Raw genomic sequence first — 138,720 nt, 5'->3', positions numbered from 1 at the left:
TTTGGGCCCTCTCGCAGGCACTCCTCCGCCTGACGATCGTTCTTTTCCTCCGTTCCTGGGTTTTTTAGCCTGGTTGGGCTCATCTTTCGAGGGGGCTGAGGTGTTCTGGAAGGTGACTTCCGGTTTTCCGGGGGCGGGCTGACCACCATCTTGGTCTTTGTCTTTTCCGAAGCCTGCGCCTATTTTTCCTCCACCGTCGCTGTCCCCTCGTTCCTTCCGGAACTCCTTCAGCACTGGCTTTTTGATTGGACCAGCCCTCTTGTTGGGGTTGTTGCTTCCGGCCTGGTTGGAGGGTTTGTGGTCGGATGGAGTACTGTCCTCCCCCCCGCGGTGGTTATTAGCACCTCCTGCATTGTTGGCTCTGCGACCATGAGATGACCCCCCACCCACATGGCTGCTTCCAGGCCTTGGCCCCCACTGGGTCTCCGTTTTGTGCTCCCGTCCCCCTCTTTGGTTTGCTTTCGGATGTTGCTGTGGCTGAGGAAGAAGTGGACCAGAGGGATGGGGAGTATAAGGAGGGCCCATCTTCTCCAGTTTCACGTGGCTGATTCCGGAGTTGCCGTTGTTCTGTTTCTCGGAGTCCCCGTCCCGCTGCGCTGGGTGTTTATGCTGAGCCGCTTTGGCGTTCCCATCGTCCCTTGCAGAAGATGCGGACGAAGAGGAGCAAGAAGACGACAAAGAAGGCTGGTGTAAGGGGGGGGAAGAGGTGGCCTTCTTAGTGGGGACCTCGCCCGCCCTGTCGCGCCCGTGTTCTGCCTTATTCGGGTGAAGGGGGAAGTGAGTCTGTGGAGGGTGGTGGCCATGATGTTGGTGATGGTGAGAGTTGCTCTCCACAGAAGGGCCGTTGGCTCGACCGTTGTGGTCATAGTGCGTGGCGCCCCATATTTGACCTTGCTGAGATCCTCTTGTAGGCCCGTCATCCTGCTGGGTGTAGCTTTGCGGCTGGCTTCCCCGTTCCTCCCCCCTCTGCTGCTGCTGATGGGGTGGGATCCTTGCGCCCTGGTCGGGGAAGTTGCTGTAACTTCCCCTTCCGCTCATGTAGTGGTGAGCGTGGTGGCTGCCTCCCTGGGCGCTGGCAGGAGGGGGGGTTTGGTTAGAGGTCCCAGACGAAGAGCTGGGCTGCTGGACCGGAGCCAGTCCACCTTCTCGCAGGCGATGTGGAGGCGTGTCACTCCTACGGCAAACAGAAAAAAAACCCAGATGGTAGCGCTTAAGCCACTGCTGACATTACAGACGGACATCTAAAGGTTAAACATGACTCCATGAGACTCTTTTATAAAAGAAAAACCCTTAAATATAGTCTGCTGTCACTTTTATAGGTAATCATTACAAAACAATGAAGATAGAATAGTTTTATTGTTCAGATCTGAACAGAAATAGACGACCTGGAATGTTTGAATGGAACCATTTGATGTTTCGCCTTAACCCTTAACCACTAGAGAGTTCGCAAGCGATAACATAAGTACACACATTCTTTCAACGACCATGACTCTTCAACCGTTTAACATAATTCCAATGACGTCACATAACCTTAAGCGTTGCATATTAGCTTAAAGCTGATTTTCACTGCTTCAGAATTGTGTTCGTTGCACAGACGGTCGAAGGGTTCCGGTAAGTCAATGAACCCCAACACTGGGGCTGAAACAAGTATCCGAATACTCGCAATCTGTTTCCAAAAACTTCAGTACGAGGTTTCGTGACCGCTGATTTTTTTCCTCTATAAATACGGTGGAGTAAAAATACACATGAGGTAGGCCTGCACAATATACCGCAAATTTATTGTTATCGCAATATCCAGCTCTGCAATATGCATATCGCAAAAGACGGCGAATATCGCAATAAATCGCAGACCCAAAATGTGTTAAAACAATCTTCTAGCAGCTTGAAGCATTTAACGAATCAAATAAATCCCTTTATGCTTTGACCAATCAGATGGACGCCTTCCCATTGTTGACCAATCAGATGGAGGCCTATTATGTTAACCCTGGTCCTGAAGAGCCTCAACCCTGCCTGTTTTCCAGCTCTCCTTAACCAGCTTGCTGTTGATTGGCTGACTCAAGTGATTTCACATCCTGATTGACTGAACACACCTGATTTTGGTTATCATTATCGAGCAGTCTAGGGAGAATTGGAAAACAGACAGGGTTGAGGCTCTTGAGGACCAGGATTAGCCACCCTGATGTTTGTCCCCCATGTCGATGAGGGTCATTTGGAGTATAATTTTTAAACTGTTGCAATGAAATGGGAATGATGTTTTTGTTTATTTTTCTATTTGTTTATTTACCGCAAATTTATCGTTATCGCAATATTGATCACTAATATTGCATATCGCAAGTTTTCCTCATATCGTGCAGCCCTAACATGAGGTATTTAAAATTGCAGAATAATGTTGGATTTTAAGCATAAAAATAAAACAAACGGAATGTGCTGCTGTCACAAGAAGGAAATAAACCTTCAAAGTAAAGTGTCGGTGAAGGCTCTTATTTTTAAAGTAAAGGTAGCTATCAAGTGTTTGTGTCAATGAAAAAAGTTACGTTTACTGAAATAAGTTTTGAAAAAATGATTTTGTATTAAATATATTTGAACAAATCATAAGACAAATATGTAATAATATTATAAAAATCATGAGACTGTCTGCTAGCATGGTGGAGAATCCGTGTTGGAAACAGTCTGTAAAGTCTGGAGTTTTTGCACTAAAGATGAAAAAGTCTGTTTATTATTACACATGTTCTCTGTTGTCAGGACTGTGGACTGTGCGTGTTGTCTAGTTGTTCCATTTCTATTGAGGACCTGCTGTGTCATCTTTTAAGAATATATCTTCTGTCGTCGATCTACTGGAACTGTAGTCAGTTAAACTTTGAGGATGGAAAAACTGTGGAGAACATTCTCAGGATTTGTTGTTAAATGGTCCAAAACAACAGTGATTTTTATATTTTGCTTACTGCTGATGCTAACCAGGAAGTTGACGGAAAAAATTTTGAGTTGTTTAAAGCAATAAATATTCTTTTTCAAAATTCTTTGTCTTTATTGTGGTTTATCGATTGTGAGTTCTTGTTCTAAATAAAAGGTATAAATGACGCTTATTAAATACATATTAGCAACCATTCAAACATCATATACTGAATTGTAAGAATCGTGATCTGTGAGTGGCTGACCTTGATTTGTGAACTGAATTGCCACCTGAGTGACGATCCACAGGCCTAGTTAACACTGGTGCTAAATCTCTGGTGCTAAAGGATAAGGAAACCTCCGCCGTGGCACTTTCCATTCTCACTTATCTCGTTTCAACACCACAACAGTCCAAAGGTGAAGTGAAAAGGTGTAGATAATGAACTTTTTGTAAATTTGAACACGTTAGTGCGTCTGCTAGTGTTCCGTGATCTTATCTGACGGGACTTTCAAAGTTTTGAATTTCAGGTTCCAGCTTTCAACATAATATTGAGCCGCCTCATGTTACTTAATGGTACAAGGAACAAGTTTATAGTAGACCAATTAAATCAAATTTATTATAGATTTGAGACTTTTTTTAAAGGTCTGAATACAAAACCTAAAATCTTGCAAGAACTGTAAATAAAATCAAAGTCTCAGAAGTGCAGTGACAGGCTTTAAGGAATATAAAAGCATCAAAGAGAAGAAAGTAGAAACCCAAAGTAAATCACGAAGGTTTTGATACCTGGTCCCCTTGGTCACTTCCTCATCTTCCAATGCCTGCTTCTGTCTGTGAGGAGAGGTCAGACCACGGCCCTCCCCTCCACTGGGGAACACTTCTGGTCCCCAGGCCAGTTTAGGATCCATAGGTGGAGTCCCGCGGTGTTGATGTCCTGGATGCTGTTGTTGCCTGTCGAAGGGGTCGGATCCTCCTGAATCTGACCGCTCTCGTCCAATAAGCCCTGCAAAAGTCATTTCTTTTAGGTAAAATGTTCTACAAGATATAAGCAGCTTTTTGTTGAATGAAATGGTAATTGGCGTATCCTTATATAGCGCTTTTCTACCCTCCTCGAAGGCCCAAAGCGCTTTACAGCCATTGGCCCATTCACCCATTCACACACACTGGCACCGCCTCAGCTGCCGAACACTGACGCCAACCTTCCACCAGAGCCTGGGGTTCAGTGTCTTGCCCAAGGACATTTTAACACACAGGCGAGCAAGGCGGGAATCGAACCTGCAATATACAGATCAGAGGTCGACCGCCCTACCACTGCACCGCAGCCGCCCGAAATAACCCGACAGACTTCAACTATCATTACTGTCTTTCAGTGTGGCAATCTATTTTTTTCATTTTACATCCACTAACCAGATGGGTGCATGCCAGCCGAGTAATACTCCATGGGTGGAGGGCGGCCCTGCATCATGCGAGGGTCCATGTAGGGCATCATCATCCAGCGAGGGTCAAAGTTCAACGGCAAAGGCTGAGGCCGGACCATGTTGCCGGGCTGATACATAGGTCCGCCCTGCTTAGGTCCAGGCCCCGGTTGGGGGGCCGAACCCGGTGAAGCAGCCTGGGTTTGAGGGGACAGCTGGCTTTGGGACGCCTGGCTGTGTTGCTGCTGCTGCTGCCACTGCTGCTGCTGCTTTAGGAGCTGCTCCTGAAAACAAGGGAAAGTGCAGCGTCAAGGATCCGAAATGAACGGTCATTCAGTTGCGTCAGCATCAACGGCTCCAACAAATTCGTGTCGGACATTTTTCTTTTCTTGTGGACTTAAATTCTGATTTGTTACTTGCTAAATTTACGCTGACAATGAGGGACGTAAACATCCTTACTTGCTGCTGCCTCTGGAAGCGAGGTGGAAGAGACTTTTGGTACTTTGAGTAACCCTGGCCTGGAGGACCACCAGTTTGACGGCCTGCACCTCCACCAATGTTCTCAGATTTCACAGGGTCGACTCCTCTCTCAGCCACACCCGCTGAGCGTACGTGAGGACTGACCACGGACTCTTCCTTGCTCTCCCCTGTTAATGGTACGTCGAGGATGGACTGCTGGGGCTTTTGCACAGCCGATTGAGCACATTGTTGAGCATCTGAAGCAAAAATTCAAAGTCAAAAGTTCAAATTAGACACTTTGATTTCATTAAAAAAAATGAAATACAGTTTAAAAAAAGCTTTTAGAAAACACTCTAAAAAAAGAAAGAAAAAAAAAGAAAATAAGAAATCAGACGCCAACTTCAGCCTCATCTGACTTTTACGATGTGAAAAATAAAAACATAAACGGTCACCAAAACTGGTATTTCATGAATATAATCGTAAAAATAATCCACCGTTTGAACAACTTTAATAGCAGCATCCTTGTAACATTAGACAGCCGGTTTGATTATTATGCTGCATTATTATTATGGTCTGTGGGAACAACCGTCACAATGAATCTATATAGTTTTTTGTCTGTTAAATGCAACTTTCTTTTACCTTTAAAGTTCTCCTGTTTCCTCTCTGGATCTTTTCCGCCAAAACACACTTTCTGAATATGTTCATTTGTCTTTGTTATGTTTAACAGTGCAGCTGCTTTAAGAAAGCAGCAGATGATTTTTTTGACACGTGACCGAGCGACTTGACATGCGTCAAGAATGGGTCAGATGTGGTGGGAACCCAGCAGTTTTCCAAAATAAAACTTCCTTCAAAATCTGATTATAGATAAACTGAAAAAATGCAGGTTATGTTTATTATCTGTGCGGCCTGGTACCAACTGTCATATGGAATGGTACCGGGTTGGGAAGCACCATCCTAATTCTTATTCGTCAGATCTCTGAGCTCTGCTCTCTTATCTATACCCACAATAAGAACTAGGACTCACGGAACGGCCTCATTCCAGTATTGCGGTCCTGATCTGTGCAACAACTCATTAGCCACATTGTTTCCTGCCAATTGTTGGTTTTAGACAATTGTGTTTTATAAGTTCTCATTGTTTTAACCTCTGTTTTTTCTGCCTAGTACCTTGTGTTCTAAACAAGCCGATGTCAGGTGCTCTACGAATAAATACGGTGATCGATTGAAGTGAATTGAATGAATTGAAGGGAACTCTGCATCGGAACATCTCACCTGCACCGGAGTCGTAGCTGCTGTTGCTGCTAGCTCGCTGGCGTTCATGTGCCGCAGTGCCAGGTCCAGGTGGGGCTGCGACAACTGGAGGCTCTTCGGGGTCCACGCACGGGGAGGAAGGCTGGCTGATGTTTGGGGACGACGCCGAGACAGACGGACTAGGGCTGCCCACTGTCGCAGCTGCAGAGTTCCCGTCAAGGCTGGGGGGCTTACTGTTGCCACCCGTTGCGCTGCTACCCTGCTGTTGTTGCTGCTTCTCGTCCAACCTTTTCAGCTTCTCAGCGCAGGCTGCACGTCGCTCCTCCTCCATCCTACGCTCCTCCTCCTCACGGCGGCGCCGCGCCCGCTCCACGGCTGCAGAGATCTCGGAGGACGACTGCTTCCTGCGCTGACGCCAAGTTTCGTCCTCGTCCTCTCCCTGGGTTCCTGGCTGGGCAGGAGGGGTGGGGCCACCTCCTGCTGGCTGATGCTGGGCAGGTTTCCCCGGACCAGGAGGTGCACCCTGACTAACTGAGCGTTCCTACAGTGTTAAAATCACATTTAGGATTCATGCTACACTTGTAACTAGAATAGATGGTGAGGTCACTTATTCTGAGAATGATCACAAAAACTGTAAAATTTGGAAAAAAAAAAAAAAAAGGAAACTTGAACTAAAGATGATTTTGAAAACGAGCCATCAACGACAGCTTATGGTCATGGTGGAGATGACTCATCTGTGAGACCCTATTTGATTGTCTACCTGCCGATAAAAGCAGTAGGCGCCTTGTCCAAGGAGCGGCCCTGGTGGGGGGGAGGGCTGCTCCCGGGGACCACCCAATCCAGGCCTGCGCCCCTGTACAGGCAGACGCGGTTAGCCATGGTCCACCAGTTCTCTACACTGACACAACCAAGCACTAACAGAACTGCCAACAGTAAATACTCGTCTCCATGGTGACGGCAGACTTGTCCCTGCTCAGACATTGCTGTCTTTCCATACGTGTCACTTAGCTGACTACCTGATAATTGGCTGGCGGTCCCTGGCTTCCCCAACTCGCTCCTCCCTCCTCGGCCCATCCTGGCTTGCTGGAGGGGGGTTGGTGGCCATTGTCCGCATTGGAGGGAGGAGTGCGGCGGGAATCACCACCACGTTCTGAGGCTTGAGGGTAAGATGCTGCAGGGCCGCCATCCTGAGACCTATGTGGCTCCCTGAAAGCGAAATTGAAGAAAGCAAAAACGTTATTTGTACTCGGCTGTCTATTTATACTCCAAAAGTCAATACAAGGAGATACAGTTTACTTTGACATCCTCTTGCTTCCTTACCGCGAGTCATTCTTGCTCTCAGTCCTCTCTTCTTCTCCTTCTTCCTCACCCTCATCGTCGCTGAACTTCAGCTTTGCAGAGTAATCGATCTCCTCATGCGCTCCTTAAATACAAGACGGAAGATTTTAGACTCCACAAAATGATTTCCTTTGGCTCTTGCATTTACAGAAAAGGATCCAGAAAACAAGTTGTGCACTTCTGATATCATTTCACTATGTCAGATACTGGGTGCGTGCAAATTTTTGTTAGTTTAGTGGCGGTGATAACATTACTGCTCAAAGCTGCAGTAAAAAAAAAAAAAAAGAATCCCAAAAATCATTTGGTCCTTCACTCCAGGACAGCTGCAGGACATAAATATGGCAGATTTTAAACGTGCCCTAGCTTCCTTTTGCAGTTGTGGAAAAAATAAAACGGATTTTAGGAGGTAGAAACTACATGCTAGAATAGAAAACACATAAAAGATGGTACAGAAAAAAACAAATTCAAAAACTCAACCAAATAGAACGCTTTGAAACCAGCGTCTGTCAGATATTGATGCTAAATGTTCACGTGAGAACCAGTTCTTCGTGCACCTGCCCAACCCTCATCCCCGTCGTGGTCCAGCTCATCAAGCTCCTTCAGGTCATCCTGTTTCAGGATGGAGGGCCGTTTCACCACCTCTCCACCTAAATCCCGAGGGTTGCCTTGACTCCGGTTGTCAGAACCACCTGGGCCACGTGGGAACCTAAGAAAATAAATAAAAGAAAAGTTATTTTTTAATAGAGATATGAGGTTTTGTCAGATTAATACCAAATTGGAAGAAAAAAAAGCAAAAATAACCTTGGACCAGGCCCTTCCCCAGGTGCCGGATACCTGTAGGGTCCCTGAGGGCCGAAAGGGGCCGCTGGGAAGGGCAGATAGGGAGAATACATCTAAAGAGAAAAAGAGGGGAAAAAATATTTATATAAAGATTTATTTACGCCAGCATAGCTAGAATTTAACGTATAAGAACACCTACAAAGGGAGGCATGATCCCTCGATAAGGAGGAAACCCGGGCCCCACGGGGGGTTGGGGCAGGGGCAAGGCGGGACTGCCTGCAGGAGGATTCCTAGGTGGCCCGTGGTTCTGGGGGTTTTGTGGGGGGACACCGGCTGCCCCATCCATCACCAGAGCTCCACCTGTGCCACCCTCGACTGCCCCCTCCCCAGGCATGGTGGGCGCCAGGGCTCGGCCCCCACCATCCCGCCAACTTGTAACGTCTGTGGAAAAATTGAGGGAAGAGATGTGAGAAAAGAGGCAGGCATTTGGTCTGACGCTTAGTGATGTGGGCCTTTAAGTGACTGGTTCAAATCCCAGGATGATATGATTTTATTTTTTTCTGTTTTCACATTTAATTCTGAAGATTCCTCAACTTTGGAAAGGAATGGTCAGCTTTTATAAACACTGACTTAGGATATTTAGATTTTATAGCTTGCAATTGTCTCATTCCAACCTAGGACCCAGAAATAAGCACATTTTTTTAATAAAATCAGTCAAAATTCTTTTGCTCCAAAGATTATTTGTCTCTACAAAGGCGTCTGTAATCCCGTCTCCATGTCTGGATTCATGGGATCATTCAGAGATTCTCCATGTACGGTGAGCTTCACCATCTACTGCAGGATCTGCGTCTGAATGACGGACGCTTTCAGCGGTACTTCTGTCTCTCTGTGACCTAGTCTAATGACTTTCTTTCCCGCTTTAGCCCGAAGACGGAGAAATTAAGATAAAATTAGGGGGATGTTTTTGTTATTGTTTTGATACAAACACGAAAAATATCATAAAGTTCAGGAGGAAAATAACCAGCTTCTCCTCCGTGTTGGTTTTAACTGAACTTTATGCTGTTTCGAGGAAAACATGAGTTAATGTCAGTGCTAAAGTGTTGTGTAAAAACAAAGTTTGGGGAGGAAGTACGTTTATGGTCCATACTTCCTAGTATGTTAGCCTGTTATGTTCTTAAAATGCGGCTGAATCATTTGCCGTCAAACAGTCAAATCAGAACTGCATTCCCCTCTTTTTACGTAACCTTTGCTAAAGTCGACAGGGGGTTGCAGGCCTAGCAGGGGTAACTCACTCTGGGGGCGGAGGCTTGGTCCGGGCCCATACCACTGATCTGCAGTGGCCTGTTCTCTGCCAGCTTTGTCCTGGTCTCCAGCCGCCTGCAGGGTAGGAAATTCCTCGCGAGAGAATGGCGATGGTAGGTTTAATCCCTTTCCACCTGTAAGCATAGAGCGAATAAAGCCATAAGCACAGGACAAAATGAAAACGTGCATAAAACCGTGAAAAGGAGGGCTCACCATCCCCTTGTGTTCCATGTGTAACACTGGCTTGTGCCCATGACCTTGCCCCTACGGCCTGGGTTGAAACTGGGGCCGGCACCTGAATTATGTTGATCATTAGTGCCACTTTTAACCAAAAATATTCAACAGTAAACTTGGCTTTCATTCTAAAGCTTAGGGTACCTCTGAAGCTGGAGGGGTTTTCGGGCGGGTCGGTGCAGGTGTCTGTGAAGCCGCAGACTGCTGCGAATCCGGCTGCTGTGCTGACGATGCATCGGTACTAAGAAAGACACAAAGCACCCCAAATGTGAGACCAAAACAAAACTAGAATTGGTATGAATGACAGGTCCAAATATGGCGCCGTCCTGCATGCTGCACGCTGCTACCTCTTTGGGTCTGCTGGTTCCGGTTTGCTTGCCCATCCTGTGCCGTCTTTGGGAACGAGCGAGACGTTGGGATCGTTGCCTTTGTTCTCTGCCTTTAGACTGGGCAGGTTAGCAGGGGGCGGCATTCGCCGTGCAGCGGCAACTTTACCAAGAGACTGCAGGCCATGGCGGGGGGTGACTGATGCAAGAAAAACAAAAACGGATCAGAAGAAACAGGAAAACCCTGTACTCACTGCATAACACACAAAAAAATATCAGCAAGTATTGCTGTTCTACTTCCTAGGTCAAATAACGATGCAATACAGGCTTACTAATAACTGTTCAATAAAATGTAAAGACTTATTTTAGACTTGAAAATCTTATTGAAATCTTTAAAACATCTTATTCCAACGATCCCTAATAACACCAGTTTTTTCCCTCTTTTATGCAAAAGTGATCATGTATGCTAAGTGGTCTTGTTTCAAGAAATAGATTTGCTTCATTTGGAGAAACTGGGAAGTTTTATTTGACTCATAACAAAGTAAAAATGCATTTAAACCAGAGCAGGACAGAAGATTGAAATTTGACATACATTTACATGTAATTTTAGGGCAAATTTCTCTTAAAATGAGTAATTCTAGTCTTATTGTTATGATGACATATGGTCTAGAAATAAGAACAGTTCAGCTGTTGTTAAACTCGTATTTATTTGCGGGGAAAACTATAAAAAAATTTAAGACATATTTCTAATTAGCAATTGGAATACACCCAAATATCAGCGTTTAAAGCTAACTACAAGCAATAATTTACACTTAAATGGGCAGAATACCACAACTGAATGTAAGGAACCTTCACCAAATTCTATTAGTTCTATTGGCAGGTTTTTCACTAATAAAACTTGACTTTTCCATACATTTCTGTATTTATCCCAGGGCTTTTCTGAAATAAGAAGAGATGAACGCATCACAAGCTTATGGGAAAACCAAAATACTCACCAACAGGCTTTTGTGTTTCAAGGCTCTTTCCTTTGTATGTATCAAACAAGTTGAGAGACGCATACTTGGTTTTGCCTTCCTTCCCCTTTGCAGTTTGCCCAGAGCGCTCTGACATTGCGCTGTCCGCTCATTGAGTATGGTGAACCCTGAGACTGACAGAAAAAAAGCATGAGCCATTATGTTAAAACCTGTTATGTCTTTTAAATGAAGTTGCATTTGGTCAGTTACTGTGTGCATATAGGGTGGCAAACAACACGGTCATGTCCGGATGACTCAGTTATAGCCACGTCACATATTGATGGACTGCTAAAGCCCCCTTTGATCTGTTTTCAAAGTGTTTCCAGTGGTCTTTTTAGCTTTAAAAAAAACTGTCGCTTTAAAGGGTTTCTGCAGAGCAGCAGGAGTTCATTCGAAATTTGCGGGCGGGACCGTTGGTGCAGAGCTGCCAATCCCTGCCCTCCCTTTCACATCATCCATAACTGAGAGCTCTCTGTTTACACTCTCTCCCACTAGCTTACAGCCTCTAACATCCCCAATCTAACATTACAGGTGCAGCAAAAATGGTGAGCAATATTGGATCTATCCAGCCGTACAGCTTTGATCCAGATTCCAGCTCAGACAAAGACGTTCTTGGATCTATTTGTCTGCAAGTGGATGCATCAGAATGGAGCGGAGATGGGAGCTTATAGCCCACCCAGCGTATTTTCTACGTCATATATACGATCTTTTTCAAAAGTCATTTTTGCGTCTGCCATTGCGTCAATTAGCGGTGCAATGGATCATGGTTGATCTGTGACCGTGCAGATAACTAGCACTGTTTGGCACACACGTGTCCCACAACATTCTGACATCTCCTGCTTCTCTTACTTTTTTATTTAGATTCAATGCACCATAATGTACTGTGTTTATTATGCATATTGAGTATTTTTTATACATAGGAATTTAGATTCAAAAGATGTAATTCGTGTTTTAATTTTGTAAATAGGCCTATAGGAGCAAAAATTTCAATGAGTTTGTATATATGCACTGTTCTGTAAATAGCTTTTTATATTATACTACCTTGATGTTTGCATTTATGCTAAATTTTCTTTGTTCTTGTCTCTTTTATATCATTCAATGTTTCAAGTCTTTTTTTCCCGCTGCTGTCAGTTGCTATGGTGACAAACAAATTTTTACCACGTGTGGGATCAATAAAGTATTTCTGATTCTGATATATATAGATATGTGTTGAAGTACTTTTATTATACCATGGTCCGGGTGAATTCTTGAGCCTGATTGGCTACTGGGTGTTGATTTAAAAAGTGATAACCCACGCCGAAAAATCAAGTTCCGGTCAAATAGCTTAAATGTTCGGTTTCACTGAGCTGGCGTCTTTAAAACAAACTTGGTATAAGCGGGTTAATGGCCTTAGAAATGCGTATTATCAGAATTAATGCACTTTGCGGAAAACATCATCCTCTGCTTCGCGTCGGACGGTTCAGTTCAGGCTTCCACACCGTGCGTTAATTTCTGATAATGCACACTTTGTCTGCCATCAACCCTTACTTAAATATATGTTTTAAAGCTTTCCAAAAAAAGATTTAGTGGGCCTTTCTCTTGTTATTTTGTCTCGTTGTTTTTTCCTTTTTAATGATCCAAAAAATGTACCAAACAGTGACTCTAGAACTGTGACACGATCTGTACCGTGAGTTTTGTGATCCATTGCACCCCTAAATAAAATGTTGTGATGTGTTCACAATACGCAGACTTCTAGTAGAGTATTTATTTGTAATAAAAAGCTTGAAATATATAGCGCTGATAATAGTAATGACAAGAAAATAAATAACCAATCCCTCATTGGGATGCAACATCCAAACACGATCAAGTCTGAAACCATGTGATTGGGCCTGATTTCCAATCACATGATTGGATTGGGACATCCCTAGTTCAAACGGTTGAAATGAATCATTATATCTACAAAAGATCAAATGTAAAAAGCATAAAGCTTACAATGCTATGAATGAAAAAGACAACTATTTAAAACCCAATTACTGCCATTGCTTTTTTCTTTTAAGACAACCATTACGCTATAATAATCTTAAATAGATGTAAAAAAGGACTGGCCCAAATTTTTTTAAAAAAAGGTACATTAGATAGTGAAAAGCAGGATGTTGGTTTCTATAGCAACACATCATAAATTATAGTCTTACATGCCTTGGCTTGAGTCTGGGTGAAGCTCCATGGCAACAAACATGGTTTTGGCTTTAACTCGTTTTACTGTGCATCAATAAAACATACGGTGATGATATATGTGCAATTCAGCGTGATTAGGCAGCCTGAAACAGACCAATCTGCCAAGACTTTTAATAGAATTAACACAAATCTTTTGTTGAAAGATGATCAGACAATCAATTAGAGAGCACAGCAAAAATGGGAGAAAAATGTAGTTGTTTTACGGTTAGAAATAGCAGATTCCATAAATCCAGTATGTGAATTGTTTGTGTGCGTCACACAAGCTCCTATCACAACTAACGTTAAATTGCAACTGTGCAAGACACAAATGTGGATTACAGTTCTAATTAAACAGATACATAACTCAAAGCCAAACATTTTGCACCACAAATGTTTTGCAAATCAATTCTGAACTGCAGTAATAGAGTAATCAGTAAATTGCTAAACGTAAACCATTAGGAGATAAGGAAACTACTGCTGTTTGATCATTAACATACATTTGTAATTTTTCAAAATCAACATCAACATGTCTTAAGTGAATGAATTGGGAATGCCACCGTTTAAAACCAATCCATATTTTACACCAATCCTGGGGAAATTGTTGCTTCCCTACTGCATACCAGTACGTAGAAAAGGCCAAACAATGTGATATATTTAAGAAGGATTTATTATATGACACCAGGCTTAAGTATGAGACAAGTGAGAGGTTTTTCTTCATTATTACTGGCTTATTAGCAAAAAAGCATTTTTAATTTTTTTGTCATTTAGTAATACACAAATCTAAATTGAACCAAAAAATAACCCAATAATTGATATTAGAAGCAAATCGTGGGGAATCGTTGTTTTAATCTATACAGATCTTCCAAACAGAATTACTTTTCACAAAATGTCTTACAAGTTGTGACAATTTTTCCATAAACTTAAAAAAAGCATACATTTAAAGGGTTTGCCTCTTAGTCTATCCAAGTCCTCTTTATTACATTATAATCATTACTTGATTAGAAATAGATGTGTTTACAGAATCAAAATAAATTCATTACCGTGTTTCTCAACAATAAAATCCCATTTTAAGGCTTTAAAATAAAGCCTGAAATTTAAATTCTGTTTTGTTCAGATCATCAAACAGGACTGTAATCTGAAACCAGAATTATGAAAAAAAAAGAGGATAGAAATGTTTGTATCTTTAACTCAGCACAGGTTAGAGTAAAACTACACACATATTCAAGATAAGGTGGTGAAAAAAACACTTTAAAAGTCGGGGTTTGCGCAGTGGCACCGAAGCTGTGGCTCAATAGCGACAGATGAGATTAGAAAATTAGGTCGTGGATGGCTGGTAAACTACATGATGTGTGGGGATTAGGGAGCAGCAGCTCCACCGCAGCAGCGTCCATCACAAAAGAGGCCCCAACAAGTAGCTTTAACACCATCTAGCAAACTTGGATACAAAGCCGCCTTTTCTAAAGCCGGTTTATGTCACCAGAGATGAATAAACGGTGGATATTAGCATGTTTTGGTGAAGCTAACCCAGGCTAGCTGGCTGCCACACAAGGCCTCGCTGTTCTCGTTGGGAGGGGGACTGCGATGCTGTTTCATAATGTCAATCCAACACCTTGCGCTGCCTTTAGCTTTCTACTTTGCAGCTCCACGCCGTCTCACTGACACACCGACATTACGAGGGGGACGCTCGTGTCAACCGGCACGGCGTATTCACTGATGATGAAACGCGCGCGGGGGGGGGACGAGGCGAAATATAGCGTTAATTGGGAGAACAAAACAAAATGGCGCTGGACAGGCCTGAAATCCCGTTAACGGAGCCACCGTAAAGCAGTCCGAACAGATGTAGAAACATTCGATTGTGTGAATATCCAAACACTTAAAGTGTTCGTAATTTTAAAAAAAAACAACGTTTTTTTTTCCATGACTGTAGGGTAAAGTTAAGATATAATTTTACAAGAAACTGCACAGCTAGCTTAGCTAACTCATCCGCTATTAGAAGCTACAACGCGATTATTAGTAAAGAAAACGCAACAACAGATATAAAAACACAACTACTGTCAAATACAAAAAATAGCCATGTTTATATTTTAAATGTACAGTTTACACACATAACAGAAACCAGCAGACCCTTAAGATAGCATGCTAAACACAGTAACCTCACATATCAGCTGAGCTAACAACAACAATCAAGACCCTATCCCTTGCTTCGACTGTTATTCCATATAAACTGGATTCGGTTGACCCAAAGCCGAGATTTGAAACGCAAATTAGTCCCTCTCCCTTTAGTTGGATGCAGTCGCTTTCGGTTTTGTTAAAGCGAGCCGAATCTCCGGCCACTGACCTGGTCTCGTCCCGACTTGTCTCGAGGTTGAATCCCAGAGTGAGGTAAGCTAAGCTACGCGTCCTAGCTAGCAGCTAGCTAAGCCGAGCACAAACAGACTGGCACCGGCGGGCGTGAAAAGCTCACAAACTTTGATACGAGTTTCTCACCAACCATTTAAAATGAAATAAAAACAAACGACAAAGTTGGTGACGAGTTCCGCTTACTTGTACTCGTTTTCTTTTTTCCCCCAAAAGAAACGAAACGGATAAAGAAAACTGTTGATGTAGGACACGATCCGTCACCAAAGAGCCGTGAACGGCTACTGTGGGTGATTCCGGGAGATGGGTGCCGTTTGGAACATTCACAGAAAAGACAAAAAAACATCACTTTTTAACGTTTTTATTCAAACTAACGTCAAATCCAAGAATTGCTCACAATACTGGCAGACGTTTAGAAAAAGAGCTATAAAACTTCACACATTTCAGAATTGAAATAGCTGGATTTAATAATGTGGTTTAGTTTTTAAAAATATCTGTATTTTGAATTAAACCTGTATTGTCATTGCAACAAATAAAAATTAAATTGTCAATTAAATTGGACATTTTACTTAACCAAACATTAATTAATTAAGTACAGTTATTACACTTGTTGGAGAGTAATAAAAAATCGGTTTGGCATACATATTTACCCTTTCTTTAAAAAAATAATAAAAATGAGGTTCAAATAATATTTCACTTTAAAATATATATTTTTTGGACTAAACTATTTTAGTGGGTGGCAGCATTGTTGTTGATTTATTTTACAATAGCCTTAATAAATGATTAATGACCCACATTGATTATTTTCACTTCACAGAATTCCTCTTTTAATGCATCCAGCATTCATTCACAGGGGATTTAGTAAAGAAAAAATAAACTACTTTCCTTTTAAATCAAAACAAAGAGATGAAAATAGAAACAAGTATGAATCCATGGACATGGTCAATTGAGGACTTCCTCGGTTCTTTAAAGCTCCGATTTAAAACCACCTGATGATAACTTAGCTTTAAACACTTTACAGTGAAGTTCGAAAGAGTTTCCAGTCTATTTAAACCCTTTTAGGGTCACAAAAATGTTAAAGAACAAAATGTGGTAATAAGCATTTTAAAGGAAAGCAATTACATCCAAAAATGTTCTTGTTTTGTTGTCTTGGAGTCGAGTTAAACGTACTTTGTGATGTCTGGGTACACTTTAATTAAAACTCATGGAACCAAAATAGTAATTCGGTTTCACTAAAACATAAATCTGAACAAGATTCATTATAGATAAGTTTATTTTTAAATGAAAATTACAACATAAATGTTGTGTATTTGTATAAATTCATGAGTTGAACAGAATTCGTTCTTATTTTTATTCATTTTTAGTATAGATTTGAGGTCCAAATGTCAACAAAACACAATAAAAAACAAAAATAGAAAAATTCAATTAAAAGTGAAAGCGTAAATTGTAAACGTAAACTCTTACGGCATCCACTCAAGTACCCCCACATTGGGGAATGGAAACAAATATGGGCTGCACCTGATGTTGGTGCGGATTAGAAGGATTTGAATCTCCAAAGCATTAAAGACGCCGTATAAACCCATAAATAGGATTCCTTAAAAGAGCTTGGGGAGTGTTAACTCCAACAAATATCTCACTTACGCTCCGCCACTGTGGTCCTTTTAATAAAACCCTGAGGGCAGCATTAGATGTCACCTCCAGCCTCTGCATGCTAAATATCCTGCAGTCCATAGGTGTGCAGCACACAGAGCTGAGCAATCATCAAAGTAGGACTTTGCTTCCTAATTGAACAGACAAATACATTATGTATTACATTTGAATTATTTGTCCATAAAAAAAAGCACCAATTGTCACCTGTTAGGTTTTTTTAAATCAGCAGGACACAAATAAAGAGCAAAACAAAAATACTAAAACTAAAAAATAAAAATCATGTACTTTCGTTTTTTATAGTTCACCATGTTGTTTTAAAAAAAAACCTAATATCATTTTTGAAGGTGGTTCTACGTTCTGCTTAGTTTTTACGGACACATTGTGAGGCACCAACGTTCCTCTACATTACAATAAGCAGCAGCAGCATAATTTATAAAACTGACCATCTGTTCATATGGAGGAGGAAGAAGAAAAAAAAAGCAAAAAATTTTGTAATAATCAGCATTCTGATTTTATTCATTATAAAGAAACTTTGGAAAAATATCAAAGTTAAACAGCATGACAAAAAAAATCTTTACAAGCATCATTCAAGAGCATTTAAAGTACACTTGGACAATCTTCAATGTTGTTGCTTTTTTTAAAGAAAACAAAAGATTTGTTTTTTCTAAAATACCTATAACCCAAAAGAACTCAGATAAATTCAAGTTAAGGTAAAAAGAAGAACTTTTCACATCGTTTCATAGAATTCCTGGATTTCCAAAAGCAGAAAATAAACCACTCCATTCCAAATGTATTTCAAACCCAGAATTCCTCACATCTTAAAGTACAATCCAATAAAAAGACAGGATATGAGTGTCAGCTGATCTTTACAGAGACAATGTCAATGTATAAATTTTTACAGGTTTGTTTTTATTAAAAATTATTGACTTTTTTTTTTTAAAGAAACTATTTCTCTTGTGAATTACGTTTAAAATGTAAAGGTTTCCTTTACCAAAATAGGCACTAAAACATCCAGCCTTTGCTAAAACTGTGCAAAGTCTCCTGAAAGCTGTTTCCATCGTGATTTTGTGATAATTGAAGTCTATAGGATACTGAGAAATAACCCATAAAAAAAGACACTTACAGGGACAAAAATAACAGCCCAGAGTACACAAGGACAGAAGAGTTCAATTGGCAATTGTTTACAGATTGAAATTTAAAAACATAATCCTTTTAGTGATGTGTTTTTAACAGAGAAAACCTATTGTAATTTATTTAAGTGTCTTAGAGTCTGGAAGAATGCAGCACAGCTTGCTGTTCACATTACATCTGTAATAATAAATTAAACCTTTTATTATTCTAAATAATTATCTATTTATGAAACATCCAAACGTGTAACTAAATACTACTAGATTAAATACTGCTGTCACATGATGTTTAAGTACCCAGACCCTTTTGTTGAGTCATTTATTTCTTTCGCTTTAAGAAAATACTTTTAAACAAAAATGATATAATTGTAGCTATAATCGCTCTTTCCTTTAGAAGGAAAAATCTTTTTTTATTTATTTAATTTTTTTCCACCTTCATTTCTTATTAACTAAAAGATTCTGGGTAAACAAAATGAACAGATGTGTGATTGAATCAAGTAGGAAAAAGGTTCTAAGAATCCCAACAGTGGAAGTTGTTTGGTGCAAAGCCTCCTTTTCCCATCCAGAGGAGAGTTTTTAAAGTCTCTGTTTTTCTCCCTGAGAAAGTTTTTGGACTAAACATCCTTCTTTTCTGTCCTTTTCCCCTTCAGCGTTGGAGGAAAAAGCACCAACGATCTGTTGCTTCTACTCGTCCCGTCGTTACCCGTCCACGCTGTGCTCTACCGGCCGCCGTACAAGTGGACCTTGACAAAGGAGATGGTCTCAAAATAGTCCTTGTGGCCCTTCTCGTATAAGACGAACACAAACTTCTGGTCCTCTACAGAGCCGGTGTCCAGAGACGACATGCAGGAGTAACCGCTCGGCCCCGCCCATATCTGGACGGCTTTTTTCTCCCAGGACAAGCCGTCCGTCAGCGACCATCGCAGTGTCAGGTTCACTCCTGAAGGGGGTTAGAAAGAGACGCACGGGGGGGAAAAAAAGTTCCTAAAATGCTTGAAGGCATGGATTCAAATGCATTTTGGTCACAAGTAAGCTCTTCAGCGTCTAATATTACTTATTTCTTTTCAGGCAGATTTTTAATTTTATCCGTTTAAGGATGGTGAACTAGAGAATGAACAGTAGTGAGAATCACAAAGCTTCTGGTAGACGGTACTGGTATGTTGAAACCTGACCGCTACAGGAAGTCATTCTGTCCTTCCTTTCTTTTCCCACTTTAAGGAACTTTTTAGTTTTTCCTGGAAGAAAAAAAAAGTTCCTAAAATGTTTTCTAGTGTGAATTTGGTCCTGGATGGAGCTCTGGACCCTCCATGGATGTTTGTTTTGTGGATTTTAAGGGCCACTCCAATGAAAATGGTGTTTTTCTACATGTCCCTGTAGCGTTTTTCTGAGGACATAAATAAAGAAAACAAGGCTTCAATTTTATTTCTGAGCATTTCTTCATTCAAATCATTGTAAATCGGGAGCAGACAAAAAAAAAAAAAAACCTTCTCTGTTTTCTATTAAATCCACTTGTAGATAAATAGATCCACAAAAGTCTTTGTTTTCCTCATCTGAGCTGGAATCTGGATCTAAAATGTACGGCTGGATTGTTCTGATATTGCTCGCCAGTTTTGCTGCATCTCTAATAGGTCCGGGGTAGGCCTGCACAATATACCGCAAATTTATCGTTATTGCGAAATCAAGCTGTGCAATATGCATACCGCAAAAGTCGTCAAAAATCGCAATAAATGGTTACCTTAAATGTGCTAAAACAAACTCATGGCAGCTTGAAATATTGAACAAATGAAATAAATCCCTTTATGCATTTAACCAATCGGAAGGACCCGTTTACGTTGTTGATCAATCAGATGAGCCCTTTTATGTTTGATGTTTGCCTCCTACGTCGACAAGGTTCATTTGGAGTATAATCTTTAAACTGTTGCAGTGAAATGGAAATTATGTTTTTGTTTTTTTTACTATTTGTTTATATACCGCAATTTATATCGTTATCGCAATATTAATTACCAATATCGCATTTCGCGAGTTTTCCTCATATCGTGCAGCCCTAGTCCGGGGTGTGAGGGACTGTAAGCTAGCGGGAGTGTGTGTGAACAGAGAGCTCTCAGCAACGTGGAGGGGAAGTGGGAAAGGGGTTGCTCCGTGCCAACTGTTCTCCCCACAACTCAGATGCAAATTTTTTAACGAACTCCTGCTGCTTTGCAGTAAATGTTTCCTAGAAAACGATACAGGTGTTTGTTTTACTGAAAAATGGCTCAAGCAAGAGAGGTTGCTATAGAAACTCAGACCAATCACTGCTTATTGATGACGTCTGCCGGCTTTCATCTTGTGAAAAAATGGCGACTGAATTGCCTTCATTTGCTCGGAGGCAAATCATTTTCTATTCTAGTCGTTCTAGTCAATTATAAAACCCCAGAGCATCCCTATAAAATGAGCAGTGTTTGAAAAGTCTCAACAGTTCTTACTGTTCCGGTCATTGGAGGGGTTGGTGAAGTACAGAACTCCATTTTTCTGCAGGGCTCCAGCTGCCACAACCGGATCCACCAACTCAGAGTCGAAATAGAGCTCCTCTACGGGGAGCGACTCTCCTCCATCGAGGCTGCGCGCCATGACACGGCACCGACAGTGGTAGTTGTTCTGGTTCCGCACGTTTATTAAGATGCTGCCGTCGGGCATCTCGACTGGCTGCAGAAGGACCAATACAGAGAAACAGTGATATATTGTTTTTCGTTTTAGTCCAAAGCTGTAGATGCAGTGCTCATTTTAGCCCACAAGGGGGCAGAAGAGCGCAGAGTTTAACATTTAAAGTTTTGTTCTGCCATCTATGGATGACTAACCTTTTTAAAAATAAGAAAATGACTTTACATTTTGATCAGACAAAAATTATGTTTAAAAGGAACACCTATAATAACAACTTTCCTTTTAACCACATTTACCAGAACCAATTCATTTTAGAGCAAAATGTCATTTAACATCCAAAGTGGTTACGTTTTTCCACAAAAATAACAAAACAATCTGGATTCAACAATTGGAAAGACAGCTGAAGCAGAGGATAGCCATGATGCATTTGTTTTGCTAAAACATGATCCAAAGCACTTGAGTAGCTTCCTGATTAGCTCATCGTTTCCTAAACAGCTGGTGAAAGGGCTGTTTCCTCATTTAACTCATTAAACACTTAAGAATTCAACATTTATAAAGGGATAAGTCAAACATCATCACCTGTGGTCAATGGCGTCTACTTAAAAAGCGCTTCATCGAAGGCCCATTCATCCACATTCACTCACACACTAATGCTGCAGAACACTGGTGTCAATCTGTAACATCTGTTGCCCAAGGACACTTCAACCCACCGGCAGGCGGGGCGGGAGTCATCGGCTCTACCGCTGCGCCACAGTGACGCGGCGGCGAAAGTACCTGACACTCATCCGGGTTGAAGTCTTGAGCGCTTTTCTTCTGGTTGTACGGGATGCTCTTCAGAGCGGCGCCGTTTCTCCAACCTTTTCCGTGGTCGTCGCTCAGGATGCAGAAAACGCCGTCGCCCTCTATGGTTCCGTGACCGCAGACCACCAGCCGCCCCTTGGCCGGACTGTGGCGCTTCTGGCCGAAGACGAGCAAGGAGAAGGACAAAGCCTTAGAAAAATTCAGAGTTGCTCAAAGGCAAAACAATATTGCAGGACAGATCTCTGAGATTGTCTTTTTTTTCCTCCTGATTTGCTCACTAAAATTAATTTTTGATGACATCACAGCGGGAGAAACCATCGAAAAAAATGTTTGGAGACAAAATCTCTTAAGGGATTTAAAAAATAAACAAAATCAAACCCTAACGAAACTGAAACACACATGTCAAGGATATTCAAAGGAAGGGTGGGAATTATTATGGGATGGCCACAGGACCTACAGCTTGAAGGCCACTTTGTGAAATTTGCCAATGTTGACATTTTACCACAATTTGAAAAAAAACAACTTTTGTTTAAGTGAAATTTGATACACACTCCACCTGTTTAAGTCTGCAACTACAACCGATGTTTTATTGACCTTTAACCTCCGAGAGAGGCAACCATCTTGAAAAAAAAACAAAACACCTGTAGTACCAAATTCAAACAATCACCTCCTAACTTCTAACCTTATTAGAAAGCTACATGTCAGAAAATTATTTTTTATCCCTTAAAATTTAGTTATATTAACGTGGCGAGCTGGCGAAAGTGGACATGTTTTTTTTTACCGGAACATAGTATAATTCGAGTACATGGATCCCTGGCTTAAAATGAGCGAAATGATCTGACATATACAATAAGGCTACATTGGGAATGTGGGCGTGGTTAACAAAAAACCTCTGTTGCCATGGAAATCCCAAAAGTTTACTTTTGCAGATTCTTCTAAAAATGACACAGACCTGTTCGTCACCCCCAGACGACAAAAAAATATAATAGTTGCTATGGAGACAAAACTAACAGAAAAGCTGCCAATGTATTAAAAAAGAAGTGGTCGTTTTTATGAATTTGTCACATGTGGCTCTGACTGGGGGGGGGGGGGGGGGCAGGAGCTGTGGGGGAGAGTGGGGGGGGTAGCAGCTGTGGGGGAGAGTGGGGGGGGGGGTAGCAGCTGCTATGGGGGGTAATTGGGGGCTTGTGTGCCATACAATGCTGGTCGCATCTTTGATTGTTATTGTTTTTTACGTGAGATCGGTCACAAGTTTCAGCATCTCCAATAAAGTCACTAATAAAGTAAATGACACCCGTTTAGCTTCTCGTGATTCTCATAAAACACAGCAACAAAAGTATAACTTGGCTTAAAAATTTGCTCGTTTTACGACCAGAAAAGGTCGTTCGAAAGGTCTTCCAATGGCCGAACCGAGTCCCTTTCTCACCTGGATTCCGAAGCCGGGCCCCGGAGCGAAAGCTCTGACCCCGAGCTCAATGGAGAGGTTCCGGGGCACGCTCCAGGAGAGACCGTCGTCTCTGCTCTCCACCATCATGGTGCTGGACGGACTGCAGCGGTAAAGGTGGAAACACAGGCTGTAGATCAGAAAGACGGAGCCCACTTCTTCGTCCACCACCACCGAGCCCAGGTTCAGCCCGTCGGGGTGCTCCACATCGTCCACGATGAAAACAGTCGGGGACCAGGTGTTTCCTGGAGGGAAGATCATTAAGATCATGAGGATCATAAACACAACACTTCTTCCTTTTCCTGCACGGCTCTGCACATTTTTTTCCTTTTACAGCTGCTGTTTTGCTTAGTTTGTGAATCACTAGAGCGGCTTCAACAGTGTGTTTTTGTATTGACCTTAAGGGTTTCTCAGTGATCCTTTATTCTACGGCCTAAAGTTATTTCACTTCCTTAACTTTTAAAGTTATGACTAAAATCAAAGTTATGGCTGGTTAAAAAATGTGAAATCTGGAAAAATATTATCAAAACAAAACTGAAAGCTTGGACTGAAGCGTGGAGACCGCCTTTCGTTTTTCTTGAAGCTGCATGTAAATGCATTGGACGTGATGCTATCAGATGTTGTGGGGCCCCTTCTTTGCCTGTCTTTTTTTTGGGGGGGGGGTCTGACCTTTGTCTGTGGAACGCCGCATTGCCAGAAACTTGGCTCCAATGTCGCTGGATGAGGACTTCCTCCCCTCGGCGAAGGCCAGCAGGCTCCCCTTGGGGGTGAAGGTGAGCACCGGGATCCTGTAGGTGCTTACATGGCCCTGGCCCCCGCTCACCCACAGCAGCTGCTCCTCATACACCAGAGGGTCGATCTGACAGCAGAGAAGGGGTTAAAAAGTCAACATCTGAGCAAACATTCAGATCATTGTGAATTTTAATAGTATTGATGTAAAAAAAACAAACGTCACTTTAAGTTAAAGGCTTTTAATCGACTAAATTCGCTTGAAACCATTTTGAAGTGGCGTCAGTGACGTCACAGGAATGGGTTGCGTACCTGTGCAGAGGTGTTGTAACAAACACAGCGAGGAAGCAGCGCGCAGAGCAGCCACACCAGCACCGGTCCCGTTAACGCGTCACAACTTCTCCCCGAAACCTTCATCTTACTTTGACCCACGAATCCCAGATGAGCTGGAGCCGAGCGCGAGGCACCAAGAACTGACAAGACAAAACCGGAAGTGTTCCTGCATACTGAAGCATGCGGTCATGTGACCTAGAGGGGGCGGGTCACATGACCACATGCTTCAGAATGCAGGGCAGCTTCAGCTCTGTGGTCTGCAACTTTTACGCTTTACTCACTAGTTACTGTTGGAGGGGGGGGTAAATTTAAAATAAAATTCAAAAATAAAATACATTTTATTTTATTTGATTTGATTTGATTTCAAAGTTATTTTATTTAAAGTAGAGTTTTGTGCCAAATAAAAAACCTCCAGTCGTTTTATTTTGTAACTACAAAATATACCTCTCTTTTGAAGGTTTCTGTTTTTGTTTTTAAGTTGAAAAATGCTTTTGTTATAAGATATGATATTCTTTATTGATCCCACGTTGGGGAAATTCAATTGTTACAGCAGTTCAGTGCAAAATAGAGAAAAAAGAAGAACAACAGCAATGTGCAAAAAGAATGAAAGGGTATTTGAAATGTGCACAAATGCAGGAGTAATAACATTTAAAAACAAACAGAAGCTACACCTATATACACTATTACTACATAACATATATTATACGTTAAATTAAATTAAATTAAGTAAAAGAGAGAATATTCTGATGGGCTATGGATGCATGATAACCGGTTTGTACATGCATATTTAAACTGTGGCATTGTACAATCTAACAGCTGTTGGAATGAATGACCTGCAGTACCGTTCCTTCCTACATGGAGGATGTAACAGTCTGCAACTGAAGGAGCTGCTCAGCGTCTTCACTGTCTGATGTAGTGGGGGAGAGGTGTTGTCCATGATGGATCCTCCTTTCACCCACTTCCTCCACAAAGTCCAGTGGACAGTGGAGGAAGTGGGAGAAAGTTAGTTAGTCAGTATGTATAGTGTGTTACCTTAAAAAAGAATAAATTAAAAAATAAGTGCTTCATAAATAAAGTTTGAATTGATTTATTTAGTTACTTTTAGAGCTTGTAACTGTACTTCTTTTCTGTGTTATCACTCTCCCGATCCTCACTATTCATTAGCCACAGTGGGTCAAATGACATCTGTGTTCATAGAATTTTTTCTTTAAAAACGTCTCAAAAATCCTTTTTGAGGTCATATTTTTGACACAGCATGAGTCTCTGCTGTGCTGGTGTCTTTTATTTTGTTTTCCCATCAGTTTTTTTTTATACTACCACTTATCATATATTTTATTATTTTAGTTTAACTCTTTAACCTTTAAACTGTTGTTTTTAATGCGTTGTGTTGTTAATGTACAACACTTTGTTTGAATGTGGACTTCTTAAGGTGCCAAATAAATAAAGACGATTTGATTTGATTTGGTTTAATTTGATTTGACTTAAATTTAGACTTGACTTTTGGGATTTGTTAACGATGTTCATGTTTTTAGTCTCTAACAAAACATTATCTTGCTAGATTCATGGTTGTGAAGACACATTTAAGGCTGTTATCAACTCTAATGACATTAAATCCCAAATGAAACATCTGCATCTCTGATGCGTTATTGTCAACATTATTAAAAGTGCAGACATGTCTGGCGTTTGGTGCCACTTCTGTATTTACATAAACTAAAATATTTACTTTCATGATGTCCAAATACTAATAGATCCGATCAGTGATTGACACAGTTTTAAGGTCTAAATCTTTTTTTATTTATTCATTTTCATTTTTGAGAAAATCTTTATTGATAATTCAATAATGGGACAAAACTTAAAAACATTTGAGTGCAACGTACATTAGATCTATACCTAAGAAGAACTGGTACAAACGGTTTGCTCAAACAAACCAAACAAAAATATGTTCAAAACTATTTTATAAAGAAATACACAAAATGATATAAACCAATGAAAGAAAATAAATTAAAATCAAACAAATAAAAAAAAGGGGTCTGCTAGCCAGAAGTACATTTAAAGTTACTGCATAATCTGATTGTTTTATAAAATTCCTGATAACTAATATTTAATTCTTCTGTTGAGACAAAATATGTTTTTAAGTTTGTTTCTTTAAAATTATTTAGTAAAAGGATCTTTTCTAATTGGTGAATAATATACATTTCACCCAAATTATTATTAGATTTATTAAACACGTTTTATCAGAATGAAAGAGTGAATCACTAAAACCTCTGAATCTTTCATGTGTGACATAATTTGCAGCTCCAGCTGTGCATATTGATATGGACGTGACATTTCACTAAAGCAAACATGAGCATATTTGTAAAGTCTTTGGACTGTGAGTTAATGTTTGACTTCTGCAGAAAAGAAAGAGTTGAATGGATGCGAAAAGACATTTTTTCCAATAAATAACAACAATAATAATAATAATAATAATAAGCCTGCTTTTGACATGACCTTAGTTTTCTGTTTCACAAACAAACAAACGTTTGATAACAGATCCGGTTTCAGAACGGAAGTCTTTTCTCAGGTAGCGCCTTCATGGCAGAGATGTGCGAACCAATGCTGACGTTCTGCTTCCTGTTTCTGCTCAAACCACATTCCTGTAGTCATGCGGCCAGGCTGATCTCAGTCACAAGCTAGAAACAGAGAGAGGAGAAAGCTGCAGGCCTCCGCCTGCCACAAGTCTGTCCGTCTCTTCGCCTTTTGCTTTCAAGGAACCAATTTTCTCTGTGCTGCTGAAAACAAGAATGACAGGAGAACTTCATCCCCACAGCTGTGCAGACAAGATGGACTTTCATCTGAAGCATAGGTAAGCTGCCTTCAATTTTCCAATACAACACTGTGGCCAGAATTTAGTTTAGGCTGTGCAGAGTTTGTAGAAAAGACCCACTTTAAAATTGAATTTCAGCAGAAAAATGTGACATTTGTTCAGCTTGGCTCATCTCTTAAAAGGGCTACGGTTGTTTGAAACAGAAGTTTGAAACGTTTTTCTGCAACAAATTCCCTTTATCGCTCCGCATGAGTGCAGCGTTTATCTCTCTACTTGAGATAAGAGAAACGTCTATTGAGCGCATGACTCTCATCTTCTTGAATGTTTGCAGACTGAGGAATGTCTTTGGTGTTGGTGCAACTTTAGATAGAAAAAAAAACAACGTTTAGAAGCACAAAGTTGAGTTCCTACGCTTTCGCTGCTAACATGTTTCTGTTAGTGGTTAACAAGAAAGTGTGAAAAATAACAGCAAGAGGCATTTTAGTCTCATGTTTTCTGTTTGCTGGACTCTGAGTCACTCACTGCATGTGACCTGATGGACTAAAGCTTCACAGCTGAGGTCCTAATCATAAACTTTTATTTTTTATTACATTTTTAAAGCTCTTTTCAAATGCAAATACAGATTTTTTTTCTATTTTAAAGCAACTTTTAAATAAATACTACAATATAGGTGCACATTTTTAGAAGTAGGAAGTTTGATAAAGGCCATAAAGTCTGAAAACAGAAGGAATCTGCTGTTTTTTTGATGACTTCTTGCATGTTGAGATAACAGTGAACATGTTTGTCAAAGATAACACACAAGGATGAAGTGTTTAGATCCTGAGTCATTCTAAAAATGTCTTGTGTTTTCCCGCATTGAAGTATAAATTCTTGTGTTTCATTTAACTTTTTACAACATGAAGCGCCAACGTGCTTAATAAAGACAAACAATTGAAAAAAACACTAAACAAAAAATAAATTTAAAATGGCATAAACGAAGGACAAAAAACCAAAAAGGCAAATTCATATAAAACAATGCCACAAACTTCTGAGTATAAAAAGCCAAATAAAGGTCTTAAGAAGAGTTCAAGTCTAATTTGCGGGTCTGGAGGAACATCACAGCTGGAGAATATTAACAGATGATCCACGGTCACCCCAGTGTTTCCTTCATGACCTGATCACATCAAGCAGAAACTGGACCTTAAATCTCTGAAAAGACCTCCAGTTCTCAAAATATTTAATATATATTAATTCCAGATGCCATGAATCCACTTCAAGATGTCACCTGGATAAATGAGAACCGTCACCCCGAGCTATGGGCTTTAAAGTTCAAACAGTAAAACTAAGAGCACCAAAGCGATGTGCGCTGGATTGGATGTATCGATGCTTTCTAGGTTAATGGGTAAAAGACTCACTCCAATGTGTTGAAAAACACGTTTTGGGTGTTTTTAGCATGTTTTTGTGGCTTTTTTCTGATAAATATTAAGAAAATTTAACTCAAAGTTGCATTTCTGAATACTTTGTTTTTTCAAATTATTGTGAATCAGAAGCAGACAAACGTGACATTTGAAAAAGATTGTATTTGTGACGTAGTAAATGTGCTGGGGAGGGCCCACAAGTTCCCAGCTCCAATCCATTCTGATGCATCCACCAGCAGACAAATAGATCCATGAACGTCTTTGTTTTCCTCGTTTTAGCTGGAATCTGGATCTAAACTGTACGGCTGGACAGCTCCAATAATGTTCGCCATTTTTGTTGCACCACTGATGTTAGTTTGAGGGTTTGAGGGACTGTAAGCTAGCGGGATAAATGGGTGACAGAAGGTGGGTCGGGGTTGCTCTGCGCCAATGGCCCCATCCACAACTGAACTGCTGCCGCTTTGCAGAAACTACGTCCTATTTTGATTTGGGCTAAAAACACAATAATTATAATTTAAAAACCACTGGAAAGGCGTTGGAAATAGATCAACAAATGATCGGAGTGGGACTTTGAGTGAACGCCGAGCATTAAAATAATCCGTCCAGGTGCAAATGACAAAAGTTCATTTTGATAAAGTCAAATTCTTAAAACAGATTTTTTTGATTTAGGTGATGTCCTCACATTTGAAATGTGTGTGTGGGTTTTAACCTTATTGTTTCTCCATAACCTCACATGAGCTTCCAGCATCCTCATAATGATTTCATAAGTTCCTCTTTTGAGACTTTATTTATTTATTTTTTTTGGCACTCTTGTGTCAAAGAAAAGAGGAACCACAGACAAGATGCTTTTAATAAAACCTGCAGCAGAAACTGTAAAAAATTCAACCCTAAAGCTTTTTATCTGTGGTGGTAACCAGGTTTTTTTTTTTTTTTTGTAGGACATAATGACTTTAGAGAGGATGGAGGACAGAAACGAGGTTTGTCGGGTGGAGGAGGAAGCTGAGGTGGATGTTCAGGGCGGGGAAAGCAAGTTAGTAACCAACAATAACCAACCTACTTGGTCAAATGGTAAGAATTTTTAATGGTAAAAATAAAGAAAATATGGTAAATACTTTGTTTCCCCAGTTTTTGTCATGAGAAAAGGCAGACGGCTGGATCCAACTGTAGCAGTTTTATTCGCTCAGTTAAAAGTCCACAAAGCTGAATCAGGGTCAGGCAGGCAGGGGGCAATAACAGGCACAAGTTCATCAGAGAAGAGACAGGATAGTCAGGATGCAGGCGAGATTAAATGGCATATACCGGTACTTATATAGCGCTTTTCTACCTACAAGGACAAAGCACTTTACAGTCACAGACCCACTCACCCATACATTCACACACACTGGTGGTGGCTCCGCTGCCAAACACAGGCGCCCGCCTACCACCAGAGGCAAGGTGGGGTGCAGTGTCTTGCCCAAGGACACTTTGACTCATGGGCGTGCAAGGCGGGAATCAAACCGGATTCGAAAGTCAGGGCAGGCAGAAGGCAAACAGTCAGAAACAGGGTCAGAAGTCAGAAGACAGAAGATCAGGTCCAGATATAACGCTCGGTAAGAAAGGCAGACTGACTCAAACAAAACTTCACACTGAATGAGGCTCAGTACAGTTCTTATGTATACTGTGAGTGATTGCAAATGAGAGTCATGTGTGTGGCATCCAGGAAGTGTGCACTGGGGTTGCTGGGAGATGAAGTGCATTTAGTACTCTGGAGACGTTCCTGCTGCTGACCAGAGGGCAAGTCAGAGCTCTGACTTCTGACAGTTGAACTGTGATGATGCTGACATTGGTTCTTTTTTTTTTTTTTTTTTTTTGTCAGGTCAGTGTGTTGTTGTGATGCCAAGCTGTTCAACGTTCAACCCCAGGTTTGATCTTTCTTTGTGCCGCGCCAAGCTTTCCAGGGATGGCTTTCAGGTTGGAAAAAAAACGAAAATATTTAGAATAAAAAATGCATTGAATAGGGGAATAATCAGTTTTTCAGTTTTTGCTTTTATTGTGTTTTTTTTTCTACAGTCAGTAGATGCTGATAAGTCTTTATTTCTCCCGAGTAATTGGTACATTTTTTTACCTTGAAGATGATTCATTTGTTTTTTCATCTTTTTCTTACATTTCTTTTGTTTTACAGTGGAATGGCAAACTAAATACATTATTCTTCAAAATGTTCTTTTGTTGTTTTAGATTCCAGCCTCAGACATGGAAATTCCTATAAAAGCTGCTCTGGATGTCCCTTCAGTCAAGAGATATATGGTTTTCAACTCGCGCCTTTTTCAATTCATCATGGCGCCGGTACGAAATCATAATTTCCAGATAAATCTAAATGCTTTTACATAAGCTTTAACTCTTTAAATAATTTTCCCCCTTAACCCAGCAGAACCCAAGGGGTCAAATTTGGTTGCTGTTTTGTAATTTTAATTAAAAAAAAAACTTTTTTTGTTTCATTTTTTGAATATATTTTTGGCTGCTTTATTTGGCTGATTGCTAAATTCAACTTGGTTTTTCCTCCTCAGACATTTAAATTAATTTAAGGTTCTTCAATTTTCTCAAAACTTGAAGTAAATTACATTATAAATATGTTTATCTCAATGATACTTTTATTGCTTCCACAAAACCAAATTTTGCCAAAGGCTTATTTCACTTTATCATGCAGTTATTTTTCATTTTCTGCTCTTTGAAGCAGAAGATCTGAAGAAAATGCATAATATCACTTCCAAATTGTCAAATGTTTTAGCTTTAAATACTTTTTTTCTTCCTTTTTCTGCTATTTTTTAAATATAAAATTAAATATTTTTAGAAAAATGTTGTATAGTTTTTTTTAGAATAGTTATAGCAGAAAAGTTAAAATATTACAGAATTTTTAGCAAAGATGACATTTTCAGAGGTGATGCTGTGACTTTGTCTCCCCAGGTTCTGTACGTGGTGCTGTGGTGTGCCGTCTTCTCCACCCTCCACCTCTACATCTCTGTCAGCGATTACTGGGTTCTGTGCCTGTCGGTCAGCCTGCTGTCCTTCCTCCTCACCACCGCCATCGTCTTCATGCTTCATCACAGCAGCAAGCAGGTCAGTCGGTCGTCGAACAACTGCTGCTGTGTTGGTTGGTAGAACTTCCTGTCTCCGTTCATGCGTCCATTTCTGCGCCAGATCAACATAAACGTGGACGTTCGCTTGGTCCAGGTGAATGAGAGGATGGTCAAACACAAGCTGCTGGTGGGCGTGGCCGACTGGGTGGAGAACTGCACCGGAAACATAAAGGTTGGCGTCATCCAGGTGTCGTTAGTGTCACGTTATCCATACGTACAAACTGCTTTTCATGAAGTAGAAAAACCCCTTGCAGCTTGAAGGCAGCTGCGCCTAAAACCTTGAAAGCGAAGTTTTGCTGATCACATGTTATGACTCTGGAGTTTTTCTGAGGGACGGGTCGAGTCTGGGTCAAAAACTCACAACGTGCTGACACGAAAGGAGACAGAAGGGCGGGTGGGGAGCAGCTAAACAGTCTCTAAATCAATGGGTCCTCTCTCACTTTGGTCATGTTCCTGCTGATTCAGGAAAACTGTGGATTCCGGGGTCATCCATTTCTTCACCTTATCACCCAACAAACTTCTTGTTTTTCCTGGAAACTTTGAAACTTATTTCTGTCTCACAGCTTCATTTGTGAGACAAATGAAGCCTTTCTACCCAAAATGTAAAGAGATTTTATTTCATCTGGCTGTGATTGGGGATTAATCAGCCTTTAATGCCATCTTTGCAGTTGTTCTTCGTTTACTGGGACATGTCCCGCTGTCTGAGGACTCTGACTGAAACTTTGGAGGAGCTGGACTTTGTGACGTCTGACAGCCAGGTGAGACTCCAGCTCTCTGTTATCCTGCTGCTTCATTCTGTCCCGCAGCAGCAACAAAGCAGCAGCAGCATCCTGGACTGAAGAAGCAGATTGATTCTGGAAAAATTTCACCCGTCACCTACTCAGAAACCCAGCAAAGTGATCTTTATGAAGATCAGGTCAAGGTCAAAGGTCTTCCCAAGACCTTTGACCTTGGGAAGGGTCCACCATCTTGAAAAACAAACAAACACCTTTAGTACCTTCTACAAATTTAAACTCCTCGTAGGTACTCTGACATATAGCCTCCCAACTCCTCGAACATCATTGTGAAGCTACTTGGAAAAAAGATTTTAAATAGGATTAGCGTAGCGAGCTGGCAGGAGTGGCGTTTCCCTGTTGTTCGCACATTTTTTCTCCATAATATTGTGAACATTTGAGACATGAATCGTTGGCTCAAACTGAACAAAATGATATGACATACAGTGTTAACATATCAGGAATTTGAGCATTGTAAACAAAAAAAACCTCTGTTGCCAAGGAAATAAAAAAACATAAAATGGTTGCTATGATGATAAATCAACAGAAAAGGCACCATCTTGAAAACATTTTTTGGAATGAATTTGTCACATGGTAACGGGTAGATAAAGGTGCGTGTAGCAGGTGCCCAGCCAGTGAGGGTGGGTCTAAAGGGGGCGGCGAGCTTTGAGGTGGGTTGCTCCTGCAGATCTTACAAAACTGCTTGCAGCTTTAATTATATCTTAAACAAAATCTCCATGTGAAGTAATGGATTTGTGGACTTTTCCTGAGCAGGAATTTCATTCTGTCACTCTCCTCCCAGAACAGGCTGAGAAGCAGGATGTCCCATCTCATCCTGGTGTCCGAGGTTCTCCAAGAGGAGTCAGAGCCCGGTGTCTCAGATGTGGAGGCAGAATCAGATGAAAACAGATCTCTGCTACATGAAGGAAGCTGCAGTACCCCATCTCACCAGAGGGGGGAGACCTCAGTCATCTCCAGCTTCAGCCTGGCTCCTGATGCCTCCTTGCCTGCTCAGGTAAGGAACCATTTTATTTTAAAAACATGCCAAGACAGATGATGAAACAGCAGTTTCATCCTAAATTTCTGCTTCCTCTTAAGAGCAAACTGTTCTGTGTGTCTACTTTGCAGGTTAAGGCGCACCAACTCCTGATGACCTACAGTGCCTCCTATGTGAAGCTGCTGGTGTCTAAGAGGCTGTCGGGTTCATCGCACCACCGAATGAGGCTGCGGATGAACCACTGCAGCATCTCCCCCGTCTGCCTCTGCCAGTACATTAAGAAAAAAGTCCTTCAGTGAAACAGACTAGAGGACAATTGGTGATTGTCAGGAACTGGTGATGGAGGACCCAAAATGCAGGAGACCAGGCTTGGTGACAGAATATAAAACATTTATTAAACAAACTGAAACATGAAAAACCTATGGGGAGAAACAAAAGGATAACAAAGTAGAAAAGAGCAGATGACCTGACAAGGATGAACATTAACCAAGACACTTAAATAGGCTGAGGGAAATTAACTGAAATAAAAACAGCTATGGATCATAAACCTGAAACTGGTGTTACTGACAAAAACGACACGAAAGGCACGACCAAGAACAACAAAACCAAACCACAAAATCCTGGTTTGGGTTTTTATACGATGACGGACAGAGTTTTGTCCTGATCCCGTGTGAATTAAAGTCCTAAAACTGCACATGTGGGAACTTTGGTTTAAATGCAAAGTCTTTAAGTCACTGACACCACAGCTTCTTCACTGAATCTGATTTTCTGATCTATTATGGCAGCAGCTCTGCTGAAGATTCTCTTGTTACACATCTGGAGTATTTTGAACCTCATAAGACCTGCTCAAACATAAATCTTTAATGTATACTGTATACATCCTGTTTCAGAGGATAAAAAAATTCTCCTTCTGAATTTATTCCGTTTTATATCCATTTAGTGCCAAACTGCAAATGTTTTTTCCTCCAATCTGAAAGGACACCAATGCCACTTCTTCCATGTTTTACCATTTATCAGTAAAACCTTCTTGACATACAGGATGGAGCTTTTTGTGCTTTAGGAATTAAAAAAAACTGCAATTCTTCTATCTGGTTACTTCTCAGTAATGCTTCTGTTCTTCTTTATTTCAAAATGCTACCTTCATGAATCACCTCCATGAATCATCAAACCCATTTGAGCACATCTATCCTCTCTCAACAATCTCCAAAGCATTTATGCTCTTCTTTTCTTATTCCTAAATTAGCACACCTTCAGGATTTTAGCTTCTATCTTGTATTTTTCTTCCCTTTTTAACTCCACTTAGTGACTTTCCTCTTTTAAGATATATTAAAGGGAATGAATTGACTTCTGTTCCTGTAACACGCAGCCAAAATTAAGCTTTTTTGGCCTCAAAATTATTCAGCTCCAGCACACAGTAGTGGAGGGTTGATGGTTTGGGCTTTTGTTGTTGTTTTTGCGTTGTAGATGTCGCATTTTGTGTTAAGAGTCATCATCTTTACAGACACATGAATCTACTCTCTGCCTTGTGTTTAACTCTGTGATTGACTTGTTTAAATCCAGGGCTAGACTTTCCTTAAATGCAACATGTCTGAGTCCCGTTTTGGTCACATCTGCACAAAGACAGCGTCTTAGGAAGGGAATCCTGAATGAACCAGTTTGCAAGAGTGCGTTTAGCGATAAAAACCTCTTCAAAAACACCAAATTCACAGCTCAAACTCTCCTTTAGTCTTTACAAAAATGTGTAAAGCGTTCACCTTTTAAAAAATTGCAATAACTGCCGTCGCAAGTCTAAAAAGTCATTTAAATTGCAGTAATAGCTGATAAAAAAAGACCAGAAAAATCACAAAAAGAAGCAACGTGGCCTAATATTGACAGTACAATTAGTCCTGTCATCAGTTAATGTTTGAGCAATTAATTAAAAATAAGATGTTTTTAATTAATCTCTTTTTAATCTAGCCTAATGATTGCTGTGAAAAGCCTTATTTTAAGGTATTTTCATTTAAATCTGTAGTGCAGTAAAAGATCCAAATACACCTAAAAAAAAGTGTTTTTAGCAAGTTTTTTTTAAATTATAACAGACGTCCAAGCCTGTTGAGATCCTGCCAGCCTACTTAGCCCCAGCCCCAGTCCAGTTGTCCTGATTAGGACTTCTGGTCACAATAAACGCTTTAACCCTTCGTCTGCCTGCAGTCTGTGGCTGTAGTCCTCCAGACCATCAAGCGTTGTGTTTTTTTTGGGAAAAACAATTCAAATAAAACAAAACCATCAGGTCCAGAGTGCTCCATTTTAAAACTTAAAAAAATCACACAATCACAATGGTTTACCTTATTCCACAGTTTATCACAGCAGCAAGACAGTTGAAAAGACGTGAGGGATTTTATAGTTTCCTTTAGCGTTTCTGGTTGATTTGATTATTTTGAAGACTGGGATGCAGCAGAAAAGAAAGAAGGAGAGGATGAGGAGGAGGCACTGGGGAAAACAAAGTATTTAGACTTTATTTCTTTGTTGTGACAAAACAAAAATAAGCTGTAGGTGAAATGATGCGTTGTCTACCTTATGTTATAAAAAATATAACTCTTCTTTGCTCCGCTGCTGCTGAGCAAAGTGGGTGCGGGCTCCGTAGCAGTTACCATGGCAACGCGTCACTCCGTCCCCCACATTTTTTGTGAAAAACAATGTAGACTCAAAAATTTAACAAGATAAAAGCACTAATAGTTGATTTATTTATTCGTTCATTTCAAAACTGTCCATTATCAGAAATGAATGGACTTCGAGGAAGCAACCGTTCAATGGGATCTGGCCTCCGTGTCATCTGGTAATTTCTGATAACGGACACCTCGTCGGGAATTATCCCTTACAGAGTAGATAATTAAGATTAAAAAAATAATGCTCTCATCTGTCTATAACTACTTAATTTGCAATTAACTGACCCATGACTATAATTAATATCATAGTTGTAAAAACTAGCATTCATCCAAAATGTAACTTTGGAAGATCTTTGTCCACACATTCAGGAATTTCTGAGTCTTCAACTCTTTCCAGCCAAGATTAAACAACAAAACATTGGGTTATTTTTAATTGTCAGCAGGTTTTCCTTTCCCTCCTATACCGCAATCACGTTACAGGCAGGTTTGTGGATAACATGGACTGAGCAGTGTCCTTTTTGGTTTCCATCCTCAAACCATCTTTCAGTTCTTCACATAAAACCTTCTGCGAGTTTTTTCCCCATCCTCGCCTCCTCCAAGTGTGCCGACAGGTCGCTGCGGCTGCTGTGGGTGGCGCTCTGCAGATGTCAAGCTGAAAATCCTTCCAACCCCACAACACTTGCTGCTGGTTTTCTTTTCGAATGAAAACATCGGACAGATCATAAAACAGGTTTAGACGATTGAAGTATTCAAAATGTGTCTCAATGTTTGCAGCTGTTGTTTGGTCACTGTTTTCACACCACCTGCATGTCTGTTTGCAGAAGCCCCGTTTAGAGTCTGTATTATGTAACAGGTGATATTTGACCTGCGAGGAATCAGTGGAATACATCGACAGTGAAATTATTTATCATTTTATTAAAAAATAAAAGCCATACATGTGAGAGAGGAGCAGATTTTCAAAGGAATAGAAAAATACATCGGTTTGTCCACCCAGGCTTCCTTTGGTCTCCCTTTGGCTTCCAGGGCCGCTGAGCGACCTTTCCACATCAGTCCTGATGGAGGCGGCGGAGATGACAGCCCAGCGAGGGTGCAGCTGGACGCCACAAACACTCACAGCCAGACCGTCGGCGCCGCCAACTCAAAGGGAGCTACAGCGACGGATGGAGATGAGCTGTGCAGCGTGAGGCCAAATTAAACGATCTCAGAGACACTGGCTCTCCTCGGGAGGCTAAACGGCCATCTGTGATGCTGCACAGAGGCTGCCCCCCCCCCCCCCCCCCCCACATCCTTTCAAACCGCTATGTATTGGAGAGATACACTTCATCAGTCAAAGAGAAAAGGTTTTTATTAAAATCTGCGTTTATTAAAACACAGATTTATTTTACAAACTCAAATTCACGTTGAAACAAATCTGGATGATGATCTTCAAGAAGCTTTTGTTCTTTTTAAATTAGCAATTTTTTGGGTTTTTTAAATGAATACAAAATTAAAACAAGCCCCTGAGCACATGTTTTCTGAATGTTCCCAAATAATATAACCATGACAAAACAAAACCAGTCCTTTTATTCTATTTGGTCTTTTTACGGACTTTAGTTTGTCTGAAAGTGTTCAAAGGTAAATTTCTTTGTTCACAAAGAACAAATAATTAAACGAAGGAGGACCTATCAGAGAAGGCTTTGATGAGAAAATACTGTTTTTCCATTTGGACTTACCTTTTTATTTTCTTTGAGACATTAAAATTTACGTTTGAACCCAATAAATGGAATAAATGAACCAAAAAAGACTAAAAGGACAGTTTTTGCTTTGTTTGCTCAGAAAAGACTTGTCTGCTTTTGTCTTGTATAGTTTAATACAAAAACCCTTATTTCTGTAAAGACTTTAATTCATTAAACTCAATAAACTCTGCTGAAAAAACCTTTTAGACCTGAAATTATTGGTTGGCAAATACTTTCAAGATGATGTTTTTTTTTTAAAGAAAATCCAGTTTTGGGGGGAACATCAGAAACTTAACAACAGTCAGAATGTATTTTCAACACCAAACCAGGATTTTGTAAGTTCCCCCAGAGAAGCTGGAGGAAGCAAACAGGGAGAGAAAAGTCTGGGCACGTTTGCTCTGACTGCTGCCCCCATCACCCGGTCCCGGATGAGCAGAAGATGGATGGATGGATGGATGGATGGATGGATGGATGGATGGATGGATGGATGGATATTTCTTAATTCTACAGAGGATTCAGCGTCTAGCTAAAGATTGATCCCATTACCATCTGGAAGAAGGTTCAGGAGCATCAGGTGTAAAACAAGCTGACTGAGGAACTGTTGGAATAATGTATAAAAGTTATCTCATATTTGTTTTTTTCATGCATCACCTAGCTATATATAGGTGCTATAATCATGTTTGCAGAAGTGTCTGTGTCCATCTGTGTCCAACTCTGTTTCACAGGAAGGTGGAGGTGAATCCCTTGGGAGAAAACGTTTATCTTTGCGTCTTTCCAGCATCTTCCTGCAACTTGCATGTTAGCTGTGTCTAGAATGAATCGAAGGACGCTCTGTGTTAGTTATCTGTGAGAAAAGGCTTTGCAGGTCCAAAGATGATGTGAGAGGGCAGAGAAAAGATAGACGTGTCGTAATTCCTGTTTTCTGATAGCGCTGCAGCTGTGTTCTTTTTCCCCTCCTTAGAGCTCAGCGCATATGTAAATTAGGGAAAACCCAAAACAACTTAATAAAAGGGAAGAGCAGCAGAATATCCACCAGGAGTGGAGAGAGATTGTTTACTGGGTATAATCTCTGTTGCTCTCCTCGTAAAGGTACCTTAGTCTGTTTGTCTTTCTTTCCTTTTTGAATTGTTATGATGTTGCAGGTTGTTCTAGCCCAACAGGAACAGCTTCTTCTCCAGAGCTGGTAAAGCCACTGCGCCTCCTGTAGGGTAATGCCCGATAACCACAGTCACTGACAACCCCCAAACATGTCAATTCTCCCCAGCGTTGTCCCTGTTGCCACAGGCGGACATCTGCGCACATCAACGAATGACGAACGCAAGAAACACGTATGAATTAATAAATATGAATGTAAAATAAATGTGGTGGCTATGTGACACGGCCTTAAAAAAGCTGCCTAAGTCTAATCAAGTCTAGGATGAAGAAGATCTCAGAGACTTTTGCTGCACTTTGCTGAATCCAGAGCGTCTTGCACTGAGGTGGGCTCAGTTTCTTTGGGCAGGAAAACCTCCTTCACACCAAAATTGGGCTGCAGTTTAGCTCAGGCGGTAGAGCAGGTCGGGATCGATCCCCGCTCTCCCCAGCCAGCTGTCGCCCCCCGAGCGCGGCTAGTCTGCAGCTCACCGCTCCACCCAGGGAATGGGTCAAAGTGCGGAGACGAATTTCCCCATTGTGGGATGAATAAAGTATCAAATTTTTTTTTTAAATTTGATTGGAGGATGCTTTCACATTGCACTGTTGAGAGTGCACCAAGACAAGAAAAATGTCTCCTTTAAATTTACTGCTTACCAGCAAACATTTTTACTTAAATTTGTGCTTCTTTTGTAGATACATTGCAAATAATTTTTGACCTGGTTGAAGCTGCAACACTTGGTCGAGTTTTCTCCCAAGTTAATCCAACAACTTGTTTTTTGGACCCCATCCCTACTTCACTTTTTAAATCATTTTACGGGTCTTTTGAGAGTGAGATTTTAAATATCATGAACTCCTCTCTACAGACGGGTATTTTTCCTGCTGCCTTTAAAACGGCAGTGGTGAAACCGTTACTCAAAAAAACCAATTTAGACCCTTCAATTTTTAATAACTACAGACCTGTGTCCAACTTGCCATTTTTAAGTAAGGTTTTAGAAAAACTTGTTTTTATTCAGCTAAATGAGTTTCTCTTACAAAACAACATTTTTGAGATAAACCAGTCTGGCTTTAGGACGAACCACAGCACAGAGACAGCCTTGTTAAAAATCGTTAATGATGTCAGATGTGCCTTGGATTCAGGTCAGATCTCAGTACTAGTTCTGTTAGATCTAAGTGCAGCTTTTGATACTGTTGATCACCTGATCCTTGTAAACAGACTTAAAAGTCTTGGCCTTTCAGGGACTGTTCTCAAGTGGTTCGATTCTTATCTCATGGAGAGAAACTTTATGGTAAGCATGGACACACACTTTTCTAGGGTCCATGAAATTAATTGTGGTGTGCCTCAAGGTTCCGTCCTTGGCCCCTTGCTTTTTAACATTTACATGCTTCCTCTGGGGAATGTCATCAGGAGCCACAACATCAGTTTTCATAGCTATGCTGATGATACCCAGCTGTACATAGCTATGTCTCCTGATGACACAAGACCAATAGAAGCACTTTTTAACTGTATTTTAGATGTAAAATTATGGATGGCAAATATTTTTCTGCAGCTCAACCAGGAAAAAACTGAAATTTTAGTTATTGGTCCTGAAGCCAAGAGGGAGAAACAGTTTCTGAAGCTGCAGGAACTTTCATTAAGTCATTCAGAAACAGTCAGAAACCTGGGTGTTATTTTTGACTCTAAGCTGACTTTTATCCCCCATATAAAACAGGTGGTTAAAACTGGCTTTTATCATCTTAGAAATCTGGCTAGAGTCTGCCCACTGCTCTCTCTTGCTAATATGGAGATGCTAATGCATGCCTGTGATGCTGCATTTGGCTGTCTATGCGGCTGTTCACGGAGGGGGAGGTTCCAATTATTAGCGTTTCCAGCATCCTGTTTTTGTGCTCAGCCTATTTCTCATTGTCCTTGCCATCACTTAAGGGGTGGGAGGTGTGAAAGGAGTGGGGGGCTAGGTACGGGGAGGGGGGCCCTATTTATTTATTTATTAATTTTTATTTTATTTTTAATTCGTCAATACTTGTTTTTATATTTTGTTGTGTTTTAATGTAAAGCACTTTGTGTTATATTGTTATATGAAAAGTGCTTTATAAATAAAGTTTGATTGATTGATTGAATTTCAAATGGAGGGAACTTCCAGAACAAATGACAGCGCCTGAGGAATCAAACTGTGGTGTGGACCAAACTACCCCGAGTGAAAGTCACCATAGACACACAGAATACAGGAAAATACCTCCATGCATATGAGAAAAATAAATATATCATTATGTGACAAAAAAAAGGAACTTGTGAAACCTTAAATGTGCCAATTTCGGATATTTATGGATTTTTTCCGTTTCTAAGACAGTCCAGGGTGTACCCCGCTTTCAACCGACAGGGGCTAGGATAGGTTAAAGTTACCTCATGGCCCCAAAAAAGGGGTAAAGCAGGTTATTGATAGATGCACGATAAGTTAGATCTGCATCCAGGACTTGAGTTCAATGAAATGACTCTCTGTGGAAGCTGTGGTTTTCTGCAGATATCTAATGGTTAGTGATGCCTGGAATAGACGTCAACAGAAAACCCCATGACTCTGAAAGCCTTCAGGCAGCTGTGAGAGAAGAAGAAATAAAAAATAAATTTAAAAAAAGACTGAGACTTTTCATGAGGCCACATCCCTCAGAAAATCCCTGAAATAATAATAATACAGTCCCAGTTAACTTGTCATTGACATTTTACTAAAACATGGTTTACATTGATGGTTTGCTGAAATATGAAAGGAAATAATAATTATTGGCAAAACATAAAACAGCAGGATCGTCTGCAATGAAACAAAAGATTACAAGAGCTTCTGTGCTTCATTTTGTGCTGGAGAGAAGAAGAAAAAAAAGGAGAGGCAGAAAAGCGGGGCAACTATAAATAGAATAGTGATGAGGGAGAGACGAGATGCCATAGAGACTGAGAGGATGAAGAGGTGAAAAAAAGAAAAATAGAAAACAGCCAAGGAAATGAAGCACAGCCTCCACCAGTGTGTCCTCCACAACCCAGAATGATTCTTTTATTCAAACAACCAAAGTCAGAAACAACCAATGCATGTTCAATACAACCAATTATAATCAAGAAAAAACCCACGTGTACACAGGTAGGCGTCTTCTGTTTCACCAAGGAACCCACTGCATTTACAAACAGAAAAATAACCGATTTTTGTGTCATAGAGCTGCAAATAACAGAAAGCACACAGGAAAATGTAGTGCCATACAACAGAATCTAGAATTATTTAGAGAGCCAAACTAATCTGTCTGAGCCTTCTATACACTATCAATACCAAACGACACTGTTCTTTTATTACACTTAAACACCGTGTGCCTCAATTCTTCCAATTAAACGGGTTTTCCAATGTTTGGATACTCTTTAAAAACGCACTTTATCTGAATTAATTGCACAAAATGGAACTAGATCAATGGTACAGTCACATTGAGCGTCTCTGCTGCTCATTTACAGACACTTTGACAGCTCTTTGAAGCTCTCACACAACCCTTATTCTCTTGTTTTACTCTATGCAAGGAACAATAGAATAATAAACAATTACTGTTGCTGTTAAGGTCAACTAAACACTGTAAAAGGTAGATTTCTTTCCTGTTTTTGCACATTTCAAAATAAAAATTTTCAAATTATACTTTTTAAAATGAACTGAATTAATTCAGAATTTCTTAAACTCACAGTAGCAATCAAGAAATGCTTTATCTTTGCCTTTTTAATTAGCTAATAAAACACTTCTGCTTTGGGCTTTATAATTTAAAGAAGTTTCACGCTTTTATTTTGGTAGTCTGACATTTTTTTCTATATCCTCAATATGTAACTCTTCTGCTTTTGTCATATGCTGTTATTCTGGAACTTCTGTCATCTCTCAAGGCCGTGTCACACAGCCACTTTGTACAATTTGCGTATTTTCCACACAGGAAATTAGTGTCTTTCGTGATCCACGTGTGATCTACGTAATCCATAAGTGTTTCTTGTGTTCGTCGATGGTCGATGTACACAGATGTTCGATAAGTCTTTACAGGAATTCGGTTTTGAGCTATTTATGTTTGTATGCAATTACTGCATAAATCTTACACAATTGTACATGACTTTTCACGCATGTACCACCGATGTTTAACTTATAGATCGCGTATGCGTCGCACAGACCATGTTAACATAACGTAATGGACGCACAAATCACTAATGAGTTCAGTATAAACAGCGCACTAATCACGCACGGTTCACGTTCTACGTTGGTTTACCTGTTCTTTGTGTGGTTTATTAGGATTTCTTCTGTGGTTTTTAGGTGGTTCATTCGTGATACATCTGTGAAAATTTCACATAAAGATTTTTCTCACTTTTTTCACCAATTTTCTTTAGTTTTAACTTTTTCAACTGTATAAAAAAAGAAACGAGAGGATCTGCTAATCTATGATAATCCATCATCTGTATGTTTTTGTTCATGACCATGAGGGAAATTGAAGTAAACCTAAATCTGAAGAATTTGTTTTTTTCTGGCTTTTTTCTAACATTTGTGGTTCAGAAAAACTATTTTACATAACAGAACGCGTCCATGATATATAATTACCACGTTCAGCTTTAAATGGAATTCTGAGTCAAAACAGGGTTTAAGGATGCAACATAAGTACAAGCTGGAGAGATAAAAAAAAACCTTAATCAATGCTGCCAATTAGAACATCGCTAATGTATTCCAACTTTGGCATGGTATTAATTAAAATATGGTTTTTGCACTTTATTTTGACAAAAAATGTCAATAATCAGGGTAAAAAGGCCATCAAGTATGAAACAAAATAAAACTAATTCATCATTTTTGTTTGCTAAATTTACATTTCACTGCAAGTGCAGCTGAGAAGCAACAACTTCCCACTTTAGATAATTGGAGCATCATTAAAGCATTTGAGTGAAGAAATTCTGCATTTGCCAAAAAATAGAAACATGGTGTTAATCTGCATTCCTCTCAAATAAAAGCAAGTTTACTAAAAGCCTAGCAAAATAAAGAAAAAAACACTTATGACCTCAAATTTAAATAGCGTTTTAACGTTTTTTTCAGTTGTGCAAATGCTTGAGATCTGAATTTAAAGACCCACTTGTTAATTTTTCTGATGATGGAGGGCATATGTAAAGACATTTAAGCTCAAAATTGTATTTCTGAGTATTTCTTTGTTCAAATTGCTGTGAATCAGGAGCCAATGGAAAAATGCTGTCTAAAAAAGATTGTATTTGTAATGTACGCCACAAGCTCCCTGCTCCGAGCTCTCAGCCATGGGGAGGGGAAGAGGGGGCGGAGTTACTCTGGCCAACAATCCCACCCACAATTTAGGAGCAAATTTTAAATGGACTCCTGATTCTCTGCAGAAACTATGCCCTAGAAAACAACACCGATTTTTTGATTTTGTCTAGAAATGGCATCGTCCTAATGAAAAGAGCACTGGGAAGGCTTTGAAAAGAAACCCAAGGATGATCAGAGGGGGTCTTTCACTGAAAATCAGCTACAGCCACTTCCTCCAGTTTATTTGAATGCTCACAATGCTTTTTTTTAACTCTTTTATACAGAAAAATATACTCTAAATTTAAATTAGATCCCAGTTATTTGTGGAGAAAACCTTCAAACCCTCAACTCACTTAAGGCCCAGCTCTCCTTCATTTTTCTGAGTCAAATACATATGCAGAGAAAAAAAACATTTTAACAAAACAATACTCCATATATTGTCTGTATACTGCTTCTATTTGTGTCAACAAGGATGTTTTTAATATATTCTAATATTTCTGTGCAATCTTTCAAATCTCCATCATCAGAGGAACTGGCAGAAAGATGGGGAGAGCAGAAGAGATGTGATCAGAGGTCAAAAGCCTTTCTCACAAGAAGACGACCAAGAGGATAAAGCGAACGATTTCACCAAAGTGCTACAATACTGTGTAGGTATTTGTATTTTCTCCAAACATTCATTTCCTGACCTCTGAAACTACGGAAACAGGTGAAGCAGCCACACCTGGAGGGCTGCTTTTCAAAGCTACATTATGGAAAACAGACGCACTAAATCTACTTTGATTACATCAGACGGATGGAAACAAACCCAGGAGGACGTGCGTGTGGTTATGTCGCCTCAAACACCCAGTGAGAAGAGTGCAACACCAATAAATAATACTCTATAAATCCTTGTAAAACCCGGGATGGAGGTGCGTCCCATCCTTTTTTCGACAGCAGCTTTGTAAAATACTGAAACACACGCCCAGAAATGTTAGGAAGTACTTCCTCCAGCGTTTGGGACAAAAGCAGCTCCTTTCACTAAAAGCCCATTAGTGGAAATGTATATTCATCATGCTCAGCAACATCCACAAATATATGCAGCAGCTGCATCATATTATCAGAAAGAAGTCGGCATCCAGAAAATGCCAGTTTAAAGACCCACTCCAATGGAAAGATGATGTTTTTGTGGCATTTTTCTCTTGATCGACGATAAATATTGGGAAAATTAAGCAGAAAAAGATTTGTGATGCATTTGTGATGTAGAAAATACACTGGGCGGGGCCACAAGCTCCATTTGGAGGAGCTCCAATTCTGATGGATCCACCTGTAGACAAATAGATCCATAAAAGTCTTTGTTTTCCTCGTCTGAGCTGGAGTGTGGATCTAAACTCGATTGCTCTGATATCGCTCGCCATTTTTGTTGCACCAGTTGGGGGTGTGAGGGGCTGTAAGTTAGCGGGAGAGCATGTAAACCGAGACCTTTCAGCTATGGGGAGGAGAACGACTCCGCCCACAACTCAGAGGTGAAATTCTGATGTACTTTTGCAGTAACTATGTCCAAGAAAACGACACACACTTTTAGATTTTGGCTAAAAACGGCATCATCAGAATGAAAAGTCCACCGGGAACGCTTTGAAAAAGGGATCAAAAGATGATCGGAGTGGGACTTTAAAGCCAAACGAATGTGCTGCAACACGTCAGCATTAATTAGAGCAGTCACAACGAGGATTTCTGTTGAGTCAATCCATAAATAAACAAATATAAACTGTGCAGCAGTTCGTACGGCTAAGACGTCACACATTAAACAACCAAATGACCTCAGAGACGTCAGTCCAGCCTCCATTTGGCGTGTCGGAACTGTACATCGATCGCTCCCGTCCGACACAAATCATCCTCTCACAAAGCAGAGACGGCCCTCCGGGGATGAACACAGTGCATTTCAGCGGAGCTAAATCAGATTTCTCTCAAGTCTGTGTTCGAATGTTTCATCTCTGAAGGCTGTATGGCGTTTAAATGGATTCATGTTGTCAGTGTTTGAGTGGAGCAGCTCAGATTTACGTTGTGTGCATCTAAACAGAGGACCGGACACTCTCTTTTGTCCAGACGACAGTAAGCAAATAAATATATTCTCTCTGTTTTTTTGTTGTTTTTTTCTTTGGGGGGTGTTACGGCTCCCAGTCGTCGTCGTGGTGTTGTGAGGCGATGATGACCACCACGGTGAGGATGGTGCACAGCACGATGGAGGCGATGCCCACGGCCAAGCTGATGAAGGAGAAGTTGCGCGCTTCTCTGGAGGCTATTTCCGCCGTCACCATGTCGCCTCTGGCTATGGCGGTGCGCACCTGAGCCATGAAAGAGAGAAAGAGGAGGCGGGGGAGGATCATCGTCCAAAAATATGCACGAGTGGGAGCAGGAGAGCGCCTGCAACCCTCCTGTGAGGATCGATTTAGCTGCATGCACAGAGCAGGCCACTGCACACGTCAACAACACGCAGCGACCGCACACACGGCTCAGTCCGGCGCGTCCACGCCTCGTCAGCTCCGCTCAGGTCATCGCCAGTTGAGCAGGCCCCCAGGACAAAATCCATTCTGTGGGGTTGCACTGACGATGCTGCGGTTACGTAACCGGCTCCACTGGGTGTAAGTAGCACATTCACACACACTAATGGCAGGCGTTAAAAAGAAGGGGGGGGTCACCAGACTGCACACAGGTGCCATCACTCACCTGGACGGGAATCAGGTAAGCTTAGAGAAGGGAGTCTCTTTGACTATTTGACTCTTTTTGGTACCTTCAGAGGAAGTTTGGGGCAGTTATACCGAACTGTAGTTTTTGTTGGATTTATTAAAATCCAAACGGTAATCAAAAGGATACTGGAAATCCAGTCAGTTTTTTCTGCTTCTCATCCATTTTTTTAAAACAATAAAATGCCAAAAAAATAACAAGTTTGGATGCAGCTACGTCATCATTTGGGAAAAGTTTTAACTGTGAGACAGAAAAGCTGCTTTTTCTTCTTACTCTTCAATATTATTGTGATTCAAAAGATAAAAAAATGACTGCATGTGTTTTTAAAAGGATGGGAAGCAAAAAGTAGCTAATTTGAATTTAAATCTTCGGTTAGTTAAACAAAAAAATTACTTTTAGACTTTTAGGTCAGCTTTAGGTCAACATGAAGGCCAAAGGATTCATCATTTCCTACTAAAACATATTGTAACCAGATAAAATAATATTTAAGCAAAAACAGTTTTGCTCATTTTAATTCTTTTGAATTTTGTCAATTTTCATGTTTTTCCGCAAATTAGACTCAAAAAACTTGGAATTTTCTGGTTAAAATCCTTGCCTTGGTGGTTTGGCACAGAATTTTTTTACTTTTTTGACTTTTACTTTGAACTATTGTTTGTATTTTTCTTTTGTCATAGTAAACATAAAGATAATATAAGCTTTTTTTTAAAATAGGAAATAGTTTATAGCTTTTGACAGGTGTTGCATGACTTCCTTTCAAAATAAAATACATCTTATAGGATCATCTCAATGCAGAAAATGTAGTAGGTACTGTGATGTCAGCAGTAATTGAAAGAAATACTACAAAAACATATATTTAGACAGTTTATTTTACCATTTAAGGTGCATCTCAGCCTGAGAATTATAAATCTAGCTCAATAAAATTAATTACGAGCTAATTACGTGTTTTTGGACGAGAGTCACACTTTAAATTCCTAAATATTTTTCTGTGAAACTTAATTCCGGTAGTGCACACAGACCTGCAACTGGTTTTAAGTGGTAACCAGCGCTTAAAAATGCTTTAGCTCAACTTTGGTATGTTGGAGCATTATGGGTAACGTAGTCCGGAGCCTTACTAAGTTTGTGAATGAGCTGAATAAAGTTTAACTTATACAACTGTTTAGTTTTGCATGTTGCACCTTTATAGTCCAAAAATATGTTACTTTACATAATTAAAAACATTATTTTTTTCTTTCTCTAATCATGGAGAGCCACCATGGAGGGGTAAAAGAGCCCCAAGTGTAGGCCTGCACAATATACCGCAAATTTATCGTTATCGTGACATAAAGCTGTGCAATATGCATACCGCAAAAGATGGCAAAAATTGCAATAAATGGTTACCTTGACCCTTGTGCTATCCTAGGCACTTTAACATTGGGAGTGGGGTCATCTAGACCCACTAGACAGTGCACTGAACCTTTTTTCTTCAATGATTTGTGATCTTCACTGGTGTCCATGGATTACATGAAATCTTTCCACTTTTATCCACCTTTGTCATGGTAGGGAGAACACGTCAATGTAAGGGTGGGGTCATCTAAGATAGCACAAGGGTTAAATGTGCTAAAACAATCTCATGGCAGCTTGAAATATTGAATAAATGAAATAAATCCCTTTATGCATTTAACCAATCGGAAGGACCCGTTTACGCTGTTGATCAATCAAATGAGCCCTTTTATGTTTGATGTTTGCCTCCTATGTCGACAAGGGTCATTTGGAGTATAATTTTTATACTGTTGCATTGAAATGGAAATTATGTTTTTGGTTGGTTTGATATTTGTTTATATACCGCAAATTATATCGTTATCGCAATATTAATCACCATTATCGCATATCGCGAGTTTTCCTCATATCGTGCAGCCCTACCCAAGTGGCTTCAAAAGTCTCATGTTGTAGCCCCCCCTTCTTGCAATTCAACAGTCAGAACATCATGGGGTTAAACTCACCTGCACCGCTTTGATGATTGCAATGATGCCTGTCGGCCAGAAGCAGCAGACGGTGGTGAGCACCGCGATGGGCAGGTAGTCGTGCGGCGGCCGGCGGTCCATCAGGGTGATGCTGGGCGGCATTTGCATGGGGTGAATCTGCCCCGGCGCCATCCCGGGGTGAGCTCCTCCGGCGGCCATGTAGGGCTGACCCTGAGGAGACAGGGAGGAGGGAGGAGCTGCTTGACAAAAAAGCTCCTCCTTTCAGCAGCAAAGGAGCAGCCAGGCAGCACAGCTTGATGGGATTACAGGGGCAGATTTAGGATTTTTCCCTGCAGTTTAGCATATTTGTTTTAACTTTAGAGCACATTTATTGGAGTCCACGCCTGCTGGAGATCAGCCTTTACACCTGCAGAGAACCATGACATCCTCCAGTTATAATTATCATTATTCGAGATAGAAAATGGAGCAGCTCTGTGTATGTAGATGTGCACCCCAGTCAGATCTTTGCCTTTGAGTTCAGCAGGTTTTATGCTTTCTGCTGTCCAGGAATTTCAATGCTCCAAAAAAATTGCAGCCAAATCTCAGCTTGAACTGTCCTTTAGACACACGTCGTTTGTGTCCAGGAAAGTTGCACAAGCCGTCTGTTTTTATAAAGGGGTTCGGATGAGGACACGTTTTGCTCTGCTAAATTTATTTATTTGGCTTTAAATATAAAAGTCAGAGTTGCGCTCGGTCCAGATGGCTTCATTTGAAAGTTTTAGGACTCCAAAAATAGAAGAAGAAGAAATGCTCTCTGGTTTTTTCATATAAACAAAGAGTCTGCACAGAAACATAAAACTAAGTGAGACAAAGTTGTAAAGATAAAACATTAAAAGAATTTAGATGTTTTTTTCTAATAATTCTGTCCTGCAGCAGCAGCAGCAGCCAAAATGTCACCCCCACCACAAACTCAAACACACTCCAGAACGTGCACACGCCTAGTTCCCGGCAAAAATTAAAAAAAAATATATATTTATATTTTGGGCATAGTGAACGACCCCCCCCCCCCCAAAAAAAAAAATATGATGACATCACAGCAGGAGAAACACTCCAAAAAATGAATAGGGCCAAAAATTTCTTATGGGGCTAAAAAAACCAAAAAATTCAAAATGCACCAAAGAAACCAAAACACTATTGTCAGTGGCTTGGCGGCCATTTGGTGACAAATTGTGCAGTTTCTGTGATTTATTTACACTTTATCAATATCAAATGTAAAAAAAAAAAAGAAACTTTACAAAATTTCATATGTCAACAAGTCTATAACCGTAACCAGTGTTTTGTTGAATTTCAATCACCTTTAGTGCCTTCTATAAATGCCTCCTAACTCCTTGAGCATCAGTGGGAAGCTACTCGCACACTTTTTACCAAAATATTGTAAATATTTAATACACGAATCCTTGGCTCAAGCTAAACAAAACAATGAAAATAGTAGGAATGTGGGCAAAAAACCTCCATTGCTAAGGAAATCCAAAAATTTACTTTTTCTGATTCTTCTAAAAAAAACAACATAAATGTTCATCACCACAGGAGACCAAAGGATGTAATGGTTGCTATGGAGAGAAAAACCAAAATAAAAGCCGACATTCGAAAAAAAAAACATGCCGCTCTGACCAGGGTGGCAGGGGCAGAAAGAGAGTGAGGGGCGTGTAGCAGCTGCTCAGCCAGTGAGGGCGGGTCTGAAGGGGGCAGTTAGGGCGGATATGGAAATACTGCCTTGCTCAAAGGTTTATTTCAGGGTTTTTTCTAAGATTTCCTTGTACATCATATCATTTTCACATCAAGCTAATTAATGCATCAAAGGACATTTCAAATCTTTTAATAAAAAATGTTTCAGAAGCTTTTTTGCCTGATCATAAATCACTGTTTTGAAGCAGAATCACAGAGTCAGAGGAGAGGGAAGAAATTCAGGCCACAAAATGTTGAAGAGTTTAACTTTTTCTACTCTGTTGTATTCATTTCTGACCAAACTTACGTCTAAACCAGTGAAGTGACTTTTTCAGCAGAATCAAAAATGGGATTTTGAGATGTTTAGATACGTCTGGCTCACCGATGCCACCGGGTACACCGGTACGTAAGCTGTGCAGGGCTGCAGCTGCAGGGGGTAGCCCGTGTGGATGTATCCCACAGGGGGGTGCGGCATGGTGCCTCCGGGGCCTTGGGTCTGGACGGTGTAGCCCTGAGGGGCCCCGTTTGGCCCCATGGGGCCGCAGTGAAACTGGGTTTCTTGGAGGTATCCCTCAGAGCCCGGCGGTGGAGGTGGGGGCGGGTACCCCGGCTGGGTCCCGGGCGCCACGGGCATGTTGGGGTGCTGGGGGATGTTGGGATCCTGCGGGCCCGGTAGGTATGGAGGGGGCTGCATGGCCTGACGGCTGGGGTCGTTGAGCCCTGAGACGCAGGAACGGCGTGAAGGAAAACAGACAGGAGAGCATTTCAAAAAAATAAAAAAAGCAGAAAAAGAAAGCAGAGGTGCGGAGAGGAGAACGTGTTATCTAACTCGAGCACGACCACAGATTGATGTCTCATCTCACTTCTGAAGATGTGGAAGCAATAGCACAGAAAACTTCAAAAAAAAAGAAAAAACCTCCATGAAACCTGATATTTTCCAACCTGCTCGGCCTGGGCGCTAATTATGACGGTGATTGACAGCTTCACTTCTAACAAAGAAGACCTTTTCCTCCACCCCCCACACCCCCTACCTTCACATCCCAGCTGGTTAGGAGTACGAAATATGGCATTTCAGATGTGGAAAAGCTCGTTTTGATTTTTCTGCTGCCTCCTTTTATTTTGTCAAATACAGCAGGGCAGGGACAGGGGGGGGGGGGGGGGGTGAGGTAATACAGGGTGACACGTGAATGGAAAAGAGGGGAGGGGGGCAAGATGGTAAAAAAAAACTAAAAACTAAAACAGAGGGTGAGATCCAACAGGACAGAGGAAGCAAAGTAATGACGGCTTGTGCTCTGGGAGCTGCTTTACGTAACGCTCCCTGACCCTGTCACAAGGAGGAGGTGGACCACAAACAGACAAGAGGGGGAAAGGAGGAGACGCATGGAGAGGAGTAAGGTCAGGACGGGAAAAGAAACTGCAGCTAAAAGAGGAGGACTGATGGAAGAAACACACACACACACACACACACACACACCCACACACACACACACACAGGTTACCCGAAACGCTCGATGTAAATCATTAAAATGTGGAAAAAAGGAAATCCTTTCCAGGAAGAAATCTAAAATAGATAACCTTGTGAGATGTCTGAGGTGCATAAAATCACTGGGAGAGGCTGGAGGCTATGAAATCATGGATGTGTTCATCACTCCCTTCTCCAGGCTGCTTCAAACAGTTTATCATCCAGGAAAAAAAATATTATTTCTTTCTTGAAATGCACACATACACCAACATTTCCATTCCTCATTCCCGATGAGAAGATAGATCGTGTTTAATTATGATATTGTGGCATTTCCAACAAACAGACACAACGTAATTACAGTTCTGCTGCAATTCTGGAAACAAAAAGCAACTTTTACGCCTTAAAATCCTCAAAAATGAGACATTTTTAAAGAGAAACATGAAACCAAAGTTTGGTGTCGTAGATTTCTGGAGGCTTTAGCTCTCACATTCCGGTGTTTGTTTTTTTGATGCAGTGTCATTTTTTCATGAGCATCCGTGGATGTTTGACTGCAGTTCCACAGCTCGGAGTGGACAGCTGTCGCGTTAGCAGCAGCTGTTTGTCCGCTTCTTCACCCCCGTTTCCACGACCGAAACGACCGATTTACGCGCGTGACAAGACAAAAGATGCGTAAAAACCCCCAACAAACATCATTTTGAGAAAGATGCAGGTGGGAAAAGGCACGCGCAAACACCCACATCAAAGAGAGGCCTCGTGCGTAATGATCAGACACATTATGAGGGTGGGAAGCTGAGAATATTGATGGCATTTTTGGGGGGGTCGAATTCAGTGCGACAGAATTGTTTGGAAAGCAAAAACGCCGCGTGATTCTGTCACTTTCAGCTGTCAGGAGGCCCCGCGGGGATTTCTTCCACGCAGCTCCCGCACAGCCTCCTCCAGAAGCGGAGAGAACCGCTGAGGACGATGGAGGATGGAGGAGGACGCACCGCAGAAATGCAGCTTTAAGCAGGGGGCTCGTCGGTGACCGTCCGTGCGCAGCCTCACCGTGTTTTTCTGATGACATGATGTTCGGCGCGCCTCCTCTGCTCACTGCCTTCGCTCCAAAAATCCCGGCGTCTGATCTTCTTCTTCAATGGCTCGCACTTTATTTTTTTACTCCACGCGACCCATCCTCAGGATGTCTTCATCTCACAGAGGCCTTGGTTTTGGTGGGCGCGGGGGGTTCCAGCTCAGTCCGCACGCGCACAGGTCCCCCCCTCTCTCTCTCGGTGTGGGAGCCTGCTGCTCTGACGAGGTTTCTCCACGGACGCGTCGCTGTTCATTGAATTAATGAGAGCCAGAGCTGCTGTGGCCTTAAAGTGACAGGAAGACGCGCCAAAGTCCAGCAAAGCCTCACTTTGGTCAAGTTTTCAGCAGAAAATGTAAAAAATCCAAGAAAGAAGCAGCCGTGGAGCTTTTCTTTTTTAAATAAAAAGTTTATTATCGTACAATAGATTACAGATGATTTCATGCCACTTTGTTTTCCATCACCCCCAGCTGTGCTTCAGCGTCCAGCAGCATTCTCCTCCTTCTTCCTCCCTTCAGTGGGTGTAGAGGGAGGCTGTGAAGACGATGTCCCTGCGAATGGCCAGGGAAGCCCTTTCCATTTTGCTCCCCAGGACAGAGTCTCCGACGATGCGGGCCGCCTGCCGCACCTCCTTCAGGACCTCGTCCAGACGCTGGATGCAGCGGACCACCGTGCCCTCCTGGATGTCCGTGAGCAGAGCGATTTCTGCAAACGGCTGCAACACAAATCCACATGGGTTTCCCAGAGCATTTACAGGGAAATATTGAGATCTTTCTGCAGCATTTGACTCTTTTGTCGCATAAAAATACACCTGTGAAGCATTTGTATTGTCACTCATGTGCGCTTTTCACCTTTAAAGTGAATTTCATACAAAAAAACTTCAAAATAAGGTAAAGAATTGTTATTTATGACATTTAGTGAGATTTTCTTGGGGGGATTTGCTGTTGGTTCTCCTTTATAACAACCTTTTTAAAAATCCTGAAATATCCGTTTAATATTAGTCCTGCTTTGGTGCAATGCAGATGCAGCATCTTTAAACAGTCTCTGCTGATAGCAGCAGCTTTTAGAAAACAAACTTCCTTTACTGAGGTTTGACAGAGCAAACCAGTGCAAGTATTATTCAACTGTAATCTGATGTCAAAACAGCCTCAAAGTGACAGAATTTAGTTCTATTTGAAGATTCTCTTCTGAACTCTTTGATTTCAATCAAATAAATTGAATGCATTAACCCCATTCATGCCTGAATTTATTTCCAATTATATAAAACTATTGTTCCGGGTTTTTTCCAATTAAAGTTATGCTAATTATGTGGAGTCCTGGGTTTATAGCGAACAGTGACATTGCGGGAAAGGGTTTAAATGGCATGAAATTTATCAATAACAAACTGTGCAAAATGACAAAATCCCTGTTTATAATGTTTTTTCTTAGTTGAATTTTAGTTTTCTCCACTATACTATTTTAAATTGCAGCTAATTTTCATTTACAATATTTGCAATCAGTATAAAAAATTTTAATCGGTGATAACCGATTGAAAGCTTTTTTGTTGGTTTTATCTCCATAGCAACCATTTTATTGCTTGGTCCCCTGGGGGTGGCGAACAGGTAGATGTCATATTTAAAAGAATCTGCCAAAGTAAATTTTTGGATTTCCTTGGCAACTAAGGTTTTTTTTTCTCTTTATTATGTTTAAAATAATCTGCTCTTGGACTGAAAACTTATTTATGACTTTAAATAGATTCTAAAAACTAAATAATGGCAAAAAAAAGAAAAAAAATTAGGTAAAACATTAAAGAAGTGGGATTACATCAATTTGCTACTCCCTTTCAAGCAATTAATAAACTTGTAATCCATTTTTGACATTCAATATTTTTAATGTGATACAGGTGTGTACTGTCTGTGTAAGTGCATGTATGCAACGTCGTCAGCCATGACAGATTGACCAAATGTGTAGTAAAGTTGTGGTGAAAATGTAAAGTTGCAGGGTGTGCAACAATTTGCTTGAATGTGCTTTAACAGCTACGATCGCAACATTGCGAATTTCTGCAGGGAGGGATTTATGATTGGGAGCAATTAATCTCAAGAAGAAAGCCTAATTTCTATTTTTTTATTTTATCAATTTAAGAATTATTATCTCAAATATTTTTGATATATCTATAGATTTTTATTTGTTTTTTGAAATCGCTTGAAACAAACCAATAAAATGTTAATATTTACTTAAATTCATGAATGCATTTTCAGGTGTTTTTTTTTTCCCCATGTCAAAACCATTTATTAAAACCAAAACAACTGCGGCTGGGTTGCAAAGGTGGAGTGGTCATCCTCTGATTGAAAGAGTTCGATTCCCGCCTAGCTCGCCCGCTTGCTGAAGTGTTCTTGGGCAAGACCCACAACCCCACAGTGCTCCTAGTGGTAACTGCTGGCGAGGGTGCCAGTTTGTGAATGTGTAAGCATGTGACATTTAGCATTTTGCATTTATTTTAGATTGAACTTTATAGAATAAATAGGAATTTATTTTAAATGCATTGAATTGGGAAGTTTTTGGCACTGATGCAGGTCTTACTGTGTAAAACATTTGCATTTTTTGCTTCGCTGGAGGAGGAAGATGCCTCACAGCCTTTCCACAGTAATCAAGATCTATTGATCTCTCCAAGTCACAAGAAGAAAATGGAGTAAGGGAGGATGTTCATCCCTTCAATTTTTAAAATCTGACCCAAATCATGCAATAAACGGCAAACATTATGCATTTAAACGGTAAATGACGTATACTTATATATACTTATATAGCGCTTTTCTACCTACAAGGCCCAAAGCGCTTTACTGTCACACACTGGTGGCGGCTCCGCTGCCGAACACTGGCGCCAACCCCCCACCAGAGGCAAAGTGGGGTTCAGTGTCTTGCCCAAGGACACATCGACTCATGGGCGTGCATGGCGGGAATTGAACCTGCAATTTTCCGATCATGTGCTGACCGCCCTACCGCTGCACCACGGCCACCCTCCATTTAAGTAAAAATGTGCTTTGATGTCCATTTAGGATTGATGTTTGGGTGTGAAGCGTTGGAGTCCTCACCATGCCTCTGGCCCAGCAGTACACCACCTCCGTCAGGCCGAACTTGAACTGCCCCACGAACTCCTCGGCCGTCTGGGGGATCCCGCATTCGCGCTGCAGCTCTCCGATTCGCCGAGCCACCGACAGGACCCGCTCAATGCTCTGGGAGGAAAGGGACCGATCAGAGAGGAGGAGCGGCGCCTCGTTGTACCGCTGGGGTGTTAACAGGACGTTTACTTTCAGCAAATTTCTGTTACAAAGTGCTGCTCCGCTAGGAGAGCTGCTATGACAGAGATGCTAGTCGGGTCATGACTAATTCAGGATTCTGGAAAGCTCTTTCTTGTTCAAGCAGGTCCAACAAACTGATGCCACAAATGGAACAACTGATTTCACGAAGAGACTCTGATGTCGGCGCCGTAGAGACAGATATCGTCCTCACCTCCTTCAGGGTGCTGGTTAAATGCGGCTCCACCTGGGTCTTCTGAGTGAAGACCAGGCAGGACAGCAGGGCGGCGCTCTCCTCGGGCGCCAGCGGGCTCATGACGTTCTCGAAAAGGAGCTCCGTCAGCAGCAGCTCGTGGCTGCTGATCTGGCAGGCGACCCGGCCCTTCAGCTGCACTGCGCCGCCGCTGTCGATGTACTGGAGGGACTGGAGGACCTGAGGATAGTGAGAAGGGCGCTCAGATGGATTCAAGAGAAATTAAAGCTGCAAGCGGCCTTGTATTGCCCACAGATGCGACCCTCCCCTGCCCTTGCTGCCCCCCTTTTGACCCGCCCTCACTGGCTAAGCAGCTGCTACACGCCCTCAGTTTGCCCTTCTGCCTCTAGCACCTTGGTCAGAGGTGTACAAAAAAAGAAAACTTTTATGAAAATGGCAGCTTTTCTGTTGGTTTTATCTCCATAGCAACCATTTTATTTTTTTGTCCTTTGGGGGTTACGAACAGGTCCACAGCATTTTTAGAAGAATCAGCAAAAGTAGGATTTCCGTGGCAACTGAGGTTGTTTTTTTTTAACCACGCCCACATTCCTTATGTGTTCATATTGTACGTTATATCGTTTCGTTCTACTAAAGCCAACGATTCATGCAATTTTTCAATGATACCACACGTGAAGGGGCGGGGCTCCGGGAATTTGGACTTTTCTTTGGTAGTCATAAAAAGAACCTCAGGAACTTTCTTTCTTTTTAGTTTGGAGAATTCAGAAACATCTTTTAGAGAGGAACCACCACAGTCGTGGAGACGCAAGAGACCAGGTTCTCACCAAAGATGTGGGTGTTTTTGGGGAATTTGAATGTTCATAAACTCAAAAAATGCTTACTTGACTTTAACATGATTGACGTTTCAATACAAAATTATCAAATGTCCATAAAGCTGTTTTTTTTTTTTGATAAATCAAACTAATTTTTTGTTGGGCTTTCTCTCAAATTTGCTGGTACTTTTAAGATCTGTAATGCATTAGTAACAAACAGACAAGGACAAAGGCTGTTAATATAACTTCAGTCTGACGTCGCGTGTCACAGAGCTGGGCAGAATGACGGGACACAGAACTGGTCTGATCCAGACCTTGATCCTCTGGTGGTACTCAGGCAGCAGAGTCAGAGACTGGTCTGACACCAGGAAGAGCAGCCGATCCAGCTCCTCCTGGACGCTCATCCTCTCCTTAACCCGAGCAAACTGAAACACAAACACACACAAACACTGTGCTGTTGACTGGAGTTTACAAAAACGCTGCAGCGGCGTTTGTCCTGATCTTGAACCAGCAGAGAAGCTTCTGTTCTCCCATCACCATCACCTTTTGGTCTCTATGTAAACTCGGCTACAGCGGTAAAAACACAGACGGGCAGACGTCTAACAGTAAATGAAAACGCTGAGAAGACGGAAACTGATACGCAGAGTGGAAGGATGGGCTGGCAGAGTAATGAGAGAGGCTGTCTGCCTCAGCGTGTGTGCGTGTGCATGTGTATGCACATGTGAGTGTGCATGTTTGTGTGCAAGCGGGTGTGCATATGCATATACAGATGTATGCGAGCATGTGTGTGTGTGTATGCACATGTTGGGCATGCAAGGGTGGGTGTGTACGCATGTGTGTCTGCATGGGTGGGTGCATGTGAGCATGCACGTGTATGTGTGTGTATGCGCGCATGCATGTGTACAGCTGTGGCTCAAATGACAGAGTTCCTGTGAGAAAATTCCGGTTATTTTGCTCATAAACTACAGAGTAACAAGAAAAAAATTGACTTTAAAAAGGGAAAAAATCGTGTTATTTTTGCAAATTTATAAAAATAAAAATAATTAGAAATAAATAAAATAAAAAAAAACATGAAAAGGAGTCCAAGCAAACTCAATGTCTTATGTAAGGCTGTGATGGTAATGAGCTGCATTCATTTAAAAAATGTTTGCACATTTGAATTAGCATCTTCAGAAAAAAAGACATTAAACCCACTGTTCCCATTTGTAGGAGATTTGCACACACACACCTGTTCTGCAAAGGTGGGTGAGTGGATGCAGGTGAAACTCTTGAGGCTGTCCTGCAGCAAGCGCAGCCTCATGCTGCCCTCCACCACATCCACACTCTTCAGCTGCAGGTCGTTCACCGGGTCCAGGGTCGCTAGGCCGCCGGGGTTGGCCTCAGCCAGTCGTAGCAGCTCCTGCGTTGCCGTGGAGATGGCCTGGCCTGGAGGTTCGTGCCTGAGGAAGAATGGGAAGATCTTGTACTGTTGCTATGTTCGTTTCTGTTCATGGGATTAAATCAGATTTGCACAAATAACGTTTTTATTCTGTTTCCATTAATCCACTGTGGATCAACACAGAAGCAACAAACCAGAAATTATGCTTTTCTTCTGCCTCTAGTATCAAAATTCACTTATATTTTCTGTATTATACACAACTGGTTCATCCAGATTGCAGCTGGTCTGCCATCTCCGTTAGGAAAGGGTCAGGTGATGCGAGGATGCATATTTTAAAAGCTCTATAAATATTCTACCTTCTCAGGCATCAACAATTAACGTCTGTGAGTGAATCCAGGGATCAGCCAATGACTCAAAAATGCGTAAATAATGATTCCTACAAAGCAAAAGACAAAAAGGATGAAGACATTTCGATTTAAAGGTTATTTCTTTAACTGATTAATTGTATTTTTAGGCTAATTGTTATCTGATTCTACTTTTTCCTTCACCCTTTAGTCAACATAGGCAGTCAGGTGTACAACCACCCACACCGATGCCAGCTCCTTCCGTGATTGGCTGGCTTAATTGACCAAAGCCACACCCTCTTATCGTTACCCTCTTTTTAGTTTTTTTGTGGACCGCTTTGAACAAATTTGTACCTTAAAAGGAGCTTTGGTAATTTAAAAACGATTCACAGTTGTGATTCTGTCCAGTAAAAACAAACTGCATCCACCGCAGGATGATATAAACCCCCCTGCCGTCCTCCATAATTAAAAAACACTCTTCTTGAGTGCACAGCTTGATAAATCCAAGACCACATTGTAGCAATAACACTTGAATCCCTAACCAATCGCCTTGCTTAATGTTGCTATACTGCCCCCTGTGCCCCGTTTCGCCTATTATTTCCTAACAAAGTAAAAATTAAATGTTGCTTTCGGAGATGGAATTTGGAGCAAAATCATTTCTGGAAAAACTAAATTCATAAAAGTATTTGAATAAAAATGGAAGAAAGTTTTCAAAAGCTTTATCTGGACCAGCAGGATGAAGGTGAGTTTTCATAATTATGTTTAAATAACGAAGCAAAAGATGATCTGGTTTGTTAAATGATGCGAAAAAAGGTGTTCCCACACCTGAATCGAGGTTGTTGCCTCTTGTTGTAGTTATCTATGATCCTGTCGGGAATCACTTTCAGGGTTTTTACGGTGATGGCTGAGATGTCCTGCAGCTTCAGCTTCTGCACCGTGTGGCTGCAGGGGCCTGAAACACACAGGAAAACCTAAATATGGACTCTAATCTGGATTTAATAATCCAGATGATGTGGCAGAAACCGAAAGGACGGGTCGGCAAGGCACCTTCAGGGATGAACAGAGCTGTGTTGTACAGGTGTGGGGAAGCTGCGTCGGGTTCTCCTTTTCCTTCCTCGTTGCCTTTCTCGCATATAATGAGAGCCGTGAATGTGCGGTTCACGGCATCACTGGATACCTGACAGAGACGGATGTCAGGTGTGGAAACAGGTAACAGAGCGCCACAATCTGAAGTTTCTTCCATTGATTATATTAAAGAACTGGTGCTCCCTCCCCCCAGACGTTCCAAACAAGAAGTGTCTGATACTGTATATATTTATTCAAGTACAAACTGGCCAACCAGGTGTCTCAGTACAAGTATTTGGAGCCTGCAAGGCACACACACACACACATGCTCCAGAACAGATTTTGTGTAGGGGTATGGCCTTCCAACAAACTCACTCCTGATTGGCCATGGTGTTGCCGACTCAGATCAACTTGGATCAATCACTGCTTACTAACTTTGTCTGGCTCCAACATGGCGCTGTTGGTATAAAAAATGGCAACAGAATTCCTCTGAATTTGGTTGGAGACAGATGTAAGTTATGTTCCAAATTATTTGATTTCAATATTTACATAAGAAACCCATTTTGCCACCTTTTTATTTGAAAATACGTGCAGAACATGTAACATACACTTTATCTTACATTGGCTTTCCTTTTGGTGATTTGGGTGTTTTTTTGTTCGCCTATAAAGTCCTAATTGGACATTTAATTTGGAATTCCATTTCCGCCATTGAAGATGGCGTGTTGTGCTGACAATTGTGTCACCAACCTTCCCAGAAGCCAATGCTGCAGAAGAAATATGTTAAACAGGCTTCCAACAAGCTCAACCTTAATTTGGCGAGTTCGGTTGCCATAGAAACTTTGACTCAAACCATTGACCGTCTCAGAAAACTTACGCGAGTGAGCGAGACGTCGCCCATTTTCATGATACGGATGCCGCCATGTCGTCAGTAAGCAGTGATTAGTCAAAGTAGGTCTGAGTTTCTATGGCAACCACTACTGCCAATCAGGAGTGAGCTTGTTGGAATGGCACACCACCACCACTTGAAAAGAGGCTACAGAAAAACTGTCAATTTTGAACCTTTGGGGGGCCAGCAGGCTCCACCTACTTTTATTGAGGCATCTGATTGGCCAGTTTGAACTACAGAAAAAAAAAGTCGTATTGTCAAGAACATGTTAAAAAGGACGGTTCTTCTGACCAACAGAATGACTGAGTGACAGCTGTTTATTTCTCTATAGAAGTCTATGGGATTTTGGCTTCTTGGAGCCACTTCCTGTTTGGAACGCCGCAGGGGGCGGAGTCACTCAGTCCAGTTATTTTTTCTCCCCCATTATAAACTGCCAGTTGCTGCCGTATGTGTGCTTAATCAATTCTAGATAATACTGTATGATCCTGAAAGCTTTATGATAAATTATGTTTCTGAAGGGGATTTTTAAAGAACTTTTCTTTATTTCTTTATAAAAAGTTTTGTAATAAAAGTCAAGAGAAAACATTTTATTTTGTAAGGATATTTCTGGCAGAACCGTCTTCGTTAAATGTGATGTAAATCTGAAAACATGAGCTACATATTTTAATTTTTTTTAAAATTTTAATTAAATTTTTTTTTTTCTTCAAATTTTGAAGAAAATGTTCAAACTTCACTTGCGTTTTTTTAAATACATACAAAAATATTTCCTCCTTTTGAACAGAATTTTTTTCTCATTTCGGAAAATTCACACCAAAGTGTTTTCTGACTTTCCTTTACTTTCACATCGTATCTCAAGAAGGATAGAAAAGTCCATCTTTGCAAAAAAAAATTTAATTTTTTGTTCTGATGCACATTTTTTTTTCTCTCCGCAATTTATCTGTTATTTAGGCAGTAGAGGACTGGTTTTCTTGTTTAGGTTCATTTATTTGTTTTATACTCTGTAGATTATTTAGGATTTTTCATGTAAAACAATATAATACACTTTCATTATTTCCTTATTCAGTTAACTGTTTCTTTTGTTTTTTTAATCCAAAAATGATCCGGACAGGTTTTTTTCCTGGAGTGCCTCAGTAACTTTTTCCGTCACCACTCCATGCCTACCTGCAGGATCACCCCCAACGCGTTTAGATGCTGTTTGTTGTTGACCACCAACACTCGACCCACGGACAGCGCTTTCAGGCCGTTCACAGACTCCACGATGGCTTTCTAACATCCAACAAACAAGAAGGAAGTTTAGGAAACGACGAAGACGCTGGTTTAAACCACAGCGAGTTAGCAGCCAGCACCTGCAGGGATTCGTTAGTGACCCGCAGCTCCGCCACCGTGTGATAGTACGGTAACAAGTCGGACAGCTGGCCTTCCGGATCCAGAGGAGGTAAGGAGGATAAGGTCTGCCTCAGCTGGCTGATCCTTTTCTCGTGTTCCTGCAGAGATACGTTAGGGAGGAGACATGAAAGAAAGATCAAAGGCTACGCCGGCGAAAAGCTCTGGCATCAGATTTTTTTGTTCGTTTTTGCTGCAGCAGCTACCACCACAGTGAAAAAGGAATTTTGAGGATAATGAATGACGATGACATCAAAAAACGATGACATCAAAAAATGATGACATCACAGCGGAAGAAGAAACCACCACAAAAATGAATGGGGCCAAAATCTCTAGTGGGGCTCACAACGATATTTCACAATCCCCAAATTAAACCAAAACACAAGTGTCGGGAAGAATCCAAAGGAAGCTTTAAAGTTATTATGGGATGGCCACAGTACCCACGGCTTGGTGCCAGTTTTGTTTGAATTTTCACAAAATTTGAGAAAATAAACTTTTATTCGAGCGATCTTTACAAAATTTCACACACATGTCACCAGCTAAAGGCTATAACCACCACTGATGTTTCATTGACCTTAAACCTCAGAGAGAGGCTGCCATCTTGAATTTTCCACACACACACAAAAAAGTAGTAGTTGTAGTACCAGCTAAAAATTTAAATTCCTCCTAGTGATGATTTATCGCCTCCTAACTCATCAAGCATCACTGGGAAGCTACTTGGAAATCTATGCTGGGATTAGAAGTTGTAGATTTTAAACAGAGTTAACGTGGCGTGCTCGCGAAAGTGTCGTTTCCCTGTTGCTCACACATCATTTACCAACACATTGTGAAAATGTAATACGTGAATCTTTGGCTGATGCTAAACAAAACACTATATCATTTCATATGAACACACTAAGAATGTGGGCTTGGTTAACAAAAAAAAAAAAACCAGTTGCCAAGGAAATCCCAAAATATACTTTTGTCAATTCTTCCAAAAATGACATAAATCTGCTCGTCACCCCCCGACAATCAAAAAAGAAAATGGTTGCTATGGAGATAAAACAAACAGAAAAGCTGGGATTTTGAAAATTTTTTCTTTAAAATGAATTTGTCACGTGCAGCTCTGTTCAGGGTGGGAGGGGCAGAATGAGGGGCTGGTTGTGAGGGCGGGTCAAATGGGGGATGGCGAGTAGGGCATGCAGGCTCGCGGCTTTAATTTAAGGACCTAATGGAAAAAAATCAATGCAAACCTTCTGCATGTTTTCCTGCAATGTTCTGGAAAAAAAAAGTTGCATGAACATTTTTACCTGGAACTCTAGTCACCGTATTCGGCCGTGTTCATGCGGAGTTACCTGAGCGTTTCTGTGGCTCTCAGAAAAGCTTCTCTTCATCATGTCGGTCACTCTGAGCGCCTCCACCCGCAGCAGGTTGAGGATCATGGTGTAGGTCAGTCTGAACTGCGACTGAAGAATGGTCGGCTTTCCCTGGAGCGGGAAAAAGGTCAGCTGAGACAAGTCAACTTCCGTATCGACTTCTTCTTTAACGTTCCGGTCCAGACGTGGAGAAATCTACGTTCCTGTGCTTAAGAAACACCAACTTGAGCAAAGAGGATTCAGATGTTTTAATTCTAACTTTTAATTGTCCGACAATCTGTTCCATCAAACATTTAGATCCAGGCTGAGTTTTGGTTTCATGGTCACTGTTGTGACAAATGTGTTATTCTCCGAAGAAATGATGTCTTTTCTGCGTTTTACAAGCTCTGAGTTTTCATTTCAGCTGTTTGAGCTTCTGCTGAACGTATTTATCTCTCTGCAGAACTTTGGGAGCTGTGGGTGAACATCGGGGCTAAAAGGTACGCTTGCAGTGGAGCGTGAAAACAAAGCAACTTGTATATGAGATATCAGGATACGTATCGTATTGCCAGACTCTTGTCAATACACACCCTTAGTTAATACCAATGTGACAGATGCAGAGAGGCAGGTGGGCGCAGCCAGACACCGAGGAGCTCACCATCATCATGGCGTGCAGATCAGCCATCTCATGCACGCCGGCCTTACACAGGATGATCACAGTGCCGGTGGCGTCCAGACCTCTTCGTCCCGCTCTGCCAGCCATCTGGATATATTCACCTTAAAGTGCAGGAATGAAACCATATGAAGCACATGGAGGAAAAAAAACAAACGGCGGTGAAAAGAAGTGGGCGTCAAACCTGGCAGCAGGTTCCTGAAGCCGGTGCCGTCGTGCTTCCTGATGCTGTCGAACACCACCGTCCTGGCGGGCATGTTCACCCCCATCGCAAACGTTTCCGTGGCGAACAGCACCTACACGCACTGGAAAGTCAGCCTCCGGCTCACATTGGGCCGCTGAAACGATCGGGGAAAGGAACTGACCTTGACCAGTCCTCGTGAGAAAAGCATCTCGATGACCTCCTTCAGGATCGGCAGGATGCCGCTGTGGTGGACGGCGACGCCTCTCTTCAGGAGGTCCCTCATGAGCAAAATCTGAACAAAGGGAAGAAGCTCGGAAATTTACTACAAAAACATGAGCATTAAACTGAACCTGCAGCATCGATCTGGGTTAAAGTAAAAAACAGGAATGAATTTTGCAGAAGTTTAACACTTTCATGTGGAAGATTAGCTGTGACACTTTTATTTTGAAATCAGTTCATTGCAAAAACACAGCATTTCTGTATTTCGGTCTAGTTTTCTACTTTAAATATCTTATTGGACTTGATTTAGGAGAACTAACTTCCAACTTTTCATTAGAATGTTGACCTATATGAAGACAACAAAATCTTGAATATCTTATGTTTTTTGTTCTCAAAAACCTCTTTTTTTTAACTTTGCGTACATTTTCTTTAACTTCACAGTGTAGTTTCAGGTTTTTTACCTTGCATTTGGCATTTTAATGTTTTTTTCTCTTTACATTCTATTTATAAGTATTTTCTTAACCTTAAATACTATTTCAAAATTTTGGTTTAACATACAAATTTCTTTGTAATATTACATGGTATTTTAAAGTTTTGTTTACTCTACAAATAGTATTTTTTTAACCTTCACATAGTACTTATACTTTTTTTTAATATAATAAATAGTAAATTAAATAGTATTCTTACTTTACATAGTATTTACATTTCATCTTTACATTGTATTTTTAAGTTATTTATATAATTATTTAGTTTTTTAAAGTTTTTTACTTTACTCAGTATTAGTTTTTTTTCTCTACATAGTATTTTTTTAAAGTTTTTGAGAATAGTGAGTGGTTTTATTTCAAGAAACAGATCTACTGGATTCAATAAAAAAGGAAAGTTTTATTCAACCCATTTGACTAAAATTCCACAAAATCTTTCAAGACAAATTGATCTAAAAATGTGTAATCCTCATCTTACGTTTATGGAGTAGAAATAAGTATAGTTGGACTGTTGTAGCTCTTAAAATATGATATATTTGGATGGGAAGAAAAGTGTATTAATATACCTAATTATTTTAAGCAAAACACTGGTATCTTCAGACATATTATTTCCAATTAGCAAATTAATTTACATAAATATAAGCGTTTATGTTTCAAGATTAAATCTTGTCTTAGGGGAAGACATTAAAACTTCTGAGAAATCTTACCAGAACAAATTCTACTTGCTTCACTGGCCGATTATTTTAAATTAAAACCAAAACAACATCTTTTTTTTTCCACTTGTCTTTGAGACGAGCGTTGCTTCCAGTGTTTTGATGGAGTTCTGTTGTTTTTGTCCGTCGTATCTAAAGAAGTTCACTAAAAGTTTCTGAGAAGTTTCTCTTTCTTATTCAAGCCGACTGTTAAAGTCTTTATGAATAGTTCCTTAAAGTAAACATAGTTTTTGAAACATTTAAGATTATTTAATGCCTCATTTCTCAAGATAAAAGCATCAAAATGTCAGAAGATCTCAGTCATAAAGGCGACTGTGTTCTTCAGTGGAACTTAAAAGTTGATATGAAAAATGTTTTTTGCTCGTTCAAAATTCATAACTGTCATAAGATTTAAATTTAAAGATTTAGGTTTTTGGATAAAGAACAAAAAAATACCCATAAGAACTCTGATCTAAGGGATTATTCATAAAAAATAAGAAATTAAGAAAGGTTACGTCCTTCCCTAAAGTTGTGTACCTGCGGCAGCTGGCGGTCTCCTCCTCTGAGGCGACTGAGACTCTTCTGGAAGAAGGAGTGGATCTCTGCCTTCTCGACGGAGGTGGTGAGATCCATGGACTCCAGCGAGCGGGCGTTGTCGTCACACCGTGCCCGGGAGAAGGTGAAGGCCACAACAGGGGTCTGCTGCCGCTGGGACAGGAAGTGGAGAAGGGCCAGCCACACGGACCGATCCTGGTAGAGGGGAGGGGGGCAAAGACACATGGAGAACCATCCAGGTATGAAGAAAAAGCGGCGAGGTGGGTGAAGAGACCAACCTGACTGGCCGTCGTGTTTTGAGAGGTGTTTTTAGCGCCAAAGGTTTGGGCGTGTTTGCTGCTTCGCTCCTTCTTGGCATCGACGGCTGCATAATACCTAAAAAGGAAGTGTAGCTTCAAAATAAAACATCCAGAAAGCAAAAACAAATGAAGCGGTGAAGCCGTACCCTTTAGTGAGGAAATTCCCCGCAGCGTCCACCAGCAGAAACATCTCCTTCTGCGTCTTGGTGCTGTTTCCGGTGTACAGGTGATGCTCCAGAGGTACGGGCCTCTTCATAGTGCTAATCACATAAATGTGCTTCTTTTTGATGCGACTGAGAAGGAAAACCACAAACATACAAATCCTGTTACTGCTCCTGAACAAGGCCGCAAAACTATGGTCAAGTTGTTCGGTTTCCGGAAAAAAAACCTCCTCCTTTTCTACATTTCTGAATCCGACGGAAAATGTCAAGGATTAGGAGGAGAAAAGAGCAGAGATTCAAAAGGACACAGGAAAAGGAGAACTGGAGTCTGACGTACACGAGTAATGTAAACAAATTTAGGTCTTTTTGGTCAGAAGAAAATAGAAACTAAGCATTTACTTTACAAATAAGTCTTCTGCTAAAAAATTAAAAGAATCATTGGACCTCCTTTCCTCTTTTATTTTGAAGAGACTTCAGGGTCAAGACATATAGAAAGGAGCTTTTTTCTTATGAAATCCAGAAAAATGCTTTTTTTTATAGATAAAACATTAATCAATATATTTGGAAAAAGGTGGACATAAATGAAATATTTTAGAGAAAATAATACCAAGAATGAAAGTATCACGAGTTCACAAAATGTTTTACAAACTATGCTGATTTTCAACATTTTTATTTACTATAGAAAGTGTATTAATTAAAGCTTTTTCAGGTCTGTTAAATAGTGGAAAAAATGTTCAGAAGCGTCCATTATAAAAAAGTAAATCATTAAAAGTTTTCAATTGTCAGAAAAAGAAGTCCAAATCGGTTCAAATGTCACTTTATTTTGAAGGTGTTGCTTCCTGTTTGTCCTGGATGTGCAGCGAGAGCTATTCTGCAGCCACTCACCCGATCCACTCACTGAACTCCAGAGCGTTCGGCACCGTGGCGCTGAGAAGAATGATACTGACGTGATCCGGAAGCATAATCAGCACCTCCTCCCACACAACTCCTCTCTGACCAGGAGAAACGCAGGAAAAGACTCAAGTAAAAGCATCTCCTCCATCTGTAGGAGTGAAAGGAAGTTCTACTCAGAAGCTCCCTGACCTCAGCATCATTGATGTAGTGGACCTCATCGAAGATCACCCACTCCAAGTCCCTGATGACCTCCGATCCGTTGTAAAGCATGGACCTGAGGGGAGAAGGTGACCAACACGCTCATCCAACAAGTAGCTTCAATATGAAGTAGGAGGAGGAGAAGGAAGAGGAGAGAAGAGGGAAAGAGGAGGACTAGGAGGAGGAAGAAGAGAAGGTAGATGAGGAAGAGGAGAGAAGGAGAAAGAGAAGAACAAGGAGGAGGAAATAAAAAACAAGACGGGGATGAAGAGGAGGAGGTAGAGGAGGAGGAAATGTAGGAGGAGGAGAAGAAGTAAAATGAGGAGGAGACGGTGAAGGAAAACGAGGTGGAGGAGAAGGTGGAGGAGATGGTGAAGAAGAAGAAGGCTCTCCTTCATTTTGAAGCTCATCCAACATTTAGCTTAAATATGAAGGAAGAGGAGGAGGAGGAGAGAAGGAGATAAGAAGAAAGAGAAGAACAAGGAGGAGGAAATAAAGTACAAGATGGGGGATGAAGAGGAGAAGTGAAATGAGGAGATAGTGAAGAAGGAGAAGGTTTTCCTTCATCCAACATGTAGCTTCAATATGAAGAAGTAGAAGGAGGTGGAGAAGGAGGAAAATGAGATGGATAGGAAAAATGAGAAGAAAAAGATGGAGGAGAAGGATGAGGTTCTCCTTTTCCGTCTTCGTACTGAAGCTCATCCAATTTGTAGCTTTAATATGAAGAAGGAGGAGGAGGAAGAGTACCTGAGGATCTCAGTGGTCATGATGAGGCAGGCGGATTCAGGACTCAGCTGGACGTCACCTGTCAGGAGTCCAACATCCTTGAAGGTGGTTTTGAAGTCTCTGAACTTCTGATTGGACAAAGCTTTAATTGGAGACGTATAGATGGTCCTGAAAAACAAAAAAAAACATAAGAAAACAATTTTTTGGGGATAAAACTTATCAAAACTTTCAGAAACATGTAGAAATGTGATCTTTCTGGTCTAAACTGTAATATTTAAAAAGTAAAACACAAAACACTCCACTGTGAAGTTAAGCCTTCCTTCATTTTTACATTATAACAGTAAAAAAGTCAAATAGAAAATTGGATTCCAATAAAAAGCAGGTAGAGTTGGGATTTTACTTGATAAAAAACATAAAAACATAACTGATTGTTTTATTCTGTTACCTTGAGAATTACCTATAAAAAAATCCTATTAATTAAGATTTTTTCTTATGAATGATAATAATTCTTTTAAGCATTTAATCATTTTTTTTTTGTGAAAAAATATTTATATAATTAACAACTTTTTCCCCAGAACCTTAAGAAATCGTTGACTGCAAACCTATAGAATGATAAAAGTCATGCACACAAAGAAAAAAATATATAGTTATTCACACATTACTCATAAAAAGTATTGCCTTTAGGCCACCAACTGATAGAAATGCATAACCCTAATTTCACTTCAGAAAAAAATACTTTTTTTTTAAATAAAAAACTTTTAAATAGTATTTTTGAAAAAATGTTAAACCTGATAAAGTAACACAGTAAACTAAGTTTTCCTTTTTCTTTAAAACACCAACATGTTCTTTAACATTTACCTGCAGAATCTCCCCTTTCTTCAAGATTCAAAATATTAAACTTTTTGCAACAAAAAATACATGTTTTTATTCTAAATTATTTTTTTTATGTCTTTCTTTCTTTTGATTTCTGGCAGTAAAAGCTTAAACAAGTTTCTTGTTTTAGCAGCATTTGTTTAATGCTGTAAGTTTTTTGGGGGGCTGGTTTGTAACTCAGCATCCAGTTGAATTCTTTTTAGAGCTTCAATTCCCTCTTTTTTTAGTCCTAAAATGATCAGGACAGCCCTTCAACACATCAAGGTTGTGATATCTAAATTCCGACCTGGTCATGTGTTTCTGCGAGAGCGCTATGGCGTACTCGGCCACCACGGTTTTCCCCGCTGACGTGTGCGCAGCCACAAAGACGGAGTCGTGCGCCTCCAGCCTCAAGATGGCCTGTTTCTGGAAGACGTCCAGCTCAAAGGGCCACTGGAGCGGAGCAGAGAAAACAATGAGACGGACGCTCGCAAACACGCCACATCTGAAGATACGCACGGGCGGAGTTCCTACTTTGAACGCTGGGTTGGGGATGCGTTTGTAGAAATCATCACAGGGGGAGGTTATGTCCACTGGGATGGCCCATTTCTTCTTTTCTTCTGGACTTTCTGTCGGCTTTGATCGATCCTCTTTTCTTCCCTTAGAGGTGGAGGAGGGTGGAGCCACATCCTGCGTCTAAAAAGACACAGAAAAGTCTAAATTAGATCAAAAATGAGACTGTAAAGTTCAGGCAAAAGTTCTCAACCACAAATGATCTTAAAGTACCACTCCGATCAGCTTTTGGTCTATTTTCAAAGTGTTCCCAGTGGTCTTTTAACCAAACATATACATATATATACACATTACACATATATATACTATATATATATTTTAAATACACACACACACAAGTATAGGGAGGATTAAGAGAGCAGCGGATTTTATCTAACTGGATTACCTTGATGCCCAAATCTTCAAGGCTGTTCGTTCTGAGTACATTGGAAGCTTTTTCTTTCTTCTGTTCTTCATCTTTCTCCTCTTCTTCACGCTGCAGGTCAGCAGAGTCTTCCACCTCAGAGAGGAGGGACATGAGGTTGACTTCTGGCTTTGCTATTTTGATCTCTTCAAGTAGAAATACAAAAAAGTAGAAAGAAATGGTGAACAATTCCCCATTCAAAGCTTTTCTTTTGCTTTAATTTTTTTTTAAATGTCTAATATTCTATCTCCAACCTTTGCTTGTAAAATCCATCCCAACTTTAAACCCGGGAGGTACTTTCAGTAAATCTAGGGAACAGAAAAGATAAAATATTAAAACTAATAAAGAATATGGGGATTTTTTTAAAAAAAACAAGACACCTTGTGCTCATTAGGATCACCTTTTTCAAAATCTATTTCCTCCTCCAGCTCAGACTTCTTCCTGATTTCGTCGAGGGATAGCTCCTCCATTCCACCTGGTAATGTCACAGTTGCACCAAAAAATTATTTTAAATGCTAAAAATGTATATAAAAAGCCAAAAAGGGATAATTTTTCTGATCAGGTGCATCTGACCGGGCAGGAAGGGGTAGTTGGTGTTGCTTCCTCGAAGGCTCTCGGACGGGGGTCCCGGCTGGCGCTGCAGGGACAGCGAGTTCTTCGCAGAGAGTCCAGTGTTCTCCAGCAACACCTAGAGGTGGGCAGGGAAAAGAGCCCAACCAGGCAGAGGCTCCTCTGATTATGTTTGACATCAATTAAATGAACTCAAAGACCATTAGAGGGTTAGTTTTTTATTAAGTTCTTACCCCCACCAGTCATTTCCAACATACTTCTGTAAATTCTAATGTTCCCCATGGTAAAGTGACGCCCAATTTACTCACGAGGGAGTCAATAATACGTCAGCAGGAGGTCATGTGACTGACAGACCTGGGTTATTTGGTAAAGGAGACTGGAAAAAGGACGAATGAGGACCGTCCTTTCAAGTTGTGCACTTTAGGGTGTCTATGGGAAACCTGAGGAGAAAAAGTGCATCTGTCTCTGCTGAAAAAGGGTTTCTATTTTTTTTTTTTGTTTTCATTTTGGATTTTCCTTCTGTTTCTACTCACCAGGACAATCGACTTTTGAGTAGGAGGATTCCTTTATTTTTTCTGGACTTTGATTATTTGCCTAATCCTTTTGCAAATAAACAAAATCCCCTCCCTAAGGAATAAGCCTTTTGTGATTATTTCTTTGGATTTTTACCACACAGTGATGGAAAGGAGGACTTTAAACAAACTCTTATCCATCATCAATAATCCTGATCACCCTCTCCATCCCATACTGGACAGACATCCAAACAGATTTTTCCAAGAGGGTGAGGCAATGACTGCTACAGAAAATGATTTCTGCCTAATACTGTTTATAAAGCCTGTTCACAGCTGCAACAATCAAATTTCCCAGGTTGGAATCAATAAAACATGTTTTTCTTTATCTTATCTTGAGCGCAGTTTGATCTTTAATTAGAGCTTTCAAGAAGACTAACAGGTTTTGTAACTAAAAAATTATGTACATTTTTGTCGGTTGGTTTCATTTTCCATTCAAGAATGGAAAAATAAAAGAGAATTACACCTGTGTTGTAAGTATATCCATTTATCCAACGATCTCGCCCACAACTCAGAGGTCAATTTCTAACTACTGCTGATCTGCAGAAAATATGTCCCAGAAAACAAAAGTTTTTATTTTTATTTTTATTTTGGCTAAAAACTGCATAAATATAATCAAAATACAACTGGGGATCAAGTTGGAATGGGACTTTAAAAGAGGCCAACACATTACCTCTGTGAAATCCAACAGCATCCCTGTGGTCGGGTCTCTGACAACGGAGAGCCCAGACGGGAGAGCAGACGGGGAGCAACTGAGCAGAGAGTCCACATCCACCTTTCTTTGAGCCACTCTGTAAAAAAAAACAACAAAAAAATAGGGTTTTTGCATTTTCTACAAACATTTTAAAAAATATTACAATGTGACACGATTTCTTCTATTCACTAATGCAAAGAAAATCTTCCAAGCACCATACACACTTGAGAAATTTCTGAAAGACAAAGTCGGTGTCGTGTATGGGAAGCCAGGCTGGGTCTCGCAGGAACTGTTTCTCCACCTCTGTTTCCAGGTTCAGGCTGGTGGGAGGAAGCCCATGGGGAAGCTGCAGAAGATAAGACCAGACATTTAAACATTTTCTTCATTCAGTCGGAATTGAGAGGAGTAACAGTCGATAATTAAACCATCACCAATCAGATCATAACAGTGAGTCAAAATCTAATTGTATTAATTTGAATATCCGGATGAGAAGCAACCAGATTGGTTCGAAATGTGAGTACAAAGCTCCTGCATATAATCAACACTTTGACCATTTTTTTAAAATCAAAATGCAATGACACAGCATCTTTTCTGACCGTGCTCTGTGGAGGTAGAGGCTGCCCAGGCACGGGATGTGTGATGAGTTCAAACCTGCCAGAGCATCCCAGCTCCAGCAGAGACAGCGGCAGGTCCGCGGGCCCCACAGGGGGCACATCTGGAAAACAAAGGTGGGGGGCAACTCCTGAATGATGAAAGCAGGTTGCTCATAATTCAAACTAACTAAGCCAGCAGTAATGTGCAGAATACATATATCAGTTTATGTAAATGCTTGTCTGCACCCGAGAAAGTTCAAATGAACAACAACGTGCAAGAGAAGTGCCTGGGTTGATTGATTACTTTATTTGGAATATAATAAATATGCAGTAAAACTATGGAATAGCACCGAGTGGCTGCTACTCGCAGAAAACAAAGCAAGGTACACGAATACAACAGGTCAACACAAATGTATTCTTTGTTATTGAGCAAGTAAGTATCGCTTCCAAATAAAAAACTCAAAAACGTACTTATTCTGTCCATGGTCCACTCGTAAATGCAAGCTAAAAGTTGTTTCTGTTCACCGGAAGTTGTCAAATTTGCAAACAGGAAGTTGTCCGTAAATTGCGAAAAGCCCAAAAACAACTTTATTAGCTTTTTACTAAAGACGTGACAGATTGATCAACTTATTGATTTAAAAACATTTTCTGTCTATACTGTGTAGATTTTCGTAAAGTAAAAAAAAGAAAAGAAAAGGAAATACAAAAGCGGAAGTCTCACTTATATTACGTATGAGATACGTCATCCACACGCGCCTGTGTTGTTTAGTTTGATCCTGGTTAAGGAAAATCCTGGTAATGACACTTTTTTAAAAATCTGCATACATACAGCTTGTAAAAAATGTGTGCCATATAATTTTGCACATATAATTTCACTGTTTTTGTTTGGAACGAGTGGTTTGATTTCGTTCTGGTCTTGTGAATCACTCGCAGTCCGTTTTTCTGTTCTGTGTCACACTGTCCTCTCTCTGTCTTGTAGTTTCAGTCATCATGGTGATGTTTCCAAGTTCGTTGACTGAGGAAGAAGAAGCTCTGCAAAAGAAATTTGCAAAACTAAAGAAAAAGGTTTGTACGGCGATGCTTTGTTCCTTATCTAACACAATTGTTGTGTCTGTGTTACCTATGAATGGGAAGAAGCATGCAGGCGTTGTAGGGTCAATATAAAATCTCGACTTGGAACAGAATTTTTCTCAAGAAAGGATAAAGGCTAATAAAGAAATCTATGCCTTCCACCAAAGTTATCTCACCGAATCAGTTTTGTGTTGAATTGTCCTTTTGTTTCCCAAAAATTCAGCTAATTTATTTATGAATGTATCTCTGTGAAAAAATATATTTAACTAAAATTAATTGAGATTTAAGTCATTCTCATCAGTTGGAGGTAAGTCAGTCAGAATGGTGTCTGCTAAACTTGTTTAAGTTAAGGATTTAAAGTCTTGAGATAAATTTTGTTTTGGCTGCTTTTTCAGAAAAAAGCACTGGTTGCCTTAAAGAAGCAGCAGAGTTCAACCAGCCAAACCAGCCAGAGCGGCTTGAAACGAAGTAGGTGCTTTGAAGCTAAAATTATTCCAATATCCATAAATGTGCACAAAAAATTGAGTATGTTTTTTTTTTTTTTTTTTTCAAATGAACATTTACATACCAGCTTTATCGGACCAGCCTGTCATTGACACTGCAACAGCAACAGAGCAAGCAAAGATGCTCATAAAATCGGGAGCCATCAGTGCCATTAAATCTGAGAACAAAAACTCTGGATTCAAACGATCTCGGATGTTGGAAATTAAACTCAAGGTACAGATTTGGATCATGTTTGCTGCATGACTCACAGTTCAGCTGTTATTTTAGGTAGTCTTAAGTCAACATACTGTCAAGTAAGACAGGGAAGCAGCAAAATATATAACATTCTGATCTCAGATGTAATGAAAGGCTTTAAAGGATAACAGCTCTTTTTGTCTAAATTTCTTTGATAGGACCCAGAAAAAGGACCGGCTCCTGCTTTCTTACCTTTCCAAAGGAGTGTCTCCGCAGATGATGACCAACCTGAGGTATAGTGGAGACCCAGAGGTCTACACAAAGCTTTATCTGGTTTTTGATTTTAAACTACACTTCTTTTTAAGAAAAAGAAAATCAACAGCATGACAGATTTTTTTCTTTGGGTATTTATTACAGTCTGGAAAGAGAGCTCAGAGGAAATCCCTGTATGAAAGGTGCAGTTCAGAACCAATAAAAAGCATGTCTTTTCACATTAATAGTTTTTCATCTATAAGATCCCGTCTTCTTTTTCCTCTGGCAGCTTCGTCAGTTCCAGTGACCGATACAGAGATGATGATGACAGCGGTGGCGGCGGCTTGTCTTCCTGCCGTGACCCGGACAGAGAGAGAGACCGAGAGCGTGACCCGGACAGAGAGCGGGACAGGGACAGAGACAGGGACCGGGATAGAGACAGAGAGCAAGACAGGGACGTGGAAAGGGAGAGAGACAGGGACCGAAGCAGGGACCGGGATCGAGAGCGTGACAGAGAGCGAGACAGGGACAGAGAGAGGGAGCGAGACCGAGATGGAGCCTTCAGACGTGAGTTTTTGTTGTGTCATCTACTAAAACTATTTTAAAAATGAGATTTTCTGCCTTTTTTGTCAACCACCTCTAAAACTGTGGCAAAAAAAATCAACTAATTCAATTAATTCAGTTTGAACCTTATGTGGTTCATTTTAAAGAATTCATCCACAAAAGAGTCTGAAAAAAAAAGCCAAATTCTTCCTTTAGCTGATTACAATAATTGACATTTTGGGAAAGTGAATTTTTAAGGTTTGCTTATTTTGCCCTCTCAGGGTCTGACTCGTACCCAGAACGACGAGGGGTCCGAAAGGGTAACACAGTGTATGTCTATGGGTCTGGGCTGGTGGAGGACAGCCTGCGCTCCGCCTTCTCTCAGCATGGAAACATCATTGACCTCTCAATGGACAACCCACGCAAGTAGGAAATGTTTAAGCGGATCTTTTCTGAAACAAAACCAAAAAAAAGCAAAGCAGGCTGGGGTCATCAGAGAGCATAAATGCTTTGCTTTTTTTCTATAGTTGTGCGTTCATCACATTTGAGAAGATGGAATCTGCAGACCAGGCTGTCGCTGAGGTTGGTATCATCTTAGACACAAAGATATGATTCACCGGTAGTCATTTGTATTGTTATTATACTTATTCATTTAATTTAGGGTCAACCTATGTTTCCAGACTGCAGTAATAAAATGTAATCTCAAGAGATTTAAGTTGCCACATCATCAGAAAATGTTTCATTTTGAAAATTCTTCAATTTTTAGTCTCTTAGTGGAAAAAAACCCTAAAACTTTTATATTTTTGCTGCTCTCATGGTAAACATAATTTACTAACATTTCTACCCTTCAAGGCAGTGACTTTAATAATTCAGCAATACTGCTGACTCAATGTTTATACAGCGATTTGAGCTTTTAATTAGGAGACTTTTATTTGTGAAACCGCTGAACGATCATAAAGCAAAACAGATGGGATTTTTTTGTTACACTCCAAATTGATTTAAACAAAAAAAAAAAATCCTGGCATTTCTTCATGTGTGTTCTAAACTTTCTCAATTCCTTCAAAAACCAAACAGACGTACGTTTTGCTTTGCAGCTGAACAGCAGCGTAGTCGGCGACGTCCACATCAAAGTCAGCATCGCCCGGAAGCAGCCCATGCTCGACGCCGCCACCGGCAAATCCGTGTGGGCCTCTCTGGGTGAGCGCGGCGCCCCTCTGTGGTCACTGTCTGCATATTTGGCGTGTGCTAACCCCCAGCGTCTGTCTCCCAGCTGTCCAGAACAGCACCAAAGGCTCGTACAGGGACAAGAGGAACCAGGTGGTGTACAGCGAAGACTTCCTGTGACGGCCCGGACAGCTCTCCAACATTTTTATCGTCTGATCTTTTAAGTTGACGTGTTTGATAGAAGCCGTGTGGCACATTTGTGCTAAAACTAGAATTTTGTTGAGCTTAATAAAAAAATAAAATAAAGAAAAATCTGTTTAAACTTCATGATGCAATTAGTTCTATTATTGAATCTGTCGTCAAATGAGTGCTCGTCTTTGAAGAAATGTTCTTTATGGGAACAAAGAAAAATCTGTTTAGTAGTTTTTTAAACCAGAGCACAGCTTTCCTACATCAGTCTAATCTACATCCATAAAAATGATTTATTAAAAATCCTTTAATTTCTAACATTTCTGGCCCACATTTTCCATAATTAGTGTTTTCAACTTAATGGTTGTTTTTGAAACCATCAAAAAATGTATCAAATAAAAGTTTTCAGTTGCAGAAACAGTAAATGACAATTTTTTTTACGTGTTGAGTCACAGACATAGATGTCCTGTAAATACAAACAGGTTTAAATTGGTTTAAAAAAAAGTGTTCGCTATTCAGTGAGCCAACATGAAAGGAAAAGGGGAACCTGCACCATTGACTTTATGGGAAGTGGACCGAGTGAACCCTCCCCCCTGGCGTTCTAAACAGGAAGTACCTGCAGCCTCAGAGAAGCCAAAATCCCACAGACTTCTGAAGTGAAACAAACAGCTGTTAGTCGTTTTATTGGTCAGAAGAACCGTTCTTGAGTCTGATCATTTTTCCTGTTGTTCAAGTTATAAACTGACCAATCAGATGCCTCAATAAAAGTAGGTGGAGCCTTCTGGCCCCCATGTTTAGCATTCAAAGAGTTTAACAGGTTGCCTGTGGCCTTCCAACAAGTTCACTCCTGATTGAAAGTGGTTGCCATAGAAACGCAGACTCTTGGACCCATCACTGCTTCCCGGCGACGTTTGGTGCAGACATGGCGACTGAGCGGGGAGCAAAGCGTTTCCTAAGCGTGACGCCACACCCAGTCCATTCTCGTTTCCAGTCAACGAGTTGCACCGTTGGTCCGGCTGACGCGCCACCAGCGTTTTAGTTTTCCCCGATGCCAAACTCACCCACATATTTCCCACCTTTTTATTAAAAGCTTTGAACTCAGTCTGAGTGGAATGTGTCTAAACAGTTTTCTTAGGAAACACCAGTGTAGCGGCATGGATGTATATCTATACATTTACATTACAAATGCTGGGATGAAACGGAGGTTTGCTGTACATCAACCGTACTTTTCTGAGTCACATAAAAAAAACGAGAAAAAAAACTGCTAACACATTTCTGGACCTAAAAATCAAATAAAAGATTGGAGTTGCAGACTTCAACAAACGACAGATTGATAGTATTTACCTGCTTTGGCTTTGTGGTTTCTGCTGTTGCCCCATTTTCACAGCTCCTGACTTCAGCCCCCGTCAGAATTGATTTGCATTTATGTAAAATCCTAATAAGGCTTTGAATCCACACTTTCTAAAAACGGGGACATTAATCTTGGCAGTTCAAATTGGAAAGGCATCACAGTTGCTGCTAAACCCACCGAAGGCTGGAGATGTTTTGGTGTTTTACGACACCTGGTCCGCCACCAGGCAGTCCTCCTCCTGGGCTCTCCCGGCGGACTCTATTGCTCTTTCCCGCTCCTCCTGCTCGTGCAGGGAGTTCTGCCCCGTGGTTTTCCCGTGCTGCTCCTTCAGGTGGCGCCGCAGGGCGGGCTTGTGGGCGAAGCGGGCGTGGCAGTACGCGCAGTGGTGCGGCCGCTCGCCGCTGTGGAGGTTCATGTGGTCGATGAGTGTGGACTTCTGCGTGAACGTCTTGTAGCACAGGGGGCACTGGTGCGTCTTGCTGCCCCCCCTGTGGACTGCCATGTGCCGGGTCAGGTTGGAGGAGTGTTGGAAGTGTTTCCCGCAGCAGGGGCAGGCGTACAGCAGGTGGGTGGCGCGGGAGTGGACGGCCAGGGAATGGGCCGAAGGGAAGGTCATGCCGCAGTGTTCGCAGATGACGGGGCCCACCACGCTGGACGTGGACCCCACCACCGCCACAGATTCGTCCCCTCCCTCGTTTGTCCCAACAGCAGTCAGCCCAGAGCTCCCCTCGCCGGCGCTTGGCTCTTCCAGGGCGTACTGGCCGTTGTCCGCAGCAGGCGAGACCTTTTCCCCGCCGTCGCTCATGTTCAAGTCCAACCTGGGGATTTCAACCGACATGTAACTCTCGGCCGCCTTCAGCCCCTCCTGACTGTAATCCAGTCCGAACCCCCCGATCCCGGCTGCGGTGAGGTACCACAAGTCCTGGTGCGGAATCAAGCTCGGTGACCTTTTCTCCTGAGAGGACATCCACCTCCTCCGCTTCAAGCCCCGCCCCCTGCCCCTCCCTCTGCCTCGACCAATTTTAGAGTCGGTCAGTCGGCGCCTAAAAGCACGGAGGCTCTCGGCAGAAAAGGCGGCCGAGCTGAGGTCTTCTGCGAGGTCGTACTCTGAGCCGCCGCCGCCGATGACGATGGCGTCTTTCTCCGAGAAGCAAACGTCCTGAGGCACGTCAGACGGCGCCGTTTTGTCGTACTCGGCGTCTCTGTTCATCCTTTCTTCTTCTGAGACGTAAACCCTGTAAACGTCAAAATCCTGCTGCCGGGATTCTCCCTCCTCGTCGGACGTGATGACCTGCAGAGAGAGAGAGAGAGGGAGCTCTGGTTCAATGACCGTCCACGTTTGACATCATTTACAGCAGGTTTGCACAAAACATAGAAAAATGATTTTGCCACCCAGATGTTTACATATCATTCATGCTTACAAAGAAAAAAGTTCCGCTCTGATCACCGTCTGATATATTTTCAAAGCGTTCCCAGTGGTCTTTGAATTATAATTATGCTGCTTTTTTAGCCAAAATCAAAAAAACAGTGTTGTTTTCTAGGCCATAATTTTCTGCAGAGCAGGAGGAGTTCATTCAAAATCCACCTGTGAGTTGTGGGCGGGATCGTTGACGTAGAATGGACCATATTTGGATCATATTTTCTACGGCAAAAATACAATTTTTGAAACCGGGTTTTTTTTTTTATCTGCTCCTGATTCACAACGACTTGAATACAGAAATACTCAGAAAAATGCAATTTCTTTATAAATGTCCTCCGTCGTCAGAAAAATGTCACAAGAACGTGTTAAAAACTAAATTTATACCGGAGCACGTCTTTGCATGAAATCAGAATAAATAAATAAATAAAAAGTCCAATCGATTTTAGTTCCGGAGGGTAAAACCTGCCTGAACCTGCCCCGGGTCCAATGAGGGAAAAAGATACACCCCCCCCCCCCCCCCCGCCCCCCCCCCCCCCCCCCCCAAATTGAACTGGTTGTGCCAGTCTGTGGTGGAACACCCTTACGTAAGCCTGTCTGGATGGAACTTTCATCACTTTTCCTGGAACAGATTTTCAAAGTCAGCTGCTTTAGTGGCTGAACTTGAAAAGTTGACTTTTAATGATTGGTCGCGCCACACGGTCCCAGTAAGGTCAAAGTGCAGATTTTGACATGTAAGGAATATTTTATCCTTTTTTTCTGAGAAACTCAGAGCTGGACCTGCTGGTTTGTTTGGTATACTGCACAACCAAAGTGAGGTCATGAACTTGTTTGGCTCACTCAGTCAGGACTTTCTGGTCGAGTGCGTATTTCTTCATGCATTTAGAGGCAGACCTTCCAAAAATCTTCCCCTTTAGTGTAATCGGTCCACTAAATATATATATTTAAAATCTTCAATAAGCTGGTAATATATGCGTGTGTCTTCTTCAAAGCGATAGATCATGAAATCGGACTTCACTTGGTCGAGTGGCACCGTCAGGTCTTCATGTGGCGTTCTGGTTCCGTGTTCCTGCAGTCTTTTTAGTCAACTGATAGCTTCTGGAAACTTGCTACAAGATAATTACTGTCAGTGAGTCAGAGAAGTTTTGAAAAAACAACTTTTTGTCTGTTTCTAAAGCGATCGATGATAATCTGTGATTGATGAATGATCGGTTGCTTTGGTTTTCACACCCCTGGAGGTTTGTGGATGGCAGCATCACACGTTCTGTAAATATGCTGCACTTTGGTGGGTATCTGTCACTAAAGTTATTTCTTGTTTCCACCTGGTGCAGAATGGGTTCAACTGGAAAAAAAAAACACTTTTGAAAAATTCCCCCCAAAAGCACGTGAACGTTTTTTTTTGGTCCAATTATTTAACACAATTATTTAAAATTAAGTCGAGGATGAGATCAATACTTTTACCGCACATTTCATTTCATAAAACAACAGCAGCAAACACCAACATCCCACTGCTGGTCGGAAGCTTCTGGTTCCCTAGTTTCTACTGACTTGTTTTTCACATGATAATGGCGAGTAACCATGGTAACAGTAGTTTTTTATGAGTGGGTGTAGCTGATTTTGTTTACAAAAGGAATGTGGGGAATGTGAGGGCTCCCGAAATTTAAGTGACTGAGCATAAAATGCTGAAGGAAAGACGCAAGACAGGAAGCCAAAGGAACACGTGTCTGTCACATGTACAAGACTAAAAGGAAAAGTTGGATGCCTGTTGGTTCTGAATGAATAAAAACTCAAATACAGAAAAGGAGTTTTTTCTGCTGTGTAGCGTGGTCGTGTGTTACACCAAATTGTGGGGAAACTGAACCGTTGCATCCCTACTGCAGATATTTGCACAAGTTTACGGTGAAAGAATCAAACGTGTTGAGGTAAACGATTTATCATTTAATGTTTGATTACATCACACCAAGCTTAGCATACCGCTAAGTCAACTGAAAGTTTTTTTTTTTTCATTAATACCTCACCCTTTAGCACTGGAGATGTTGGCGGTAACACCAAATAACACGCTCTTTAAATCTTCAACCATTCAAGTTTAGGTCATTTCATTTGCCCAGACTTAACAAAAACGTTCTCCGGCCAAAATTTCAAGCCAACAAAACGTACTTGGGGCGCCAGAGAGGCTGGACCGGACCGGACGCCGTGTGAGCAACTCCTGCACTTTTCAAGTTACGTAAAGACTCGGGCGGTCGCACCGGAGCTGGACCGGATGCGGGGTGAGGGAGCACACAACCACCCTACGGAGGAAGCTCATTTCAGCCTCTCCTATTCGGTGAGTGTTGGGAGAGAAGATCGATCGGTAAATTGAGAGCTTTGCTCTCTGGCTCAGCTCTCTCTTCACCACAACGGACCGGTACAGCGACCACATAACGGCGGACCAATCCGTCAATCTGTGAAGTCAAGTCTCTGCGACGGAATCAGCTGATTGAGGTTGATTGCATAAACCCATCCCGCACTGTAAAATGTCGCATATTAGCGTAAGGGTGCTTTTCCACGCTTCGGAGTCCACTGGAATTGGGTTCATTGCATGAACCGTTGAGGAGTTACAGTGGTCGAAAGAGATTCAGCTCCGGTGTTAAAGGGTCAAATTAAAAGAAGAATTTTTCTGATGTTTTAGTTTTTTCGCAATACACAAATCCCATATCAAACTGAAAAAACGGTGCAAAAAATAATTTGAGGTTTGAACCAAATCTTGAGGAAAGTGAATCATTGCATCCCTAGTCGCTCGTTATTTCTGTCAGCTGGTGGTCTTCACACCAATGAATGCGACCGGGTCAACAGAGCAACCTTGTAAAAGTCACCTTGATGCAAGCGTCGTCCAGGCCGTCGTCATGGTGCAGACTGCTGCCCTGGGCAGATTTACTGGAGTCGTTTCCCTCAGCCGATTGGCCTGCAGGGCTCTGCAGGAGCACGGGGGACAGTCGAGCGGGAGGAGATGATGCAACAGAATGAATGCTCCCACTGATGATCACTTGTCTGCTCGCGCCCTCCTCTCCTGTCATCACCTACACAAACATGCAGAAAGAAACCCCTCAGTGTCTGATGGCAAAAGCTCGAGTTTTTCAGCGACTTGCCGGCTGACCTTCTGTGAACTACGGCTCTTCAGCTGCACGTATTTCTCCAGGGCTCCTCGGCAAAGTTCTACAATGTGCTCCATCTGAAAGTAGCTGGCGGCGGTCAGGTAGCTGACGATTTCTTCAGAGCTAAACTGCAGGAAGCCGGTGTAGCACGACTGAAGCAGATCGCACACCACTGAGGAGCTGTACAGCATTGAAACCTGTGCAAACGTGGAAAACAGAAGCATTTTCTTCCAAACTGAAGCGACCAGTTGACGCACTTCGACCCGCGTTTCTGCTTACCTGAAGCTTTGGTGACGGGTTAAGAAGGAACTGGTCCCTTAAGAAGGGAGAACACGCAGCAAGCACAACCTTATGTCCCTTAAACGTCTGGTTATTGTTGGCCATGATGGTGATGTCACAGAAGTGCTGGCGACACCTGAGGGAGTTCATGTGCTTCAGGGTGGTGTCCCCGTGACCAGGTAAACGGAAGCACACCGTCTCCATCTTACCTAAATGTAATCAGATTATATGAATTAAAAATTTATTTAGATTAGGAGATGAATTTAAGCTATTTAGGGAACTTGACATCTAACATCTGCCTGGACCAAAAACTTACTTTTGGATAAGTAATGATTACCAATAACCACTATGTATACATCTGTGAAAACAGACACCCATTGTATAGAATTTGTAAAACTTCTTCTATAAATTGCAAACATACTACACCACAATGAGCGGCGTCATGAATAACAATTACAACATAATAATCCCAAAAACATTACACCTTTATAAGAATATACATGTTGCCATAAGTATTTCCTCGTTTGTCCAAATAATGAAAAGCAATTTTTTAAATCGGTTTAAAAGACGAACCCAAGATGCAAACTCTTTCAACAAACTTTTGTGGGGGGAAAAACTTTCCACTTCCAGGATGTCAGTGTATTCAAAGACAGAATGCAACACAAGCAACTCGTCCAGTTGTGAAATGTCCACATGACTAAATATTTCAGTCATCTGTTGGCAGTTTTACAACAATGACAGCAGCAGCAGCTCAGTCTCTAAGTGGTGGGCCAAACAGACGGACAGACCGGAGTTCGGTGCGGTTGGCGAGCTGCGACACAGCGTTCGCCAACTTTCTGCAGTCAATATCAACAGACCTCATGTGGCTTTCAGCTGATGAACAGAGGAAAAAACTTCGATCTGGAGCAGTAGAGATGTGCATTCTTGAACGCTAACTTCTCAATCTGATGAGTTCGGTTTGGCAGTTGCCAGAAGAACCGCATTTGTTATGATGTCCTAACGTGGGATGTTTCTCAGCAGCTGGGCTTGGCCCTTTTGTTCCAGAAAAACGGTCTTCTGAATGCTTCAACATACCAAGAGACGTGGACAATTCCAAGCCTATGAGGAGAGTCTGGGGAAGGTGGCTTCCTGTGGCAACATGAGCGCATGAGCGCCTGGTTTTGTACAAAAGCAGGGTCCACCAAAGACATGGATCGGATCTGCACAGAGTCCTGACATCAACTCAACACCTTTGGGACGAAATAGAGCAAAACCTATGACCTAAACGGAAAGGTCAAGCATTCCCAATAAGTTTGTAAAAATCTCTCATTTCAGATGTTATAGCTGCAAAGGCAGTTATCTGAAAGGAAGTCACTAATGCACAAAATCAAACAAATGTAAAAGCTAATTTTCCAAACATAACACACCTTTCTGTATTCATTTTTGTGTGATAAGTTCTTTGTTTTTCTTTTAAATTGAAAAATGTTTTTATCATATAAAACACTGTTCTGTGGGCATGAAAATTGCTTTACAAATAAAGTTAGATTTGAATTGAAAAACCAGAAATGTTGGTTTGGCCAAATTTAAAGGGAAAATAAACTGTTTATCAACAACACGAGTTTTTCCATTTAAAACGCAATAGAAGCTTTTATTATTACTCTTGCCTGGTGTAATAATAAAATGTAACTAAATACAATTATTTTTGCATCACGTGTATCTAATATCGATTTAGCATTCAAAGTTGGTAGCCTCGGGAAGAAAGGTTAGTCAAGATAGCTAATCTGGGAGTAAAAGAAGATTAGGAAAGTGTAGGTAATCCACATGTGTTATCTTAACCTAGGTGGTTCAATTTTTAGAGATAGAAACAAACAAACAATACAAATCACACATTTTTATTAATTTGTTTTACCTTAAACTAGCTAACCTCCTCGACTGTTAGCTAACGTTAGCTACCAACTAAACGCTCGTGCCTAAAATCTACGGTCCGATCCAAAGAGGATCGGCTCCCAGCCACAGAACCAAAGCTCCACAATTTTTGGAAACTTTGCGCTTATTTCTATACGTACCTTTGTCTCGTGGTGTTCGGTGATTTGTAGCGTCTCAAACAGAAGAATCAACTCCGAAGGCACACTGCTGACAACATGATCTCATCTCGTGGCCGCTGCTGTGCTACTGCCCTCGATTTTTTGTGTTTACTTCTATCGCCTCGTTTCTCCGTAGAGAGTGAAATTCATCACAATGAATCACAGACCGCCAGTTTGACATACGAAACCGACTTCGAATCGGTTTCCACGCGCAACTTTTTGTGGAAAACGGCCACGAGCCACGAGCACGTACACTGGTTTCTGATCAGTGATTCGGAATCAGTGTGCTTCGAAGGGGCGGGGCTGGAGCTGTGACGTAGCACGTTCAGCCGACGTGCTTCGGGGAAACATGTCGGCGTCCCACACAACGACAAAGGTAGCAACTGCAAAACGGGTTTACGAGCCCTTTTTACGCCTTTCTATTCTATTTTTACATACAAATGCGCATTAGTTTATTGGACATAATGAAACACAAGAATCCCGCATACCGTTAGCGTATTTGTGTATGTATAGATAAGAATTATTGTCTTGTAAGCAGTGTTAGGATGCTAGCAGTGCTAGCATGTAACAGTTATAAATGAGTATTTAGTCAACATTAATTCCTACACTTGACTCCCATTTATGACTATTTGCTACACATTCAACCCTTTAAATATATTTTTTTAATGTTTTAAATTATTCCACTATTTATCACGGAGTTCGTTCTTGTTGTTCTGTACGCTAAGTTCATCGTTTAAAATAGAAAACAAAGTGCACGAAAATTAATTTGTATTTAAGAAATATATATTTTTAAATGATTTTTGTGTTTATATTTGTGTGAAAGAGAAAGCTGGATATCTCTTGTTATGGGCTGGTTGACATGGCAACCGGGAATATAGGAGTTAGCATCGCCGGGAGGTGAAATTTGAAAAGAAAGTCTTAAGTTTTTAGATCAATCTTTTGTGTCATCATTTTTTAAATATAATTGTTAGATGGTATTTAAGTAACTAAAGCAGATTGCCATCCTACATACTTAGTTTTATCCTCAGCAAAGATTTAGGAGTAAAGCATTGATTTATGTGGAGAAAATATTATTATTACTAGTGTTTTTTTCTGGCAACATCAATTGAAAAAAACATTTTTTTTTCAACAAATAGTTTCCTATCAGTGTAAAAAATATGTGTTTTTTTTACTAGCTGTTTTCTCAGAGTCCATCACCTCGTGATAAACTGCAGTAAATGCATGACTTCTTGGGTTATTTTTTCTTTTAATCAGACACGTTTTGTGTTTTTTCACATACCTGACATGTTTTGGCGGCATCTGAGTCGTGATCAGGTGGTGGGGATGTGACAGGTGGAGCAGAGGAAATACTGTTATTTATAATAATGGTATTTCCTCTGCTCCACCTGTCACAACACCACCACCTGATAACGAGTCTGATGAAGGCAGAAGTGATTCCGCCGAAACGTGTCAGGTACATTCAGGAACATAAATATTTGGACATAGACAAATTCTTTCTAATTTAGTTTTTGTACATTACCACAGTGAATTTTAAATAAAACCACTTAGATGCCATTGAAGTGCAGACGTTCAGCTTTTATTCCATGGGTTGAACAAAAAGATTGCATAAAAATGTGAAAAACTAAAGCATTTTTTGAACACAATCCCTTCATTTCATGGGCTAATAAGTTATTGGACAACTGACTTCCATGCTATTGCATGGGCAGGTGTGGGCAATTCCCTTGTTATGTCATTATGAGTGAAGCAGATAAAAGGCCTGGAGTTGATTAGAGGACTCGTGCTTGCATTTTGAAGAGTTTGCTGTGAACAGACAACATGCGGTCAAAGGAGCTCTCCATGCAGGTGAAAGGAGCCATCATTAAGCTGGGAAAACAGAAAAAAACAATGCGAGAAATTGCTACAGTATTAGGAGTGGAAAAATCAACAGTGTGGTACATCCTGAGAAAAAAAGAAAGCACTGGTGAACTCAGTAACGCAAAAAGACCTGGACGGCCACGGAAGACAACAGTGGTGGATGATTGCAGAATCATTTCCATGGTGAAGAAGAACCCGTTCACAACAGCCAACCAAGTGAACAACACTCTCCAGGAGGTAGGCGTATCAATATCCAAGTCTACCATAAAAAGAAGAGTGCATGAAAGTAGATACAGAGGGTACACTGCAAGATGCAAGCCACTCATAATCCTCAAGAATAGGAAGGCTAGATTGGACTTTGCTAAAAAGCATCTAAAAAAGCCAGCACAGTTCTGGAAAAACATTCTTTGGATGAAACCAAAATCAACCTCTAACAGAATGATGGCAAGAGAAAAGTATGGCGAAGGCGTGGAGAAGCTCATGATCCAAAGCTCACTACATCATCAGTAAAACACGATGGAGGCAGTGTGATGGTCTGTGCATGCTTGACTGCTAGTGGCACTGGGACACTAGTGTTTATTGATGACGTGACACAGGACAGTAGCAGCCTAATGAATTCTGAGGTGTTCAGAGACAGACTGTCTGCGCAGATCCAGGTGAATGCAGCCAAACTGATTGGGTGGCGTTTCATAATCCAGATGGACAACGACCCAAAACATACAGCCAAAGCAACTCAGGAGTTTATTAAAGCAAAGAAGTGGAATATTCTTGAATGGCCAAGTCAGTCGCCTGATCTTAACCCAATTGAGCAGCATTTCACTTGTTGAAGACTAAACTTCAGACAGAAAGGCCCACAAACAAACAGCAACTGAAAGCCGCTGCAGTAAAGGCCTGGCAGAACATTCAGAAGGAGAAAATCCAGCATCTCGTGATGTCCATGAGTTCAAGACTTCAGGCTGTCATTGCCAACAAAGGATTTTAAGCCAAATATTAGTAATGACCATTTCATTTGTCCAATTACTTACGAGCCCATGAAAAGAAGGGATCGTGTTTAAAAAATGCTTTAGTTTTTCACATTTTTATGGAGTCTTTTTGTTCAACCCATGGAATAAAAGCTGAAAGTCTGCACTTCAATGGCATCTGAGTTGTTTGATTTAAAATTCACTGTGGTAATTTACAGAAACTAAATTAGAAAAAAATGTGTCTGTGTCCAAATATTTAGGGTCCTGACAAAACACAAACCATGTCTGATAAAAAAAAAATAACCCAAGGAGTCAGTTAATCTTATAGACACAATGAACTTTATTGAATATCCATGGTTTCGGTTTCTGAAAATCTCTTTACTGGTCTTTTCTTTGATAGGATGACTCAAAAAATGTTGATACAGAAACATCCAACAAGCCAATAGCAAAACCAAGTCAAGTAAGCCAAGGTAGGTTTGGAACTTTGATGATTTCACTTTATAAAATTCATGTTTAAGATTTTCTGTGTGTGACTGTTCTTCTTTTATGGCTCATGCTTGTGTGCATACCAGACGATGAAGACCTCCCCACGCCTGATGATGCTGAGAAAGCGATGCCCACTGAGGCGGTGCAGTCACCGCTGTCATGCCAGCAAACACAGAGTGAGGGTGGCAGTGTTGCAGAGGATGAAGATACTCTGATCCATGCACCATCAAATAAACCTGCAGCAGGTGAGAATACGCTTCCTCCTGATTTCACCTGGTCCTTGTAAATCGGTAATTTCTTTTATCTGGAAAATAGATCTAAAGGAATTTATGTAACTTGGTCAAAAACTTGCATTTCCTGTCCAAGTGTATATGTGAATCTGAAAAACTGGTCATAGATGATGCTGAATTCTGCTTAATTACTAAAGCAAATTGTTCACTTCTAAAAGAAAATTAATGAAATGAAATTAGCTTAATCTGTATTATTTTTTCTATTCAAAATGAAAAATAATCAAAATGTCCAGAAAAAAAAGGTTGACAAAAAAATCTATAAAAGGCCCCCAAAAACCTGTAATGATAAAGTTATCAGGCTGTGAACTTGATTTTGAACCCAAATTTTATATTTTAGCCTCTTTATGGGATTAATATTCAATCATTGAATACATTGAAATAAAATTCATGTGGCTTTTTTATGTATTATCCCCTTCATGCCTGAATTTATTTCCAGCTATTAAAAAGTTTAATATTTTTTTCTGCTTTCAAGCTGATGCTAAATTAAAGAAATTTTGGAGCAGAAGTGGTTCAATGTGTTTTTGCATCAACAGGCATTTAGGAGTTATATACACTAGATGGATACTGTGACAGATACAGTAACATTTATACAAAGTGCTCTTTTGTTAGTGCATCGTTCATTACTCTAAAACAAGAATATACAATTGTTGGATTTTGTCATCGATAAAAGCTTTTCTCATTTGTCTCACAGGACACGAAGCCAAGTCTCCTACCTCTGCCTCTTCATCACTGGCGTCCTCCGCACCTTTAACGTTGTCCCCTGGCCGAGCAAAGATGAGCGTTTGTGTCCCCACCGGGAGTAAATCCTCTCCTCCACTTGCTCCATCCTCTCCTCCCTTCGCCGCCTCGACGTCTGTCTCCCCGTCTGTTTCTCCCAGCCCACCTAAGATCCACCGGGCCCGCAAGACCATGAACAGACCCCCGTTTGGGCTGGTAAAAGAAGACTGAAGAGTTGGTTTAAATAGCTGCTTTTTAGTAAACATTTTTGTGACTTTTTTTTTGTTTGTTTGTTTCATGTTTTTCTTTTTTAGAACACTGGGTCTGGTGAAGTTGCTTCAGCATCCCAGACCCCGTCAGGATCGCCCTGCCTCACCTCTGAGCCCGAAAGCTGTCAGTAACATTTAAAAGCTTTGGTTTACCTTGAGTTAAAATAAACCCACCTGTTTCATTACATTCATGTTTCTTTATGTTTATAGTGGCCTTAAAAAAGAGGAAGCTGGGTCATGTATCAGGCAGCAGCTGTGAAAACATTCCAGATTATTCTCCAACTGTAAGTTAGTGGTTTTCCCCCTTCCTTAAGTAAAAGTCTCCGTTTTTATTGGTGGGTTGACGTGTATTGTCGATTTGAAATGCAGGAGGAGACGTTGTTTCATAAAAAGGTGGAAACTGCTTTGGCGAAAAGCAAAAGCTGCGTGAGGAAGACCAGGGATGAAGGAGAACAGAGCCAGAGCTCCACTTCATCAGCACAAGATTCTGGAAACGTGTGAAGCTTTGATGCATTCTCCTAAAACCTCGTCCTTTTAATTAAACATCTGGTTTCTCTGTTTTTATAAAAATTAACTTTTGTCCTTTTCGTTTTGATCAGTTTCAAAACGGCGTCGATGCGAGTGAGCGCGCTAATGACACGGAGGATCACGTGAGTAAATTTAAACTCAAAAAATGCAAACAGTTGTGTTTTTAATGCAACATTTACAAATTGCAACAGCTGAAAGGAATAGAGCACTGAAAACAACATAAAACAATTATTCTCTCAAATTAATAATTTGTGACAACTAGTATTTTGGGTGCACCAATTTGTATTTGTGTGCACAAAATAGTACTTTGTGGCCATTAAATATTTTATTTTGTTAGCACTTTGTGTCACATTATAGTATTTTCTTTCTTACAAACTAGTATTTTGTGTTTTCAAACAAGTATTTTGTAGTCACATATGAGTATTTTGTGCTTACAAGTTAGTATTTTGTGCTCACAAATCAGTATTCAGTAGTCACATATTAGTATTTAGTGGGCAATAATTAGTATTTTGAGCTCACACATTAGTGTTTTGTTGGAACTAATTAATGTTTTGTTGGCACTAATTAATACTTAATGGTCAAAAATTTGTATTTTTTTGGGCACAACTTAGTTTTTTTTCATCACAAATGAGTATTTTGTGCTCACAAATTAGTACTACATGGTCACAACTTATCATTGTATTAACATGTGGTCACATATTAGTAGTTCGCACTCACAACATGCTAATAAAATACTCATTTGTGGCTACTAACGATTGACTTGGGGGAATAATTTATCTTTTTTTTATGTCCAAGGCTCCATAGTAAGGGGATCTAATTGATGGTTCACGGTCATCATATCTGTTTTATTTATTGTTGTTTGATGACAATGGTAAATTCAGAATCATAAACCCTAACAGTCTGCCATAAACACAAAAAAAGTGTAGAAAACGTGAAAATCCAGAAACCAGAAAGACTTCTGATGAAAAATTTCGGAGTTATTGATTGTAATTTTTTTATTTAAGTTTCAAAAAATCTTTTACATTTCAGATTTCCAGTTTGTCTTTACATCAAGATATTTGATGACTCTAGAGGAGCGTTAGGATTGGTTGAGTAGTCAAATTAGTTTTTGACCCTTTCTTAATTTTTTTCAGGTTTCCCACCAATGATGGAACAAATTTACACCATCAAATCTTTATTTTGAAAGATATTTCAGTGTCAAACTGCAAACTTTTAAACTTTAGTTCCACAACCCATTGAAGTAAAAACCAGGAGCTGTTAGACTTAGTCCAGGGGAGCAGAATGATAATGATAATGCATGCCAGTGTGCGTTTATCTACTTAAATAACTTGTGATTTTCAGCGTTTGGAGTCGGAAACACCAAAAACCGTCTTGAATGAGGGCGAAGAGTCTTCGTGGTTACTGTCAGGTCGAGACAAAAAGAGAAGCTCGGTTGACTTGGTGGAGATGGAGGACGGTGAGTGGTCTTTTCTGCGCAGCGCGGTTTCATAATCAGTCCTGTTGTTTGTGCTTATGGACCATAAAGAACGTTATTAAAGTGAAACTTAAGTTCCACCAAGGCTATAAAGTCCCACTGCAATCATCTTTTGATTAATTGTCAAAGTGTTCCCAGTGGTCTTTTAATTATAATTTGGCTGCTTTTTGGAGATAATTCATCAAAAATTTACCTCTGAGTTGTGGGCGGGACTGTCAGCACGGAGCAACGCCGCCCCCCTTCCCTTCTCCTCCCCGTTGCTGAGAGCTGGGAGCCCGCCCAGTACATTTTCTACTTCAAACTATGATCCTGATTCAAATCAGAGACTTTTTTTTCCGTCTGCTCCTGTTTCACAACGATTCAAATGAAGAAATACTTAATTTTCATTAAATGTGTCCCCATTATGAGAAAAAAATGCCACAAGAACATGTTAAAAACACTGTTTTTAAACAAATCTTAAAAAAATATCTTCAAGATGCACAACTGTTTTGCATTAAAAGGAGAGGATAAATGATTTTACTGTAGGAATTATTGTTGTGTTGATCCTCTCATATCTCCTGACTGCTCTGCTCTTCTGTTGGTCTTCAGAAGAACAAGCAGACGAATACACCGAGGTTCCTTTGGGTGACCTGGACATCGCAGCTGCCGACAGTCTAACTCTTTCCCCTCCTCCTGGTGGGTTTAGTCTACAACTACATTTTTGTTGACCTCTGACCTCGAGTAGAGGCTGCCGTCTTAAATGAAAACAATGATACATCACCTTTGGTACCAGCTACAAATTTAGGGATTTCAATCCTAACTCCTCGACCACCATTGGGTAGCTTCGCGTTTGAACGGCGTTAGCGCGGCGAGCTCGCAAGAGGGAATGTCATCTCTTGTTTGCACAATTTTTACTGGAATATTGTGAACATTTAATTCAAGAACTGTCGGCTCAAGAAGAATGAAACGCTATAGCATGCAAAATAAACACACTAGGAATGTGGGCGTGGTTAACAAAAAACCTCAGTTGCCAAGGAAATTCAAGTTTACTTTTGCAGATTTGTCTAAAAATGACACAGAGCTGTTCGTCACCCCAGAAGATCAAACATATAATGGTTGCTATGGAGATAAAACCCACATAAAAGCTTTTTAAACAAGTGTTTTTTCAGGGTGGGGTGGGAAGGGGGTGTAGCTCATGGAGGTAATAAAACCGCATGAGCGGTTGAAGTTTAAAATCACTTTAAACTTCAACATTTAAAGTGAGCTTCAGAAATAAGCAAACATTTTCTCCAAAATGAGTCTTGAAGCATTTTGTGTTTGTGCTTTTTACGACAATCGAAAGGACACATGTTCAGATCTTGGTGGGTTTCTCCTCCATCTTCCCTGCAGAAGGAAGCGACGCCGGCGACACGGAGAGGCTGGAGGAGCTCCCCCTGTGCAGCTGCAGGATGGAGGCTCCTCGAATCGACAGCAGCTGCCAGCGCATCAGCAGACAGTGCATGGCCACGGAAAGCCTCAACGGAGAGGTCGGGGAACCAACCCTCGTCTCTTAAATAACAAATCCAACAAAAAATAAAACTGATGGAGAAATGAAACGCAAAAGTTCATCAGACAGCTCAAACTTGGAAGTTTTTTCCTTAAAATAAAGGATTTTTATGTTTGACATAAATGTCCCACCTTTCCGTGGCGTTTCAGCTGCGGGCGTGCACCAGCTGGACCGTGAAAGGTGAGACCATGCGACCATCCAGCCGGGTCTCCCTCATGGTGCTCTGCGACGTCCATCGCTCACACATGGTCAAGCACCACTGTTGCCCAGGGTGTGGCTACTTCTGCATAGCAGTAAGTGTGAGGAGGAACAGATGTTTGAAATATTTGGTCTGTTTGTGGCGAGTTAGAAATCCGTCGGTTTTCCTCTTTGTATGATTGTTTTAAATCTTCATTTTTCATATATTTCTCCTCATCTCTTTAGACTCTGCTTAATCCTGTTTTTAATTTTTCTGTATTTTCAGAGGATGTTTTTCTTTTGTCTGTCCACCTCAAACCTGGTCAGGTTTGGTCCATTCTCTTCATTTATATATTTTTAATTCTTCTTTTGCAGGGGACGTTCCTAGAGTGCTGTCCTGACCAGCGCATCGCCCACCGTTTCCACCGCGGCTGCGTGACCGTGCTGAGCAGCGGGCGCAGCAGAGCCAACGGCGGCGGGATGATTTTCTGCCCCCACTGTGGGGAAGATGCCTCAGAAGCTCAGGAGATCACCCTCCCCTCCTCCAGCGCCGCCGCAACCTCAGCCGCCACAGTCGTCACCATGTCCGCCTCCTCCACCACCACGCCATCGCTGCCCCCGACTGCCCCTTCGGGACCCTCCCTCAACGCCTCCACAGGAGGCACGAAGGACGAGAAGATGCCGGAAAGACCCGTTAGGTGAGCTCAGATGACCTTATGGCTGCCTTTGCTTGTGAAAGTGTGGTTTCTATTGATGCTTTGTGTTTTTCTTCATCAGCGCTCGGATGCAAAGCCACGGCTTCTTCACGCTGACCGTGGAGCAGCCGCCGCAGTCGGCGCCCGTTGCAGCGACCGTAACCGCCGCCACCACCCCTCCAGGAGAGGAGGGAGTGGACAGCGTGGGGCCGTCGCTCTGCATGCCGAATGGGAAGCCGGTCTGCCCGAGCGCACTTCCACCAGGACCCAGCAGGGCGGCGCTGCAGAAAGCGATCCTAACACAGGACTCAGAGAGGTCTGGTTTACAGTTTCATACAGCTGCACTGAGGATTTAATAAACCTGTAAAATGCACATATTTGAACTACATTTAAAATGCAACTGTTTCAAAAAAAATGTTTAAATCAGTTTAAAATAAAATACTTACCGGTAGTTATAGTCAAATTTTCAAAATGTTTTGACAAATGTGTGTTTAAAAAACATTTTTAGCAACACAAATGTGAAAAATGACTGAAGACAAATAAACAGACAAATATACACAAATATATGAACCTTATTTGAATTTTAAATTGAAGAAACTGAACTGTAATATTCTCAAGTATGCACCATGATGATGATATTCTACATATTATATTTTATTATATTTTTTACATTTTTGATACTTATCTCTCTATGTTTAAGCTCACATCCTGCAGAATTCAGTGGTTTTCCAAAACATTTTTTATTTAGGTTAACCAGAATAACTTTAAATTAGTGAGATATAACATGTGAGGGCTGCACATTTTTCAGAATATTCCAATCTTTAAACATCTTTTTCACAAAAACACACTTTAAAAGAGGCATGAAATATATTCTGATGGGTCCTGTGACCTTTTCCATCAGCTAAAATAGTTTAGTCATTGCTCCTCTTGCAGAAAAACGATCATTCATGTAAACATTAAAAAAAAAGCACAAACAAAGAAACAGTCATTTACCAACTACTGCTGTGAACGGAAATATTCCACACATTTAAACGTCTGCTTATTGTCCAGAAAATATGCTTCTCCATGCTTTCATTTTTTACAAAATGGTCCCAAGAACTCAAAACGACTACAGTAGGAAACGCGATACAAACTTTCAGAATAAAATAAGAAAATGATTTTTTTTTTTTTTTATTCCACAGGAGGAAGAAGCTGAGGTTTCACCCCCGACAGCTCTATCCAGCCGCCAAGCAGGGGGAGGGACAACGAGTGCTGCTGATGCTGAGTGTGTTTACTGACACAAACTATCATCTTTAATTTTTCTTTCTACCTAATAAGAGTATTTAAAAAAAATTTTTAAAAATTGGCCGGACTTGGTTTTATTTTGAAAGACGTTTCACCTTCCAAAACAAAACAAAGTCCAGTTGACTGCTTTATTTTTCTTTTTTTGCCGGCTACATTGATGCAGTCAGCCTGGATGAAAGATCTAACACAGACGTGATGATATCTGATGCTGAAAGGGTTTTTCAGTGGCCACGGGTCAAAAAGTCAAAATGCAATCAGTTTAGCTTGAAAAGCTCCAAAATAATGCAGTTGCTGCAAAAAAGACTCTTTTTGATTCTATGTTGAAGCAATTTCTTGTAAATGGATTTTTTGAAAGTGTTTTACTGTGATGTCTCATATCAGAAACCAGATCAGCACAGATAACTCACTTTTTAATTGTTGGAGTAGATCTTTGTATTATGCAGACTTGAAGTCAGTTTCCCCCCCTTAACTGTGTTTTCAGTGGAGGGAATCGATCCCACGTACCAGCCGGACTCTCAGAATCGGCGCTCCGCTCTCCACACAGCAGCTCAAAGAGGTTTACTGGAGATCTGCTACATGCTGATACAGGTGAGACGAGCGGTAGTTCTCCCTCCTCAGCCTCCGGGCGGGTTGGTGTCTGAAGTGATGTACGCCGTGACAGGCTGGAGCTCACGTGGACGCCAAGGACAAGGAAATGAGGACTCCTCTGCTGGAGGCCGTCATCAACAACCACATTGAAGTGGCTCGTTACCTAGTCCAGAATGGAGCCTGCGTCTATCACGTTGTGAGTTCCGGGATTCGAACATACGTTTTCAGGTTGAACTGCTTCTCACACGTCGTCATCATTAGGAGGATGACGGATATACGGGTCTTCACCACGCAGCCAAGCTGGGGAACTTGGAAATCGTTAACATGCTTTTGGAGACGGGGCAGGTGGACATAAACGCACAGGTGAGGGGGAGGAGCTTATTGTAGATACGCTATAAACATCTAACATTTATACTTCTTTCCCATTGACTGTATCTGGGATCTGGACTGGAGTGTGACTCTGGCTCCAACCAAATGAAGTCAATTCAGTTTTCACAATACGGACGTTGCCATGTTGGAGCCAGACGTCGTCACTAAGCAGTGATTGCTCCGAGTCTGTCTGAGTCATTGTTTCCATGGCAGCCACTCTCACCAATCCGGAGCGTGCTTGTTGAAAGGCCACACCCCTACCACTTCAAAATAAAAATCTGTCATTTAAACATTTGAACGCTGAACATGGGGGCCAGCAGGCTCCTCCTACTTTTATTAAAGCATCTGATTGGTCAGCTTATAATTTGGACAACAGAAAAAATATTATAAAAATTTATTGAGAACATTTTCTTAAAAGGTTTCAGATCAAGTATGGTTCTTCTGACTAATTGAGTGACAGCAGTTTATTTCTCTATAGAAATCTATTGGATTTTGGCTTCTTGGAGCCACTTCCTGTTTGGAACGCCAGGGAGGAGGGGCCAGTTCTCATATAGTCTTCACTAAAACCTTATTAGAATAATAAACCTTATTAAAGCCAAATAAAAAAAATGAAATAAGGTCATCTTGATCTCTTAGTTGATGTTTATAGCAGCTCCACAGAGAAGTGTTTACATTTGTCCTAAAAGTAAAGTTTGACGGTTCAGCATTAGATGCTCCTGTTTGGTTCTCCCAGGACAACGGAGGCTGGACTCCAATCATCTGGGCTGCAGAACACAAACATGTGGAGGTGATCAAGGCTCTGCTGAACAGAGGAGCAGACGTCTCCATCACGGATAAGGCCAGTTCCCACTGTCATTGCTTTGTTCTTCTGTTGTTTTCTCATTTTCAAACATTCGATATTATCTTGATCACTTTTGTCAAATGTTTTACATCCTTTTTCTTCATTTAATTCCCTTTTGTTTTGTTTTTTAACCTTTTCTGTAGACAAAGGTTTGAATTTAGAAAATAATTTAAGTCAGGTGTGTCAAACACACACCCTGCCAGATGGTTTAATCCGGCCCGTTCATGAAGAGTAAAAATTATAAGGATTTTTTAAAAAAAAAAACAAAAAAGTAAATTTCGACTCCATTTCTGTGGTGAGTTATGATTTTCTTTTAACAAATAACCGAAATGCGCAATTCCACCTCAATGGGGAGTAAAGGAAAAGCAAAACAGGTGAAACAGTATATATCCACATGTGCCAAAAGTGAAACCTAACAGCTCTGCATCTTACCCAGATGCAGAGCTGTTCCGCGCGAGCCTCACCGCTGTTACGTTACTATAAGAATGATCAGCAGTGACCAAACCAACCTAATAACCAATTGTTGTCAAAAAGGAAAAAAAAAGGTGGAAGTGGAGGGCTGAGCTTTCCAGGAAAGAGTTTTATTTTGTTTACAGAGTTGAATAAAAAACCTCCGTGTCTGGTGTGTGATCAACAGGTCGCAGTGCTCAAAGAATACAACATTCAGCACCACTATGACACTCACCATAAAGAAAAGTTTCACTATTTGGAGTTAAGAAAAGAGAGGTTTACCAACTATTAGCTGAACTGAAAAACAACCGTCTGCATTTACTGCAGGTGTGACGTCAGTGATGGAGCAGTGACAGACACTTTATTGCAAAAAAGGATGGTGTTTTTGGATGGTGAACTTATGGAAAAATGCTAAAAGCTGCAGAAGTCTTGTTCCCCAAAAAGCAGTCGACCTTTGCCAACATGAGTCTGTCAAGGATTACGATCAGATACATCTCTGAGGAGACCTGGGAGCCAAATGAAGGAATCCAGTCATTTATTGCATTTTCGGTCGCTGTTGATGAAAGCACCGACATCACAGATGTTGCACAGCCGTGTATATTTGTTAGAGATTTTAAAGAGACAGTCACAGCGCCGTTTCTTGAGTTAATGGACACAACAACAGCTGTTGACATAATAAGCTCTCTAGTTACTGTGTTGAAGTGAACTGGTCACGTTACGTCAGTCTGGTCACTGATGGCGCCCATTAAAGGTCAGGAAGAAGGCAGGAAAAGATTCTTGGACATTTCATTGTGTTTTGCACACTTGAATGACAGTAAATGTGTTTCTGCACAGGATCTGAATCCTGATATTGAAGTGTCAGGAGACAAAGGAGGTTAACTTCAAATTCTTGTTAAGTTCACAAATGTTTGCAAGCTTAACTTGGTTTGATTTTTCATTGATTTGCAGATTTACATTTTAGGCAGGTGTTTCATTTTTTTTTCCCGTAGCCCCTCTTGAGTTTATTATCGGGATTACTTCAGTGTCAGATGTAAAATAGTCTGTATAAAATGAATAGACCAATCATTTTTTTAAGTGAAATGCATTTTATTTGAGATCCATTGGCCTTTGTGAATGAATGTGTAATAATAATAAGTGATTATTCTACTATGTTGGTTGAGGCATTTTTTTTCCAACTGAGACAAACAAAAACAAAGCTACAGATAACCAGCTGACAATAGATTATTTTGCCTTTATGTTACTGGTCCGGCCCACTTGAGATCAGACGGGTTGACTGTGGCCCCTGATCCAAAATGAGTTTGACACCCCTGATTTAAGGGAATCCTTTTATTAATGATCACATAAAACGCTCTTTAACAGTTTCTTTACTACAATCTCTAGATGACCAGCATTTCTTTAACGTTCCTCCTTCTTGATTCATGATCAGACTGAAACTGATTCACTGATAGATTCAAACCAGCGAGACTCATTAAGTCGAGAAGATCAAATGAAAAAGAAGAATCGTTTTTAATGTTGGAATCGTTTTTTTTTTTTACCCTCCAGGAGATGAATGTGTGCCTCCACTGGGCTGCATATGCAGGAAGTGTGGATATTGCTGAGATGGTGTTGAACGCCGGCTGCTCGCTGTCCTCCGTTAACGTTCACGGCGACACGCCGCTGCACATCGCTGCCAGGGAGGGCTACTTGGAATGTGTCACGTGAGTCCACAGCGGCGACCACATTGTTTTCACAATTCGTCTTTCTTCCTGTTCCTATGAGTGAAGACAAAAATAATTAAAAAGGATGACATCGCAGCAGGAAAATCCTTCGAAAAAACGGGGCACAAGAAAATAATTATGGGATGTCCACAGGACCTACGACTTGGCAGCCGTTTTGTGGCAAAGTGTCAAATGCTGTTTTGTTTTTTTAAAACATTTTTTTCACAATATGGGAAACAAACTTTCGCTATCTTCACAAAATTTTACACTCAGACTGAAGCGCCACCCGCTTCAGTCTAAAACCAAAATTAAACTTTCAATGACCTTTGACCTCAGGAAGAAGCCACTATTTTGAATTTTAAATAAATAAATAAAAAGCACCTTTAGTATCAAATGCAAATTAAAACTTGTCCAAGGGATTACAATCTAACCTAACTCCTCAAGCATTATTGGGAAAGTATTTGGGACAAAATTTTGGTTTTAAAGTGTGTAGGTTTTGAACGGCGTTAGCGTGGCGAGCTTACAAAAGTGTTTTTTTTAACCGTAATATTGAGAAAATCCCCGGCTCAACCTGAACAAAATGATGCGGCGTACAATATAAATAAGTTAGGAATGTGGGCGTGGTTAACTAGAAACCTTTTTTGCTAAGGAAATCAAAAATTCTACCTTTACCGATTCTTCTGACATCGACCTGTTCGTCACCCCCAGGCCTCTGGAAAATAAAATGGTTGCTATGGAGATAAAAACCCACAAAATTCAGAAAAAAGTAGTTTTTTTTTTTTTTTAATGAATTTGTCACGCCCAGCTCTGGCCAGGGTTGCAGTGGCAGAGGGGGTGGGGAGGGTAGCCGTCACTCAGCCAGTAAGGGCACGCCGCGAGGGCAGATCATACAACGCCGCTCGCCGTTTTAATTGACTCAAAGTCTGCTTTTCTGCAGATTGTTCCTCAGCAGGGGTGCAGACATTGACATCGTGAACAAGGAAGGAGACACGCCCCTCACCCTGGCCCGGACTGACACGCCCGTGTGGGTGTCGCTCCAGATCAACAGGAAACTACGGCGAGGAATAACAAACCGTCTTCTCCGGACAGAGAGAATCATATGCCGGTATGTTTAGTTCCTGACATCACAAATATGAAAGTGTTTGTCTTGCTCAATCTCGCTTCACGCCGCGTCTTTAGGGACATCGCACAAGGCTACGAGAACGTGCCCATCCCCTGCGTGAACGGCGTGGACGAGGAGGGATGCCCGTCCGACTACAAATACGTTTCAGAAAACTGCGAAACGTCTGCGATGAACATCGACCGGAACATCACGCACTTACAGGTCAGTGCTCACCTTGTTCTGCAGGTTCCTGCACTCATAAGACGAGGGTCGACTGAAAAACGTTTCTGTTGCAGCACTGCAGCTGCACCGACGACTGCTCCTCCAGTAACTGCCTCTGTGGACAGCTCAGCATCCGCTGCTGGTATGACAAGGTAAACCACAGACGCCTCTGAGGATCTTTTTATTAAAGGAAGTAAGAATTTATCAGTTTTTTTGGTCAATGTCAACGAGTTTCTGCAGAGCTGCAAGAGTTATTAGAAATTCATCTCAATATCAAAGCTATCCAGCTGTACAGTTTAGATCCAGATTCCAGCTCAGACGGGGAAAACAAAGATGTTAGTGAATCTCTTTGTCTGCAAGTGGATGCATCAGATTAATCTGAATCAAGAAATGCTTAATGTTCCATTATTATGGTTAGTTTTGTTTCTATATGTTCTTCATCATCAGAAAAATGCCACAAGAACATGTTAAAAAAAATACAATTTTCATGGGACTGGGTCTTTAAGCTTTCCCTCTTCTTCAAAATTCAAATGCCATCATCCAATCAGGGATGTCCCATAATTCTTACCTTTTATGGTTTCTTATTTTGTTTCATTTTTTTAACGTTTCACTTGAATTTCTGGAAATTACTTTCGCTTTCTGAAATGCGTTTTTGAAATCTGTCTCACTTGTTTAAATTGATTTTTGCATTAAGTGATTTGTTGATGTGATTTGAACTTCAGGGCCGCCGTAGATTTCAGAATCTCCTTCAAGCTGCTGTCGCTCGTGTGTTTTTCTCTTTACCAGGACCAGCGGCTGCTTCAGGAGTTCAACAAAATCGAACCTCCGCTCATCTTTGAGTGCAACATGGCGTGCTCCTGTTACCGCACCTGCAAGAACAGGGTGGTTCAGGCCGGCATCAAGTACGTGTGACGCATCCACTGCAGCGCAATCATCGGAAAGTTCACAGGATAGTGCTGCGTCTGTCCTGCATGCAGCATCTAATGCTCACAATTCTATGAACTGTGACTCATCTAACATCTCATTTATCTTTCAACCCTTGTTGTCTTTTTCCTGTTGCAGCAGACAAATGAATCTGTCACTTCTGCTAAACCAGGAGGACGGGTTCTCCTTTTTCATCCTCTCCTTTTCCCCTCAGAGTCCGGCTGCAGCTCTACAGGACAGAGAAGATGGGCTGGGGAGTCCGAGCTCTGCAGGACATCCCCCAAGGAAGCTTCATCTGCGAGTATGTCCAATCCGTTTGAGTCCGACGCTGCTTTTTGTGCCAAAAGAAAGGAGTTAAAACAGTCGCCTCCGTCCGGTTTGCATGCAGGTACGTTGGAGAGTTGATTTCTGACGCCGAAGCCGACGTTCGAGAAGACGACTCCTACCTGTTCGACCTGGATAACAAGGTGATTTTCTCTCATATTTGCAGCAAACCACATTTAGATTAAAGCTGTTGAGGCGCTGAAAAAGCTCCGTAAAAGTCTTCTTTAGAAAAACAATTGTTTATAAGGAGAGAAAAAACACACACACACTGGGGCTGCATGAAATGAGGAAAACTCACGATATGCGATATTAGTGATCAATAGTGCGATGACGATATAACTTGCGATACATGAACAAAACAACCAAAAACATCATTTCCATTTCACTGCAACAGTTTAATTTAAATAAGAGTTGACCCTAGTCTACATAGGAGGCCACCATCTAACATAAAAGGCCTCAATCTGATTGGTCAACAACGTGAAGGAGAAAATAAAGCCGATTCAGGAGATTGTTGGATGTCCATCTGATGTTTTATTGTCTTTGTTGAAACTTAAATGTCATATTTTATTTTTGAAAGAAAAACTCCTTGAAGCATAAATTTACAACTATTTGTCATATTGTTTTTATAATTGTAAGACCTTTTCCTCAAAGTTTTGACTTCATTCCTGTAAAATTTGGACTTTTTCTTAGAATTTTACAGCTTTAATCTGGTAAAATTTTGCCTTTTTTTTTTAAAAGAAATCTTTCTTGTAAAACCTTTTTCTGATAATTTTACAAGTTTATTCTAAAATAAAGACATTTTTCTCATAATTTTATGGCTGCATTTTCATATTTTTCCTTTTTTTAATGGTGGCTGTAATAAATATGTTCTTTTCCGTTTTTCTGTAAAAACCTGAGAAAAATAAAAAAATCTTTACCCATTGATGTATCTTTTTTCCTGGCGTTGTGAACATCTCGTCTTTTTTCTACTTTCTGTTAAGGATGGAGAGGTGTACTGCATAGATGCCCGTTACTACGGCAACATCAGCCGCTTCATCAACCACCTGTGCGATCCGAACCTCATCCCGGTGCGGGTCTTCATGCTGCACCAGGACCTGCGATTCCCGCGCATCGCCTTTTTCAGCTCGCGGGACATCCTCAGCGGGCAGGAGCTGGGGTGAGGCGCTCGCACTTTCCCGGCTTCCCGCCGTCCTCGCCGTCCTCTGATCTGCCGCGTGTCTGTCCGCAGGTTCGACTACGGCGACCGCTTCTGGGACATCAAGAGCAAGTATTTCACCTGCCAGTGCGGGTCAGAGAAGTGCAAACACTCGGCCGAAGCCATCGCCTTGGAGCAAAGCAGGCTGGCTCGGCTGGAAGCCTGCTCGGAGTCGGGGGCCGACTGCGGGATGGCGATAGGAAACTTGTGAAATTCATTGGTGCATTCGTCGATGCAAACACACAGACGGTGAAGGAAAGTTATGTGCTAGAGTTTTTATGTTTGGTGCTGTTGGGTTTTTGTCTTGAAATGTATTCTGTCAAAGCTGCCACTTTATCATTTCGTCAGAAGTAATCTATTACATTTTATCAAGCTGTTAAAAGGACATCAGGTGTTTTAGTTTTGGCTTCAGCCTCCATTGTTTTTCACACATTTCATTTTTTTTTTTTTTTTTTCTGTGCCACCATGAACGTTTTGACATGGGACCACATGAGGCCTGAACCAGGACCCCAGTCCTGTTGAGGACCCCAGTTAGGACCTGTGCACTCGCCTATTGTACTGAAATGTTACCATTGTCATCTTTATTTTTATACACAATGTCGCGTCTCTCTTTTGAGTAATAAAAATATTGAACGTTTTTTTTGTTCTGCTGCATAATTATCATTTTCAGTTACATTTGGGTTGATTTCAGTCTTTTTCACAATAAAAATGATCACATTTTGGCCTTTTCTGCTAGCAAGACAATTACATATAGGTAATGTTGTAGATTTACACTGATAAAGCAATAAACAACCAAGAGATGTAATCAAATATTGAAATAGAAAAATGTCTCACTGCATTAAATGTGCCTTTTCTTTTTAAGACTTATGGTAGAAAAATCTCTAAAATATTAGCGCAATTGTAATTCTTATGGATGTGTTTCATTTGCTAAAAGTACAGGATTGTTGCTCAAACACTGAAATAGATTTGACTACATCAAACGATTGTCTTAAAGTTGACAAAATATACAGAAATTAAAAATACTTAGCTAAACTAACATTCGAAAGATGGAATTAGCTAAATTGTAAATGCAAAGTTAGATTTAAAAACTGTAGAAACGGCAAAAGTAGCAACATAACTACCACAAAGTTTATAGAAAATGAAATATTTAAAACAAGAGTTAAAAACTTTTCAAGATGAAAATAACTTAATGGTGTTGAACATAAATGAACATAAATCCTTTTAAATCTAAATAAACAGCTCTTTAGTTTTAACTGTTATTAAAAACACATTTTAAAGTCATTTAAATGACAGAAGATAAAGATAAAACCGTATTTAGGCTCGTAACATGTTTAACTGAATGTGGTGTTTAAAGGACAAAAAAATGAAGACTTTCAAGGGAAATTTCTGCTTTGTAAAAGGCAAAATATCAGGAAATACTTTTTTTAAAACCTGGAAAAGGCGTTAATACTGCAGGGCAACTTTCAGACTGTAGTCACTGTACTAGTTTCAGGTTTTTAATGATTCACAAGACAATTATGGAGTTGTAACGATGACTAACCAAGTTCAAGTTTATATATAAAAGTGAACATTTAACAGGAAGTCAACACTTACTGGAAGCTTATTGAGGATCATAAATGTGAAACCAGGAGTAACATTATCCTCATTCATTAAAGAAAATATTTATTCACTTAGTTTGATACCTTACACGTCTTATTCTAAACTATTTGAAGGTGAAATTCCCTCCAACGTGACCGTGTCCTCACAGCAATTTACGTTTGGGAGGAATACCTCTGAGCAATAAACGATCTTCGGTGAGGTGCGCATCCCTGAACAGGTGCGCTCGTGACGTCACCGCTGAACTCCCAGGAAGCTCAGAGATTTCCTTGTTCTCGGGCTCGGTGTACGGTTCGGTGGCGGGGAAATGCGGCCGTGAATCAGTTCTGTTGCCGGCTCCGAACCCCTAAAGGCGCGAGGCTCAACGGCGGCGGAACATGGGGAAGAAAGAGGGAGAAGAACCGGAGCACGGTGAGCTGAAGCCGCCCGTTAGTTCGCTCGGTACCTGCTGGGAGTCAAGACAACAAACGTGTTGACGGTTCGGTAAACCGAAGTTTGAAGGAAAAATTTAAAAAATAAATTGACTTTTAATAGACTTAATTTGAAATGAGGGTTATTCTGAGACAACTTTAATCAAAGGTAAATGTGATTTAACACTAGAATTCCCGAAGGTTAAACTTTAAAACTAACATTTGGAGCTCAAAATATAAAACTTTGTGGATTTCTGATGGCAGGTGTTTTGTGGAACCAAAATTTGGGTTTAAAATGTAGGTCGTTAGGGAAACATTTGGAGGGAAAAAAAGGACTTTATTTCTTTCATTTGTATAACAACTTCTGTTTTTGTCAGAAAGGCGCTCTGCTTGTGGGACTTCCACTCTTTTTATACAGATTATGCTTTTATTTTGTGTTTTGTTTTTATTTTCTTTGTGATATTTTCAGAATAAAACAAATGAAAACATACATATGAACTAATTCTGTTCTGCAAAAACAAATATTGAAGAGAGAAAATAATTCAGCACAACTTTATTAACTTACAGATTTATGATAAAAACACCAAAAAATGACATTTTTATTTTCCTAACAGTCAGCAATATCTTTTCATTATTTAAACAAGGAGTTTTTGTTTTTTTTAGAAAATATTTTATTTAAATACTGTCTCAGGTGTAAAAACTTAATTAAAACGTAAGAGAATGAGACAAATATATATTTTTTATAGATTCAGGCACAAAGATCAAAAGTAACAAAGTCCTTTTCGTTTATTTTCTTGCCGAAAAAGGGGTTTAATGTAAAAATGTTGAATTGAACCGTTTATTTCCTCTATTTAGTCGGAGTAAAAGCCGCAGATGTTGATTGGAATTGGACGGTGATCAAATCTGCTTTTGTAAAAAGGTCGTCGGCTCTTCCTTGTGCTGCTTCATCCTAATGTTATGATAAAGACCGTCATTCCAGAGCGCAGAACTCCTGTGAGTGACAGCAGTGACACCTGAAGTTTACATAGGAGCTCTGCAGGTAAACAAACCCACCCTGCAGGTAAACATCCACACGGATCTCTTTCTGTCACGCATGGAAATGAACCTTCAAGGTCTGAGAGCTAAAGCTAAATAAACAAAACTCAAATCTTAAACAGAGCTCAAAATGTTAAAAGTGTTTCCCTAAAACAGGATGAAGCGGTTTTAGCTGTTTATTGTTTCGCAATCAGCAGGTTGACCGTCATAGCAGGAAGCGACTCGCGCATCGCTTCACTATTGTCATTTGTTCTCTTTTACTCATTTTTGGAACACTTTGCATTTTATTTTCACACACAAATTATTGACCAAAAAACTCTGAAAGCAGCGTTTAATCTAAAACTCGACCCCGTTAATAAATGTTATGCATTAACTAAGAAGGACGGGAACAAAAGCCGTGATGCAGCAGATCCTTTGGAGACTTTTTTCCATTTTTTTCCATCATAAACTGATCAGAATTTCAAACAAAAACATGAAAATATTTTGATTTTTTTGGAATCAATTGACTGTAGAATGAGTCAAAATGTTGATCCCAAGCCTCTGTTTTGAATTTAGAATTCTAGTTTAAAAGAGGAAAGATGACTTTTATTGTGAAAAAGCTGTTTATGAAGAGTCATAAGAGCTCCTGGGTGAGGGTTTGCTCAGCATGTGAGAAGGTCACATGAGGCAAAAACCCACATTTGTCTCATGAGACGCCGTGAAAGGACACCGGGTCGCCTCACTCACAGCTGCAGGTTTCCCTCTCATTTGTCCTACAGATTCATTCTGCGATTGTACATAAAAACATAAACTTTATTGTTCAACCGGACGTTGACATTCCCCTCTGTTTGCTCATCTCAGTGAGTTCAAGGTTGCGAACTTTGGAAATGAAGTTTTAAAGCTCTGTGTGTTTTTACAAGGACATAAAAACTGAAATGTCTCTCAGCCGGTGAGTTTCCATGATGATGTTTCCCCTAAACGATGTTTTCAGACCTGAAACGTGACACTTGAGAAGAAACAGGGAAGATTCTTCTTAACTTCCTGCTTTTTATTTCCTTGAATGTAAAGGAAAAACATGTTTCCTCTGCCTGAGATTCTCCTGAAACTACTGTAATAATTACATTTAAAGCTCAAGGAATTCTGTTTTTTTTGTCCGACTTTATAGAAAAAAAAAATGGGTCAAAGTTATGTCATATTTGCATGCGATGCAAAAGCTGATGCAGGTTTCATTTTCTCTGCAGCTTCTATTCACACCCATTCAAATGACTTCCAGAAAAGTCTGAGCGCGCTCAGTTCCACTGTGTTGTTGGTGACTGCATGGCAATAAGCCCCTCCCTCTGGACTAATTAGTATTTCTTAGTATGAACATTTATGTCAAGATTGTCAGGATGGCGAGAGAGAAAAACCCAGAGCATCAAACCTTTTATCTTTACAACCTTAACAACCCAAGATGATAGATTTATTGTGTTTTCACATTGGAACTATTTCATCACACTTTTTCCTTTCTTTCCCTATTAGTTAACATACAGTATTAAGCACTAATGCCAAGAGGACATGGCAAAAGTAACATACCTTCATTAAAAAAACCTAATTATAGTTTTTTTTTTAAGGAAAATAATAAGACTTTAAGCTATTTTGAGCTTTCGTGGATGTAATATTTGCATAAAATGGAAAAAGTTTTTCCACAAATATCTCTACACTTTAGTGTTGGGAATGTTTTGATCCTTTACTTCTCCTTTTGGATAAGGTTACTTCCTGGTCCAACAGCATAAATAAATACTCCTCATCTTCTCACTGGATTTTCTTCACTTTACAGAGCAAACAAGAAGGACTGGATCCATAAATGCTCTTTATTACACGTCTACCGCAGTAAAATGACACCCGCAGCTTTCTTTGTCCTTCTTTGAAGCTTTTTCTCTGTTCCAGGAAGCAACAATGGTTCATCGCTCTGTTAGCAGTTCGGCTGTTGAGCCAAAATCCAGCAACGATTCATAAAAAAAACACTTTGTGGTGAACCTGGATTGTTCTTCTGTAACCCTCATGCTATCCTAGGCACTTCGTTGGGAGTTGGGTCATCTAGACCCACTAGACAGGGGTCTGAACCTTTTTTCTTCAATGATTTGTGATCTTCACTGGTGTCCATGGATTACATGAAATCTTTCCACCTTTATCCACCTTTGTCATGGTAGGGAGAACACGTCAATGTAAGGGTGGGGTCATCTAAGATAGCACAAGGGTTAACCCTGAGAACCGCAGGGATGGAGACTTGAAAGCAGATTAAAGGACAAATAAGTGTAAATGAGTCCATACGGCATTTATTCTGGGCTGATTTGTGCTGCTTCGTCCATCATGGACGTGGTTTTCTGAGAGGTCGTATGAATGTGATTTAGTTGGATCATATGAGACGTTTCTAACTCGCGTATAACCTCCCTTTCCCAGGAGAACCTGCTCAGTTTGACCCAAGCTTCAATGGCCCCCTAAAGAAGAGGTGAAACTGTCCTCTTTCCTCACAAAATAAAAGCCAATGTGTGTATTTTCTGACAAAAGTCAAGTACCTTTTTTTTGTATTGTTTTGGCTGCAGAAGCTGCACAGATATTATCTGCCTCTTCCTGTTTTTGGCTGTCATTCTTGGCTACATCGCCCTTGGAATTCTGGGTAAGTAAAAACCCGACAGGTCATCCTTTCAGTTCAACCCCGTTTTTATTTTAGATTGTAGATTCCATCAAAGTTGTTTGTGAATAAAGCAGTCAGCAGGTTTATCTTTTATTATTATAATAATAAATATAATGGAAGTCACAGGTGGGGCTGTATGGGTGCTACTTGCCCTCGTGGGCCCCTCCTGCCCCAACCACCCTGGTCAGAGCTGCATATAGCAAATTATTAAAAATAAAAACACACTTTTCTTCTCCTAAATGGCGGCTATTCTGTTGGTTCATCTCCATAGCAACCATTTTAATTTTTGGTCGCCTGGGTCTGACGAACAGACCGATGTAACTTTTAAAAAAAATGGAAAAGGTAAAGTTTTGGATACCCTTAGCAACTGAGACTTTCTGTTAACCACGCCCACATGCCTTATATGGTTTGATCGTATGTTATATGGTTCTGTTCAGCTTGAGTCAACGATCCATGTATAACATTTTTCCCAATATTCTGGTAAAAAAAATGCGCATGCAACAGGGGAACGCCACTTTGGCGAGATCGCCATGACGGCACTGTTCAACACAGCCTTATTTGACATTTAACCTTTTTCCCATAGCAGCTTCCCAATGGTGCTCGAGGAGTTGGTACTAAAGGGGATTTTTTTCTTTTTAAAGTTCTTGAGGTCAACAAAACTACGTTTGTGATTTTAGACTCAACCTGTCGCCGTGTGCGTAAAATTTAGAAATGAATTTTTTAACCATAATGTGCCAAATTCGGATAATCGCCTAATTTAGCAATTTACTACAAATTGGCCATCTCATAATTATTATAAAAATTCTCAGCGACACGTGTTTTGGTTTCGTTTGTGGATTTCATAATTTCATCATTTTCTTTTTATTCATGTCTAAAATTCATTTTCACCTGTCTGTGGTGGGGGGTAAAAGTTTAACTGATGGGGGCAGAATGAAAGTAGAACAGTGAAAATGATGGCGTCCTTCAGTCCAGGACGGCCGCTGCTGCTGCGGGACAGAATAAACAGCTGTTTTTTAAACTTAAAAGTGTAATTATTATATTCCTTATAAATATATAAATGCTGGTGAGTTGATTACTAACCACAAACTCCAGCAACGGCCTCAAATGTTTCTGTTTTTTTTTTTATTGACTTAAAGTTGGCTTTGTTTGAATATTGATAATGAAATAATTGAAACCCGTTATTTGCCTCCTCGGTGCCCCGCTCGTCCAGATTTATTGCCCCGTCATCAGTCATTCCAGCACTTGAGGCTCGCCTCTTATCTAGTGTCAACAGGACCGCCAGACTATAACGGGCTGTAATGTCACCTTAATGTGTGCCAATCAGAGCAGCAGGTTATCTAATCAGTTTCACCTGAATGGATCCAAAGCCGGAAGTTTGTTCAGATTAGTTTGTTGTGGTTAATCTGAGAAACCAAGATATTCATGTAAGGAAAAAAATGTGTGGAAAGCCCAAATCTGCATTTTCTGGCGCCCTCTGGTGGCTAACCTGACTAACTACTTTAAGAATTAATCCTTCGGCTGTTTTCCAATGTGAACAAAATTATTCAGATCCAATATTATTATAATTATTTGTATGTTTTAACAGATTGAGATTTGTGAGTTAGACTTTTTTCATCAACATGACTTCTCCTTTTTGTTGCTTCTTTGTGTTTTGTTGCGTTTGCTTCAGCCTGGGTCTATGGAGATCCCAGACACGTTCTGTATCCACGAAATTCAACCGGATGGTTTTGTGGAGTCGGACCAAATAAGTAAGTTTAGATTTTACAAATACGTTTGTTTGAAAAGAAACAGGAAGAAGAAGAAAAACGGAATAAAAGGAAATTCTATATGTTTGATCTTAGACTTTTATTTTGAAAGTCGGAAGAAAGCACAAAGAAAACTGTATTTTATTTAAACAAATTAATTTAAATTTTGTTTTGCCTTATCTTTATATTGTCTTTCAAGTCTCAGAATTACCCCCCCCCCCCCATCCTGACTTTAATCTCCTAATTCAGATTTTTACCTCCAGTATTCTGATTTTTTTTAATGCTTTGCAAAATTGTGATACTTTCTTTCTATTTTGACATAAAAATGTTTATTTTTAAATTTACTTCAAATGCTTTTTTTTTGTTAAAATAAAAAAATGTGAAGGGGAAAAATAGCCTTTTTGGAGATGAAATGTTTTGTATTTGCTATTTTTTACTTGAATCTTAGAAATTCGACACATTGCTCAGAACTCTGGCTCTGATTTTTCTAAATCTTATTCAAATTTAACATCTGATGTTATTTTGAAGTCTTGGATGGCCAAGTAAAGGAGCAGGATTCCCTGTAGCCCCATTCCTCCTCCATGTGTTTCTAGACGGACATTAAACTGATCATACAGTTAAAGAAAATCTTATTTTTCCCTCAGAGACAAACCCAATTTGTTTTACTTTGACATCCTGAAATGCGCCACGTCAGTGAACGTGATGGCGTCGGCTCTGAACGGCCTTCAGTGTCCGACCACCCAGGTAGAGACAAACGGAACTTCTTCTCCTCTTCTTCGCTCGTTTCTTACTGGCGTCCTCCTTCCTCCTCAGGTTTGTGTGAAACAGTGTCCCTCTGGCTTTTGGGTTGTAAGTCCTCTGGACTTTGCCAAGAGCCCAAAAGAGGTTTTTGATCAGAACCTGTGCGTTCCATCCGCCAGCCTGACCTCCGGCGAGGTAAAAAACTTTGATTTTTACCCCAGAAAAGTTAAAGGTTTGCAGAAGAACTGCTGCTTGAAAGAAAACTTCCTGTTTCAGACGGTTAAAGGAATCCTGGATAAGGAGCTGTGTCCTTACTACTACACTCCTACCACCCCTGGTAGGTCGACGCCCTAAACCGGGCCGGATTTAGCTTAAGATGCAGTGATGGGACTGTTTTCCTTTCTCCTGTCAGTGTTGGGAAGATGTTTGCCCGATGTAACTGCTCTGGGAAACATCCCACCGAACTTTGCCCACACCGGAGGCCTCTTACCGTCTTCCATCAACGACACCGTCAGTCTTCTGAAAAACGGAACAGGGTGAGCAGCGCCGGACCTTTCCGTCGATCCACAGATAACCAAAGACTTTCATAACTCCTGTTCTTTCTCCCACTCATCTCCAGCTCAGGGTTGGTGCCTTCGTGAGTTATCCTTAAATGTTAGAGTAGAAGCTGAGTGTTGGTGGGACCCGCACTGGGAATGGCTTTAGTGTGGAGCAGGAGTCTGCAGCCTGAGGCTCTGGAGCCGAAAATGCTTTCAATAAATACTAGATTTGTTATTTATCTTTCTGCAATTTTCTTTAGATTTTTGAACATGTCAAATAACTGAAAAAAATGATGGTAAAAGTTTGAATCTACTCTCAGAAATGATTTTTTTAAATCGTCTGTGTTGATGTTTAAAATCAAAATCCTTACAGTGTAGAAATGCATTTACATTTTAAGAATTGTATTTTACACCAATGTTAAGTTTATATTTGAGCGTAAAAGGAGAACAAGGATGAATATTGATGTAAATCCCATGTTTAATTGGACTTTCTTGCATTTTTAAACATTAGGAGAATTTGACACAGGGTGTATTTTATTTTGAAAGGGACTTGTATGCGCTGCAGTCAAAAGTAAAATAAGTTACTGGTAAAATTCTTATATATATGAATAGAAAAAAATCACATGATTATATATTACTGATTGCAAGCTAAATTTGATAAATGTTTAATGACCACAAAATCGTTTTCTAAACAGTAAAGTGGGACTTTGTGGCTCTCCCTGTGTTCTGGTCGGTCAGAAACTGGAGCTTTAAAGGTTGCAGACTTCTGGTGTAAAAGAATAAAATGTTCACTGCTGCTCTGCTTGTAGTTATTAGTCTAATAGCTTTAGATCTAAAAGTGATGGTAGTTTTTGTCCTCCGTAGTTATTATTTTTTTTACTCCTTCTGCAAAATAACCTGGATTTCTTTTCAGGGACATCCTTAACGGTTTCAATGCCAAGGATGTTGCGATCCGGATCTTTGAGGACTTTGCGTCCGCCTGGCCGTGGATCCTCCTGTGAGTCTGCATGACTAACAACACGCTAAATGCATGGAGGAGCTTTGGCAGCAGCTCCAGAATTAGGTTTAAAACCCAGAAAGAGCCACTGGGTCTGCATTTTTTTGTCTATTTCTTTATGTATTTTTTATGAATTATTTATTTATAATTATTATGTATTTCATTATTATTTATTATAAAATTATTATTTTATTTTATGATTATTTCTACCTTTTCAAATGTGTATTATTTTGGCTGCTGTTAATGCTGCTACCCAAACAAACCATTGACTGTATGTGAGAGATGGAGTATGTTAGTAAAAAAATGGTTTACCTTTGGTTCCAACCAAATAAAGTCAATTCAGGCGCCATTGTTTCTATGGCAACAATCTCACCAATCAAAAGCGGGCTTACTGGAAGGCCACACTCCTACCACTTGATCTGATTGGTCAGTTTGTAACTTGAAGCTCGGGGAAAAATATAGTATTTGAAAAAAAAGAGGATTATCAAGAACTTGGTATAAAAAGGAGGTCGGAGCAAAAATGGTTCCTCTGACCCGGAGACGTCGATGGGATTTTAGCTTCTTGGAGCCACTTCCTGTTTGGAACGCCAGGGGGGAGGGGCCACCCAGTCCAGTTCTCGCATACAGTCGGTGTTCAGACCAGATTTTTTCATTTCCAGCAGGGCTGTATATACTGGGAGGAATCTGGTGATGGGATACGATTTATTCCAAGACCGTAACAGAGTCAAAATAATCCCAATATTTCAAAAGGATGACTTATGTGCATATATTTAAAAAAATGTACAGCTGTCATTGAGGTGTAACAACAACCGCAGGACTAACATCTATCTACCTCTGGATGGTTCTGCAGAGATCTTGTTGTTTTGGTGCAGAGCTGCTGAAAGAAGCTCTGCGTTGCCACCTAGTGGCAACACTAGTTAAGTGCAACACAAAAGTAACATGCTAAACTAATCATTAGCTTCTAGATAATTAACTAAAAATTGTTTTAGCAGCATTTGATATCAGTTTTGCTAAATAAAATATTGTGATATTTCACAGGTTTTTCCCTACTGCTGTACTTTTTGTCATTTTGCGCAAATGTTTCAAGGGGCAAATTAATCCATATTAAAATTGTAATTTAAATAATGAAAACATTAGACATGAAGGCTGACACAGATAAGCTTTACAAGCTGCTAACAGGATCCCTTAGGTTTGCCTGAAATGCATAAAAAGCCGTTTTTAAGGAAGCTAATTTCATTGTCTCTCAGCGGTCTGGTTATAGCCATGCTGGTGAGCATGCTGTTCCTGCTGCTGCTGAGGTTCACCGCTCCCGTCATGGTGTGGCTGCTGATCATCGGCCTGCTGGCGGCTGGAGCCTACGGTAAACCCGCAGTTTCCTTCTTTCCTGATTTAACGCCGTTCCATCGATGCTCAGTGACTAAATGTGTCAAGAAGCTGCTGCTGTGCTCGCTCTGGTTCAGAGGATTTTGTGTTGCAGGGATCTGGCACTGCTACTGGGAGTACGACCAGTACAGAGCTCAGGGCGCCAAAATCTCAGACGTGGGTTTCACCACAAACGTTAAGATTTACCTGCAGGTTCAAGAAACGTGGCTGGCTTTTTGTGAGTTCGATTCCAAACCAAGCTGCAGAATCTTTTTCTGCTTTTTTTTTAAACCTGGAAGGAAAAAAAATCTTTCTATCTTTCAGTGATAATTGTGTCGTTGGGGGAGGCCGTCATCCTTCTGACCCTCATCTTCCTGCGGACCAGAATCCTCATCGCCATCACTCTCATTCAGGAATCCAGCAAGTGAGTTCTGCAGCTTCAGAGATCTGAGTTTGACGTTGCAAATGTGATCCTGAAAGGTGGTTTTGTGCAGAAAAATCCTCAAACAGAACAGAACATTTTCCTACAATAAAGGAACAACGACAATTTCACACTCACACCACCAGGTTTACTCTACACCACAACCCACGTTTCAATGACCTTTGACCTTAAGAAGTGGCCGCCATCTAAAATTTTCACACCAAAAACACTCGCATGTAATTTACTGGGGTATTGTGAAGATTTAAGACATGAAGCATTGGCTCAAGTTGATCAAAACAATCCAGCATACGATCCGAACATTTTAGGAATGTGGGCGTGGCTAACAAAAACTTGTGTTGCCCATCAAATCCAAAAAAGGTACTTTTGCCAATTCTTCTTAAAATGACACAGGCATGTTCATCACCCCCCCCACAACCAAAAAATATAATGGTTGCTATGGAGATGAGCCAACAGAGAACCCGGCATTTTGAAAAAAGGGTTGTTGGTTTTTAAAGTCCCATGCAGCTCTGACCAGGCTAGCAAGGAGAGAGTAAGTAAGGGGCGTGCGACAGCCGGTCTGCAGGAGGTCAAACAGGCGTGGCGTGGCGAGGGCAGGGGAGGGGAGGGTAGCGGCTTTACCTATTTTGTCTTCTCTGCAAAAAGGGCTTCAAATTGTTCCTTTTCTAACTCTGCAGAGCCATCGGCCACATGATGTCCGCTCTGTTCTTCCCTCTGTTCACCTTCGTTCTCCTCTTGATATGTGTCGCCTACTGGAGCGCCACGGCCTTGTATCCTTCCACCTGCGCCGTTTTTGCCCGTCCAAACTGTGTCTCAACGCTCGAGTGTCCACCGCCGTTCTTCTCCTAAACCGCCGTTCAGATATTTAGCAACTTCTGGAGAACCGGTCTACAAAGTTGTGGCCCTCAACGCCACAGAACCCGGCTGCACGGGCATCAACGCCACAGAGTCATGTGACCCTCAGGTGAGTCGCGTTACTTTTCTGGAAACCTCTGGATAGTCTGCCACAAAGAAAAGAATGGATGTTCGTTCTGTTCGTTTTAGAGCTTTAACTCATCGAAATACCAAGACTGCGCCTCGGCCAGGTGCATCTTCATCACCTACAATGAGAAGGGGCTCTTCCAGAGGAACCTCTTCAACCTGCAGATCTACAACGCCATCGCTTTTCTCTGGTGCGTCAACTTTGTCATTGCCCTGGGGCAATGCACGCTGGCGGGCGCCTTCGCCTCCTACTACTGGGCCTTCAACAAGCCGGGCGACATCCCTATGTTTCCTGTCACCGGCAGCTTCATGCGCTCCCTCAGGTATGTGACGAAGAAGCATCTGCAACAAAACCCAGGTTCCAGGTCTGCTGATGTTCAAGAAAAAGAAAATTTTCTGACAAAATGGGTCAAAAACTGGAAGTTTGATTGGTTTTGCGGAGGTCAGGGATCAGATCAAACGTTTCTCTCCTACCTGCAGGTACCACATCGGCTCCCTGGCGTTTGGAGCTTTGATCCTGACCTTGGTGCAGATAGTCCGAATTCTGCTGGAGTACATCGACCACAAAACCAGATGTAAGGACGCTGCAGATTCTTTTTTTAAAATGCTCAAAAATGTCTCCGAGGTGACATGAGCGGAGTCCTTTTACGCGATCAAAGGGAACTGAGATGGCAAAGTCTTTTACTTTGAAAAGATTTGGGGTTTTAGGACTTGTAAAGATGGAATTGACCAACGTGAGACTGAAGATGCTCGGTTCTGTTCTGCAGCTGCACAGAACGCGTGTGCCCGTTTCATCCTGTGCTGCATGAAGTGCTGCCTCTGGTGTCTGGAGAAGTTCATCAAGTTCCTGAACCGGAACGCCTACATCATGGTGAGGACAGAACCGGCAGCTTTGGCTTCTGGAGTGGTTCTGGAGTCCTCGACCTGAACGAGTGACCCGTTTCTGGTGGCAAACGATTTTCCTGATCTTAGAACATTGACTGTTCTGTTTTGTCAGATCGCCATTTATGGGAAGAACTTCTGCGTTTCTGCCAAAAACGCCTTCAAGCTGCTGATGAGGAACATTCTAAGGTTTCTGCTGCACTCACACTCGCAGAAAATGCTGACTCACCTTTGGCAGGAATGTATGACTAAGCAGCGTCATGTTTGTGCGGTTCGCAGGGTGGTGGTGCTGGACAAAGTCACCGACGTGCTCCTGTTCTTTGGGAAGCTCCTGGTGGTGGGGGGAGTAGGTGAGGAGGAAATACTTTATTTGATTCTCTAATGACTTCAGTGTTATCTAAACTGATCACAGAATGAAGGACTTTGTCTATAAAGGTTTTTTTTCTTTTTAAACGGCAGACATGACTTCACCGATTTCTTAAAGCTCATCGGTATGAGCGATTTGCAACAACCATTTATGAATCCACTGTGTTTTGATGATAAAAATGTTGATGGTTTATCAAAAAAATACTTTTTTTTTTTGGCAAAACTTGTTCAGACGCAATGCATTGTGGTCTATATTCTAGTGAGCATCAATGCACACTGGTTTTTCACAGAGACTTCTGGGAAATTTCTAAGGCACAAGATTTTGTGATTGTAGATTTGGACAGCACTACAAAATGACCAACGCACTATGTAGTGAGTAGGGAAGGAATTCAAACACAAACCTGGGGATTTTTGCATTTTAACCACAATAAGTAAATAAAACAACTTTTCATTTAGGTGATCTTCTCGAAATTGCCCACACATCAGGCCAGGGTTATGTCAAAAATGCAGTTTTGTGGACCGCCATCTTGAATATTAAAAAAAACAAAAAACAAAGACCTGTAGTTCCAGCTACAAGTTCAGGGATCTTCTGACTCCTCGAGCATCATTTCGAAGCTACTGTCAGATTTAAATCGTTGGCTCAAGCTGAACGAAACTAAAAGACCTGCGACATGAACATAAATAAGGAATGGAATAAGGGCGTGGGTAACAAAACACCTCTGTTGCCAAGGAAACTCAAAACTATACTTTTGCCGATTCTTCTAAATGTGACAAAGACCCGTTCGTCATTACCAGGGGACCAAAAGAATTAATGGTTGCTATGGAGATAAAACAAACAGAAAATCTGCCATTTATTTTTTTCAACGAAGAAGGGGAGGGGCGGGGTGTAGCAGCTGCTCAGACGGGGTCAAAGGGGACAGCGTGCGGGTCACACAACGCCGCTCAACACCCTTTTTTGCTCATTCCTTAGTCCTGACCTGTTTTTTTTATTTAATGCATTTTCAGAATAAAAGTATTTTTTTAAATATAACATTTTTATAAGGACTAAAGTATCAGACAAAAAGAAATCCTTTCTCAGACAAACGTCCTCTTCTTTTCCTTCAGGCGTTTTGGCCTTCTTCTTTTTTTCTGGACGCATTCAAGCTCCAGGCAACTCGTTCAGCTCCCAAAACCTCAACTACTACTGGATGCCAATTATTGTAAGACACTAAATGTTCATTTCAGATTCCGATTACTTTTTTTTTTTTCCTAAACAAAATTACAATAACTCCATTTTCCTGGTTGTTCCTCAGACGGTGGTGTTCGGGAGCTACCTGGTAGCTCACGGCTTCTTCAGCGTCTACAGCATGTGTGTCGACACGCTCTTCCTCTGCTTCCGTAAGGTTTTCCTTTTTTCCGTGACGTTTCTCTGTCGATTCACATGGTTAACAAGTTCTGTGGCTCTTCCAGTGGAGGACCTGGAGCGTAACGATGGATCCATCCAGAAGCCTTACTATATGTCCAAAAGCCTCATGAAGATTCTCAATAAATCCAACAAGGCCGCCAAATAGAAGAGACGACAGAAGAACTGAAGGTCACGATAAAACACAGAAACCACTTTTTATGGAAGATTTTGTAGCTTTTACCTTTTTAACACTAGTCTACTGTAAAGATGTTGAAATGGATTTGCTAATTTTGCACATTTCGTCTTGTTGCATGTGCATCAATATTCTTGTAAACGTGAAAAAAATAATTTCATTAGAGAAAAAAACTTTTTTTTTTAAATATTCACTGAAATTTAACTGAGATAAATATAACAGATATAGACTGACATGTAATCAAAGCTTTAGCAGCTCAGTTTTGTTAAAAAATTTAGTTTTTTAATATATTTTTAAAAATGTAATTTATAAAAGGTTTACATGTTTCATTTGGAAATTTGTGAATAAAGTTTTAATTCTTAAAGCTTTATTGTTCTGACTGCAGCACCATACTGTTTTTGCATTTCTTCTTTCTTACTGTACGTCTGACCAAAAATGTCGCCCCCGTCCCAAACTCAAAAACCAAAATTTGTACACAACTCTGACCCAGAGAGATGAGTTTGGGACAAGGTAACCTTCCTCGAAAAAACGATAACATCACAGCATGAGGATCAGAAACATAACCTGAATGGGCAAAAATCTCTCAAAAATGTTTTAAGATCCACTAATGAAACCAAAACACGTGTTGGAGATGTTCAAAGGGAGTTTTGACATTATTATGGGATGGGTACTGGGCCTACGGCAATGCTGCCTTTTTGTGGCAATGCGTGAACAAGTTTACATTTTATGGACAACTAAAAAGTAAAATAGTTGCTATGGAGATAAAACAAACAAAAGTCACTATTTAAAAAAAAGGCTTTTTTTAAAATTCCGAATGGCAGGTTTAAAAGGGGGACGTCGGGCAGCTCCTGCTTGCTGTTTCATCAAATTTCAATTGTGTTTTGTGATCAAACGTTTGGAAAAAAAAAGACAAAATGACTTTGGTTAATTCAAGTTTTAATCTGAGACCATTGGGTTTTGTACAACAGTCCTTAAGCCAACACGGTAATTTAGCGTCACGTTAAACCACTTTCCTATCAAACGCAGCTAAACCCATCAGAAACATCAGAGTCCAAGCAGATTGTTTGTGTCCGTCCCGCAGCGGGACATGAAATGAAAAGTGTTTTCAGTCCAACTTCCAGGTGAAAGATCTCCAGATCTGCACATTTCAGGGACGATGAGTCTGGACGGTGGAGCTGCAGGGTCCCCTGGAGGCATTCATGGAGAACAATGGAAGATCTGACTAAAACATCTGGTTTTCAAAGCACGACTAGAGTCACAAACATCTAAGGACTTCATGGGCTGGTTTGGTCTGTAGATGGCAGTCAGCACTCAGAGCAATGGCATCTAGAGAGGAAACCAGCAAATAGTCCATTCCTGGCTACGCATGTGACCCACATCCCCTTTGAATGAGCAGGAATTCACCTTTAGAGTGAAAGGCAGTCAAACTTTTAATCTTTCATCAGAATTTACAGGTTAGACATTTAAGTACCCGAGTAACACGTATGACGAGAGTATTCCAGGAAGTAGACAGTTTGAACACTTCACAGTCGCACATCTTCTCCAGGGCTCTCCCATCCAGTCACAGCATGTACAATATTTATATATACAAATATATACTGTATGCACACATACGCACTCACAAAAATCCACAAGTGTTTCGCAATCCTGTAGCTTTGGAAAAGGGGGCGGTGCCGGTCGAGCGAGCCGTCACTCAAATCTCGGAAATATCTATAGTGGTTTCTGAGGATTCTCTCTGCCGGTCGTGGCGTTCTGGCCAAGTCGGTTATGCAATTCGTGGGAGGCGAAGCTCTGACTTTTAGTTAGTCTGAAGAGGAAGGTCGGCTCCGCCTTCAGGGCGGCTCCGCCTTCAGGCGACCTCCACCAGGAGAAACGGGTTAAGACAAATGTTTGGAGGAGGCTCCCATGGAGACTGAACAGGAACTTGGCTGCACTCCTAACCCCCCACCCCCCATGGCCAATCCACATCTGCCCACAGAGCCCCCCCCTCCTCTAAATAAAGAGGAGTTGGTAATCTGATGAATGAAGTGACCTCATCCATCTGATCATTCGGATTATGTAATACTGAATCTGAACGCCAAACCCAAACATTTCCACTTCCTAAAATGTTTTGTGAGCCCAGACGACCGCCACGACCGATTTCTGGGGTTCCACGTCGCCAGGCATAAAAAAAACGACGAGCAGGCGGGGGCTTGTGCTGCGGCGACGTGACTACGGGAGGAGGAACCTGTCCAGGTGTGTGTGTGTGTGTTCATGTGTGTTGCTGCACTCCTCCCTCCCCGTTTCCGATTTCGGTAAAACCACCTCCTCTCCAGGTCAGTCACACGCTCAGCAGCCAGAAGAAGAAGAAGATGGCCACGAACAGGAAGAGCGAGTCCTGCCAGCTGTTGTTGCCGTTCCCGTTACCTTGGTGATCACCTGCATACTGGTCTAAAGGTAAACAAGAAAGAAAAGACTTTCAAATTGAAGTAGTGAGTTTAAAAAAAATCTAAATTTGGATTTATTTTAGGCAAGAAAAATTCCACATTTAATGTAATGAATCCCCAAACTTTTTCAGACATTTCTGCAGACCGTCCTGTACGAGGCCGACATGGGCGTCTGATTTGAGTTTTTTTGTTTCTCTGAACTTTTGAGACAGAAGTTTATCTTCATTCTCTGTAAAATATTGATTTGTTCACTTGATTTCCTGTAGGAACCATTAAAATGTGAAATAAAGTTTAAGCCGTGACCATAAAAGCAGAAGACGCCAACTTCAGCCTCTTCTGACTTTTAAGATGAGACGGAAAAATACAAAAAACAATCGTGAAAACTGGATTTTTAAAAAAATATAATCTTAACGAGAATCCACTGTTTGAAGAACTTTATTAGCAGCATCCTTATAACATTAGACAGCTGGTTGACGATTATTCTGCATTATTATTATGGTCTGTGGGACCAACTGTCACAATAAATCCATATTTGGAGTAAAGACTCCTTCCTGGTTGTTGTCTGTTGAAAGCAGATTTATTTTATTTTGAAGGGGAAGGCTCTTCAGTTTCCTCTCTGGATCTTTCCACATAACTTTCTTTTTCGTTAACTTTGCTAGCTTGAAGGTTTTAATTTAGCAGTCGGTGCGGCCGCTTTAACAAAGTAGCTGATGCATTTTCGACATGAGACAGAGAGACTGGTGGAGAGAAACTGGTCGTTTTTCAAAATAAAACTTCCTTCAGAATCAGATTCGAAATAAAACTGGATAAAAGGTTGGTTGTGGTTTTTTTTTCCTCTTTGATTAGGGGACCGCTGTGTACCTGCTCTGTGGAAGGGGTCGTTGGCGTTGAAGACTGTCGTGAAAAAGCCGAAGGGGAAAGCGCCGATGCCAAACGACATGTGGAAACCGGTATCCCCGAAGCCCTGGAACATCTGAGCGCAAAGACAAACCCGACAGTCAAAAGCTACAACAGCTGGAGGAACATCTGACCTGAAATTATGAAGGAAAGTCATGTGAAGGAACATTTAGAGGCTGCTTTAGGTTTTGCGTCACACGTTTGTGGGGATTTTGTGGTTAAAAGGGTATTTTCGTGTTGCATAAAAGGTAAAAATCTGAGAGGGGAGTACAAACGGAAAAAGTCTTTTCAGAGGAAGGCGTGGGAAAGCGCAGACTCACCCCGCCTCTGCTCTCCGGCTCCGTCCTCTGCCCCTGAGGCCGGGGTGGGGTTTTCAACCTGCAACACAAACAGCCCGTCACAGAGAGGCCACGCCCCCCTCCAATGGGACTGAACACAGGCGGCGAACCTGGGGTCCTCCTGGCTGGAGCTTCCCCGTCCGTACAGCGGGATGACCTTCTCTCTGCTGATGCCCGCCTTGCACACCGGACACTGCTGCCTGCTGGGCTGCGTCTCCAACCACTGAGAAGGACAAGACGGATCTGACGCCGCTTCCACCAACGAGACAAAATGTTTGTTCCTGCAGGAACGGACTGAAGACCAACGGCTGCGCTCATGTCGCATCAGCAAACCGAGACCCGTTAAGGTCATTAGTGTCACACGGTGCAGCTTTAACGCCGACGTCACGTCAGGAGCGCCGCTTAAGCCCATTACCTCCACTTTCTCTGTGGAGACGCCGAACTGTTTACAACAAACACCTTCAGCCTAAATACAAACATCGGCACAAAACTCTACTGCCATTAGAACGCAATCTGGACTCGGTGGTTCACATGGTAACACTGATCTACAAACGCTTTAAATATCTGGAAGCCTTTTTTATTTTAAGTTGAAATAAAATGTCCTGCCGTTTACGTTGGCCCACAAAAGATGCAGAAAAACCTTCGGCCTTTTATCATTAAAGACAAAAAATGAAACCTTTTCACTGAAATCGATTAAAATGTCATTAAACATGACCAAGTACATCAGACCCAAAAGAAGAAGCTGCCTTGAGCCTAAGTTTTTCTGTAGAAATGTGTCTGAATCTTTCAAAAAAACTCCAAAAATATAAGGATCCAGTTTTATTTCTCTTCAAAGATCGAGTCAGAAGCTGTTTGGGAAAAGAACAGAGGATGGACTCACCTGATGTAGACAGGGCCAGCTGCAAACAGGAGAAAAGACAACAAATTATTCCCTTCTAAAAGCAATTTTGCTGCGATTCAGAGATTTGAAAGGAGGCTATTAGTTTAGACAGACATTTCAAACAATAAATCCGTCAGAAATGATTCGATCTTAACTCAAAACATTTGAAACAATTTTAAAAATGGAATCAGATCCCTGTAATCTGCATGACTTCCAAGCCTGCTCCAATGAGAAGCTGTGGACTGCTCCATGCAGCCCCGGCGGCCCTCAGGCGTTTTCTGGGAGCCGCCCGGCTCCAGGAGAAGCCTCGTGACTTTGACAGGAAACATGAAGCTTTTTCCAAAATGCAATGGTTACGATCCTTTCACATTAAAAAGTCTCATTTCAGGAACTCGTTTGAGTCTTTTTGCTCCCCAGAACTGGCCTTGATTCCAAGAATTTAGTGTGTGATGAGAAGAAAACTGAAATGAACCTCCATTTCTAACAGATTTTTGCTTTTTTTTTAAGGCAGAGATATCATTAAACCACCGTAAATCTACACATTTTAGAAATGCTTTGAGATTTAGTCATGAAGGAACTTGGAGCATGCAAACCAACAAGAAGGGCGGGACTTTCAGAACCACAGCAGCACTCCGGCGCAGTAATCTGCACTGCTTGGGTTTAAAAAACGGGGATCGGCGTCCCCGCAGTCAATTTAGGATCAAGGATCAACACAGAGCAAATCCTGAGTTTCAATACCAACTTTAACCTGCAACAAGTGATAAAAACCTGATTTATTTGAACTGAGAAGCCGCAGGACTTTGTGCCTTCAAAATAAAAGCTGCTTATCTCATCATTTTGTGTTTTTCAGATTACCTTTGCAATGAAGTCAGACGCATTTTTTTTGGCTCCAAACACCAGTTTATGAAATCATCTCAGAGATGGCTTGAAAAACTAATCTAAGCAGAATATTACTTTACAATAAAATACACCACATTTCAGTGAGAGTTTGTGGAAAATCCGACACTGCATAGCTAAAAGTCAAAGATGATGATGAATCCTATTCCACAAGCAGCTTGATGAGATGTTGCAGCAGGTGAGCTGATGTCATCAACTGACCTCCTTGCTTCAAAGTTTCATCATGTTACGTACAGATTTGGGGGGGGGGGGGGGGGGGGGGTAACATAGCAACGACGTTACATCAGCGCACGCCGCCGTGGGAGCTGCAAACACAGACACGCACCAGCTGGTCCACCAGAACTTGATCCGGTACTGGACCGGGATTTAACCCCCAGAGAGCTCCGGAGCGGTTTTTCCTCTGGGGGTTTTAAGTTAATTAGACTTTATTTGTTCTTCTTTTTGTTTATATTAAGTAGCAGCAATCAACGGCTGGTTAAGCTACAACAGAAATCCTTCCTCTGTCTGAGAAAAAAAACGGCGTGTTTGTACCGATTCATTCAACTGGACAGATTTTCTCTAAAACACACCAATACTTGTTTTTATATTTACAAACTTCTAAAAAAAGAGTGACACTATATTAAAAGACATATAATGGATACAATAAATGCAAATATATGTGTGGATTTATTTTTTTAAATGTCTCAAAGTTTCCTGAATGTCTAACATTTTCTCTGTTTTACCAACTTTTTCTATTTCTGTTCAGCAGCTTAAAGACAAAACTGGCTTCATCGCCTCCTTCTGACAATCATAGCCATATCAAATATACATTTTCCAGCTTTTCAAACAGAGTACAGGAAGCGCAGAAAGAGAAATGAGAAGCGGTTTTAATAACGATCGGCTGTGACATCACAAAAGCCAGCAAAGAAAATGAAAGGAAATATAACCAACAGTAATCAGAGTCGCTCTACAACCTGATCTATTGATGAATAGTTCCCTTTTAATTATGATGGTGCTGTTATGCCACTTCCCATCATGCATCTGTCTACACGCTGTCCTGCTGGCTTACAGCCCCTCACACAACCCCAACTTAATCTGTGAGCTTATGGCCCGCCCAGTTTATTTTCTGTCACAAATACGATCTTTTTCAAACTGAATTTTTTAAAATTCTGCTCCTGATTCACAATGATTTGAATAACAAAATACTCAGAAAATGTTTAATTTTCTCTATAATTGTCCTCTTTCATCGGAAAAATGCCACAAGAACATGTTAAACATTTTTAATAAATCACTTTCATGATTTGTTTTTATTCTATTGCAAACCCCCCCCAAATGAGCAAGAACTGTTGAAGGAAAATGTACATTTGCATTTTTTTACAGCTTCTTCAATACATTCCAAAGATTATATTTTCCTGCACTTAGATTTTAGTCCTTCTTGATCAATTCTTTTCTGGATTTTGCACAATAAACAATCTCTGATGTGTTAACCGCCTTAAACCACCAAAGTCCAAGCCTGTGCTTGTTTCCACACTGAACCCTTCGCTGCTTTCGATTACAGCTGATAGGAACCTGCTGACCCTGATGTCACATCAGCGACTCCCAGATTAGTCACACAAAAACCACTGAGTTTGTGTGAACCGACAACATGAAGGTTGAAGGTTGCGCAAGTTTGGATCACAAGGGGGAGAAAATGCTAGAAAGTCTTTGGCCGCAGGTTCCTTTCAGATGTGGTGAGCTGCCAGTTCAGATTAAAGTGGATTTAAACAGAATAGCTGATTAAATCACAGCAACAAGCTGAAGCAAGTTTGGCTCATCACAGACTGATGTTAAAGTTAGAAATGGTCACTAAGCATTTACAATAAGAGTTAATATGTCACAGATTAATACGTCACCTTTGACTGACAGCTGATAAAAATGCTGTAAAAAATGTTTAGGTGTAATGCAGTAAAACAGTTATGACCTGCCTCTGTAAAATATTAGTTTGTACTTTATTCTTATTTTTAATATTATTATTATTGTGGTTTTCAGCGAGGGGCGTGACTCCGCCGTCAACAGCTGACGTTAAAGAAGGCCGCGCGCGCGCGGGCAAATAACATCAAAAGATCATGGAAAAACACCCCCACACACTCTAATAACTACTGTTTTGGTTTCGTACCAGAACAGGTGTCCGCACATACTGATGACAGCGTCCCTGGCTGTGTCCAAACAAATATTGCATTCGAAGGTGGCCCGGTCCCGCTCGCTTTCCCCGCTGCCGCCGCCTGGCCCGTCGCGGTCGTTGCTGCTTTCCCCCGCGGGGAAACCTCCTCTGGAGTAGCGGGGATCCGCCGCCGCCATGACGGTTATCGGAACAGCGAAGGGAAGTAATCCGAACTGAGTCAACCCAAGCCACTCGTGCCCGACTGGTACTAGCGTTAGCCGAGTCCGACACTGATGGTACAGTCTTCACTTTGGACTGAGTTGTGGCTGCTGCTGCTGTCTGAGAAACCACTTCCGTTTCCGGTCAAAATAATGCTGTAAGAGTCGGGGGGCGGGGCTAAAAATGTAAATACAAACGCCTCATGGAGACTGTACAATGATTATCGTGGTTATTTACTTTTTAAGTGTATTTTCAATGTTTATCATCTATCTGCGGGTTTCAATTGCACTATGGTATCAAAATAAATTACTTTTTACCGGATCAATAAAGTTCTATTCTCTTCTATTCTATGAAGCAAGGCCAATGTTTAAGGTTACATCCGGTAGTGTTTTATTTTAAATAACCCTTATTCATAAATTCAAGAAAGGCAAAACAAAACAAATATTGTGATGTGTCAAACTTATACACACATAAACACGCGCGCACACACACACACACACACACACACACACACACTCATACACACACAAATACCTGACAACAACAGTAATAACTAATGGCACACTGAGAAGATTTTAAATAAACAGCAAAGAGTCTTGTTTTTTTTTCTATATTAAGTTTAATTAAACCTTGTTAACCTCTTGACTGATAATGTTCACTGTCAGTGGTGCAAGTTGCATAGTATTTAAAGTGTTTTCTTTTACTTATTGTCTTGTGTCTTGTTTTAATAAAATGTTTAAAAAACAAACGGAAATGACAACAATGATAATTATCATAAAATGATGTGTTCTTTTGAATCAATTTAATACAAACAATAGGGCAGTCAGTAATCAGGATGTAAATAACAAACAAAGACAAACAATTGTTTCTAAAAAATTTCAAAAAACTAACATTTCAAAATTCTGTTATTCAAGTTAAATTATAACTATATATCCCAACCGTTTTTTTCCTTCTTCAATACATTAAATGTATAACTGCATTTACTGTATTAAATTAACCGGGATAGGCATTTTTTTAAACTGACAGAACCCGTTAAATCTGAAAACCAAACATTAAAAAGATTTAAAGATTAAAAGAAAGAAAAACAGTGTCTTTTATTTAAAACATTATTTTTTTAATTGACTCATTTATGAACATCCCCGTTTCAAAACCGGAACTTTAAGCAGACATCTTTGTTTCGTTCCGGAGCTATTAGGCCTACGCACAAAACCGTTTGAGTACAGCTCCACGCTGATTTAGGATCTTATTTTGACCCTTTTTGACTGCAGAAAGAAGACATTAATTTAAGTTTAAAGCTTTGTTTTTGCTTTCGCTAATTTCTTTTTTTATTCAAGGCGGAACATGAAGATCAAACGACAGAAACAAGCCAAGAAAACGATTAGCTTCTACAAATACAACTTCAGCTTCAGGGAACCTTTTCAGATCCTCATTGACGGGACTTTTTGTCAGGCGGCGTTGAAGAATAAAATTCAGATTAAAGAGCAAATGCCGAAATATCTAATGGGTGAGGTGCAGCTGTGCACCACAAAGTACGTACATAACCGAATGGTATTCTCTGTTGTTGTGTTCAGAGTCTTTGGTTGTTGTTGTTTTTTTTAAATCCGTTTTATTCGTTTTCACACACAGTTGCGCTCTGAAAGAACTCGATACTCTCGGAAAACAGCTTTATGGAGCCAAAATTATTCTGCAGAGGTTCCAGCTGAGGAAATGTGCTCACTTCAAGGACCCGGTTCCTGCGTCAGAGTGCCTGCTGTCCATGCTGGAGGACACAAACCCGCACCATTACTTTGTTGCCACGCAGGTACATTTAAATGGACGAAGAGCTCACTTATTAATAAGCAGAACCGCATAGATTTTCAGTTTAGTGAAGAAAATCTGAACACAAGGTGCTGCATATAACTGTCAGGATCAGAAAACTTTCTGCTCTTTAACATTTAACTCCCTAGATTGCAAAAACAATACACATTCATTGAAGGGATGACTGGAAACACGGCAGTAAGGTTCATTTTGAAACATAAAAGGGTATTATTGACTTTCAGCAACAAAAAACCTAAATGTCACTTACTGTGTTTATTGTAGTATGATTTTTAGGGTTTAAAAAGAAAAGTCTCTTATGGCCTCAGATTTGGAAAACAACTAGAGGAGGAAAACAAACTGTTGCTAAACCAAACCATTTATGGAAATTTACTTTTCCCAAATAAAAATTAAAGTATGGCCCATGTGACAAACCCTTTTTAAAAATCTTTGAACATTTTTCTTGTTGGTTTATCTCAGGAGTGGGCAATTATTTTAACTTGTGGGCCACATTGGGTTATAAAATTTGGACCGAAGGGCCGGACCAGGAGCAGATGTGTGGAGTGAGAAAGAAATAACATGGAATGTAGATGAAAACATTTGGATTGAAAAAAATTTTTTTAAACGTAATATTCTAGAGTTTTTAGGTTAAAACTTTCGTTCCCATTTTAGATCTCTTTTTTTATTGTGAAGCCGTTTGGTACCTTCAAGGAGTAGTAAAGTGCTGTATGAATAAAGTTTCATTCATTCATGATCTGTATAACAATATAAATAACATTATTTATGAAATAAAGCAATGACCAAATAACACCCTATGATTTTCAAAGACAAAAATTCAGGAAAAATATACTGATATATATTAAAAAAAACACACACACACACACAAAAAAACAATAAATAGTCGATCCTCTCCCGTCATAATCCTAATAAAGACTTTCAGGGCTGCAACTCATCACGTATGTTAGTCATCAAATTTTAGCACCTGAAATGAAAGTTTAGCTTCCTGTGTGAATCAGAATACTTTCAAAATAAAAGCCATTTAAAATATAATCGTAATAGATCCATAAATGTACGTTTCAGTCTTAAAGCAATCTCATAATCAGAGGAAGTAGCTGGTAAAATTAGATTTCGGTGTGATATTTTTACAGGATCATACGGTGACTGCAGGCCTGAAGAAGATTCCAGGTGTTCCTCTGCTTTACATCATCCTCAACACCATTGTGCTGGACAAGCCCAGCCAGGCGTCCCTCAGTCATGTCCAGGCCGTCCAGATGGGAGAGCTGGTGAGCCCTGCTCAGCAGAAGAGCATCCAGAGCATGAAACAGGAGCAGGGCATCAGCAGCAAGGACGGAGAGAGCCGGGGCAGGAAGAGGAAGAGGAAACAGAGCAACCCCAACCCTCTGAGCTGCCTCAAGAAGAAGAAGAAGAAAGGAGCACCCACACCCCCTCTGAAAAAAACAGAACCGGGGGAGAAGAGAAAAAGAAGCAGACACAAGAAGCAGAGGACAGCGGGGGACCGAACAGCCACTCCCACCGGGACAAATACTGAATGAAGCAGAAAAATGAGCCGTTTTTTCTAGGAAAAAAAATCCCAGAAGATTCTTGGACAATTCAGAATAAAAGATTTTACTACAAGAGTATTTTCCAAAATTACTCCCAAAATTTTTAAACGACCTTTGGAAAAGTGGGTTGTTGTTTTTTTTTCTTTTCCTTTGCTCGGATACAAAATTAACAGGCAAGCTCACAGACACATATTTCAAAGCTGCCGACAGTTCATTAGAAAATCAATCCTCTCAACTCCGGAGGCACAAAAGGATGTGGACTCACTGAATTACCCCAAAAAAATGAAATATGAACATCATACTCTGTCATACTGATGGTTATCAAACAAAATCCATTCTTCATTCATCTTCTTCCGTTTTGTCCCTTTCGGGGTCATGGGGCTGCTGGAGCCTATCCCATCCACTTATGGGCGAAGGCAGGGGGCACCCTGGACAGGTCGCCAGTGTGTCGCAGGGTAGAGCGTCCACAATCACACACCTAGGGACAATTTAGATGAACCTATAAAGCATGTTTTTGGACAGTGGCAGGAAGCTGGAGAAAACCCACACATACATGGGGAGATCATGCAAACTCCACACAGAAAGGCTTGATGTTCTGGTTCATGTCCCCCAGCCGGGACTTGAACCGGGGGCCTTTTTGCTGTGAGGCAAGAGCGCTAACCACTGCAGCCACAGAATCCATTGTGTCTTTTGTATGATGAGCTAATGTCCACTCATGACTAACGCTTTAAAATAAAATAAAAACATCAAATTTTCTGATTGGTAGAAATCTATTTTTTAAACACAAAAGTGCAGTTTCCCAAAACATTTTGGTGCATCTTTGTTTTTAATCTACTGGATGATAGGTGAACCACATTTAGGACTGAAGCTGAAATCATTGATTACATTGAATTGAGAGAATTGACTAAGCAACTTCAGCTGCTTTAGCTTTTCAGATTATAGGATTTCTTTCACCTCGTTTACTTCCTGCTCCTATAATCTCAACATATTCTTCGTCATTTTCACACAACTGAAACAAAAAAGTTCAAACGCCTGATTCATGCTGTGGAACCTTAAAACAAAAAGCAGATAAATGCATCAGACGACACAGAAACTCTGCAAACAAAACTCGATTTCTACTAATTCCTTATAAAGTTGATTCAAAATAAGTTCCATAAATTATATACTTGAGGTGACAAACAGCTCAGGCTCGATATCAGACACTGCGACAGCCAGTTGGGCAGACTATGGAAGAACAAAACCAGGTTCCAGGCACTCCGGGTCCCTGTCTTCTCTCCTAGAGAGGAAATCTGCTTCAATGTTCTTAGTTCCTGGTCTACAAGGAGAAGAGAAAGCAATTTAAAAAAGCAGTGACCACCTGGCTTGATGGGAATTAGGTCTCTTGGCTGAACTTAAATATTCCAAATTCTTGTGGTCAGTGAACACACGAAACGGATGTTCAGCCCAGACCAGAGAAAATGAGTCTGGGATGAAGTGGAGAAGAGAAGCCACCTGACTGTAGCTGCTGAGGAATTGGCGGTAAAAATTGACGGAGCTCAAAAACCGTTACAGCTGCTTGCATGATTCAGGAGGCGGCCAATCCACGTGCGTCCCCGCCTGAGCTGGCATCTGGATCTAAACCAGCTCCAATTTTTGTTGCACTGGTGGTGTTAGGTTGGGGTTGTGAGGGGGAGCTAGCAGGTGTGCAAACAGATGAATGATGGGAAATGGGGCGGGCTCACTGTGCACCAACACTACCACGCACAACTCACAGGTGAATTTCTAATAAACTCCTGCTGCTCCACCACAGAAATGATGTCCTAGACAACAAAATGTTTTTGGATTTTGGCTAAAAAACGTCATCGTAGTAATTAAAAGACCACTGGGAGTGCTTTGAAAATAGATCAAATGATGATCGGAGTGGGACTCCAGACCTTCATTTTCCAGCTTTAGACTCATCTCCCTAATGCTCTCTTCACCCCCTGAACATTTATAATAAACTCCTCCTCTGTTCCTCTTTTCATCCACACCCTGATAAAACAGCTTGATCCTTCTCCCAGCCTTTAAGCCCTGCTCTCCTCTCTCATTGAGGTTCTCCTCAACCTTAATTCAAATGTGCAAATTCAAGTTTTCTCCTCCATTCTCCAAAAGAATTGCTTATTTGTGATCTGAGAAAGAGACATGCTCAAATTCATTTACTGACAGAGATTTATCAGAGATGGTCCACATTCACCTGAAGTGTAGTTTGTGTTGCTCACAGATCTGAAGACCCTCCATGCTCTTCTCACGCTCCACACAGTTCTGCATAAAATGGAGTCATAGCTCACATCTGATGAGTTCTGACAAGTGAAACTGCTCTGCCTTTCTCTTCCTGCCACGCTCATCCATCTATCTTTGTACAGTACTGTATGGCTGACAGGCAAATCAAATGCTCAAAGTGCAAAGAAGCAGTTTGGTTTTTTCCTGCTGGACATCAAAAGGTCAGTTTCCCACGTCTCTTTGTTTCTGGTACATCTCATTGAAAAAAGCATGAGGTCTCCCTCGAGCTGCACATTTGAAGGCCCCGACTGTGATTCCGGCTCCACTCATAAGTTAGACGGTAACAGTGGACCGCTGTCCCCGTCTTTGTGCAGAAATCAGGAGAAAGAACTGCAGCCTGTTGCCAAAAAGCATCCCTCAAACCCCGGAGGGGAACAGATTTGACTTGGGGACAAAGAGCCTGGTTATATTTCACAGTAGGACGGCCTTTGTATCGGCGGTCCGGCCAACACTGAGGCTGTGTCTGCGCCGTGCCCAACCTGTCTGACTCCCAAAGTGACAAGCAGGTCTTATTTAGGAGGAGTGCTGAAAAGCTCCTCCATCTGGGCGCTGTGCATGCAACCCTCCATCAGAAACAGTGAAAAAGGGGGGGGAAGGGGGTGGCGACCGTGTTGCAGAGGGGCTCTTTTCACTTCTTGTTGGAGGCAACAATAGTCTTTGTCCAAGATCTTCCACCATTCTTACGAGGGCTACCAAGAGGAGGAGGAGAAGGAGGAGGAGGGGGTGTTCCTCCATAGTAACAATGACAAAACAGCTAGTTCAGCTCTGAGAAGGCAAGAGGAGCACGGAGACTTGTGCAGGGGGTGCTGCGTTCGCGTCAGGAGCGGCTTAAAGGGAATCTCGCAGGAGGAAACTGCGACTTTCTCCTCTTTTTATTGGTTTGAGACAGTCGGAGCACTTTTGCCAGGGAACGCGCCTCCTCCACACCTGCAGGGGAGCATGGAGCGAGCCAGCCAGAGCGAGGACACACTGTCCAGCATTGCCCTGGAGAACATCAAGAACAAGCTGATCCGTGCCTTCAGAGTCACAGCAGAGGCCAGAGAGGAGCCTCAGGAGTCCGGCTGCAGCGTCAGACCTGTCAGCATGAGCAGGAGTCACCAGGCCAATGAGGAGCTGAGGAGGGCCAAGATAGATGGAGCAATAACCTGGATAAGGTCAGAACTGGTAAGCTGCTGCAGGTTTCCCTCCTCCAGAAGCGGAACATTGTTTGTTTTTTTTAATGGTAAATCTTCTGCAAAAGTGCCATCGTTTGTGTGCTTTTGTATTTTACACAGACGTTTGCTAATTCTCGCTGCTTTTCTGCAGCAGGACATGCGCACGCAGGACCTCCAGCTGGCCCAAACCCTGCTGGGGCTCAACATGGAGATCCAAAGGCTGCGGAGGGAAAGTTTTGGGGGGTTTGAAGCGGATGGAGATGATTCACAGTAAACGGCTGCTACAAGCTGCTTCTTCAGCGGAGAAGAACTTCACTCTTTTTCTGGAATCCACACCAGACAAAACATGCTTTAAAAGATCAAACAGCAACATTACAGATCTGCAGTTTTTATATATTTCTGTAGGAAAAATAAAAAAGTCAAAATTTGTTTGACTTTGTATTCCTTTTACAAAGATGTTTGGAGAAATTTAGCATTCTGCGGCATTTTTTATTTTTTGGGGAGGGGGGAGAAAATGTACGAAACAATACAAAAATGACATGAAAGCAACATTTTTCTATTTTATGTTTCTTTATTGATCATTTTCCTGATTTACACGACAGTTTTTTTAAATACTGATAAAGATTTTCAGCTGGTTAATAAATAGACATTTTTGACAGCTGTTCCTGATCACATGTTCTTTTAACATATTAACAACAGTTCAGCTTCATTAAATAATAAAACCATGAGCTCAGTCAGACTATTTGCAGACTACAAACACAAATCTCTGTCCGTTGACAGCTTATAAAAGGTCAGTAGGCATTCAGAACATTAATGCATCGCTTTTATTGCTGATAGAACAAAGCTATTATGCAGAGGTCTAATAAATCACATGCCGATGCAGAAAAATGCATATTAAGCATCCGTCAGTGTTGACAGGTCAGTGTTTAATGTGGCATTTACATGATCCTCTGTTGCTTTGTAAATACAGATTTTTTCTTAGAGCTGCATGGGGAAAAAAACCCAACTTGTCGATAGATTTTCTTTCATTTTTACCATGTTAATCCGGACAGGTTAACGAGATTCTGTCCCGCAGCCGTTCTGGACTAAAGGACCAGATTGTTTTTCTCACAGTTCTCTCCTTCTGCACCTTTGAGCAAAAATTTCAGCCCCACACAAACTCACCAAAATATGCATGTGCCTAGAAAAAAATAAAAAAAATAAAAAGATGACATTACAGCGTGCAAAACCGCCAAAACGAGCAGGGCCAAAATCTCAACAAAAAATAAAAGTTAAAATGCCACAAATGAAACCAAAAACACTTGTGGAAGTTTTAAAGTTATTATGGGATGGCCGCAGGACCTCTGGTTTGGTCAAATGTGACATTTGGCGATTTTTGCATTTTCCCAGAGTATATGAAACAACCAAATTTTGTTGACCTTTGACCTGGGGAGGAGGCAACCATCTTAAATTTTACTGAAATGTTGTAAAAAATGAATGCATAATTCTCTGGCTCAAGCTGAACAAAACAATATGACATACGATATGAACATGTTAGGAATGTGGGCGTGGTTGACAAAAAACAGCCGTTGCCAAGGAAATTAATTTTTTTTACTTTCACCGATTCTTTTTAAAATTATATTGATCTGTTCATCACCCCCAGGCAACCAATAAATAATATGGTTGCTATGGAGATAAAACCTACAGAATGCGCACAACTATGAAAAAAGTGGTTTTGAGATGGGCGTGTGGCTGTTGCTCAGCCAGTGTGGGCTTTAATTTAATGCATTTTTAGGTATAGATTGACAGATAAAATACATTTTTTATTTCCAAAATTTTTTTGAATTCAATGTAATTGAAATGTAATTAAACAAAAATAAAAAACAAACCCAAGCATATTTGCAATCCTTAAAAAAGATGGAAAACGTTTATATTCATGGTTTTAAAAATGAATATGTTGCACTAAGGTCATGGAAGACAATACGGTCATGAAACATTGTCTAAAATATGATGTGGATTGACATCTATGACAACTTTGGACCTCCTCCTATAACTAACCCTTCGTTTATGGTCTTCACTTTGAGTTCTGGCTGATTTAAGTCAACAGCTGTTGATCAAAAATGATTTCTCAAATGTTAAACCTTTAAAAACATTCCCTTTATCACACTCGCAATTGAACTGATTTAAAAACACTGATGGAACTTTTTGTGTTTTCGTGAAGGAAAATCAGTTAAAATGTTCATTTTTCTGAGCTAAAGTTGAAGTGAAACCCCCTTTTTTTCTTTTACACCAGAGCAAAACTGCACAGACGATGTTAGTTTTTAAGGCACAGAGCTTCTCCTGTAGGAGACCTTCTCCAGAAAACCTCCCGTAAAAGGAGGATGAGGCTGCTTTTGGTGAACGCTAAGACAGAACGTCTCCCCAGAATTGGAGAACATGCTGCCACCTCTGTCCTCATGGTCCCAGTAGCAGCCCTCCTCTTCATCCTCGTCCGTTTCCTCCTCTTGCTCCAGCTCCTGCTTGAGCTCCTGGATGCCTGAGTGAAGCTCCATCAGCTGCCGGACCAGGGCTTGGTCCTGGGACCGCAGCTCCATCTGGACACAGAGGACATTTAGTTTTGGTTAAAATAATGTCCCTTCAGACCAGGAATCGTTTTTTCTCTGAAAGAGAAACATTCTAAGCTGATTTAGCCACTAAGTCATTCCAAGTTCATCGTTCAAACGGTCATAAACTTAGACGTCACTTAACGGACGAGCCGCTCCACCTGACCACAGCGCCTTCAGGTCGGTAGGAGGCAGTCAGGTGTTGCAGGTGAGCTTGTCTCAAAGTGTCATCAGCAGACTTTCATCAAGACTCAGAACCACTGGCAGAGTTTGTGACCCGGGAGTGGAGCCAGTGACTGACCACCACCATGACCAGAACCTAATGACCTCTGACCTTTAGCAAACGCCACACAGCTGCAGGCCCGTGTACCAGATGTGAGGGGTTCTGGGGTTTCCAGACAAGCCTTTTGACTCCACCACTTGGACCGGAATGACAGATGACCGCTGACAATGACTCAACTGACACCAAAACACAGCCGTGAACGTTTGCAGTACAAAGCCACGTGACCTGGACAATGCAGCAATGGTCTACCATTCGGCTCGCTGATGAGTGTCGGGTCAGCTCGTTGCTGGAGAAGGTGAGGTGAGCGAAACGTAGAGGTCAGCACGGTCCCCAGGGTTGACTTTGGTGGAGGCGGAGCAACAGGTTCTTGTAGATGGGCCAGTCACTGCACATTCTTACCTCAGAGACATCATCATCCCCCAATTCCACCTGCCCCCAACTTCCCGTTCATGGATGATAATGTTTCCAACCACACGGTACCTGACCTGAACCCCATAGAGCGGGTCTGGGACCAGCTGAAGCAGAGACTGGGTGATCTGGAAGAGTGGAACGCCTTAGAACAACATCATGAGGTCAGTGGAGGACGAGACCTCGCTGTCATTGCAGCAAATGGTGGAAATACTCGCTACTGACACGGTCAGTGTTTGCTATTTGGGGCTATTTTTATTAATACCTTAATTTTCGGGGTGATAAGTATCAAAGTGATAAAACTGATGTTTATTCTCATTCACTATTAGTTGAACTTTCTTACACGTATTTCCTTAAAATGCATGTAAATAGAAACATCCCTGACGTATTGTGAGCAGCATATGAAGCAGGAGCAGTGTCGCTCCAAGTTTCTTTCACGGTTCTGGCCCGTCTCCCACTCTGCTTTTTACGTGGATTTCTAACTAGAGCGTTGATAAATAAGACATTCAGAATTCCAGCAAGTCCAAGTCTGTCCAAAGGAGCCAGGAATGTCTGGAACAAAGCCTTTCGGAGGCCATCTGCATTTCTTTTCTGTGTTAATTACAGCACCAGCGGCGGCCGGGCTGGGCTGAAGGATGCCGGCTCTGTCGCCTTTGTCAGTGCCTGGAGGAGTGAGAGATGAAACATGAACGATGGGAGCCAGCTGGGCTCTGCCTCATTATTTCACACCCTTCTTTTAGGCAGAGTTTGTGCATTTTTCAAAAAGACACAAAAGTTCTTTCTTTCTTCTAAACTCCTCTTTTTTTGGGGATCTATTAGGGAACCGAAGCCCCATCTTTCAGGATTTGTGTTGTAGCAGAAATAGCAATTACACGTCCTCCTTTCAGTGCCCGAGACGCCTGTCTTCTCCGTTTCTATCAGGCAATAAATCCTCCTGAAGGGATTGAGGCGTCACTCTGCTTCCCTCAGAGCGGCGGCGGCAGCGGCGTTCTGTTCAGCTCAGCTTTCTCCTTCTCTGTGTATTCAGGAAACTTGGCTCGCCACAGCTGTCTGTGTAAATGCCAACTGATGCATCAGGCTGTGAGGTTGAGGCTTCTATCCATGTTCAAATTAAAAAACACATTTGCAGTTTAGGACTATGGACTTAAAATAATAAGCTCAGTATTCTGCTCATAGAATTCAAACCTGCCTGTCCTTCGTTGTGTTTAAAGACCCTCTTCAATGAAAAATTGGGTTTTTGGTGTTTTGAAAACGTTCTTGTGGAATTTTTCTCATGATGGAGGACATATATAGAAGAATTTAAGATTAAAACTGCAACAAATCCTGATGGAGCAGATCAAAACCTGCCGTTTCAAAAAGCTCTCAGCACCTGAAATGGGCGGGGACTAAGTCTCCCTTCTCCGCTTTAGTTCTATTGAATCCACTTGAAGACAAATCCGTCTTTGTTTTCCCTGTCTGAGCTGGAATCTGGATCTAAATTGTACGGTTGGATGGCTCTGAGCTTGCCCGCTATTTTTGTTGCACCGCCAATGTTAGATTGTTATTAAAATTGTATGGAAATAAGTTTCAGATCCTACATGTCAGTCCAGAGGTTCATATCCTCCAAAAACTCGTCTTGCGGAGTCCCTCAGGGTTCTGTTCTTGAGCCAGCAATTTTTTTTCCAACATGTTTCTCTTGTGATGGAACTCAAGGACGTCTTATTTCATATTTTAAGAGGTAACTTGTCTTTTAAAACCAATTTATTTGATGGTAAAAAAAAAACACGTGAATGCTTTTTTGACTAACTTTTGAATTTATTCATCTGTAAAAACTGCCATAAGTGAAATAAAAACGTCCCTACTAGAAGAGCTGTGATCCTTTATAGATGGAAACCACATACAACTGATCCATGATAGAGAACTTTATTAACCCCCCCCCCCCCCCCCCAAGGGCAATTCAGTAATCAGGTTTACTTCCACTTTGTCGCATCAATATTGCCAAACTCTGATAGTGTACATTAATTGATTCAAATTAGCCTTTTCTTGCTAAAGTCATCAATGCAAAAATGGAATCTTAGGAAAGAAAAAGACTTGTTTAAAGAAAAACTCTCGTATTTTCTGTTTCACAAGATGAAAATGTTTTTAGGAAGAAATTTCAATAGTAAAATAATCTATCTAGCTTTTAGAAAACATGTCTCAGTGACTCCATGAATTTTTTCCTCAATCGTTTATTTGAAGACCCTTTCTTAATCTCATTTGCTGATTTTTTTTCTTATTTAAAAAAAAAAAAGAATTCTGGACGTTTTTGTAAGGGGCTGTCTTTGCATCGTAGAAAGGAAAGAATCCATCCTACCAGCTCTCTCCGGAGCCAG

General features: G+C 41.0%; 12 protein-coding genes across 15 annotated transcripts in view; 6 read left to right on the top strand and 6 right to left on the bottom strand.

The window, feature by feature from the left end:
* The window catches only part of prrc2a (proline rich coiled-coil 2A), a 20,032-nt gene extending 4,167 nt beyond the window's left edge, over positions 1–15,865 (bottom strand). The window contains exons 1-17 of one of the 3 annotated variants that reach the window (XM_020707049.2): positions 15,740–15,865; positions 10,985–11,136; positions 10,011–10,188; positions 9,808–9,904; positions 9,643–9,724; positions 9,420–9,563; positions 8,327–8,568; positions 8,149–8,240; positions 7,902–8,053; positions 7,330–7,432; positions 7,026–7,215; positions 6,770–6,862; positions 6,031–6,550; positions 4,762–5,018; positions 4,295–4,586; positions 3,674–3,890; positions 1–1,174 (exon numbers count right to left, since the gene is read on the bottom strand). The exon at positions 1–1,174 is cut by the window's left edge and continues 4,167 nt beyond it. In XM_020707049.2, the coding sequence (XP_020562708.1) occupies positions 1–1,174; positions 3,674–3,890; positions 4,295–4,586; positions 4,762–5,018; positions 6,031–6,550; positions 6,770–6,862; positions 7,026–7,215; positions 7,330–7,432; positions 7,902–8,053; positions 8,149–8,240; positions 8,327–8,568; positions 9,420–9,563; positions 9,643–9,724; positions 9,808–9,904; positions 10,011–10,188; positions 10,985–11,099 (3,948 nt within the window). In that variant the 5' untranslated portion in view covers positions 11,100–11,136; positions 15,740–15,865. Of the gene's footprint in view, positions 1,175–3,673; positions 3,891–4,294; positions 4,587–4,761; positions 5,019–6,030; positions 6,551–6,769; positions 6,863–7,025; positions 7,216–7,329; positions 7,433–7,901; positions 8,054–8,148; positions 8,241–8,326; positions 8,569–9,419; positions 9,564–9,642; positions 9,725–9,807; positions 9,905–10,010; positions 10,189–10,984; positions 11,137–15,533 lie in introns of all 3 variants that reach the window. The other 2 variants (XM_020707050.2, XM_011480722.3) reach the window with 2 other exon arrangements.
* Positions 15,866–19,049: 3,184 nt separating this feature from the next.
* Positions 19,050–24,358, bottom strand: neu1 (neuraminidase 1). Its single transcript, NM_001289883.1, has 6 exons — positions 24,254–24,358; positions 23,882–24,071; positions 23,195–23,457; positions 21,742–21,924; positions 20,793–21,012; positions 19,050–19,270 (listed from the first exon to the last, which is right to left on the bottom strand). Exons 1-6 carry the CDS (start codon positions 24,356–24,358, stop codon positions 19,050–19,052), a joined length of 1,182 nt encoding a protein of 393 aa, NP_001276812.1.
* Positions 24,359–26,849: 2,491 nt separating this feature from the next.
* On the top strand, positions 26,850–37,912 carry tmem268 (transmembrane protein 268). Of its 2 annotated transcripts, none has more exons than XM_011480721.3 (9): positions 26,850–27,119; positions 29,416–29,507; positions 30,333–30,427; positions 30,692–30,799; positions 31,418–31,570; positions 31,652–31,762; positions 32,259–32,348; positions 33,166–33,378; positions 33,492–37,912. In XM_011480721.3, exons 2-9 carry the CDS (start codon positions 29,486–29,488, stop codon positions 33,657–33,659), a joined length of 960 nt encoding a protein of 319 aa, XP_011479023.1. In that variant the 5' UTR covers positions 26,850–27,119; positions 29,416–29,485; the 3' UTR covers positions 33,660–37,912. The 2 variants fall into 2 exon arrangements, with proteins under 2 accessions (XP_011479023.1, XP_004073811.1); XM_004073763.4 differs by having other exon boundaries at positions 26,851–27,119; positions 29,416–29,545.
* Positions 37,913–41,862: 3,950 nt separating this feature from the next.
* Positions 41,863–53,281, bottom strand: LOC101168222 (proline-rich transmembrane protein 1). The gene is made up of 4 exons (XM_004073942.4): positions 53,035–53,281; positions 50,911–51,248; positions 48,843–49,034; positions 41,863–46,463 (listed from the first exon to the last, which is right to left on the bottom strand). The coding sequence occupies exons 1-4, from the start codon at positions 53,051–53,053 to the stop codon at positions 46,287–46,289; spliced, it is 726 nt and encodes a 241-aa protein (XP_004073990.1). The 5' UTR covers positions 53,054–53,281; the 3' UTR covers positions 41,863–46,286.
* A 167-nt stretch (positions 53,282–53,448) lies between these two features.
* Positions 53,449–73,721, bottom strand: skiv2l (Ski2 like RNA helicase). Its single transcript, XM_004073761.4, has 29 exons — positions 73,550–73,721; positions 73,082–73,200; positions 72,710–72,831; positions 72,465–72,582; positions 71,226–71,340; positions 71,053–71,127; positions 70,907–70,960; positions 70,635–70,798; positions 70,211–70,372; positions 69,984–70,129; positions 68,846–68,992; positions 68,090–68,174; positions 67,892–67,998; positions 66,992–67,138; positions 66,825–66,921; positions 66,529–66,741; positions 64,780–64,890; positions 64,599–64,710; positions 64,400–64,518; positions 63,742–63,873; positions 62,371–62,508; positions 62,186–62,290; positions 60,121–60,250; positions 59,899–60,025; positions 58,580–58,790; positions 57,666–57,776; positions 56,543–56,761; positions 56,125–56,265; positions 53,449–53,771 (listed from the first exon to the last, which is right to left on the bottom strand). Exons 1-29 carry the CDS (start codon positions 73,560–73,562, stop codon positions 53,571–53,573), a joined length of 3,741 nt encoding a protein of 1,246 aa, XP_004073809.1. The 5' UTR covers positions 73,563–73,721; the 3' UTR covers positions 53,449–53,570.
* Positions 73,722–73,775: 54 nt separating this feature from the next.
* On the top strand, positions 73,776–77,113 carry nelfe (negative elongation factor complex member E). The gene is made up of 11 exons (XM_004073760.4): positions 73,776–73,873; positions 74,058–74,143; positions 74,545–74,617; positions 74,721–74,866; positions 75,046–75,120; positions 75,245–75,282; positions 75,369–75,646; positions 75,904–76,048; positions 76,150–76,204; positions 76,717–76,819; positions 76,893–77,113. The coding sequence occupies exons 2-11, from the start codon at positions 74,069–74,071 to the stop codon at positions 76,964–76,966; spliced, it is 1,062 nt and encodes a 353-aa protein (XP_004073808.1). The 5' UTR covers positions 73,776–73,873; positions 74,058–74,068; the 3' UTR covers positions 76,967–77,113.
* A 529-nt stretch (positions 77,114–77,642) lies between these two features.
* Positions 77,643–85,329, bottom strand: zbtb12 (zinc finger and BTB domain containing 12). Its single transcript, XM_004073941.4, has 5 exons — positions 85,199–85,329; positions 83,154–83,362; positions 82,877–83,071; positions 82,596–82,799; positions 77,643–79,617 (listed from the first exon to the last, which is right to left on the bottom strand). Exons 2-5 carry the CDS (start codon positions 83,355–83,357, stop codon positions 78,529–78,531), a joined length of 1,692 nt encoding a protein of 563 aa, XP_004073989.1. The 5' UTR covers positions 83,358–83,362; positions 85,199–85,329; the 3' UTR covers positions 77,643–78,528.
* A 190-nt stretch (positions 85,330–85,519) lies between these two features.
* On the top strand, positions 85,520–103,826 carry ehmt2 (euchromatic histone lysine methyltransferase 2). The gene is made up of 28 exons (XM_004073940.4): positions 85,520–85,592; positions 88,433–88,502; positions 88,605–88,763; positions 89,500–89,741; positions 89,840–89,918; positions 90,005–90,078; positions 90,164–90,289; positions 90,394–90,444; positions 91,664–91,778; positions 92,385–92,471; positions 93,165–93,301; positions 93,471–93,614; positions 93,874–94,196; positions 94,276–94,509; positions 95,375–95,457; positions 95,959–96,065; positions 96,139–96,261; positions 96,327–96,428; positions 97,168–97,272; positions 99,268–99,422; positions 100,360–100,527; positions 100,602–100,746; positions 100,821–100,898; positions 101,533–101,648; positions 101,885–101,971; positions 102,059–102,137; positions 102,975–103,150; positions 103,223–103,826. Exons 1-28 carry the CDS (start codon positions 85,566–85,568, stop codon positions 103,398–103,400), a joined length of 3,570 nt encoding a protein of 1,189 aa, XP_004073988.1. The 5' UTR covers positions 85,520–85,565; the 3' UTR covers positions 103,401–103,826.
* Positions 103,827–105,003: 1,177 nt separating this feature from the next.
* Positions 105,004–118,880, top strand: slc44a4 (solute carrier family 44 member 4). Its single transcript, XM_011480719.3, has 22 exons — positions 105,004–105,196; positions 108,649–108,697; positions 108,792–108,865; positions 110,553–110,631; positions 111,273–111,372; positions 111,442–111,564; positions 111,646–111,706; positions 111,782–111,905; positions 112,822–112,905; positions 114,153–114,265; positions 114,383–114,505; positions 114,592–114,691; positions 115,384–115,476; positions 115,568–115,670; positions 115,751–116,010; positions 116,168–116,262; positions 116,455–116,558; positions 116,685–116,758; positions 116,849–116,919; positions 118,040–118,134; positions 118,228–118,312; positions 118,385–118,880. The coding sequence occupies exons 1-22, from the start codon at positions 105,163–105,165 to the stop codon at positions 118,483–118,485; spliced, it is 2,145 nt and encodes a 714-aa protein (XP_011479021.1). The 5' UTR covers positions 105,004–105,162; the 3' UTR covers positions 118,486–118,880.
* Positions 118,881–119,431: 551 nt separating this feature from the next.
* Positions 119,432–126,421, bottom strand: rnf5 (ring finger protein 5). The gene is made up of 6 exons (XM_004073758.4): positions 126,085–126,421; positions 123,054–123,072; positions 122,284–122,396; positions 122,156–122,213; positions 121,800–121,911; positions 119,432–120,942 (listed from the first exon to the last, which is right to left on the bottom strand). Exons 1-6 carry the CDS (start codon positions 126,264–126,266, stop codon positions 120,833–120,835), a joined length of 594 nt encoding a protein of 197 aa, XP_004073806.1. The 5' UTR covers positions 126,267–126,421; the 3' UTR covers positions 119,432–120,832.
* A 1,043-nt stretch (positions 126,422–127,464) lies between these two features.
* On the top strand, positions 127,465–130,399 carry utp23 (UTP23, small subunit processome component). Its single transcript, XM_004073757.4, has 3 exons — positions 127,465–127,817; positions 127,915–128,089; positions 129,231–130,399. Exons 1-3 carry the CDS (start codon positions 127,630–127,632, stop codon positions 129,633–129,635), a joined length of 768 nt encoding a protein of 255 aa, XP_004073805.1. The 5' UTR covers positions 127,465–127,629; the 3' UTR covers positions 129,636–130,399.
* Positions 130,400–132,596: 2,197 nt separating this feature from the next.
* LOC101174756 lies at positions 132,597–133,525 on the top strand. The gene is made up of 2 exons (XM_004073756.2): positions 132,597–133,106; positions 133,248–133,525. Exons 1-2 carry the CDS (start codon positions 132,882–132,884, stop codon positions 133,368–133,370), a joined length of 348 nt encoding a protein of 115 aa, XP_004073804.1. The 5' UTR covers positions 132,597–132,881; the 3' UTR covers positions 133,371–133,525.
* The last annotated feature ends 5,195 nt before the right edge of the window (positions 133,526–138,720 follow it).

This window comes from Oryzias latipes, chromosome 11, assembly GCF_002234675.1.
Source record: "Oryzias latipes chromosome 11, ASM223467v1".
Classification (NCBI taxonomy): domain Eukaryota; kingdom Metazoa; phylum Chordata; class Actinopteri; order Beloniformes; family Adrianichthyidae; genus Oryzias; species Oryzias latipes.
The sequence above is the reverse complement of the archived record's forward strand: the minus strand, read 5'-3'. Positions and strand labels throughout refer to the sequence as shown.

Coding starts and splice junctions, on each gene's coding strand:
- tmem268 (XM_004073763.4), top strand. CDS start 29,422: ATGACTTTAGAGAGGATGGAGGACAGAAACGAGGTTTGTCGGGTGGAG. Junction 32,349..33,165: donor TTGTGACGTCTGACAGCCAG/GTGAGACTCCAG, acceptor CTCTCCTCCCAG/AACAGGCTGAGAAGCAGGAT. Junction 33,379..33,491: donor ATGCCTCCTTGCCTGCTCAG/GTAAGGAACCAT, acceptor TCTACTTTGCAG/GTTAAGGCGCACCAACTCCT.
- rnf5 (XM_004073758.4), bottom strand. CDS start 126,266: ATGGCGGCGGCGGATCCCCGCTACTCCAGAGGAGGTTTCCCCGCGGGG. Junction 122,214..122,283: donor TCCAGCCAGGAGGACCCCAG/GTTCGCCGCCTG, acceptor TTTGTGTTGCAG/GTTGAAAACCCCACCCCGGC. Junction 121,912..122,155: donor AGCCGGAGAGCAGAGGCGGG/GTGAGTCTGCGC, acceptor CTTTGCGCTCAG/ATGTTCCAGGGCTTCGGGGA.
- neu1 (NM_001289883.1), bottom strand. CDS start 24,358: ATGAAGGTTTCGGGGAGAAGTTGTGACGCGTTAACGGGACCGGTGCTG. Junction 21,925..23,194: donor GGCCCGGCTTCGGAATCCAG/GTGAGAAAGGGA, acceptor GTCTTCGGCCAG/AAGCGCCACAGTCCGGCCAA. Junction 19,271..20,792: donor CCCCTCCAATGACCGGAACA/GTAAGAACTGTT, acceptor AACCCCCTTCAG/GAGTGAACCTGACACTGCGA.
- zbtb12 (XM_004073941.4), bottom strand. CDS start 83,357: ATGGAGACGGTGTGCTTCCGTTTACCTGGTCACGGGGACACCACCCTG. Junction 83,072..83,153: donor ACCCGTCACCAAAGCTTCAG/GTAAGCAGAAAC, acceptor ACGTTTGCACAG/GTTTCAATGCTGTACAGCTC. Junction 79,618..82,595: donor TGGACGACGCTTGCATCAAG/GTGACTTTTACA, acceptor CTCTCTCTGCAG/GTCATCACGTCCGACGAGGA.
- ehmt2 (XM_004073940.4), top strand. CDS start 85,566: ATGTCGGCGTCCCACACAACGACAAAG. Junction 95,458..95,958: donor ACGAGTGCTGCTGATGCTGA/GTGTGTTTACTG, acceptor CTGTGTTTTCAG/TGGAGGGAATCGATCCCACG. Junction 101,649..101,884: donor GTGGTTCAGGCCGGCATCAA/GTACGTGTGACG, acceptor TTTTCCCCTCAG/AGTCCGGCTGCAGCTCTACA.
- utp23 (XM_004073757.4), top strand. CDS start 127,630: ATGAAGATCAAACGACAGAAACAAGCCAAGAAAACGATTAGCTTCTAC. Junction 127,818..127,914: donor GTGCAGCTGTGCACCACAAA/GTACGTACATAA, acceptor TTTCACACACAG/TTGCGCTCTGAAAGAACTCG. Junction 128,090..129,230: donor ATTACTTTGTTGCCACGCAG/GTACATTTAAAT, acceptor ATATTTTTACAG/GATCATACGGTGACTGCAGG.
- skiv2l (XM_004073761.4), bottom strand. Junction 72,832..73,081: donor CTCTACCTCCACAGAGCACG/GTCAGAAAAGAT, acceptor TATCTTCTGCAG/CTTCCCCATGGGCTTCCTCC. Junction 68,993..69,983: donor TCGCAGAAACACATGACCAG/GTCGGAATTTAG, acceptor TTTGTTTTTCAG/GACCATCTATACGTCTCCAA.
- slc44a4 (XM_011480719.3), top strand. CDS start 105,163: ATGGGGAAGAAAGAGGGAGAAGAACCGGAGCACG. Junction 111,707..111,781: donor CTACACTCCTACCACCCCTG/GTAGGTCGACGC, acceptor TTCTCCTGTCAG/TGTTGGGAAGATGTTTGCCC. Junction 118,313..118,384: donor CACGCTCTTCCTCTGCTTCC/GTAAGGTTTTCC, acceptor TGGCTCTTCCAG/TGGAGGACCTGGAGCGTAAC.
- nelfe (XM_004073760.4), top strand. CDS start 74,069: ATGGTGATGTTTCCAAGTTCGTTGACTGAGGAAGAAGAAGCTCTGCAA. Junction 74,144..74,544: donor TTGCAAAACTAAAGAAAAAG/GTTTGTACGGCG, acceptor CTGCTTTTTCAG/AAAAAAGCACTGGTTGCCTT. Junction 75,647..75,903: donor CCGAGATGGAGCCTTCAGAC/GTGAGTTTTTGT, acceptor TTGCCCTCTCAG/GGTCTGACTCGTACCCAGAA.
- LOC101174756 (XM_004073756.2), top strand. CDS start 132,882: ATGGAGCGAGCCAGCCAGAGCGAGGACACACTGTCCAGCATTGCCCTG. Junction 133,107..133,247: donor CCTGGATAAGGTCAGAACTG/GTAAGCTGCTGC, acceptor GCTTTTCTGCAG/CAGGACATGCGCACGCAGGA.
- LOC101168222 (XM_004073942.4), bottom strand. Junction 49,035..50,910: donor CGGTGTACCCGGTGGCATCG/GTGAGCCAGACG, acceptor CTGTCTCCTCAG/GGTCAGCCCTACATGGCCGC. Junction 46,464..48,842: donor CAATCATCAAAGCGGTGCAG/GTGAGTTTAACC, acceptor TTCATGGCTCAG/GTGCGCACCGCCATAGCCAG.